Raw genomic sequence first — 144,179 nt, 5'->3', positions numbered from 1 at the left:
TAACCAAGATTTTTTTAAAGGATTAAATTGGTGAACAGTGATGATATTCCCTAATATTAATAAAATCCTAATTAAAATCTCAACAAGATATTTGGAACTTATAAAAGTCTAAATTAATCTGAAAGGATGAATAAGGAAAGACCCGTTTTAAAAATTGACACCATGTATGAAGAGTCATCCCATAGTACACTGAAACAAATTATAAAGCTGTAATAGATAAACTAGTGCGGTGTTCATTTGAAAATTGTTAGATCAAGCAATTAAAAACAATAAAGCAATGAGGACTTCTTCATTAATTGGAGTAAAAATCAACTTTTTAAGTAAACAGTACTAACTACTGAGAGTTTATAAAATTTTTCCTTAAAAAGACCCATTCAATTCACAGCTGTGTCCATACAGAAATTTTAGGAGCAGTCAATAGCTAAATAGATCGTCATAAGAAGTTAGAGAAAATGTAGGTAAGTATCTATCTAATTTCCTATGAGAAAATATTTTCTAGTGAGGAATGAAATAAAAGAAAACACAAAGGAAAAGATAGTTGAAATTGGAAATAACATAAAACATATTTTTAATATAAAATTAGAAAGAATTTGAATAACCAAAAAACTAAACAAGAAACTGAGAAAAAATATTTGTACAAACAATAAGTTAAAGTCCTTGAAAAATAAAAAGTTCATAACAAATTTATAAAAATTCAAGATCATAATAAATGAGCAATTATTAAAAAATTATAGAAGAAATAAAATCATATAATAAGTATTTAAAAAATAAATTTTGCCAATATCAAAAAATAAAATACAACACCATTGTGCCTGTTAATTTATTAATTATTTTTAAATAAGAAACTCTAGTACTTGTAAAAGCACAGAGAAATGAGAACTTTCATACACTACTGGTAAAAATGTAAATTGGGGCAGTAGTTTGAAAAAAACTGGCAATATGAAACAAAAGCCTGGAATATGTTCTTGCTTATTGACTTAGTGATTCTACTTAGGGAATAAATTCTAAGAAAATTATCCAAATTAAGGAGATTAATAATTTAAGCCTAAAAGCACCAAAATGTTGTCTAATAACATTTAATATAGTGTATAAACATATAACAAAAGAGGAATATGAAATATACCAGGAATAGTGATTACAATGAGAATCTAAGTGTATAAGCAAATATGGTTTATGGACTGAACTGTGTGTTCCCCCCACCCAGAGTTTTATGCTGAAGCCCTAACCCCCAGTACCTCAGAATGTGCTATATCTGGAGGTAGGGCTTATAAAGATATAAGTGAAAAAAAATATGCCACTAGTTTGGGCTCTACTCCAGTCTGACTAGTGCCTTTATAAGAGGTAATTGGAACACACACAAAAAGGACACCAGTCTGTGTGAGTCACAGAGGGATGACCAAGTGAAGAAGGAATAAGCAGATGGCTTATTCAGGCGAAGCCAGCCCGGTGGGCACCTTAATGAGATTTCCATTTTCCAAAACTGAGAAAATACATTTGTGTTAATTCCACTCAGTCTGTGGGAGCCCTAGAAAACTATTAGAAAGGAAAAGAGGTCCTCCCTGGTAGCGCAAGGAATAAAGATGCAGCACTGTGAAGCTACCTGCAGCCACTGCAGTACAAGTTCGATCCCCGGCCAGGGAGCTACCCACATGACACAGCAAACCTTCTCCTGACTCACTGGCTGCTTACACTGCAGTGTATTTCAGTCACTCCACCTGTTCTGTTCCCCACTCTGTCTCTGGTGAATCCTCTCACCCCCCACACTTCTGTCCTGTACCCCAATTCTTGTATGTATAAATAAATCTTTTAAAAAAAAAAAAGGAAAAAAAGAATGTACATTTGTATAAACATTAAGATCTCAACTGTGTTTAAAGTTTTTCTTAGACAAAAGATTGAAAGGAAATAAACAACATATTTAATGATAGTTATTGCCTCTGAGTGGTAGAATTTTAAGTCACTGTTTTGTTCTTTACACTTTTTCTAATTTTCAAATGTTTGACAATGAAACTACATTGCTTCTGTAATAAAAGGGAATGTATTGTTTGAGTGAGAATCAATTATATAAACAAAAACAAAATTGGAAAATTTGACCCAATAGAAAATTTCTGCACAAAACATAAAATTAATGAATCTTGAAGACATTATGCTCAATTCAATAAAATAGTACAATATGATAGATATTTTGTGATTCCACTCATATATCTAAATTAATCAAACTCACAGGAACAGAAAGTAGAATAGAGGTTATCACAGCCTGTAAAGGCAGGAAATGGCAAGTAGTTTAATAGATGCCAAGTTTTGATTTTACAAGATGAAAAAGTTCTAAAGATTTGCTACACAAAATGTGACAATATCTAACATAACTGAACTATATACTTAAAAATGGTAAATTTAATGTGTTTTCACCACAATTAAATGTTAGAGTAATAAAATAAGACATAAGTATCAGAATTGACCAAAGCTCAATATAAGTCAACATTTTGACCTAATTATTAAAAAGCATATATTCTATTTTTTGACATAAAATATCAAAGGAAAAAATCCACATGGATACACTATCAAATAGAACTTAAGGGCTTATGATTAAAAGTCACCTTCTTTATTCCATCCTAGTCTTCATCACACTCCTTATTCTTTTTGTTATTATAGATTTTATGCCCTTTTTACTCTCTTTTATTTTTTAATGGAAGCAATAGAGAAAAAAAATGAGGGTGTGCAATTTGCTATCTTGAACCAGTCTTCCAATTCCATCTTAAATTGTCCTCAAAAGTGCATCATCCATGCAAAGTGATACTTGTGCTTCTATTAAAACAATGACTTCATTCTACACCAGATTTCAAGTTTTAGTTCTTACATTCTACTGAATATGTGATGTAATACCCTGATCTGAGACCCCTTGTATATGGGAAAGGAATTATAATCCTCTGGATTACCATAAAAACAACTTGCCCAAAACCACGTGAGTTAGTAGAAATAATCCAAATTAAGGGGATTAATAATTTAAGATTAAAAGCACAAATATATTGTCTAATAACATTTAATATAGCAAATAAACATATAACAAAAGAGGGATATCAAATATACAAGGAATAGTGATTACAATGAGAATCTAAGTGTACAGGGGAATATGACCTATGGACTGGCCCAAAACCACCGTCAGTGACTGCACAAGGAGAAAAGGAAGGAAACTGAATTTCTTTTCACTCTTAGCAAAGGTGTTGGCATTCAGTCACTTATTCTCTGTATGAGTTTCAAGGTAATAACATGAGCTAAAGAAACAATATTCTGATTCATTGTTCCCTGGGCCATGCCCATTCACCTTTCATCTGAGTAATAATGTCTCCCTATGAAACTGTGCTGTCATTCTCTTGCTAGGAGTCCTTGAATACTCTCACCAGTATTGTAGGAAATGAAGGGTTAGGGGTTTCTTTTCCACAGAAGATGCAGAGTGGCTAATTTCTCTCTTTCCTCCCCCACAGACCCACTTCAAACTCATCCATCAGATCTCAGGAAAGTACAATACAGGAAACAACGAGAATAAAAGCATTTATATTAAATTCCTTTTGGGTGAACTTTGCAGATAAAGCAGAACAATCTGATCTTAGCAAGTTAAATGGTTTGCAAATCACAATGTGCTGCACCCTTCAGATGCATCCTTATGTAAAATAAATCACCTAGTATTATCATAACAGTATTTGGGAAATTTGCAAGTGCAGTGGAGTGAAAGGGGTTCGCTTCAGAAAATCTGCCTACATATTTACATCTGTATGAATTTATACCAGGGGTCTCCAGCCGTTTGAGAAAATATAACTAATTTTTCATTTGCTTTAAGTCATAATAGGTTGATAGGAATATTGAAATGAGGGACAGAGGAACTAGAATGCAAACGTAGGGAAGGAAAGAAGGATGGCAGATGCCATCATTGAGTCCCTAAGAATATTGAATTAGAGACAAGGACAGAAAGGAGATGGCTTCTCACTGCTAGATCTATACACTCCTTCATGGAAATTATAGTAAGCTTAATGGAAAGATCATAGGACAGGATAAGGCTATAAGATATTCTGGTATCACTGATCTCTTGATTGCAAGTCATATATGCTATGTATATTTCCATGCTTAATACAATTGCATGTTTGTAAATATACACATTTGCATACATAGACAAATGTAGATTAAGGTTGTACTTACTAAATAAACAAAAGTTGGGGCTTCCCCGGTAGCCTCTGGGTTAAATCTCAGCACTCTCTCAATGCTATGGCCTGAGTTCAATCCCCAGCCAGGAAGCTAACCCACATGGCGCAGCAGACCTCTCTTGTCTCACCTGCTGCTCCCCTCAGCAGTGTATTTCAATAAAATCTGCCTGTTCTGCTCCCCACTCTGTCTCTGGTGAATCCTCTCACCCCACGCCACTCCCCCACACCCCCTGTACCTTTGGCCTACATCCCAGTTCTACGAAAAATAAAAATAAACAAATAAACAAAAGCTAACTTGTGGTTGGTATGACATCTACTTTCACATTATGTCTTGATACATATGTGGTTTCCAGTTGTAAGAGGGTGGCCCTCAAGAAAATGGGAGGTTCCAGGTTCCCTGCCCCACCTGAGGAAGGGTGGAGCTGAGAAAGGGGGGAAGCTGGAGAGGAGACTGGAGAAGAAAGGAAGCAGGATGGAGAGCAAGAAAAAGACCTGGAGGAGGCATGTGGAGCTGAGAGACATGTGAAGAAGCTACACTTGGTTTTTGGTCCTGGACTGGGTGAAACAGATGTGGGTGAGAGACCCGTGGGGAGGTTAACAATGGCAGCTTTTACCTTGATTTTGATTTTGCTCTTTTCCTCCCAGACTTATCTGACTGTTCCTGACTCTTTTGTAAGGGTCCCCACCCAAAGGTGCTTTAGACTTGTGGCAGGCTTTCTGGCCTTGCTTTGGGCCAACCTTGTTTGGCTGGACATTTACCCATGACGGGATGGGTAATTTGGGGTACTTGATTTGGAAACTATATACTTTGTCTTTTCTGTATTGCACACTAATTGTATTAAAGTTCCTTTCCATTACAGATCTTATCTTATGTTTTGTCTTGATGCAACGGATGGCAGAAACCATTTAACGCAGGCAGGTTTGGGGGTTCTGTGGTGCCCCTCTCCCTGTCCTGTAACACTATCACTGGTATATGTTTAAAAACAACTTACCAGGGTTAGAAATTCAAATCATATTTAAGAGATAAACACAAAGCATAGTGTATAATAATTGAATCTACAATTCAACCGATACAAGTTAAGTAACAGGTGTTTGCATCTGTAGAGGTGTGTACAAACCCCTCTTTGTTTTCTACCCCTCATCGGTTCAAATAAATGAAGGCAATATTTATTATAAAAATTCTTTGCCCAATACCAATCACACTACTCTGTCTATACCTAGGAAGATCATCCTCCCAAACATCATTAAAAATTTTAAGGAAAATTTTTTTAGTTGCAAAGTAAATTTAAAAAAAAATTAGAGAATTTTTTAACTCTATCATTTTGATAACAATAACTATAAGTTAGTAAATATTTCTTTCTGGGATGAGAAATGTGCATTAAACATAGTACCATTTCAACAACTCAGGCATAAGCCTTACTGTAGAAAAGTTAGTAATCTTACTTTTATTTAAAAAGACAGTGTGTGTATTGCTGACTTTAAAATACAATGATCACACATGAAAAATTCCCCCAATGCTGATAAGACAGAAGTTGATTTATTTTACTTATACATGTAACTGAAAAGTGCAGCATATTGCAATTTGCAAATCATTTAATATATACCAAGTTAGATTGCTCTACTCTTACTGCAAAGTTTAATCAGATACTATGTATTAGAAAAAAGTATTCACTAGGTTTTTTATGCCACATTTTCTTGAAGTCTAGTGAGAAGAGTAAAATATAAAAAAAAAAAAATACAACCTGAAAAATTAAGTTAATAGAGAAGGCATTTGTTTTTTAGGCATAGCATGATTTTTCAATATTAACAAATTCATTCCGCAAGACAAAGAGGCTTCCAGAAGACTGTGAGCTCGGTATCTGGTGCGGAGTCTGAAGTCACTGTGCGAAGGAACCCGTGAGTCTCTGCTCCATTCCTGTACATTTTTTAAATGGGACAGCTGGAACTTAGGAGCCAGAGCAGACTCTTGGAACAGACTTTAGAAAACAAAGCTGGGGGCCTCCCCGGTGGCGCAGCGGTTGAGCGCTGGGGGAGGGTCCCACATGGCAGCGCAGACCTCCCCTGCCGCCCGCTGCTCCCCTCAGCAGTGTACTTTGGTCCTTCTGCCTGCTCTGCTCCCCGCTCTGGCTCTGGTGAATTCTCTCACCCTCCCGTGCTTCTGACTGTACCCAGTGCTTGTATAAACCGAACAAACAAACAAATAAATAAATAAAACATGCCTCTGTTAAAAAAAAAATTTTTTTTAATTAAAAAAAAAAGAAAAAAAAAAAGCTGGGCTCCCACTTATGTGGTATCTCTGGCTTTTGCTACTGCTTCAGCACTGCTGCCCCTTGCAGTTGTGGGGTGGGGAGTCTGCTTCTGCTCAGGCCCTACAAATGGACCTTTAGCTGTTTCCTACCTGTAGGTCTTTATCTGGCTTCAGCATTGCAGCAAGTAGAACTGTTTTGACTTCCTGGTGGATTCAGCTTGGGTGGTACATTTTAAATTTCGCTATTCTCCTTCTCTCCCAGTCCTTTGGGTCTTGTGCAACCTCTCATCTTTCCCACTGAGAAGCTGCCTTAGAACTGGCACCTCAGCTCTCCACCCCACTTCGGACCTGCCTATTTGGCTAAACATTTGCCATGAGGGGATGGTTGATTATAGAGTTTGATTAGAAGTCTGTGCCTTGAAATCCTTCTCCCCAGGCCTCCCCGATGGCACAGCAGGTTGAGCACCATTCTGTGAAGTGTGTCTGCAGCCACGGGTTTGATTCCCAGCGGCTAGGGAGAAACCCACATGGTGTGGCAGACCTCTCCTGCCTCACCCGCTGCTCCCCTCAGCAGTGTCTTCAGGGTCGTCTGCCTTTCTGCTCCCCACTCTGTCTCTGGTGAATTCTCTCACCCTCCCATGCCTCTGACTATATCCCAGTTCTTGTATAAATAAAGAAATATTAAAAAAAAAAAAAAAAAGAAAGAAATCCTTCTCTCCCCTTCTCTTCTTCTCTCTATTCCCTTTGAACCGCTCACTGGTTAAAACTCTTCGACCACACAAGAGTTTGATTATTTTGCTTTTATGCACGCTGGTGGGTACAAACCCTTAGAACAGGAAACATGGGTTTTTTCCCCTTAACAGTTTGGGGTACCTGGGAACACCTCAGTTTTGCATAGTAGCTACTGTAGGTCAGCGGGATGGAAGTTCAAGAAGAAAAAGCTAGATGTAAATTGGGGAGGAGCCAGAACAAATTGAAGCCTGCTCCTGACTCTCTCCTCATCTAACCCCAGGAACGATGGTGACTTGCAGAAGAAAATAGAACCATCCACCTTTGAGTTTCACAGGTGCCTTGCCTAGAATTCAGAGTAACTAAAGCTGCTGAGACAGCCAGAGCTGGAGATGCCCGGAGCCCATTTACTACTCCACAATGAAGAAGTGTGGAGCAGATCAACACAACACAGCTAATTTGCAAAGGGCAATGCTGCTGTGTGCCCACATGCCAACTCTCACCCTTATGCTTCCACTAGTCAGCCCTAATTCAGAACCAGAGGGGGAAGGGAATTTTGGGAGACATAGTTGCAACCTAGCTAAGTTGAAACACCACAAACCAACCCTATGGAAAATTAGCTCTTAAAACAAAGAATATCAAAGAATTTGCAGACATATTTTTTAAACTACTACACAGTATCTTTGTGAAAATGTGTCTTACTAATGTCCACTTTATTATTCTCAACACTTTCTTACACAGCAAAATCCATTTTCATTTTGCTCTTCCCAGAACATTGCAATCACTAGAATCATGAAATCTACAACACACCTTTACCTAGTCTCTTTTTTTTTTTATTTACTGGTTCAGTCATAATATAAGCTTCTGTGTTTCCACTGGATTCTGCATAAGTACAAGGTCTTTGTTTATAAATCTAAAGATTTCCATATCTATTTTTGAATGAGAGAAATAATTTAAGCACAATCAAAACAAACCTTTCAATTTACTTACCAAATATGTGTTAATATGTTTCAGTGCCACTTCCACTCTGCATGAAATATTCGAACAAATATATTGTGATATCATATGAAAAAAAACTATAAATTAATGATATATTTTCTCTTCTCTGGGTTTTTTTTTTTTTTACTTTCCCTGCTATGTATCTGGTAATAATGAACCACATCACTGAGCCGCTGGTGATGTGACTTTGTGTGCAGATAAAGTAAATTATTTGGATTTCCAAGTCCCAAAACAGATGAAAAAAAATTTACTTTTGGTGCACGATTCCGCTGCATTAAGAGCAAAAGATGTTTCTCTAATCAAAAGACCTGCTATGCATCATCTCACAACCTTGAATATTCCACTAAGAGCAAATGCGCCTTCATGTTCCAGCAGCAAAAGAGAAGAAATTCAGCAGTTAGGTTTGGAGCAATGAAGAAGCAAATTTAAATCGTTGTTTTCATCTCTACCATTTTAAATTTCACCTTCTTCTACATGCAGTTGTTTATTGTAACTTAATTTCATTAGTACAGAAGACATTTCATTTTAAATGTTGAAGTCTTTTAAATATAAAAGACTCAAAATAGATAACAGCTTTTTTCAAACACATGAAAACATTATCTCTATCTGATTTTTGAAAATTGGACACACAAATTGTCCAGAGTGTAGCACTCTGAGTCTCTTCTCTGGCCTGTAAAGTCAACAGTTACGGTGCTAAAGTTTAATCAATCCCATAAAATGTTTCTCAGAAAGTGACCTGGTGTTATGCCTGAAGTATATCTCCTACATTAAAAAGCACTTTCAATGCAGCCAGAACAGTGTTATTGAAAGAGATAACTAATAGGTACCTGGAGGAGGATGGGGGAAATGAAGAGGGGGGAAGAAAAGTCAAATGGGACAGAAGGCCACGTAAATCCCATTTTCAAGCATTTCCCTAAGGAGATATGGTTGCATAGATGAATGCACAGGTTGAATAATAAAGGTGTTTTATATTATTTCAAGCAGAGAGCTCCATGAATTTCACAGTGAAACCAAAGTGTTTCCTTCTGGTACAAACTAGAGATGCTAACATTTGAAGCTAAAGTGCCCAATCAGAAGTCACAAATATTGGTGGTCGATTTGGAAATTTCATTCTGCTCATGCCAATTATTTGGATTTCTTGACAAATATAAGACGTTCCGTAGTCATTTCACATACCCAAAATATTGCTCCTTTTGTTCTGAAAGCATGCACTCTTGTAATATATGTATACACAATCTTTGCTTCATTTGTATTAGTACATGTGTATAAGAAATTAAAATGTGTTAGACTTTGAAAATGCAAATATAAAAATGTAACATTAACTCAAACTCTGCCAATTTGGAAGGAAATATCAGTAGTAAATTAAAAAGTAACTCCAGGGCCTCCCCAGTGGCGCAGCGGTTTAGCGCTGGGTTGCGAAGCTGCCCACAGCCCCTGCAGCGCCGGTTCAATTGCAGGCCACCGGGCAAAGGTCCCACATGGCGCGCAGACCTCTCCTGCCGCCCGCTGCTCCCCTCAGCAGTGTACTTCATCAGTCTGCCTGCTCTGCTCTCCACTCTGGCTCTGGTGAATTCTCTCACCCTCCTGCGCTTCTGATTGTACCCAGTGCTTGTATAAATAATAAATCTTAAAAAAATTAAAAAAAAAAAAGTAACTCCATTTCCCGGGTTTCCAATTCTTCCCACAAGTGGTAACTGCTACAAAGAGTTGGAGGTTGGGCCTCCCCTGGTGGCGCAAGCGGTTGAGCACCGTGCTGTGAAGCTGTCTGCAGCCTCTGCAGCACCAGTTCCATCCTGGCCCGCCTGCGAGGGTCCCATATGGCGCAGCAGACCTCTCCTGTCTCAACCACTGTTCCCCTCAGCAGTGTATTTCATCAGTCTGCCTGTTCTGTTCCCCACTCTGTCTCTGGTGAATCCTCTCACCCTCCCACACATCCCCACACCTATACCCCGGTTATTGTATAAATAAATAAATAAATATTTAAAAAAAAAAAAAAAAAGAAAGAGTTGGATGTTTATCCTTCTAGACATTTGTTCATTTGTCTATATTTTTAAAAATATGTACAACTTGTATGTCCTCTGTCCCTGGATGAAACTCAAGTGGAAACCCTGACTTTTCTAGTCTCTCTTAGGTAACAGCCAATACTATAGTCACTTTAATCCCCTAACAAAAAGATTCCAATCCATATTAATTATGTCCAAGCAAGGCAATTATCAAAAATTCACTCTTGACACAAAGCCCAACCTTCTCTCCTGCAGACGAGAGGAAGCTGCCTAGACTTGTACCACATAGGACCACTGTAGTTGGGGAAGACAGTGTGATTGATTTCTTTTATCTTTCAGCACCTCACACTTTTATCGATTTCTCTAAGCTGCACTTTCTGATCCTACAAGGGTTATTGTGTCAAGAGAAGGGAGAAGGACACCTCTTAATTATTTATTACTATTAGCTGACTTTAGGCTTCCTGGGTCATCAGGAATGTAAACAAACTGGTCAACCTTCTACCAATATTGTGATTCATTGGCAGCTCCCTTAATGTTGGTAAATTCATCTCTCTCCTACTGGTCGTGACTTCCTTCTCAGCCGCCCCATTTGTACCTGCATTTTCTCTCGGTTATGGTCTGACCCTCAAAATGTTGTTCTTGAACTGGGTCTAAGAATTAGTCACACCAGTACTCACTATTCTCTTTCTGTCTCTCTCTCCTCTCCTTCTCTCTCTCTCTCTCTCTCTCTCTCTCTCTCTCTCATAAGGTCCACAGTCAGTTCATGGAACACACACCTGGATCTTCTATCTACCAACTCCAGGTCAGAGAGCAGCCAGAGCAGTCGCCTGTCTTTTGGCACTGCCAAAAACCATTTCCCACCCTTTCCATTTCTCAGATGGAAGTTAGACCCCAGTCCACCATGCCTTCAATGGCTGGGCACACATATCACACTTTCCAAATGGTCCTACTGAAACCCTTCTCATGATAGGAACCCCACCACTTCCATTTTAGGGGAGAGAGAAACTCAACCATCAACAGATCTCCCCAAATATCTTCTTCATAAATCTACCTTCAATTTTCATTCCCCTGAATGTGTTATATTTTCTAGGAATAAAAGGTTTCCAAATCATCCGTTTGATTTTCAGTCTATTTTTCTAAGTCCTGCAGGATAGTTGGTCTCAGCAATCACTTCAATATCTAATATCCATCAGCTTAAATTCTTGACTGATGATTCTATTTTAATATTATTTTGCATACCTACATGGACATGTGTGTGCATTCATGAAAGAGTGTATACATCATATGTATAAGATTATTTGTTATATTTACACTCTAATTTCACTAAACATTTAGGAAATGAAGATTCTGGTTCATCTGAAAATTCTTGTCATTCAGAGAGTTGCAAACATATAAGATAGTGTAATCATTAATGTTTCATATAAATAAGGTGACTTCTTGCATATGCTTTCTATTGTCTCTTAAGCTGAATATAAACTGGGAAAATCCAGTTGTTTCAGAGTACACATTAACAGGTTCCATTTACTACAAGTTTTACTCTACTACTCTTTTGAAAACTCTTCCTTTTCTGGAGATATCAAATATCTTTTCTTTGATATGAATAGACAGCAACAAACTGCAGATCTGAGACTAATCTACTCTGAGGATGCCTCTCCTCAACACTTGATATTCTATAGAAGACAGAAAAAATATTTTCCTTACTTTTTAGAAACTTCCTCTATTACTCTATTCTTTCCTCTATTACTTCCTCTATTACTCTATTTTCATGGAAGATAATTATGATTTTCTCTAGATAAATAAGCCATTTCTGAGTTTTCCAGCTTCTTACAGTGTGCTCAGTCACTTTCTTTAATACATAAGACCAGCAACTTGCCTCCTATAGCCCCAGGAACAGAAGGGATAGTAAGTAACCTACATAATATTCTGCAGAAGGATGTTTTAAGGCATCCTAAAGGAAACATTCTCCAACAGAGTCTGTTTTGTATGTGTTCAATAACCATATGTTCATTTCTATGTGGATAATGCACAGCATAATAGATACCTGCAATGATTTGAGGAGAAGGCAATTATTGACTCAAGGGGGTTTTACTGATTAGACTCTGAATGGCTCAAACATGACCAGAACTCCAATTGGGCATTATTAAAAGTTTGCTTTGATTCTTGGGTATTTGTTATTTTGTGCATAACTAGCATCTAAAAGGCGCCTACTACCTTCCGTGTTCAATGGTATGCTATGATTATGATCCAAAATCCTAATGTCATTTTACATTTAAATAAACCTCACTAAACTTGTTCCCAATTGAAAACTTTTCACACGTGAAATCATAACTAATTCAAAATAAATCCTCTGAGACATTTGCAGGGCAGTAAATATGAGTCTAATGAATGGAAAAATGAAAAAAAAAAATGAAACAAAGCAGTCCTATCATGCAGATAGAGAAAAAGAACCTGAAATGGGAAATGGGAAAATACATTTCTAGACAATTCCCTTATCCTAGAAAATAAAAAAGGGGAGGGGAGTAATCAACAATAATAATCTCATCAATTTTTATAGAAATGTCTAGCTTATTTGACTCACAACAGCCTGTGCATTGGGTGGGGATAGGGGATCACTAATCATAGATTTATGAGATTTAGAAAACTTATGTGAACCCCCATGGATATATAATTACCAATATTCATTCAGCATATATTTAAGTGCTAGGCATCTAGAATTAAAATAGTGTGACAAAATAAAGCAGGCCATTGGATGAAATGCTCAGGAAAGGAAATTGGCTCTCTGACAGATTTCTAAGTTATTGGTAATAGAAGTCATTTTATTTTTAAAAACTCTATATTTTTTAATTAACAGTTGTTTATATTCTGCCTATACTGGATAAATATGTCAAATGATTACTAATCAAATTATTTGTTAATTTATATTTATGTAAAACTACATACACAACTTTTCCCAAATGTACCTAAAACAAAACTAGAGTGCTGGTTTAAATGAGTTTCTGAGAAACAACTGGAACATCTATCCCATTAGTCCTATTCATACAAGTTATTCACAAAAGAGAGAAGTTTCTTGGGAGGAAGTGGCTTTGACTCATCTTTGTTGTTTGAACTGCTAGAGAATGAAATTTGTGCATTGAAACTCACCAAAAAGTCAAAGCAATACACAGAAAATACATCTACCTGCCATAAAGTTACAGAGGAAGGGAAAGATTGTATATTCAAGAAAATTGTTGAACTTGGTCTATCTTTCTGGACAACTTAACCATACAATCTCAAAAAATTCACCAGAAATCAATTCAGCAGAATCCTCAAATTACTGAAACATTTTACAATGCTAAACTTGCAAGACAAAAAGAAAAAACAATCATAGGAATATAAAGTGTCACAAAACATATTTATAAAATTAACTTCCTGGGCCTCCCCCATGACGTAGCGGTTGAGCGCTGGGTTGCGAAGCTGCCCGCAGCCTCTGCAGCGCCGGTTCCATCCCCGGCCACCGGGTGAGGGTTCCACCTGGAGCGCAGACCTCTCCTGCCACCAGCTACTCCCCTCAGCAGTGTACTTCATCTGTCTGCCTGTTCTGCTCCCTGCTCTGTCTCTGGTGAATTCTCTCACCCTCCCGCGCTTCTGACTATATCCAGTGCTTATATAAATAAATGAATAAAATCTTAAAAAAAAAAATTAACTTCCTTTCCACTGATAACCTCTTATATAACCTTCCTGTACATACCATGTTTTGAAAATTTTTGTGTTCTATGTTGTAATTATTAAACATTATTTTAGTCAATGATTATAATTATTGTTACAAGATTCTGATTTAACATTTAACAAAAGTATGGCCAAAAACCAAAAAATTCAATACTTCAATTAACCTAGGCAACTTTATGGGGCATTAACACATAATTTCTGCTACATCTTCTAGAGTAGTGACAATACCTTCTTACTTTGAACCCATTAGAGATCAAGGATCTTGAAATCATAGTCCTAAAATCATGACAAATTAAGCATATTCTTTCAAACTTACATCTATCACTATATACTTAAAAACATACACTGAAAAATTACATACTGAAAGTGTTCAAGGTAGACACCACAATGTAATATCTAAATTACCAAAATTTAATGTTTGACCACCAAAAAAGATATATTTTTGATGCTCTTTGGTAAACAAGAAATAAAAAAAGCATAATGCATTCTCTCAGTGAACTCAGAAGACACAGAAAATTGTATGATATTTATTCATTTATCTAATCAGCTAATAAATATTGGGTACACTCGTGTAAGAGGTTTTGTCAAGTACTTGAAAATTAAAGACCGATTCATTCCCTAATATACTCACCAACCAATAAAGATAGAACAACTTGTAAATAAATAAGTGCTAAATTGATAAAAGAAAGTTCACAAAAAACTGAATAAGCCAATAAATAGAACCAAAAAGCAAAAGATAAAATGGCAATTTCGAGCTCAGATATCAATAATCACCCTAACTGTAAAAGGACTCACCAACCAAAAGCTAAATAGTGATTAGATGTATTAAAATACAAAACTCAATTATATGTTGCTTACAAGAGGCCCAATTAGGTTATAAAGACAAACATACATTTAAAGTAAAGGAGCAGAAATATTACTCTACGTCAATAGAAAATTTTAAAAAGCAGGAACCACTGTATTTAAATAAAATACACTTCCAGGGCCTCCCCAGTGGTGCAGCGGTTGAGCGCTGGGTTGCGAAGCTGCCCGCGGCCTCTGCGGCGCTGGTTCGATCCCCGGCTGCTCCCCGGCCACCGGAGGAGGGTCCCACATGGCGCGCAGACCTCTCCTGCCGCCCGCTGCTCCCCTCAGCAGTGTACTTCGGTCCTTCTGCCTGCTCTGCTCCCTGCTCTGGCTCTGGTGAATTCTCTCACCCTCCCGTGCTTCTGACTGTACCCAGTGCTTGTATAAACAAACAAACAAATAAATAAATAAATAAAACATGCCTCTATTAAAAAAAAAATTTAAAAAAAAAAAAATACACTTCCAGACAAAAAGGTAATAAGAGACAAAAATGGACATTATATAATGATAAATGGATCAGTACAGCAAGAAGACATAATAATGATTAATATATATTTACTCAACATAGCAAGATAGAAATAAGAAAGTAAATATTGACACACCCAAAAGGAGATGTTGAAAGAGAAACAAAATAGTAGGAGAGTTTTAACACTTATAGCCAACGGACAGATCAGACAAATAAACAATCAAAAAGAAGACAACGGTCTTAAATGAGAAATTAGATTAAATGAACTTAATAGATATTTACAAAACACTCCACTCCAAAACAATAGAATACACATTCCTTGCAAGTGATTATGCAACATTCTTGAAGATAGACCATATGCTGGTACACACAACAAGGATCTATAAATTTTCAGATTGGAATGGTATGAAATAAGCAACCAAAATGAGAAAGGAAAAGCAAGAATTTGTGGAGAATAAACAGCATGCTACTGAACAACTATTGAGTCAATGGTAAAATTTAAAAACACCTGGAGACAAATGAAAATGAAAATATGAATTATCAGGACTTATGGGATAAAGCAAAGTAGTACTAAGCAGGAAGCTTATAGCAACACAAGTCTACCTCAGGAAAAAAAGAATCACAAAGTAAGAAATCTAAGTTAAAGGCACTAGAAAAGGAACTGTGAAACCAATGTAATTAAAAGGAAGAACATAATAAAATTAGAGCATAAATAAATGAATTAGCAATCAAAAGGACAATTCAAGAGATCAATGAAAGTAAGAGCTGTTCCTTTGAAAAGATTAACAAAATGGACAAATGTTTTGCCAGACTCACAAAACAGTGAGGAAATGTTAGGGGGAAAGGATGTCCTGAGATAATCTCATACAGGCTTTGTGGACTCCACCCCCACTCCAGACTAAAGCCATCAGGACATTGGGAAAGACAAATCCCATCACCACCAAGGGGAGGGTGGCTGGGACCTGAGGGTGGAGTTGGGCAGCCAGGTTGGATATAAAAACCAAACACGTGGGCCTTGCTCGCTTTCTGGCTCGCGATCGCTCGCCTCCTGGCTTCACCGCTCCTGGCTGGCGGCCAGCTCTCAGAGCGCCATTTTGGGATTCCTGATCGGCGGAACGGGTAGGACTCATTTAAAACTTTGTCTCCCACTTTTCTCCCAGAGCTGTACATTTCCTCATTTCCCTTTCCCTTGTAAATAAACCTTTTATTAACCTTTCACATGTGCCTGCAGTAGAGCATTGATAAGTCCTTTTAAGCGCACGGGTGAGGACCCACAGTCAGGCACCCCGTTTTGTATCGGGGTTGCTCTACAACAGTTTGGCGCCCAGCGTGGTTTCCAAGTTACACCCGCGGTTGACCAGCCCAAAGTAACATTCCTTGCGTTGGTCACCATAAGCGCACTAGTTCTGCCTTTTAAGCGCGCGGGTGAGGACCCACAGTCAGGCACCCCGTTTTGTATCGGGGTTGCTCTACAACAGAAACACAGATAAAATAATGTTCCATGAGCACTTGAGAAAAATGTAGACGTTACTGTTTGGGGGATGGAATTTTCTGTAGATAATCTATCAAGCCTATCTGATCTAGGTCTTCATTTAAAGCTTGTTATTGCTTCCTTATTTATTCTGTCTTTTTTGATCTGTCAGTGGCGGCAAGTGGAGAATTGAGTATCCTTGTATTATTGTGTTGTTCTTGATCTCTTTAATTCTCTAAGTAATTGCTTTATATATCTTTGTGCTCCATCATTTAGTACATATATATTCATAAGTATTATTTCTCCTTGTTGTGTTAGGTCCTTAATCATAATATAATGTCAATCTTTTTTCTCAAATTACCTTTTTTAACTGGAAATCTATTTTATTTAAGCATAAGCATTTCTGACTTTTTTTTTTAATTACTGCTTGCTTGCAGGATTGTCTTCCAATCTTTAACTTCAAGCTTATGCTTCACTTTATTTTTTTTTTAAGATTTATTTATTTATTCATACAAAAACTGGGGTACAGGCCGGAGGTGTGGGGGGTGAGAGGATTCACCAGAGACAGAGCTGGGAGCAAAACAGGCAGACTGACGAAATACACTGCTGAGGGGAGCAGCAGGCGAGTCAGGAGGGGTCTGCTGTTCCATGTGGGTTTCTCCCTGGCCAGGATGGCACTCATTCTGCAGTGGGTCCGGACAGATTCATAGGTTGTGTCTTAACCCCTTGCGCCACCAGGGAGGCCCTTATGCTTCTCCTTAATAGTAAGATTAACTTCCTCTAAATAACAAAAGACTGGTCTTTGTTTTATAATCCACTGAACAACTCTCTACCTTGAAATTGATGAATTTAAGCCTTAGGATATAAATCATTTGCATTTCTACTAGGAAGAAAATTCAGAAATTAACATCAATTTCACATTCTGACTCTGAATCACAGTAAACAGTCAGTCAAAACGGTAGTCCCCTCTAGGTATTTAACAAAACTTTGCCTACAGATTGGCCACCTTTATATATAAAGTCACACCTGTCTCTTTAAATATTTCCTATGACTGCATTCAAGATACAAGGGTAGGGTCAAGTAGTTTTGACAAAGATTATATGTCTTGCAAGTCTAAAATATTTATTATCTGACCTTTTTTAGGAAAATGTTGTCAACCTCTGCCCTAGATTGTTAAATGAATTACTCAGGGGGGCCTATTAAAAAAAAAATACTCCAGGGCCTCCCCGGTGGCGCAGCGGTTGAGCGCTGGGTTGCGAAGCTGTCCGCAGCCTCTGCAGCACCGGTTCGATCCCTGGCCACGGGGTAAGGGTCCCACATGGCGCGCAGACCTCTCCTGCCATGCCCGCTGCTCCCCTCAGCAGTGTACCTCATCAGTCTGCCTGTTCTGCTCCCTGCTCTGGCTCTGGTGAATTCTCTCACCCTCCCCTGCTTCTGACTGCACCCAGTGCTTGTGTAAATAAATAAATAAATCTTAAAAAAATATATTCCGTAGGACTTTGACAGGGTATGACACCCATTCTTTGCCTTGTTTCCAGATTTTGAATAATTTTTCTCAACAAGAAAATAAAGATTGTAGAGATGTCACCAAGATGGCAACAGAGAAGTTTCTTGCTTTAATCTTAACAGGAACATCTAAAAGCTAAATCTAAGGACACACTCTGAGAGTACCCTGGCTTCAGATAAAATAGAACCCTACCTTGGACTTGAGAGACAGGCACTGAAAAGATAGTGAGGATGTTAACATTTTATTGAATAGGAGGTAGATTCATAGATAGGCCTGAAGTTTGCAGTCTGGGGCTGGGGACACAAAGAGCAGGGCTGCCAACTCAGCTAGGGATGCTGGGCAAGGGAGAGCAAAAATGATGTGCACATATGATTGAAAGAAGGAAAGCCCATATGGAGCAGCTGGAGTACCCCATGCAGTCTGGGTCCCTGAAAGCAATCCACACTACACTCCCCCTCCTCTGGGCTGGTACTGACCTTGTGAAGTGCACTGACAATGCACAGTCTAATCTCAAATCCGTACAAGAGGGCTATCAGTGGTGTCACAATCGAAAGACAACCATCTCCACCCCACCCCATCCCCCATAAGCAAACACCATAAGTGGCTGAACCCCTCTAGGCCCCTCACCCACTTTATGACTCAGCAATTGCAAAACAGATCTGAGTACCTAAAGAAGCCAACAAAGGCAAAAAATATCAAATCAACCAAACAAAATAACAGCACTACTTTCAGGGAAGGTAAAATTAGTTATTGCTAATAACTAATTTTAACTCTAAGTTATTGCTACAAATGTTAAAAGAAAAAAATTAGGGAGACTTCAGGTAGCAAAGTTATAAGAAAATATAACACATGGCAACTCAAGACCTCATGAGAGTATGACAGCACAAGGCAACACCAACTCTCCAGAATCTAACCACATATAGAGTTCAAAATTGGTATAATACAGAAACTCAAAGAGATATAAGAAAAATCAGAAAGGCAAGTTAAAGTGACGCAAGAGAACTGAGAAAAGCTAATCAAAGAGATACAACAAAATTCAGAAAAGCAAATGAATGAGCTAAGGAATAAAAGCAATTAACAAAAGTTAGAAATTGAAGTTTTAAATAAGAAAATTGTGGAACCGAATTGTTACGCGCTTGACCATTGTTTCGCCATTTTGTATGTATAGCCGCCATTTTAGAATTTTAGGTTTAAGTTTCGCTTTCCCGGAAGATGATGCAACATTCTTGAACTATGTCTCATTCTCACCTCACCTTCTCTACCACCCTGGTGGACAATGGAAAGGGAGACAAGCAAATAAGGAGACCACAGCATCCCTGACCAATCAACTGAGTGTGAGTCGCGCCCGTGCCAAAAATGCCTTTCAGTAAACAATGAGTAACTGCCAGCTTGTTTTAAAATTTGAGCCTGCTTGTAACCCTATAAATATCTTCCCATTTCCCGGTTCGGGGCTCTCGCCATCCACCACTGTGTCAGTGAGTGTCGTGAGTCTGGACTCGAGTCTATATTAAACTCCCTTTTGTGCTTGCATCAGCTGTCCATGATTTTTTGGGGTCTGCGTTTGCCGTTCGTGGGCACAACAAAAATGACAAAGATTCAGAATGCAGAGGGCTAAATTAATGAAATCAAGAACTCAAGAAAAAGTTTTGGAAGCCCAATGGAACAATGGAGGATCAAATCAGTGATCTCAAAGATAGCAGTGGTCAAAGGAACCAAGTGGAAGAAGAAAGAGAAATGAGGCATTAAAAAAAAAAAAAATGAAGCACTTTATGAACTATCTGACCCTACTAGGAATGGCAACATAAAGGTATCCCAGAAGGCAAAGAGAGAGAGTGATGGGAAGAGAAATTATTAAATTAAATAATAGAGGAAAACATCATAAATACGGGGTAGGAACTAACTGTGTAAGTCTATGAAGCCAAAAGAACGCCTAAATATCTACATGTAATGATTCCTATATCATGACACATGGTAGTAAAACTAACAAGAGTTCTAGACAGGGTTTCTGTCAAAAATGCCATCAGAAGGGCCTCCCCGGTGGCGCAGCGGTTGAGCGCTGGGTTGCGAAGCTGCCCGCGGCCTCTGCGGCGCCAGTTCCATCCCTGGCTGCTCCCCGGCCACCAGAGGAGGGTCCCACATGGGGCGCAGACCTCTCCTGCCGCCCGCTGCTCCCCTCAGCAGTGTACTTCGGTCCTTCTGCCTGCTCTGCTCCCCACTCTGGCTCTGGTGAATTCTCTCACCCTCCCGCGCTTCTGACTGTACCCAGTGCATGTATAAACAAACAAACAAACAAATAAATAAATAAATAAATAACATGCCTCTAAAAAAAAAAAAAAAATGCCATCAGAAGAGGTTCCTTGCTTTGCTCCCAGGAGAATAATCTGAAAGTTACCAGCACTGGCACTGCAGAGTCTTATGACTTAGGGGAAAACTGGAACACATCTTGGATATCAGTGAATCTGAGGGCAAGTTAGGGATAATTTGGCAGCCTCAAGGACAGGGCAGGGGCTTCAGGAGAGTTAAAGAAGGCTCCAGAGATAAGTGTAACAAATTCCAAAGGGGACTAATCAAACACGCCAGGACTAGGGGCAACAGGACATTCCAAATTGAGGACAATAAAGAAAAAAGATAAAGGCTGGGACACAGAGACTTAGTTCTGGGCACAGAGACATTAAGACAGAGTGAGTGAGACCACCAGGAACTAACCAATCACAAAGAGTCTGATAGGGCTTTAGAATAATTAGGGAAAGAAGGTGTATATTTCCTGAGGCACGGCTCCACTTCCTTGCCCCAACCTGGCCTGGTTCTATGGCCTAGGAGTCCCACTTTATTTCTGTTCCTTTTCTCAATAAACATGTTCTTTCTCTAAACAAATCTGCCTCTTCTCACTTGCTTGCCTGAGTGTCTGTGAAGTTCCTGCTGTGGCTTCATGAGTCACCAACCCGTAGTGGTCTAGTGGCTGGTATTCAGTGCTGCCCCTGCAGCCTGGGGTCTATTCCTGGCCGGGAGACTAGGCCTGAAAACCTGCAATTCTGGTATCATCAGGACCAGCACAGAACACACCAGAAGTGACACTGAGGAGATTCAGGCTTCATTAAGCAAGAAGCAAGTAGAGAGAAATGCCTGGGGGTTGTCCTGTAACAATCTTGAGTTGGTAGTCAGCCTTACAAACCATGGCTTGGCCACCTGGCCAGCAGCTTTGGAAAGAAGAGAGTTCAGTGGTGTGGAGGAATCCCACATTGACTGAGGGAGACGCATGTGAAGGAACTGGTATGCTCAGTAAGTCAGGTTCCCAGCAAAAGGCCCAAGGACAGTGCACCAGTCTGTGTTCCCCCATCGCCACCCCTCAGGATCTGTACTAACCATGTGGAGTTCATAGATCACATGCATACAGTCTATGGAGACTTGTGTCTAGAACCACAGAGAAGAGGGACATCAGCAGAGTCATAGGCGTGAGTCAGTTCCCTCCTCCAACTCCCACCAATGTCTAGACTTCTCCAGGCCCTCTCTCGCTCCATGACTCAACAACTGCAAGATGAGGGCTTGGAGCTACGCATACTGAGAAGTTCAGACATTTTTAATTACATAAATCTAGGGAAAGTATTTTTTAAATCTCCCTGGAAAAGTAGTACTTCAATCTCCAAGTTACTGCTGTAGTCACTTTTTTCAAAATAGGGAAATCGAGAGCAGCAAAATGGGCAGATGGAAAACTACAACACATGACATCCTGACACCTCAAGGAATAAGTTATCAGGAGAGATGAAATTTGATACAGGGTAACAAGGGGCACTAAAAACTGGCCAAGGACACTGCCCAAATAGTTTACCAGTCACTGTCTGAGTTCTTCATCCACATGCACAATTGCAAGACTACTCAGCCTCACGGAACAACAATGGTATTTATTTAACAAACGAGGGAAAAACAGAGTTACTGAGGCCAAAAATGGCCGTTTACCTCACCTGAAGCAGTGCCCAGTGTTTTTTACTCCTAAACAAAAGCAGTTAAAATAGCATCTTCCTGCCACTGAGGACACAAAGTACCTCTCTCTAACAATAGGCCACATGTCCAAGACAGCATCTTCCTGCCACTGGATGCACGGCAGCCAGATTATAGGCCAGGTTCCAACTCACAAAGACAGCAGAAGACACAAGAGATGTTCCATGAGCGGTCGAGATGCCCCAGCACAGCACCAGACAAACAACTCAAAAACTGCAGATGCAGCGGTCAAATGATGCACAAATGGCCACACTTACGCATCTCAGTAAGACGTCTGGCTCCGGGTCTTGACCTTCTCTACCAGGACACAAAAGCAGCAAAACCAGGAATAGTTTCATCCACTTGGCTACTAGCAAAGACTTCAAACTCTTCCTCTCTGAGGCTGGCTGCTGAAAGCCTCCGCCTTTAGAGGCACGCAACAGCCTTCTGAAAGATCGGTGCAGTGGGGGCCAAAAACCACTAACCCCTCACACTGAACCCCAAAACGCTGAATTCTGAAGACTGAATGAATCCGCGCCCCCTTCTGCCCTCACTCACATTTTTTTATCAGTCACTCCACCCCACTTTTTAGCATTTTCCCTGGGGCTAAGGATCTTCACCAGCAACACCCTGGGGTTGGGTTGGGGGGGGGGCGGGGCACTGCATGTACCAGTGTATGGCTTCAGCCACGGTTACAAAATGTCCAGTGTGGATAGATTTTAAGGTGCCTAAGGAAAGCAAGAGGAGAGAAAGCTGGAAAGATGAGTAAGAGAGACATTGGAGAGTTTCCAACATAACATACTAAACCAAGAAGACTGAATTTTATCCCTGGACAAGAGAGGGGAAACAGGTTTCTAAACAACTATATAGAGTACTGCAACTTATTCATATTTAGGAGGATTATCCTGGAAAATAATAGAATGGGCTGTATATGAATTATTGATAGGCCATCCAGTTAACAAATGGTCTAAATGGCTTAAGAAAGACATTTCCAAATGTGGTTGATGATTAGAATGACCTGGAGAGGTGCTTTTAAATTACAGAATTTTAAGCCCCACCTAAGACCAAGTAAGTAAAAACTAACAAAGGTGGCCTTAGGTGATCTTATATGTGTTTTCATATGTGTATGGGGTATGTGTATGTTACTCTCTAGTTGATTCTGAAGATGAGCCTGATTTGGTGATTTTCAAAGAGACCCAATGACAGCCCAATCAAAATAGTACCCAAGAGGATAAAAAAAAGATGGATTAAAGAGACAATTCTAAATTAGATCTGGACTTGATAGTGAGTGTAGTTGATTAGGATTCTCTTGTGTAAGTCCCAGAAGCAGGAGTTAGAGAGGATTCCTAAATTACCCCTAGATTATCACCTAAACTCTAATGACATCTATTAAAAATTTACATTTACATTTAAGGGGGTGCAATTGTATTGTATGGGGAGTATAAAAATAAAAAATAAAAATAAATAATAATAATAATAATAATAAAGAAAAATGTACAAACAACTATGCATTATACCCAAGTACCAAATATTTTTTTTTAAAAATTTAAATTTACATATGAGAAGAAACCGTTAAAAGAAACCCAGCTAACACTTCTCCACTCACGCTTTTGTCCTTTCTCCTACTTCTACCCTCCAAATCCAAGTCAGTGGAAAAAGGCCAAAATCTTATCACTGAAATATCACCATTGCTATTAAAACTTGTATTTTCAAGTATATCAATTAAAACAATCTGAATGGTAATGAATATATTGTGCCCAGTAAATTTGCTACTTACTCTTCTCTGACCTGTTTTCCCTATCACAGTCTCATTTGATTATTCCAAGCAGACAAGTCTATTTTCTTCCTTTGGCAGGCAGATGAGCAAGGTGGGATGGAAGTTATATTAAGAAAAAAGTAAGTGCACCATAGTGCATACTTGAAAGCCTTTCTGTGATAAAAGGACGGAACTTAGCCCAGGAAAGTCATAGTGTCAAGCTTAAATGCTTTCTCTACCGGTGTGCTTTAGGGGGAAAAACACATAAGCTGGAAAGCTGGTCAGGCAATTATATTACTGACAGGGAGTTTTATGAGACAATATCAGAGGGGAAGTGCAATGAGGCTATGTCAAACCACAGACTGCACAAAAGGAAAATATATATATGAGATCGTAGGAAGAGGGACAAATAAAGTTGGCAATGAAGAGGGCACAGTTTAATTGCATAACCTTTCCTTTCGACTGCATCTGTAATTGGAGCAAGATGTCCCTTCCTGGCTCATCAAAGCACCTGGTGCTTAATGGGAGAACAAGGTCCCTGGAGGCAACGTCAGACAGGAGCAGGAGCTGATCTCCCAGGGTGAAGTCAGGACTAGTCAGTAAGGGGTGAGATCAAGTGTATAACCCCTCAAATGATGTATTTCAGCCTTCTACCCAGTCCCAAATGGCAGATGGTAAAGCTCTGACCCCAAAAGAAAACAATTTGCACTGCTGGCACTGGTGGGGGAATTCATGGAAGGATGGCTACTTTTGCTTCATGCTCTGTAGGCACCATTAGAGATCACTGGGAATAGACGGATGGAAAAGGGAAGTTGTGCTTGGTGGGTAGTTGGGTAGGAGAGAGCCTTAGGGGCTTGGAGGCTGTGAATTCTAATTCTGGCTCTGCTGCCAACTTCCTAACTTTAGAGGATACACTTAATATCTAAGAGCGCCAATTTCCTTCTTGGAAGAGATGGTGCTGAACCTTACCAATATTATTGATTTTAAGCCTGCATTTTAGTCCCCTCCCCAAAGTGGCCCATCATATCGGGTTTTCCCAGGAATAGAAAAATAAAGTGTTCCTATGTTCAATTATACTAGAAAAAAAAACAAAATATATTACAAGTTTTAATCTTAAAAGAATGGCATATTTTTCCCCAAATATAGCATCAAATGAGATGAAATGGCAAAGCTCTGAAGAAACATTAAGTATTATTCAAATACAAGCCTTTGACATTATTGTTACTAACGAAAAAAAAAGGTTTTTAAGTGTTAAATCCTAAAGGTGCCTGCTTCCCCTAACGTCCAGCTAAGCCTTTCCTTTATTCCATGTTCAATTATCAAGTAACTTTCTTGTGCCTGACATTAACTGGTCCTAAGAGAATGCAAAAGTGCACTATATATAGTAAGATACAAAAAGTCAAATGTGTGATTCCATTTATAGAAGTTAGAATAAGCTAATTTATAGCAACAGAATGTGGAATGGAGGTTTCTAGAGGTAGGGGAAGAATTAGGGGGTTATAGTTAATGGCCACAGTCTCTGTTTCAAGTGATAACACGTTTTGAAAATGGATAGTGGTGATGGTTGCACACTGTGAATGTACTTAACGTCACTAAACTGCACATTAAAGTAGTGAAAATGGTAAATTTCATGTGCATTTTTTACGATGGATTTCTTTTTTTTACAACAAACTCTAACAAACAAAAAAGAATTGAACTTTTTTCCTCCTAGTAAGTAAACTGCTGATATAAATCCTGTTGCTTTCTGCTCCCCAGGAAGTTTTCTCAAGGTTCTTTATCATCCTATGTTCTGACACTAAGAACCTACTCAATTCAGGGTTATTTCCAGAATATTGAGTATTATCAAACTTTCATTATCTTGGATGTTCACTGAAGCTCTCTCCTCACAGCTGAGTAAATATTCCTCCAACAGGAAGCCTGACAGATGAATTGTCTTGGCCCCAAGATGTATTTTCACATCAGAACTCAGACAAGTGTGACAGTTTCCTCCTCTAAGCTCCTCTTTTGAATAGTTTAGCATGACTCAGGGCTTTACCACTTTCCTCACCTTCAGGATATTCTTTTCCAAGACAATTTTCCATTAATAATAGAGACCATCTCCTCCAAGGAGAAGGAGCATTATCTGCCCCTGGAAATAAAGGGGGGTTAACTTGGAAAAATCTAAGCAGTACTTCGGAAAGCTGAATTCTGGTTCCAATTCTGTTTCTATTTTAATCACAAGACTAAAACCTTACCTTCAGTTCCTCTCCATGTGAAAGGAGAGATTATAACACCTCCTAAAAACTTTGCTGTAATTTAATGAATAAATTCCCAAGGGAATATATTATGAAAAAGATTTAAACAGAGGAAAATTATTTTGGTCCTTCAGGAATTAAATCACTCTGGTTGGGATCCAAGACTAAGCCAGCTTATACTATATTCTACTGAAAGTTAGTAGTGTTACAGTCAAGTTGTTGAATTTAGGACTCATTTGGCATGGTAGTGATTGATGTGTTTGCCATGTTGCTTGAAGTATATAATTGAGGCTTCATTTTTGTTTATCAGTCTTGGAATTCACCTTAAATCTCATATTCATTTGCTCACCACATTCAATCATTTGTTGTTTTTTATTTATTTTATTTTTTGCATAGAAGAGCTGGGGTACAGGCCAGAGGTGTGGGGGGTGAGAGGATTCACAAGAGACAGAGTGGGGAACAGAACAGGCAGACTGAAATACACTGCTGAGGGGAGCAGCAGGCAAGACAGAAGAGGTCTGCTGCGGCACATGTGGGTTAGCTCCCTGGCCAGGAATCGAACTCAGACCTTAATGGTGATAGAACGCAGACTTAACCCCTAGGCCACCAGGGAGGGCCCCTCCTTTTTTAATTCTAAGAATTTCAGGTGTACAACATAATGGCTTGAAACTATATGCTGCAAAATGATTGTCACTATAAAGCTAGTTAATATCCAACATCGCAATACTCACAAATCTTTTTTCTTGTGATAAGAACTTTAGCATCTACTCTCTTAGCAACTTTCAAATATGCAATTCAGTGTTATTGACTATGGTCACCATGCTGTACCTTACATCCCCATGACACTTATATGATAACTAGAAGTTTGTACCTTTTGAACCCCTTCACCCATTTCCCCAACGCCCCTTCCTTCCCCACCCTTGCCCCATCACCACCACCTTTGACAATCACTGATCTGTTCTCTGTATCTGTGAGCTTGGCTTGGCTGGATATGAGGAGACATATGTAAGTTAAAGCACATAGGGTTTCTCTCTCTCTGATTTATTTCACTTAGCATAATGCCTTCAAGTCCAGCCACATTACTACAAAAGGCAATTTTTCTTTTTCTTTTTCTTTTTTTTGGCTTAATAACATTTCATTGTATAGACACTTCTGTTGTTCCACATCTATTGTAAACAATGCTCGATGATCATGGGGAGGGGGCGAGGTAAGGGAAATGTGTCTTTTCAAGTTAGTGCTTTTGTTTGCTTCAGATAGGCCATTCTAAATTCTTGCCTCACCCTTGCTCAGTCTCTTCTCTAGTGGTATTTTGAACTGGATAATACAGACAAATCTTTGTTGCAAGGGGTCATCTGTGCCTTGCAGGATATTTGGAATCTATTCCTGGTTTCCAACCACTAGATGATAACTCCCCTCTCTAGAAAGTTGTGAAAACTTAAAATGTCTCCAGACATTACCGAACATCCCCTGAGCAAAAGTACCATCCCCACCTCCTCATGAGCACCACAGTTGGAGACCTTTCTAGCCATGTAGCTAACACAAATAACTACTTCTGACAACATCACCATTCATTCCCTTCAGAACTCCTAAATGACCACAATTTGTCTCACCTTTTTTTTTTTTCAACTAGCTTCCGCTGCTCTGAGGAATGGGGTAATTCTTGCCCAGAAGTCTGTTCTATGTGTCTAACCAAGCTTGAACTATCAGGAAAAGTATCTGAAGGAGACTCAGTTTCTAAAAAGTCTCTTCATTGCTGAAAATATTAACCTAGTAATGTTTAAATACAAGATACAGCTTATATATGAGATATGTACAAAATCGAAATGAGCTACAAACCTTCACCACAACTCAAAATGCATCTTGCTGAAGTCTTTTTAGAAACTAAAAAAAAAAAAAAAAAAAATAGTTTCATAACCTTTTCAGAAACCATACTTCATTTCATATTGTCTTAATCTGATTTCAGTGAGAATTAAAGAACAGGAAAATACTGCTTGTGTGTCAGATCCTATGTCATAACCCTTTTGAACCTTTCTAGCAAAAGTAGATTCTTTTTATAAACTATTTTCTGACTCTGTTGGCAAACTTGCCTAACTTCAGTTGACTAGAAATATTTTTCACATACTTTCTCCCTGACTCCAACACTAGCTTCATAAATTTCAGATGGTCCTTGGGAGACTACAATGTGATTTAAAATATTGGAAAACCTGAGATTTCAGGAAACTGATGTAAACTCTTTAATGTTTATCCCTCACTTTCAAACATACCAGACTGTCTAATGAGCTTTTCAGGGTGTTTTTTCCAATCACTCGCCAAGGTAAACATACCTACATTTGAGGGAGGAAGAGAGGAGAAAGATGTTTCTACAATTTTGAGTGCTTTTCACCTCTGCCACCTGCAAATGGGCAGAAACATCCATCTTAGGTAGAGTAAAATGAATCTCCTAGTTTTAAATACTGTAATTATGTGACTCGAGGAAGTATCATTTCTTATTTTGCACAAAAATTAATTCCATAAATTCTTTTAATTTGTTTTGTAAGTATCCCTCGTGTTTTCTAAAGAAAGAGGTAGGCAGAAAAGAAGTCAGAGCTAAAATTTCAATTCTTTGGTCTCAACTACCTATCACAAGGCATTAGTGAACAGTAGCTGAAACTGTGTGCTTAAGCCCAGACATGTATTGTTAAATGTGACATGCTCAATTTATCATTAGTTATGAAGTGAAAACGGATGAATACACATTCAATTTAGTTCAGCTGCTTTCTTCATTTATCACACTCTTTCATCATCCATCATCTTCCCCCACCCTTTTGATTTGAACAAATAACACACTTTCATAAGTTTAATCTAATTAATCATAATTGTAAGGTAATGTTCCCTTAATGAACCATACATCTGATTTTATAAAGTTTGTTGCAATTTTAATAAAATGTGTTCCAGATAGAATCTACAAATGTTCTCTTTGAAGCCCAACCATCTAATCATTCCTCTGCCTAACTCATAGTTCTCAATTCTGTATGGACACACACCCACAAAAACACACATGCATGCATTCTTCTATTCTTCTTTCTAGGGCTGATGAAGATATAACAAAGCTAAGAGGCATTGGAGCATATTGTCTTTATAGAACAACTGTCTCAGTAAATTGGAAAGTGTTCATCGTTTTATGAGGTGAGATCGGAAGTTAAGAAAATTAATTGCAGAGTTGATAAAAAATGCAATGAGGAATGGGGAGGATTCTTCCTCCATTATTATTATGAATATAAAGTCAGGTCTAAATGTTAACTACAAAGACCAAGGCAGAAATATAAAGAAGATGTTGTCACTTGTCAGTAGTAAATTATGCTACAACTTCCAAAATCCTCTCTTTGTACTATGACTCAAAAGAGCATCTCATAGACGAGAATGATAATGTAAATCACATATTATTTCCCACATTTGAGCAGAAGGAGTAAGATGTACCCCCATCTAAACCTGCACAGCTTTCAGCTTAGGTGACAAAATGTCAAAGAACACTGAAACCAGAAGAAACATTAAGGCCATTTTAGCTCAATACCTTGCTTTAAAAATGAAGAAACTAAAGACACAAAGGTTTGGGACTTGCCCAAGGTCACAGGAGTAAGTGGTAGCAAAATCAAGACAACAATATGAGCCCACTGATGCATTCCAGCAAGTTTCCCATCTGATCTTGCCTCCATGTCACAGAAAACTCACAAGCTTGTTCTCTGCTTCATATCAGCCGCTTTCTGTTTTGCATTAAACAAATTGACACATCTTAGAAAGAAAAATAATATCTTTTAAGAACATAGACCATAATATTAATATAAAATAGCAATGTCTGAGCACTTTATAAGCCAAGTGTCACAATGATATGTGAAAAGGGGGACAAACCCTCCCATTGCCTCTCTCTTGTCCTCTTGCAGAAGATGAGGGTACTGGTTTCACTCAGGAGTGTTGCCTTCAGCTACAGCACTTTGATTTCCTGCCTGGAGAAAAGCTTTTCTTGACTGACTAGCTGCTCTTTACATTTCTTATCGTGGATGCATAGTCTGCTTCTCCTTTACAATCTCATTAGTGACACTGCTACCATTTGCCCTGACTCTCTCCTTGTGTTCCTGACATTCTAGCCCAGGACATTTCTTAAATGCCCTTTCTCCATGTGACGGCAAGACGATGGCCAAACTGAAGAATCAATTAGCATAAATATAAAGAACAGGGACTATTAGTCATTCTCTCCTTTTATGGTTTAAGGGCTGAAACCATCCAATACTCCTGACATCCTCCTTGGCAAAATATTTCTCCGCCCTAACACTGTTTACAGAGATTTCATTCATTATCTACTGTGGAGCCGATCTCATTAAAGATCAATGCACAAGAAACGATCACACATTCACAAACAAAAACATGCTGGCTGCGTTAATTTCATTTTAAATTTTAAAAAATGCTAATACCTGTCCTTGCATATATATCATTGGTAAATAGCAAATTGCAATTGTTGGGCAGAGTGAAGCAACCTTTTCACTATCATGAAGAGTTTTATATTTTTTCAGATCCTTAGATAGAAAAATTCAAATTCTAGTAATTTATTCTAAGTAAATAATTTAGCACATTTTGAAAACTTATAATATCATTAAACAAAATATTAGAGATTAATTAAAATATAGAGTAATATTGAGAGAAAGTAATGTTCACAAAATATAATAGGTAAGAAAAGGCAGATTAGAAAAATAATATTGCAGTTTTATCTTGCTGCTTAAATTTGATTGAATATATTGCTTTTATATAGATTGGATAAATACACACCAAAATGTTAGCATTAACCATCTTCATTATTAAAAGTTATGGAACTTATAATTCATAACTAATTGTGTAAGTGTAAGTCATATTCATCTATTTAATTCCTCTATTCTGTGAAAGCAGATTTCACCTATTATATTCCCACTGCTTTGGATGTACCTAGGGTCATAACAGCTCAACAGATAACTTTTGAGTAAATGTTTTTATTTTTGTATTACCAATATTTATTTTTCCACAATTTTTTATAATAAGGAAGTTTTTCCTTACAATGAGAACAGAAACAATTAGTATATTTTTATTATTGTTGTTATTATTCCCAATGTCTGTTGTTGTTCCCTTCAAAAGTCTTAACTTGGAAGACTTTCTGAAGAAACAGTCACAACTAATACCCTACAGAAAGAAATTAATGGGAACTCCATTCATGAGTAGGTCAATGGAAATTAGGTAAGAAACCTACATATTTGCAAATCAGATATCAGCACTGATAAGAATGCTTTAAGGTGTCTTTCTTTCAATCAATAGTTAATTGAATAGCTACTGTGAACCACGTAAAGTTCCTATGGTTGGAGGGAAAGATGAATACAGTGAAGAACAGAGCAGGAAAAAAATCTCTGTTTCTCTGAGAAAATTATAAATTTTATTAGAAAAACAGTCCATACTCTGTAATTCCATATAAGACAGAATAAAATGTGATTCAGCAGAGTTATAAATTAAATGCCATGAATGAAGAGAAAGAAGGGATTAAATGCAATTTGGTGGTGGGAGGTCAGAGGAGGCTTCAAAGAGGTCTGACACCCTTAAAAGATCCATAGTTGAATTTTGATAGATGGAGAAGAGGGAGGTCTTTTCTACATTTAACCTTGAATTAGAATAAAACTAATTCCCAATAGCCTGGCATTTAATCACTGCAGAATCAAAAGGCCAAGTAGACTTGCTAAACATTCAGGGACAGAATTTTTTCTAACCCAGAGGGCATGCAGCAGCAACAACAAATTACAAACTTTGCCCCATAGTTGGATGCATGTCCAGCCCTCATCTGCCCAGCCCATAGAGGACCAGCGATAGGTTCTGAGCATTCAATTTATTTTTTTCCAAAGCATTTATCACCACCAAATTAGCATATCTGTATGTGCTTATTGACTGTCTCTCCCCACTAGAATGAAAGCTCCAAAAAGGCAGGGTTTTTTGTCTACTTTGTTCACATTTGTATCCCAGCACCTAGAACAGTTTCTGGGATATGGTAGGCAAGTATTAAATATTCACTGGAGATGTGGCACAGGTGTGGTAGTCACAGCAGTGGCAGTGCCTGGTCCAGAGAGATGGTGCACACAGGCAACAGAGGCCAGAACCCCACTGGTTGCAACACTGGAAACACAAAAGGAGTATCTCCTGTGAAAGAGAAACTGATGGTAGCAGCATCTGGGTACGGCTGGGGATCTCCTCCAATAGAGGTGACCTAGCTATTCCCAAAGGTAGACCAGAAGTCACCAAATGGCTATGGAAGAAGATCCTGCCTTCAATATCACAATTTACATGTAACACTTAACTGGAGGGACATTTCACCAAGAGATCCCTGTAGCTAAACATGGGACTTCAGCATCCCCTTAATAATAGAGATCAGTGAAGACCTCAACAGACTTCAACACTCTTCACTGAAAAGGATGTGGGTAGAAAAAGAAGCCTAGAGGCTGGGGTCTAGGGCAAGGGATACAGATGGCAGGGCTGTCGTTTCAGCCAGGGCCCCCAAGGAAGGGGAAGCCAAGATGGCATACACTGGATGGGGAAAACCATGCAGAAGAACAAACTACAGAGGGGCTAGGGTGTCCCACACAACCTGGGTTTTCTTCAAAGTTAAGAGTAGATCAGGTAGTCTGGTCTCCACTCTCCTTTCCCCACCCAAAAGGACTAGTGTTTACCTCATCAGATGTACCAAGAGCACGTGTACTGCCAACTCTCTGATCCTAAACTCCCAAGAAGATGACTTCTGTGATGACACAAAGATGAGTACCTCCATCCCAGTTCATTTGTATAATAACAGAGCCCTTTCAGGCCACTTCCTCACCCTATGGCTCAGCCACTCACATGGCATGCCACATACTGTCTGGATCCCTGCTAAGGGCTAGAACAGAAGGAGTCTACACTATACTCCTCCTCCCCTGGGCTGGTACTGACCTTGTGAAGTGCACTGGCAATACACAGACTGCCTAATCTCAAATCTGAAACACGATAGAGGAAGGATATCAATGGTGACATGAACACAAGGCAAACAACTCTCCCACCAGCACATCTGACTCAGCAACTTAAAAATAGATCTGAGTACCTACAGAAGCCAGCAAAGGCCAAAAAATCAAATCAATCAAACTAAAGAAACAGCACCACTTTCAGGAAAAGTAAAATTAGTTCAACCCCAAATTACTGCTATAAACATTAAAAAATAAAAAAGGAGACTTCAAGTAGCAAAATGGGCAGTCAAGAAAATATAACATGACAACTCAAGACCTCTTGAGAGTACGACATCACAAGGCAAGACCAACTCTCCAGAATCCAAACACAAAACCATGGAAGATTTTATCTCCCATCATATACAGAGTTCAAATTACAGAAATTCAAATACAGAAATTCAAAGAGACAGAAGAAAAATTAGACAGGCAAGTCAAAGTAATGCAAGAGGACTTAAAAAGTTAATCATCTATAATACAAAAATAAAATAAATTTTAAAAATAAATAAATAATGCACAAACTTTCCAAATTTGATTAAAATGGCAATCACTAGTATGAAGAAGCTCAGCAGACCCTAAGCAAGAGAAACACAGAAAAAAATCAAACTAAAGTACCTGTATCAAGTTGCTGCACTCCAACTGGAAAGTGGTGCAGAAAACCAACTTAATTACAAGAGATACAGATGAAATGGCTTTCTGCCTTCAGAAAGGAAGTGATGCAGACAGCAAGGGGGCCATGAGAGCCAGAAGAGCTAAGGGTAGAAGTATGACAAGATAGAACTCTACTTAAAAGAAAAATAGCTTTCAAAAGCAAAGACTTTTTAAGACAACTAAGCTGAGAGAATCAACAGCAGCCACTTGTGTCAAAGTTCAAGAAAGTTCTCAGGCTGGAAGAAAATGGTCCAGTCAGCAGCTTGAATCCCCATAAGTGAATGAATGAAGACCACCAAAACAGCAAATCAAGCCCAGCTTTTTAATTTTTTACAAGGTTAAAAAAAAAAAAAAAGGAAAAAGATGAAAAAAAGAGAAGCTGATCAAAGACATACAACAAAATTCAGAAAAACAAATAAATGAGCTCAGAAATAAAATCAATGAACAGAAGTTAGAAATTGAAACTACATATAAGAAAGTAACAGATATTCAGAATATAAGGAGCTCAATAAAAGAGATCAAGAATGGGTTTCCCTGATCGCACCAGGGTTAAAGGCTCAGCACTTTCAAGTTATCACAAGCCACTACAGCATGAGTTTGATCCCTGGCCAGGGAGCTACCCATATGGCACAGCAGACCTCTCCTGTCTTGCCCGCTGCTCCCCTCAGCATGTGTTTCAGTAGATCCACCTGTTCTGTTTCCCATTCTGTGGGAAGTAAATCCTCTCAACACCACCCCCACAACTTTGGCCTACACCCCAGTTCTTGTATGCATAAATAAATAAAAACAAATCTTTTAAAAAAGGAGAGCGAGAGGGCCTCCATGGTGACACAAGGGGTTAAGCAATGCACTATGAAGCAATCCACAGCCTCTGCAGCATGAGTTCAATCCCTGGCTGGCAGTGTATTTCAGTCAGTCTGCCTGTTCTGTTCCCCACTCTGTCTCTGGTGAATCCTCTCACTCCCTGCTCCCCCGCATCTCTGGCCTATACCCCAGCTCTTGCATGCATAAATAAAAAGAGTTTCCTCTTCTCCACATCTTTTTTTTTCTTTTTTTAAATTTTATTTTTATATTCCCCATACAATTGCAACCCCCTTATTTTGACCCCATTCCCTTCTTTCCCCACCCCCCAATATCATTCCTTAAGGACCTACTATTTGCAAGTAATTTTATTGGACACTCTATAGCTAACAAAAATGAGCAAAATTAGGCCCCTGCTCTTAGGGAACTGATGAAATAGTAGAAGGGAAAGAGTCTTCTAAGACAACAGACAATAATGTGTTACTGTGCCCAAGAGAAAAATGTACAAGCTTAGTGTTGGGGGGTGAGGTGAGGGGGGTGCTGGCAGGATGTGGAACAGGGAAGGTGAATCTCCCAAGGAGAGGAGAACGGGAGAAACTTCATAGAAGATGTGCGCTTTCATTACAGAACAAAACCTATACCTGTCCACACTCTGCATAGTCCCTGTTTTTGTAGATTTATCAACTCTGTGACCAGGCTATGTTTCAACTAAAGAATCTATAGAATAACTTTGACACAAGATCCTTTAAGATTCCAAAGAATACTTTAATATTCAGAAGTAGCCTGATTTGGCTTATGATTATGTTCTGAGATCTTCACTGAGAAACTAAGCTAGTGAGAAAGACAGGAGAGAAGGCATAGATACCAAGAATTACTATGAGAAAATAAGCTTTTTTTTAAATTCTCCTAATGTTACAACAATCAAAAACTGAAGAATACTAAGGTTTTTGTCTACCAAGTGATGCAGAATCATGCAAAAAAAAAATAAAAAAGTCACATGAAGAAGCAAAGAAAACCTACCCTGGCCAAGAGGAAGCCAATGAATGTCATCCTCACCATTTACCAATCCTGTTAGAATTTTTTTTTTTAATAAAGGCATGTTTTATTTATTTATTTGTTTGTTTGTTTGTTTTGTTTATACATGCACTGGGTACAGTCAGAAGCGCGGGAGGGTGAGAGAATTCACCAGAGCCAGAGTGGGGAGCAGAGCAGGCAGAAGGACCGAAGTACACTGCTGAGGGGAGCAGCGGGCGGCAGGAGAGGTCTGCGCGCCCTGTGGGACCCTCCTCCGGTGGCAGGGGAGCAGCTGGGGATCGAACCGGCGCCGCAGAGGCTGCAGGCAGCTTCGCAACCCAGTGCTCAACCGCTGCGCCACCGGGGAGGCCCCCTGTTAGAATTTTTATCCTGATGAAAAAAAATTGCAAAATTATCCAGTGCGACATAATCGGAAACAAGCTTGAGTCCCACATATTCTCAGAGCCAACCAGAGACCAAGATGTCAAGAGGGAAAGTGAAACCCCCCAGGCTTCTCCTGACCTCTGCTCAGCACTGGAGTCACAGGCTGCATGCCCAGTCTCTGCTCCTTGCTCAGATCACTCCCCACTGTCCCCATCTTGTGCTGCTTGGAATGACAATGTACCTAAGAACATCACCAAGTTAAGATTTTCTTCTGAAACTTAAAAGAATCTTCAGGGCCTCCACTGGTGGCACAGGTAGTTAAGTGTGGCGCTGTGAAGCTGTAGTAGGTACAATGGATAGACACTCAACATCCATTCCACATTCCTGGGGTGTCTTGCTGCATTACAAAGCCAAAACAAAAACAAAAAAAAAAAAAACTTAAAAAGAACACCTCAGGAACAACTGGAGTTCTAGGTGTGATTTTGGTCTGACCTGCATCCTGCGTGATAAAAATCTGGACGGTGGAAATAGAGGAGGTCATGTTACTGATTTCTCATGCCATAGAGGAGGTCATGTTACTGATTTCTCATGCCATTTCCACTTTTTCTGCAGAAAAGCACATCATGGAGGTTTAGCAAAATGCCCATAATATGAAAAGTGGGTTCAAATTTTTCAATCCCAGAAAATGCAAGCCGGTGTTACTGTGAAATTAATGTCATTACTGGGACAAGCCCATGCAGCTAGCCAGTTTTGAGGTCCCATCTGCACCACTGAAATGTATTCTGTCCTAGATCAGGCTTGCTGTCAACAATGGCTGTTGCTCCTCCAGCTTTAAAATCAATGGTGATTCAAAAACAATGACATCGGGCCTCCCCGGTGGCGCAGCGGTTGAGCGCTGGGTTGCGAAGCTGCCCGCAGCCTCTGCAGCGCCAGTTCGATCCCCGGCTGCTCCCCGGCCACTGGAGGAGGGTCCCGCATGGCGTGCAGACCTCTCCTGCCACCCACTGCTCCCCTCAGCAATGTACTTCGGTCCTTCTGCCTGCTCTGCTCCCCGCTCTGGCTCTGGTGAATTCTCTCACCCTCCCGCGCTTCTGACTGTACCCAGTGCTTGTATAAATAAATAAATCTTAAAAAAAAAAAAAAAAAAAAAACACAATGACATCAACTCCAGGAATTTCCCAAGTAGGTGATACTCATCTTTGTCAGTTCCATTCAGAGATTAGGGTGTGGAAAATACTAAAGACTCAGAAACCATCTTTTCTTCCTAAATTTTCTTCTTCAAAATTTTCCTGCCAGGCCTACATTTCTCACTTCCCAGGCCCTGAAAGAGGAGGATTTTAGCCCAGGCCCATTCTCAGATAGGGCTGTGTAGAGGCTGACAGCCAGTCATGTTATATCTGCATTTACATTATTATGGGCTGCATCATCATGGTTTTATTGGATTTGATTTTTCCATAGCTGCATTAACAGAGTTCCTATCAATATTTCTGTGGGACTTAAGAATCAGAGTATGAGAATCCACTGTGCCAATACAAATCACAGCAGGCACATGCCATTCTGGTAGAAGAGAAGGGAGCAGCAAGATCATAAGACTTCATCAGCCATTATGCCTGCAAGAGATCTCAGACGCCCTTACTGAACCACCTTGCTTGCTTCTTCCCTATCCCCTTTTGTACTCCCACTATTACACCAGCCTTGTGAGGATTCTTGCCCTATTTCAACTATCCCTCAAATGTGAGTATACATAAAAGGATTCCTTGTTTCATTTTTTCATTTCTAGGTCTTCAATAGGAGATTGACTTTATAGACCCATTTCCCCACAATCAGTACAATTCATGATCATTAGTTATTCTTGGTTTTATATTTTAGCGAGGTATATATGTATTTGTGTGTGTGTGTGTAGCTATACATATATATATATATATGAACCATATGCAGTTGCAAAAATGGTGAAATATTGACAATTTCATATGGGTTAGCCTAACACTTTAGAATATAGACCATATATAACATTGTCTACATAGTTCCAAATAACTGACTTACAGAAGAATTTCTCACAAGTATTTCTTTAATACTTTGTAAGATGGTTTGGAGTGGCTATAGTGTGCTATTCATCTTTGTATGTCTTACAGCACTTATCATAATACCTTACCCACTGAGTTTCTTAATAAATGTCTATTGAATAAAAGCAATTGTGGTTATTTATTTATATCTATGAGTTGCTCCTCAAAGGAATAGGGTCTCAACTCAGAGGCCAGATCTCACCCTAATAAGAACTAATAATATCCAAAATTTGTACACAATAATTTCAAAAGAACTTTTATGAAGGGAGAGAGTGACATGAGACAAAATCATTTTGAAAGATTTTAACCACGATCAATCAAAATTCCATGCTCTCTGATCTACAGAGAATGACTTTTTCAAACACCTCTACTTATATGAGTAACCAAACCAAACTTCAATGTAACCAAACCAGTATAGAACTTCTTTATCTGTTCCTCTAGGGCCAGGCCAATCTAAGCCAAATCCCAGATCTGAGAGGTGGAAGAAAAAAGTGGATGGTATTATTCACTCAGACTGAGTTAACGAATGGACAAATTTTAAAATTTGAAAGATGAGTAGATGAATTCAAGGATGCATAACTAGACAAAAAGATGGATGGACGAGGGAAAGATGGATGGATGGATGGACAAATTGATGGATAGCATGCTCATGTGAGAAGGAAAATGAGAACAGGTAGGCAAAATTCATGTCTCTTGTTCTCTATGTAAACGTATATACCCTGCTGTCTCAATCTGCACATAGAGAACAGGTAGGCAAAATGCATGTCTCTTGCTCTTTATGTAAACATATATACTCTGCTGTCTCAATCTGCACATAGATTTCTTTAAAATAGTAAGTATTGTGCATAATAGTTACTTGCCCAGTTAAAAAATCTATTTCAAAGCATCCCTGCATTAGCACGGTGCAATTCTGCTGAGCACATTGTCCTAAGAAACAGGCTGAACCCAGATGATTACTAAATAAGAACATAATTAATTATTTCTTCAACTGAATACTCCTGAATTCTACCACAAATCAATCAGTTCTTCTAGCCTAAGAAGCTCTGACTCTATTTTAGCTCAATGAAAACAAAATCAATGAAGGCCAATTATAGCCCATCTCGTTAGAGTATGCAAATGGTGAGCCATACAAATGAGCAACTATTGTCTCCAGACCTTCCCAGGAAGTGGGAGAAGCCAACTGTGGGCTGCTGCTGGCCTCTAGCTGCTCTGATTAGACAGAATGGCCATACCTGGAATCTGCAAGTGGGAAGTGGAGAGCAAGCTTCCTTCCACTATTCCTTTAACAAATATGTATTGTTAAATACACCTATGCAAAAGGCATCATATTGGGGGTCTTCAGGGCTAAGGGCAAGTCTAATGGCAAATACCTGATGTTCACAGGTATTGATCTATATTCTAGTGTAACAACATTCTGCATCTGAAAGCTGATTTCCTTATAATTCATAAGCTTGTGGCCTCATTATGTAGTGTCCAGAAATTTCCGGTCAAGGATAACATGTCAAAAAGGGCCAGGCAAGCCTCAGGGAAAACACAGGGTTGATAAGCACAGAATACTGAGGGGATGTAAAATAAAGCTGACATGTTCCCAACAATTCCCCGACACCCACCAAAACCAGGCCTAGGGCTGATGGATAGTATGCTACCACTCTTTGGGGTGAAGTCTTTGAGCCTCCAGAGGGTCCCTATTTTTTAAATAAATATATATATATATATATATGTATGTATGTATGTATGTATGTATTACAACACTGTTCATTTTTGTACAATATTTGTTTTCTCCTCTCAGGTGTAGTCCCCATAAAATTCCCACCACCAATTCACCAGTGCACCATCACCATAGTCCCTTGTGCTAGTCCCTCCCCTGTTTTGATCCCTCTGCCTCCCCCTCCTTTGCAGAACATTTTTGATTTATAGTTGCCTGCTAATTTTGGAGGGGGGTTATTTATGATTATTGTTATTTTTTTCCTGATTCCTTATTTGGTTCCCCTATATTCTGTAAGTGAAACTATCCGATATTTTTTCTTTTTCCTTCTGGCTTATTTCAGCTCCATCCATGTTGCTGTGAATGGCCAACATGAGCTTGTCTTTTTTGATTGCTGAATAATATCCCATTGTGTATATATATGTATATATACCACATCTTCTTGATCCAGTCATTTATTTTTGGGCATTTGGGTTGTTTCCATATCTTACCTATTGTAAACAGTGCTGCAATAAACATAGGGGTGCAGGTATCCTTTTAAATTAATGTTTTTGTGTCCTTTAGGTAGATTCCTAGGAGTGGAATTGCTCGGTCATATGGTAGCTCCATTTTTAGAAGTTCGAGAAATCTCCACACAGCTTTCCATAGTGGTAGACCAGTTTGCACTCCCACCAGCAGTGTAGGAGAGTTCCTTTTTCTCCACATTTTGCCAACATTTGCTGTAGCCTGTATTTTTAATATGTGCTATTCTCCCTGGTGTAAGTTGGCATATCATTGTGGGTTTGATTTGCATTACCCTGATTATAAGTGATGTTGAACATTTTTTCATATACCTGTTGGCCATTTGCATTTCTTCTTTGGAGAAGTGTCTTTTTGGCCCATTTTTGGACTGGATTGTTTACTTTGTTCTTCTTGAGTCATATGAGATTTTTCTAGATCTTTGTAATCAGTCCCTTATCAATTGTATGGAGTGCAAATATTTTTTTTCCAATCAGTGGGGTATCTCTTTGTTTTGGTTAGTGTCTCTTTTGCTGAACAGAAGCTTTTTAGTTTGATGTAGTCCCAGGTGTTTATCTTTTCCGTGACTTTCTTTGCTTTTGAAGCATGAGTCTTCAAAGATGTTACTGAGACATATGTCATGTAGTGTTTGCCTGTATTTCCTTCTATATATTCTATGGTTTCAATTATTTTATCCATTTTGAGTTGGGTTTTGTGCACGGTGTGAGGTAATAGTCTAGTTTCATTCTTTTGCATGTAACAGTTCCAGTGTTCCCGCACCATTTACTGAATAAACAGTCCATGTTCCATTGCGTATCCTAAAACAGACACACAGACCAATGGAATTGAATAGAAAACCCAGAAATAAACCCACAAATATATGGATAGAGAGTCGCTACTAAAATGCAAGGGCATTAGATGGAAAGGGTAGATCACTCAGTTACTGTTTCCTAAATTTCAGATCTTTTTTCACCATATCTCTATTTTTTTCTGTATCAGAATACTACCTATTGTATAATTTATTAATCGGATTTCATTAAATCTAAAATTTTCTGATGCTGCTCTTTCTTGACTAGAACATCAGTGTCAGCGGAAGGCGTACACTGCTAAGTTCGTATTGCAGGACCGATGGTGTGATGGCATGGCCCCAACTGCTCTGTGCATCATGATTTCAGAGAGGTTTAAATGTTGCAGGAAAACATGAATCTTTAGAATCTATGATATAGAGTAATATTTTTCTCTTTAAGTCAACTAATTTTTTTTGCTTAACAAATTCCTTTTTAAATGAAAACATTTTTCACTGCCTTAGAAAACCAGTATCACTGACATAAATAAAAGGGAACTGTATAAATAAGTGCATGGGGAATTTTAAAAAGCAATTTTAAGTTGTAGCTCATATAATTAATCAAGGTGTACATTTTTTATTTATTCCCTTTTCTAGTGTATATATTATACTTCAATAAAATTTTTTAAGTCTGAGAAATCATTCTAGCCCCCAAGGTTTTAAGCCTAAAGCCCATACTTGCTTTGTTCCAAAAGGAGATAGCAATTGTTAAAGAATGAAAAACACAAACACTAGCACCAAAACAAAACCTTTCCTTGACTGCACCAAAAAGGTTTGAGAAGGGAATAATTTTCACTATCCATGATTCAATGTTTTGTATGCCCTTCCTCATGCCAATAGTCCCATAAATGTCACTTGTTAAGAGACACTGAAAATCACCATTAGCCCTTCTAGAAAGACTTACCAGACTTAATCGCTGTCAACCTGAAAAGCCAAGTCAGAGACCCAGGGTAATGGAACAGAGGAAATGTAAGTTTTGACATGTATGTGGAGAAGTGTAAGATGTTGAAGGATAGCCCTCCTCAAGATGCTCAAAACAGGCCTCGCCAAGACAGGTCCCTTTGGCATGGAGATTATTTTGATTTGAAGTCACTAGAAATCCTGCAAGCTCAAGAGAAAATTTACCATTCTCTTAACTGCCTCAAAGAATGAAAATTGGTGATATAACCCAGAATTAAGATTTTTACCTAAAATAACATTTCTATTGGAGAAACGTGTCTGTGTGTAGGGCAAACATAATTACAGAGCATCTGGTTTTTGTCATACCAGTCACCCTTCTTCATAGAGGGTTGAGTCACTGCTTTCTCCTTAAAGCCTCAAACTCCTACCCATAGGAAAAAAGAGACAATTTAAAAGAGCATTGGAGGGGAAAAGAAACAAATCCTGCGATTAAGCAATTTCAGCCTCATACCAGATTCCCATTGAAATAGGCACCTTTTATCACTGACTTATGAGAATGTTGCTCCTTCACAGAATCAAAGAACAGGGGGTTATATGACAACATAGGAAAATGGTATATACTTAAGGACCCTGCATTATTATACTGAGAAATTAGGGGGGAAATGAGCCCTCTGTTCTAATACTACTCAAGGTATTTTATCTCTTTTTTGGTTTACTGTCTCAAAACCAGAATGTACCAACCCTCTTGTTCAAACCCTCTCTAGAAAATATGAAGGACAAATTAGCCAAAATGGCTTTTGCAATAATACTTATACATTAGCTCTCTCTTTTTTAAAGCAAAGCTCATTTCCATGAACCTAAGATATGGTTTCTGAAATTGCAATACCTTAAAATGAAAAACTAGGTGTTCCCAATCAGTGTGATCCAGAAGCTGGTATTTTTAACAAAATCACATAGAAGTGGAGAATTTAACCTTTTACCCCACTATTGGTCTTTCTCACTTGTTTTTTGTTGTTGTTGTTCTATTCATCATTTTGTGATTCTTTCCTTGAACTTGCTCATCTTTTAATACAGTGATTAAAATTGGTACTTATAGTCTAAATAATGGTTGATCAATGCCAAGTGTATTCTTGCCCTTTTCCTGTCATACTCTTGTTAATACATCTCTCAATCGTGTTCCCTTTTTTAAATAATAGCATTACAAATTGCTGACCATATTCAATTTATGGCCCACAATACTTCAGCCAATTCTTTTAGTACCCTTGGATGCAAATCACCAGTGCCTGCTCATTTTAGATACAGATATTACTTATTTAAATTATCTTCCTCCAAGTCCTCTTTTCTCCTTTTCATTTTCCTAAAGTATGCATTACCTTTTTCCAGAACCCCATCCACTTGAGCATGCAGAAAGGTTTTTTAAAGACATAGAGTGACCCATGACCTTTTTGATGTCATCTTTGAGTCTATTTCTTTCCTATCTAATTAAAGGACAACACTCTGCTTTAGTCTTTTCTAGCTCCTGATAAAGTAAAAAAAAAAAAAAAAAGAATGTTCTATTTCGATTTTGGAAGTTGCATCTCATTTCCTGCTTTAGTAGCTCTGACCTTACTACAGTTATTAAACCTTTCTACAGTTATTTGTCCTTGAAGCTTCAGCCTCTCTAGAATTTTTTATATTTTAGAAGCTTATGTGATTCTTTGATAAATCAGTTACATTTTTTTCCTATCTTCCCAACTTTTTCAGATATATATGTGACATTCTTTCTACTTGCTCTTGACAAATTTATGGTAAAGCACCTTAAATAAGACAATGTCTTGTTTAAATAATTAGTTAAGAGAAAGAGAACTAAAAAGAAGGATCCCAGGAAAGCAAAAAGCTTCTTAAGAAAAACTGTTATTGTTGGAATTTTTTCAACACAGAAGAATAGATGGTCATATTTATTTGGAATATTTTCTTCCTTTAAAAGCGTAACACTTTCCTTCTCTAAAATATCTAAGACAAATATTCCATATCATCTCCAGATACCCATTCCAAAATCTGTCCTTGCCACCTCTTTTTCTATTCTTATTCAATTTTTCCACTTGAGCCTATTTCTTCCTATAATGTCCATAGCATAGTAGGAATAAGAACTAGATTGTTCCATTCTTAATATAACCCTACATTTTATTTAGTGTAGTTCTGTAGCCACTTCTCAACACTCCCATTGCCAATACAAGAGTTCAAACCACCAAAACACTGCAATAGCAAAAGTTTCCACCTTCCCTCACCTACAGTCTCTTCTCCACATAGCAGCAGAGAAAACTTTCTAAACGACAAATTAGATCACATTGACCTTTTGCTCTTAGTGCTCTATTGGCTTCCCTTCATACCCAAAATAGAATCCAAATTTCTTATCGTGGTCTACAAGACCTTCCATCATCTGACCCCTGACCACCCCTCTCCTGCTCATTTAGACACTAGAGACTTTGCACTTGCTATCCCCTGCCTGGAAAACTCTGTCTTTACATCTTCATTTGCTTAAATGTCAGCTCTCAACCCTCATTACATTCATTTTAACCTACTCTACTTTCCTTAGCTACAAATGATCACAACCTGATATTATATTCATTGCACATGCATGTCTTTCTGCAATATGTCTCCTTAGTAAGATATAAGTTCTGTAGAAGGTAGGGATCTTGTTTGTCTTGTTCTCTACTGTATTTCCAGAAACTGAAACTGTGTCTGGCATCCAGCAAGTACAAAAAATAACTTTGGAATTGCTAAATAATGAAATAATCCCTGGTCTTTGTACCTAGTAATTTATAACATTTCTTCAGGCACACAAATTTAAACACCATAAGAACAGACTACTTGAAACTTATGTATTTATTCTTATCAGAAGTCACATACAGAAGAAAAGTAGTTGGCTTTATAATGATAATGCAGCTTGGAACTGATGTGGAAAGCAATACTGAGTCATTCCCTGCCAGCTCATGGGGAAAATAATTTGCAGTTTATCTACAGAGGAAAATTTTGCTTTGCCCACTGCTCTTTGCAGAGGTTAAGAAGGACAGCATTGATCAGAGTTCAGGAGGAATAAGAAATGCTGAGGAAATCCTCATTCTGGGCTGAATTATGAAATCTAGAAGCGCATGAGAAGCATGCTAAGTGCTGGAAAGAAGACCAGAGTAAGCACATCAGCTACATCATCCAGGGAATGAAAGACCCAAATTATAATCACAATGTGAATTTCATTAAGCACTGAATCTGTTCTTGAGGGCTGGGAGGGAGAATAGTCTATGATATCTGTGGTCTGTTGGCTTACACATTCTGGGGTGGGGGGAAAGCCTCAATTTTAACCAGAAAATTCCTATTTTACTTCTCAATGTTTCACCACCATTAAAAACCAAGAAATGATCTATTTAGCAATTACTCATTCATGCATGTGTGGGGTCAGTCTCCCCAAAAATGTCAGATAGGTATTTCTCACTATACCCAGAGAAGGTCTTTTGTCATCTTGCTATGAAACTAGAGGTAAATCAAATCCCTGTGAGCTTCACAAAGTTGTTTTAGCATTACTGATAGAATGCAGATTATTTTGGTTTCAGAGCAGTGAACAGTGAATGTCCTGCAGGAGAAGTTTCTGCCCTTGCCTAAGTCCAGTTAACTCAGTCCAACTGGGTAGCCTCTGTTTCTTCCCTCAGTCTATAGAAAATGCTCAGCAATCTCCAAGTCTTATCTAAACATTGCTTTGTGTGGTGTTTTAAAGTATTTTTTTCTTTTCCACTACTTTAATGACTCCTAAAAAAAAGCACATAAAATTCCTTTTATGACTCCCTGTCCTCTCTCCTCCTCCATTTTTAGTCAGCCTCCATTTCCTGGGTCACAGTAAGCTCCTTGAAGTAGATCTGTTAATGCGAGAGTAATAAAAGAAGACGTGCCTTGAAAACATTGCAAGGGGGCCGGGTGGGGCAGTTTGGAATCAAGAAACTCCATTTTTATTTCATTCAAAGGTATTTTGTTAAAAACTATGCAACTGAGAAAATCCAAATCTAGGATTCCGCACTTAAATTTAATGTAGAAAAGTAGAGATGATGTGGCCAAACCTTCCAAAACGGACTGAGAGAATGAGGCTTATAGTTCTTCTTTACAACTTTATTTTTTTAAGCTTTTATTTTTTTAAGGTTTATTTGTTTATGCATACAAGAACTGAGTGTAGGCCAGAGGTGTGTGGGGCAGATGAGGGGGTGCTGGGGGAGACACTGTGTCTCTGGGGCAGACACAGTGGGGAACAGAACAGGCAGATTGACTGAAATACACTGCTGAGGGGAGCAGTGGGCGAGACAGAAGAGGTCTGCCGTGCCATGTGTGTTAGCTCCCTGGCCAGGGATTGAACTCTTATTGCGGTGGCTGGCAATCACTTAATAGCACTGTGTCTGTAACCCCTATGCCATCAGGAATGCCCCTTCTTTACAATTGTAAATCAACCACCACCTTCCTGTATGTAAGACAAAATCATGATGATAATAATAGCAATAATAATAATCACTCCTTGTTCTTGAGAGCTTATGCTGTGCAAGAATATATACTCAATCAACCTTCATATCACCCCTAAGATATCATTTCCTTTCTATAGATGAAAAAAAACGAGTACAAAGTAATTTGTCTAGAGGTTTTTTGTCTGTTTAATTCTAAATACAATCATCCTTCTAGTGTGTTCTTTGAATCCACCATTGAATAGAGATAAAGTGTGCCTGGAAAGGGCCTTGCCTTCTATGGGCTGACACAGGAATCAGAGCTACAGATAGATGAGACGTCCTACATTGTGCTTGCAATGGCCCTGTCCTGTGCCATTGCTTGGGAGACCTCACATGACCAGCTCTCAAGTTTCAAGGAGAAGCACTTTAAGGAACACCTTGTTTTCCTCCGACCTTTTCATTTTTGCTTTTCATGCCTAAGTTTACAACCCAGCATTACTGCTTATCATCTTGTACCCTTGGACATGTTATTTCAAATCTCTGAGCCCTTTTCTTCACTTTAAAGCAAGTGTCATAAAACTGCTTAACTCATAGGGGTTATTCCAGGAACAAACTGTACGATTATGAACAGAATTCTCAGCAAAGGGCTAGCACACAGTGATATTCAATATGTGTTCCTCGTGGCCATTATCTCACTGCTCTTACTGCACGGCACGTTAGAGATGCAGTGTATTCATGGGAGTATGAGAATTTAGGGTATGCTCTTCTCAAAAAAGGAAGACATAGGAAGAGATTGGAACTCATTCCCTTTCTTGGACTTGCTTTAATGCTTTCCTTAAAGATACAAGTCGATTGCTGACTCCAAATCCCAGAGTGACTATAGACTCCCTTGATAGTCCACGTTGATTTTTACCTCCCCAATTCAGAAGGACTCAGCACGTTCCATCAGTCTCTCAAAAACCAAGTTCCTCTTTAATAGACTGGGCTATTAAATCCCAACTTCAAAACTGAAGGAAGGATTATTTCATCAACTGTTGGCCATGCTGCCTTACAGCAGTCCACAGCCTTAGATCTTCAGCTGTTGCCCTCAGCTGGCTGAACGCAGCTGCCTTACAGAAAGTCTTATCTTCCCCCAGGGTCAACCCACTTTCAATGACTGGTTAACTGAGGGACATTTAAACCTAGTCTCTGTCCCCATTTAAACCCGGTCTCTGAAATACTAATAATGCCAAAGGTCAATTCCAACTACAGCGTTCCCCAGGGTGTCAGTCACATCACCCTCTAACTTCTCTTCTGCCCAATCCCTGCTCAGCAGGTGGTGCAACCCTATAAACAAACTCTAAACTCCTTGCATGCCAATCTCTGATTGACAGAGAATCCAACTTGCAACATTCACTCTACAGATTTAAACTCCAAGTTTGCTCCATGTTGAAACTGCTTTCTTTACAGATTCCAGTTTCCCACACACAGACTCCCAAAGCAGTCTGCTTACAAACCTGGTATAAAAACTTTAGTATCATCACCCTGTCACCTTCTTTTAGGTTTTGTTTTTAACCATTTTTTTAACTATCCACAGGGCTGAGGTAAAATGTATTAGTTCATGAATTCTTGCTCCTACCTCACTTAGGGTGAGTCCTCCCACCTGAGCTTCCTCAGCACTTTATGCAAATCGACTTCCTTCAGACCCCTGAACCCAGCCACTGACACAGCAGCACTTGCCCAGCTGCAGCATTTGCTATTAACTGCTCAGTGTTGTTTCCTGGTAGACGGTGAGCATACATATTTGCCTTCTAAGCAGAGAATAATCTAATTTGATCTACTTTGTAACATTAATCTTATAAAGACTGAACAATTCCTAGTTCCCTTCAAAGTCAAAAAAATCACAGTTGCGGCAGAATTCACGGGTGTGAGAGGGAACAGAGGACATTTACTGTGACTGTGTATTGTTTTCAGCTTCACAGTAAGAACAGGACATAAATTTGCTTTGCTGCCCAGGGCAGGTACTTCAAACATGTCTCTCCTTGAGCACAAACCTCATCTACACTGTGTCTGCTTCCTGCTCTCATCTCTGCCAGACCACTTGAGGGGGATTAATCCTTGACACCAAGGTCAGTTTACCTAGTGCAGAAAGTCGGTGAAATGCCTGCACATAGAAAAGAGCAAAACAAATTGGGCGGTGTGGGTTTGTGTGGACAAGGGTGTTTACAGTCAGCAGCTGCCTTTGTCCGTCACACTTTCAAGATCCCACGTGGAGCGAGCAGATCCTTCTTCCCAGCCTGGTTGTCAGCTCAGGAGACTCCATGGCACAGGGAGGGGAGAATAATCTAGATCCCAGAGGAAACCCAGGTTCTCTCCCAGGAAGAAAGTTCCTACCTCTGAAGAAATCCTGCATCAGCCTTTTTAAATATAGGTGAAATTTTAATCCTAAGGAATTTATCAAATGGATACTTTATGCTTTAAATTTGTGTATCAGGCAAACAATAAATCTGAAAAAGAAGAAATAAAAAAAATCCCTTTTATTATCGAAACAAAAAAAAATCAAATACTTGGGAATAAATCTAACAAAAGAGGTAAAGGACCGATACAAAGAAAACTATAAAACACTGCTAAAAGAAATAGAAGAAGACACAAAGAAATGGAAAGACATCCCCTGCTCATGGATTGGAAGATTAAACATTATTAAAATGGCCATCCTACCAAAAGCAATACACAGATTCATTGCTATTCCAATCAAAATTTCAATGTCATTCTTCAAAGAAATAGAACAATTATTGATGAAATTCATATGGAATCACCAAAAACCCCAAATAGCCAATGCTCTCCTGAAAAAAAAAGAAGGGAATGGAGGCATCATACTCCTAGACTTCAAACTATACTACAAAGCCATAATCATCAAAACTGCATGGTATTGGAACAAGAACAGACACACAGACCAATGGAATCGAATAGAAAATCCAGAAATAAACCCGCAGATTTATGGTCAACTAATCTTTGACAAAGGAGCAAAGAATATGCATTGGAGCAAAGAAAGTTTGTTCAATAAATGGTGCTGGGAAAACTGGGTTGCTACATGCAAAAGAATGAAGCTTGACTACTACCTAACACCATGCACAAAAACCAACTCAAAATGGATTAAAGACCTAGACATAAGACCTGAAACCATAAAATACATAGAAGGAAATATAGGCGAAACACTACATGATATGCACATCAAAGACATCTTTACAGACACATCACCCAAAGCAGTGATAGTGAAGGCGAAGATAAACAGCTGGGACTACATCAAATTAAAGAGCTTCTGCACAGCAAAAGAGACAATAACAAAAACAAAGAGAAACCCCACCAACTGGGAGAACATTTTTGCACCCAACACTAATGATAAAGGACTGATCACAAAAATCTGCAAAGAGCTGATGAGACTTAACAACAACAAAGAAAAGAATCCAGTCAAAAAATGGGCAGAAGAGCTAAAAAGAAACTTCTCTGAAGAGGAAATGCAAATGGCCAACAGGCATATGAAAAAATGTTCAACATCACTTGTCATCAGGGAAATGCAAATCAAAACTACCATGAGATACCATCTTACACCAGTGAGAATGGCACATATTAAAAAAACTAGCAACAACAAATGTTGGCGAGGGTGTGGAGAAAAAGGAACTCTTCTGCACTGTTGGTGGGAGTGCAAACTGGTCCAACCACTGTGGAGAGCTGTGTGGAGATTTCTGGACCTACTAAACATAGAGCTTCCATATGATCCAGCAATTCCACTCCTAGGTATTTACCCAAAGGACACAGAAACATCAATTCCAAAGAACACCTGCACCCCTATGTTTATAGCAGCACTGTTTACAATAGCTAAGCTTTGGAAACAACCCAAATGCCCAAAAATAGATGACTGGATCAAGAAGATGTGGTACATATATACCATGGATTATTACTCAGCATTCAAAAAAGATAAACACATGCAATTTGCAGCAACATGGATGGCGCTGGAAGGGATCATGCTCAGCGAAATAAGCCAAAAAGAAAAAGAAAAATACCGGATGGTCTCACTCATAGCAGGAATCTAGAAAACTTAAATAAGGGACCAGGAAAACGAATAACTATAAGAAAGTGAAAATCAAAATCAACAAAAAACTACGAACCAGAGACACTTTTAGGGGGGCAGGGGTGGGAGGGGAGGGATTGGGGTCAGAATGGGGGGGCTGCAATTGTATGGGGAATATAAAAATAAAATTTATTATTAAAAAAAAAAGAGGAAATGCAAATGGCCAACAGGCACATGAAAAAATGTTCAACATCACTTGTAATCAGGGAAATGCAAATCAAAACTACCATGAGATACCATCTCACACCAGTGAGAATGGCACATATTAAAAAAACTAGCAACAACAAATGTTGGCGAGGTTGTGGAGAAAAAGGAATTCTCCTGCACTGTTGGTGGGAGTGCAAACTGGTCCAACCACTATGGAGAGCTGTGTGGAGATTTCTTGACATACTAAACATAGAGCTTCCATATGATCCAGCAATTCCACTCCTAGGTATTTACCCAAAGGACACAGAAACATCAATTCCAAAGAGCACCAGCACCCCTATGTTTATAGCAGCACTGTTTACAATAGCTAAGCTTTGGAAACAACCCAAATGCCCAAAAATAGATGACTGGATCAAGAAGATGTGGTACATATACACCATGGAATATTACTCAGCATTCAAAAAAGATAAACACATGCAATTTGCAGCAACATGGATGAAGCTGGAAGGGATCATGCTCAGCAAAATAAGCCAGAAAGAAAAAGAAAAATACCGGATGGTCTCACTCATAGCAGGAATCTAGAAAACTTAAATAAGGGACCAGGAAAAAGAATAACTATAAGAAAGAAAAGATCAAAATCAACAAGCAACTATGAACCAGAGACACTCTATGTGGGGTGGGGGACGGGGAAAGGAGGGATTGGGGTCAAAATAAGGGGGTTGTAATTGTATGGGGAATATAAAAAATAAAATTTAAATTAAAAAAAAAGAAAAAAAAGAAATTTGTGTATCAGGGCCTCCCTGGTGGAGCAGTGGTTAAAGTCTCAGCACTATCAAACTATCACCATCTACTGTGACATGTGTTCATTCCCCGGCCAGGGAGATACCCACATGGCACCACAGACCTCTCCTGCCTCACCCACTGCTCCCCTCAGCAGTGTATTTCAGTCATTCTTCCTGTTCTGCTCCCCTCTCTATCTCTGGTGAATCCTCTCACCCCCTGCACCTCTGAACTATACCCCAGTTCTTGTATGCATAAATAAATAAAAATAAATCTTTTTTTTTCTAAATAAATTTTTTTTTTAAGATTTATTGATTTATTTATTTATACAAGCACGTGGTACAGTCAGAAGTGCGGGAGGGTGAGAGAATTCACCAGAGCCAGAGAGGAGAGCAGAGCAGGCAGAAGGACCGAAGTATGCTGCTGAGGGGAACAGCGGACGGCAGGAGAGGTCTGCGCGCCATGTGGGACCCTCCTCTGGTGGCTGGGGAGCGGCTGGGGATCGAACCGGTGCTTCAGAGGCTGCAGGCAGCTTCGCAACCCAGCGCTCAACCGCTGCACCACCGGGGAGGCCCTAAAAATAAATCTTTTAAAAATAAAATAAATTTGTGTATCAGCTAGAAAATGGTTGTCATAATTACTGTACTTATCAATGAAAAATGGTGTTGGTTCAGGAGGAAAAATAATTTCATAAACTGACATGAGAAATGACTACTGTGTATTATTTCACACAGCCAATGAGTAAAGTGGCTATCCTATTATTAGAACGATAATATAAATAATTACTATTTATTGCATACTACTCTATATCAGTAACTACGTTCAATTACTTACACAATCTCATTTCATCTTAATGACTAAACTATAGTAAAGGAATTCTGCCTTGTTTGCAAATAAGAAAACAGTTTGCAGGGATTACATAGATGCCTCAGATTGCACAGTTAGAAAGGAGTAGAAAAAGGGACCCCATAAGAACTATCTGACTATGCCCTTAGCATTTACTTACTGGCTGCTTCATGACAGAAACCAGAATAGACATCGGCACACACTTTTTCCCTCTGTTAGTAACTACATTTTGCCTAGTACTAGACAACACCAGAACACCACACAGCTGATTCTCAAAATCCCCTGTCTGAAGACCTCACCTACCAACCTGGCAGGAAGGATGCTATCTGCCCAAGTTCCCCGCTCCCTTCCCCCTCATGCAAGTCCCCTTCAACTTGGAGGAGTTTCTCAGATTTGACAGGTATGTTTCTCCAGGCTGCTACTCTTGAATTTGGACATAAATATGTAGAAGTTTCCAATAAATTTCCATCTTCAAAGTTTTCAATAAAGTTTTGTATAAAGCCTGAGACTCACCTTGATTTGTAGAGACACTCTTACTCAGAGGCTTACTTGTAGATTTTTATCTTATTAGATATACAGTGAACACTGAATTATTTGTGTGGCACTTCTAAATAGCTCGTTATCTTATTTTTAGTTAGACAAGGGATGTCAAGCACAGATGACCTCCATTCTGAGATGACCTTTCCTTCCTCGTACTTCATGGGCTGGGCGAGTGTATCTCGCCCAGGAGAACTGTCAGGAGACAGGACTCACCAACTATTCCAGGTAGAAAGCTCATTGATGCAGGGACTCCCTGGTGGTGCAAGGGGTTGAGACACAGCACTATGAAGCTGTGTGCAGCCACTGCAACATGAAATCCATCCCCAGTCAGGGAAGTGACCCACATGGCACAGCAGACCTCTCTTGTCTCGCCCACTGCTCCCCTCAGCAGTGTATTTCAGCAGATCTGCCTGTTCTGCTCCCCACTCTGTCTCTGATGAATCCTCTCACCTCCCCCCCATGCCTCTGGCTTATACCCCAGTACTTGTATGCATAAATAAATAAATGTTTAAAAATTTTTTTAAAAAATTTAAAAAAAAAAAAAGTTCATTGATGCAGGAGATTTATCTTGGTAATCTGTCATTGGAGGTCCTTTTTACATAGGAAGTGCTTCCTTGCTCTCATACAAAAACAACGTAAAAAGAAAACCATTCGTCTAGAGTGGCCACTCTCCCTGGTTTGCCAGATACTTTCCAGTTTAGGCACAAAAGCGTCATGTCCTTGGAATTAACCCGGTCTGGGGAAAACCTGGACATTTGGTCACCTTATCATTCCCTCTGGCATAGCCACACCTACCCCAGGTCAGTCCTTCCCAACAAGCTGAGTGAACACTTTGAGGAAAAAACAGGATTAATTATCACATAAACACTTTCAGATTTTCTATTATAAAAACATAAAATGGAATCTGCAGTGTACTTTTTTTTTTAAGATTTATTTATTTATACAAGCACTGGGTACAGTCAGAAGCTCGGGAGGGTGAGAGAATTCACCAGAGCCAGAGCGGGGAGCAGAGCAGGCAGAAGGACCGAAGTACACTGCTGAGGGGAGCAGCGGGCGGCAGGAGAGGTCTGCGTGCCATGTGGGCGCCATGTGGGACCCTCACCCGGTGGCTGGGAATCGAACCAGCGCTGCAAGGCTGCAGGCAGCTTGCAACCCAGCACTCAACTGCTGCGCTACCGGGAGGCCCGGAATCTACAGTGTAGAGACATGTTTAGCTATAATGTAAGCATTAAAACAAGATTTTAGTCATAAAGATCTTTCTTTTCCTTTTTCTTTTCAGGAATTTCATAATTTTATAGTTATGACATGACTATTGAAAGACACAACAGGAGGCTTGAAATGATCACAGGAAGAAGTGAGAACATCACGTGTACTGTCACCCCTTCCACCACCCATGTAATGTGAACTAAACTCTACCTGTGTGATTTGGGTGGCATGCTGTGCACATGTTTTTTAAAAAATCAATTTTTCTTAAGAACCAAAAGGTTAAGGAGAGGTCACAGACACAATTGGAGAGCCTAAAAGCCAGATATTATTTTTGAGAGACTATAATAGCCTGGTGATCAGTTCAAGAAAATCACAGTCATTCAAGATGATGTCTTACATGTACTGGCTTCTCTGTAAAATGAATTTACCTTTTCATTATTATTTACTGAGTGAGCCAGTATTTCATTTGTATGGATTTTATCCAGCAAGTAGAGGGGAGAAAAACACAGAAAATCTAATAAAAAGATGAAGCTGCTATACAATATTTTGAGTCTGTATCCTCCCTTTTGAGGTCACATTTCTGTCTTTTTTATGATGTTCATTTTAGAAATGGAAAAAAAGTATACATATGGATGTAAGTGTTTTATGTATTTCAATTGACAGCAAATTTGATCTGACAAGTTTGGAGAGACACTTATCAGGAATGACAGCAACAAAATAGTGGCAAAAATAAAATCACCTCACAAGCAGGTTGGTCTCATTGGTTTATCATTTAAGCAATAATATACAATCAATCTTGACTGTCTGGTACAGTCATTTCTCTTCTACCATTTTAGGATGGGTGATGGGAATACAATACAGTTAGATTTAGCACTTTGTACCATCTCCCATTTTCCCTAGAAAACTCATTAGCAAGAACCTTCATCATCCACTGTTAAGTCCTGGGGGCTAGGCAACTTCATGAGTAACACGCTCTTGTTCATAATACCATTGTGTTGAGCTGTCATCCAGGACAGAGTTCACGTAAAAGCCTTAAAAAATTAAAATCTCTTCTGCACTGAATTCTAATATAAGCACCCTGATGCTATAGAGTCACTGCAAAGAGTCTATGACTATTTTTACTTTTCCCAATCAATCAATATTAGAAAATAGTTCCTGTAGGGAGCCCAAATGTCCATCTGTGGAGCAATGGACACAACACATATAACACACAACACATATAACAATATGTGTTATATCCATACAGTGGGATATTGTGCAATCTTAAAAAAGAAAGAAATTCTGACACAGGCTACAACATGAATGAAACTTGAAGACATTATATTAAGTAAAACAGTAATAAAAATAGAAATACTGTATGATCTCCCATATATGAGATACTTCATCCACTCCAAGTGGTCAAATTCAAAGGGACAAAAATAGAATAGTAGGTACCAAGGACTGAGGGAACAGGGGGTAGGGAGTTACTATGTAATGGATATAGTTTCAGTTTTAGAGGATGAAAAGAGTTCTGGGGATGGATAGTGGTGATGGTTGCACAACATTAAAGATATGTTTAATGCCACTGAAATGTCCTCAAGCTCAAAATGGTTGGAAAGAGCCAGTTCGGTAGAAAAAAAAACTTGGGTGGTAACTTAGATGCTGGATTTTTATCCTGTCTCAGACAAAAGTTACCTTTTCAAGCTGAAGCAAGTCATTTGTCTTCTTTACACTGGATAAATGACGACAGGTGAAGGAAGGGAAGCTCATTGAGGAGTTCAAAAATTACATTCTAATGGGAATAGTTATAATGTATCTAACTTCTTGTCCCCTTGCTAATTAACTGGACCCCAATATCACATTAGCGATATTTATCTCTCAAGTTAACTACCAAATCACCTGGAACCATAACTATGAACCCCCAAATCACTGAATAGGATTATTCATTACACTCCTATCCCTTGTTGTCAGTACTTGGCCGTGTTTTGATTCCCTAAATCTTAGCTACTTTGTCAGTGGTGGAAAATTTACCTGCCAAATTGCTTACAACAGCCAAATAAAAGAAATGGACTTGCTTTTTTTAAAAAAAAAATTTATTTATTTATACAAGCACTGGGTACAGTCAGAAGTGTGGGAGGGTGAGAGAATTCACCAGAGCCAGAGCAGAGAACAGAACAGGCAGACTGATGAAATACACTGCTGAGGGGAGCAGTCGGTGGCAGGAGAGGTCTGCACACCATGTGGGACCCTGCAGGCAGCCCGGGATCGAACCGGCGCTGCAGAGGCCGCGGGCAGCTTCGCAATCCAGCACTCAACCGCTGTGCCACCGGGGAGGCCCTGGACTTGCTTTAAATGAGTAATCTGGGTGTCTGTACCACCAGATCCAAGACATGGAGGCAGCCTGGACACCTGTGAATCCTTCAGGAGAGATTCCACACTCATTCAACAATCACTGGATTAAAGGAAAATCTGGGTTGTGTGTCCCCAGGGTGGGGAGGTAGGACAGTGTTGGTTTGTTTTCCACAACAGCTTTCACAAAATCTCAGGGCTCATACACTCTTTGCTGATTTTCTTATAGCTGTTAGGGCACTTGAGAACTCAGCATAAACCCCATAATCTTAGCTCAAGCTGAGAATCAAAATTCAAATTAAAATCAGCAGCAAAACCTGCAGTAATTCTGTACAATATTTGTCTTTCACATCGCATCTGCCCGCTTTAATTTAAAGACTTCAAAATTCAGTATGAAAAGCCTACTGGTCCATCCCTGATGAATAAAAAATAGCATTATTGTTTGTATGAAATAACATTAAAGAGGAAAAACAAATAAAAAATGTTATTTTAGGACTAAGTAATTTGTTGATTATAACTACACAGAACGCATATAGTTTGCCTATAGTTAGCATCATAGATAACTTCAAATCATAAAATGGCTTAACATTTATTATTTCTGATAAATTTATTTAAGTTTGGAACAAAATTGAAATGGAAGAGAGAAATGTGCAGAAAGATTCAATAGAACCATTTTTAAACAAGAGAGCCCATAAAAATATGCCCTTAGAAACCTCTGACACCCTCAGGGTCAGCTGTCTATAATTCAGTGGCCATTTCATTAGCTAAGCCCACTGGGTGATGTCCTAGTCACACCCCCATCAACTTAATTTTGTTATTTTTTACTCTGCCCAGATCAGAAACTGCAAGTTAAATAAACAAAAGTGCAACCCCAATAGACAGGGATAAGTCCCCCCAAATGTTTGGTCGGACAGAATTATCGGTCAGAGCTGAGAGACAAAAAGCCAATCACAAGAGAAGAGTTTCCGCTCATGTTAATGCTGACCTTCTCTGAAGCAACGTGCTCTCTTTAGCTTCTACACATGTCTAATCACTAGGGAGTTGTCTAGCTACACGAATTTTTCACATTTGTCAGCTAAATCAGTGCTCCAAATGCACAATGCAGCACTTAGAAACATTATGTGAATTTATTAAATTCTCTGGAGGACTTTGGGTCCATAAAGCAGTAAATTGATTACAGGGAACTGGGGCCATAATATTTTCATCAGCAACAAAAGCATTCAGGCTGCCATATTGTCCATGGCATGTGAAGAGAAACTGTTCCTCGCTGAAGTCAGCAGGCTAAAACGCAAACAGAAGGTTCTGGGATGCACCGACGTAATCTGTCCTTCTATCAGTTTCTTTTAACTGGCCAGCTTTCCAGTACACCAGTTACAAGAAAACCTATGAGAATTATAAATGCATGCTCTCGACTTTGGATTTGCCTATGAACACTTACAAATTAGCCCAGGAACTCATCTGCTAATTGACTTTGCCATGAAATTGCCTATTGATATTGCCATCAAAATTAGGAGAATTATCCAGCCAGGAGGAGATGATGGGTCAGTGCTGATGATATACTGTTGATACCAAATGTCCTTTTATCTGACCATGTGACTGCCAAGCAACAACTCCTCCCCAGAAAAAAAGGACAATCCTAGCATATTTAAGATGCCTAACATACCAGAAATTATGGTTTTTCCTACCTTACCCTATTTTAAGCATTGCAAAAACCCTGTGAACTGGCAATTATAATTTCTGTGTTATGAAGACAGAAAATCAAGGCTTAGAGTAGTTCAAAAAAATTGTCACAAATCACAGAACTGATATGAAATGAGGACCTGAACCAGGACTGTGTGTTTACAAAGGCATCCTTGTTCTGTGACCCCACTTTTGCTGCTCATTTCATATAAAAGCTTTGACTCTTTCAGAAAGTAATATCTTTCTGCTGTTGCAAGAGACAACTTTCTCCATCCTGAATGCTTCTAGATGAGGAGAAGACTATAAATCGGGGTACACTCCTGTTATCTTGTCACCCAAGCTGGTATTGTAGAGCCTTCCCCTAGAACACGACTTGACCCATCCACTGTGCCTTTGAACATTCTGTAGGCATCCTGGAAAAGGCATGATAAAGTTCAGGTATGACAAGTGATCTTTTTTTTAATCTATCACTACATTTTTTTTTTTTTAAAGATTTATTTATTTATTTATACAAGCACTGGGTAGTCAGAAGCGCGGGAGGGTGAGAGAATTCACTAGAGCCAGAGCGGGGAACGGAACAGGCAGACTGATGACACATACTGCTGAGGGGAGCTAAGGGGAGCAGCGGGTGTGGCATGCGGGACCCTCGCCGCTGGCTGGGGATCGAACCGGCGCTGGCGCTGCAGAGGCTGCGGGCAGCTTTACAGCCCAGCGCTCAACGACTGCGCCATCAGGGGAGGCCCTCTATCACTAGATTTTGATAAACATCTAAAGTGACCTGCTTCTTCCATCTGTAGCACCAGAGGGAGGGCAATATTTACTCCTCTGTAGCCTCTAGACTTGTCTACACAATGTCTCCAGCCTAGAGAGAGAAACTGGGCCTGCTATAGAAAGAAGCCCAGATTTAGGGGGCTAGCAATACCTCTCCTTGCACCACAGCCCACACAGCAAGACCCTTAGTTGTGATGGCGGGATGAGAAGCAGGGTCACCAAAAGGCCTGAAAACAGCTGGGCTAAAGGCTAACCTCATAGGAAGGACTCTATTTTATTAATTTGTAGATTTCCAGTGCTTGGCAGACTGCCTGGTACATAGTAGACCCCCAATAAGTGTTTATTAAATTCAATTGAAATATTAAGACAGCTCAGCAGTTTGTCAAGTTATACCTATCAAAGTATTAAGAATTACTTTGTGAGTTGTTTTTAAATGGAGTAATTTGCAAGCATAATTGTATTTCATATGCGGCAATTCACAAAGCTAAATCCAGCACTTCCCAGTTCATTTTAGAGCTATCCATTCAAGTAATTCTTGACCCTGTAGCAAAAACTATCCATTATATCTGAATTTTTCCTGCAATATGTGTCTATCCTGCATAGTCTTTCAAAACTGTAATTATCCAGGCCACACCAAGGCATATAATTCCTATGGAATTTGCTGTTGTTATTGTCTATTTCCTGTACCCTATACTAATAGCAGCAGTTGTATAAATTGCAAAGATCATCTCTCTCCCTCTTACTTTTTTTGCAGGTGGGGTAACTGATTTTTCCCCTTTCTTCCTTATCTGATGCTAAAAATTCTATCGATCATTCAAAAATTAATCTAATTCATTTTGAGATTAATGTGTATGTACTCGATTCAAATCCAAAAGGTGTAACTGCCATGTGAAACATCACCACCTACAGGCAACTTTCTGACATTACATCCTCATGTTGTCAACCCAGAAATCCATCTAAAATTGCTAAGCCTTCCTCTCCCTTTGGGAAACTTGACAAGTGACTTCACAAACAGAACGAAATGAAAAGACTTCAAATGTAATTAACATCTTACTCTATTTTGCTTGCATGGAAACTACTCCCTGCACACAATATTTGTTTAAGAAAGAAAAATATCTGCTCTCTTACCTTTTTTCCTGGACTATAAAGTTATAAAGGACAAAAGTTTCTTTCCATCAGATGATTTCAAAATAAGCATTTAAAACCTTTGTGTTAAAATGAGATTGGAAGTAATATTTCATAGTAAATTTATTTCTAACAAAATACTAAAACTAGCTCTAATATTGTGTAATTTTTCATGATGAACATCTATTTATTCATGATCAGAATATGAATAAAGAATCAACAAATATTTACTGACCATCTAGGCTTGGTGATATCATAGTGGACAACTGGATGTTGCCCCTGCCCATATAAAGAGGACAACCTAGAAGAAGGAATAGACAACCCCTAATATTATGATGTTTCAAATTGAGGAAATAGGAGACTGTGACATCACAGAGCAAGGGTACCTCACTCATATAGTCAAAGGGAATTCAAAGATAGCCTTCTAACAGGCACTGTTGGTACCCCAGTGATACTCCCTGAATGCACACTGAAAATTACTTATTGCTTCAATAGATACTTCAAGTCACTCTGAAGTACCTACATAAAGCACTTATATTTCTCTAGCTGAGGCTTTAATTTCGCACAAAATGGACAAGCCAAAGTGCCAGGGAATTAACACCCCCAAAGCAAGCCCTAGTTGGTAAATACTATTTCTTTTTTTCCCTAAAAGATAATATGAAGTGTATTTCACTTTTTTTTTAAGACTTATTTCTATGCATACAAGAGCTGGGGCACAGGCCAGACATGCAGGGAGGTGAGAGAACTCACAAGAGACAGAGTAGGGAACAGAGCAGGCAGAATGACCAAAATAAACTGCTGAGGGGAGCAGCGGGCTAGACAGGAGAGGTCTACTGTGCCATGTGGGCAGCTCACTGGCCGGGAATTGAACTCATGCTGCAGAGGCTGAGGATTGCTCCATAGTGCTGTGCTCAACCCCTTGCGCCACCAGAAAGGCCCGTATTTCACTCTTACAAGTGTCCCCAGGGGAATGCATGCAACTAAATGTTGACAGTACTGCTGAGTTTTCAATAAATTTCATTAATAACATTCCTTTCCCACAAATGTTTTAAGATGATTAAGAAGACCAAAGAGGCCTCCCCTGTGGTGCAGCGGGTTGAGCGAAGCACTGTGAAGCTGTCCGCAGCCTCTGCAGCACAGGTTTGATTCCTGGCTGGCCAGGGAGATACCCACATGGCACACAGACCTCTCCTGCCTCGACAGCTACTCCCCTCAGCAGTGTATTTCAGTTAATTCTCCTGTTCTGTTCCCCACTCTGTCTCTGGTGAATCCTTTCACCCTCCTGTGCCTCTGGCCTGTACCCCAGTTCTTATATAAATAAATCTTAAAGGGCCTCCCCGGTGGCGCAGCGGTTGAGCACTGGGTTGTGAAGCTGCCCGCAACCTCTGCAGCACCGGTTTGATCCCCGGCCACCAGGCAAGCGTCCCACATGGAGCACAGACCTCTCTTGCAGCCCACTGCTCCCCTCAGCAGTGTACTATGGTCCTTCTGCCTGCTCTGCTCCCCGCTCTGGCTCTGGTGAATTCTCTCACCCTCCCGCGCTTCTGACTGTACCCAGTGCTTGTATAAATAAATAAATAAATCTTTAAAAATAAATAAACAGATAGATAAATAAATCTTTTTAAAAATTCTATTAAAAGAAGACTAAAGAAAAAGGAAGAGAGGTTACTGAATTTTATGTTAATATTTGCTAATGTGTCTCATATCTTTAGGCAAATGGTATCCATTATACTCAACCTAATAAGTAAACTTTATGTCCGAAGTCACCAGCATCTCTAGATTAAGGCAAATTATCAAGTCAGGGTGTCTCCCTGGTATATTTATGTCAAGAAGAATCAGAGTAGAATGTAAGCTTCCTGCAGACACGCTCACTCACATGAGAAAAAGGGGAACGATGAGGCCATACTCTGTTCACATTCACCAATCAGAGCTGCCTTTCAAGAATGTACTAACAGAGATCACTATACAAAGAATAAAACACGAACCATGGAAAGAAGTATCCCCAAGACCACCACCAATGCGCCTTCTCCCATCAATAACACTGTAACACACAGTTGTGTGAGTCCAAAATCTCCCCCACAGCACTATTCAATATATCAAATAAAAACAAAATATTTTTCATTTCCACATGTTCTATACTCTTTTCAAGTTATTTTGTCCCCAATTAAGACCACAGTAATCAATTACTCAAACAGGCAATGATCATTAAGTCACTAGTCTCCAAGTCATTAATAATCAATAAATGGATTTTAGGCATGTAATGCCTGTTTATAAAAGGCACTGAAGAAGTTGCTTTTTCCTGATTTTTCTTTTGACATGACTTGTACCCTTTCAAGATGCCATTACATATTTATTTGATGCTCACAATAACCTTATGAAGAACTGACATTGTCCCCATTATTTAGATAGGAAACTGAGATCTAAGTTAAAAATTTGCTGAAAGTCACACAGTCAATTAGTGTGGAACCAGGACTCAAATTTTGGTCAACCTTATGCCAAAACCCATGCTCTTAAGCACCACCTTATCCTCCCTCTATAATCATTAAGTTAAACGTTTGTCTCAAAATAAGTCATTCAATTTTCTTTAAATGAGAAATGCCAATAGCACAATGAGCTTTGAAACTAATGAACTGTGCAAATTGATTCAAATTTTATTTCATTACTAACTAGCCTTCAAGTACACAAACCAAAATCTGCTTGGAACAAAAAGTAGAAAGAGGAAAAAAAAAATGTTTTCATATTTTTAGACAAATCATCACTAAGTGTCTTCCATTCTGAAATTAATCCTAGTAATATCTCCACTTCTTGAGGTTCTCTTTCTATTCTCTGTATCAGTGAGAGACTCTTATTTCAATGGCTCCAATTTTTCATAAGTACCACCTGCAAGTTATATACAAGTCTATAAAGAGACTGCAAAGAAACAAAACATACTGCAATTACAGCCTATTACTACTTAGTATTGTAATTATTTTTCATGTCTTTAAGTTCAGAAAAGTCGGGCATATATTCCTAACACGTAAAATGATACCTGAAAAATATTAAGAGTTCAACTAAGCATTTAAGTGACTGTTTCTGAAGTGTTTGAGTTACTAATTATCTTATAGGATTTGTCTCTTTTGGACAGTACCAAGGATATGCTAAATAAACTCAAAACAGATCAACTTAGTGATTTTGTGGTCAATTTATTTATTTATCTTTACAAGAACTGGGGTACAAGCCAGAGGTGCAGGGGGTGAGAGGATTTACCAGAGACAGAGTGCGGAACAGAACAGGCAGATCAACTGAAATACACTGCTGAGGGGAGCAGTGGGTGAGTCAGGAGAGGTCTGCTGTGCCATGTGGGTAGCTCCCTGGCTGGGGATCAAACTCCTGCTACAGTAGTTGCGGATAGCTTCATAGTGCTGATGCTTAACCCCCTGTGCCACCAGGGAGGCCCAAGTTTTATCTTCGTAATAGCAATAAGTTGCTGAACCAAGGATATCTGGACCTAAGAGAAATGTACATTACCCAGAAATCCTGTCGAATTCTTCAACTTAAATTATCTGTGATTTGTCTCCTCTTGAGAAAGGGTGAGTTTGTGTTGTACTCAAGAAAGTCAAAATATTTTGGCAATTTCAGAACTGCATGTGTCAAGGGGTATTTGTCAGGTAACATCCCTTTACGGCACTGATCCTGTAGGGACAAGTTTTCAAGTCCAAGTAGTGGAGTTAGTGGGTTGTGTTTAATATTATTACATATTCTATTGCTAAGCTGACACATTCATGTGGTTGAGGTTTCTGCTATTTGACTTCCCAACCACAGGGGATGATCCACAGACTCAAGCTGGCTGTTCATGCCCCATCCCCAATCGTGTGGTTGGTTTAAGACTTAACATGTGACCGAAATCAGGCAGAGTCCTTCCTTGACAAGAATTCTTCTCTTTGTAGCGAAGTCACACAAAAAAAATTTGAAATCTGTACCAGGGCAACGATCTTCCTTGAAGCAAGAGGGAATAAAACAAAACAGAAATGAGTACAGAGAAGGCAGTTTGCAACGACTCTGAGTCCGGAATCCAGCTCCATGGTCTCAGTTCCTGCAGCAACTCTTTTGGTTCTGCTGCATAAACCCGTCTCTTGATTAAGCTACTTTGAAACAGCTTTCTGTCACTTGAAGTTAAGACTTGATTAAATATCTTTGCCATAGCAAGATAATGTAACCTCCCATTATGACGTTGGTTCGATGAGAAGTTTTTTAAGTTCAAATAGCCCAAAAGCTCTCATAAACTTTTTTCTTTTAATGCTAATATTTCCAACAAAATTTCTGAAAAGCTGAGGATGTTTAATTCAGTACATTCATCCTGCTGGCCACAAGATGGCACTAGAGCATTCTTTCAAAGACTTCTTATAACCAGCCACTCAGGATGATTCCAGTGTTTTATTTATACCCCACATAGATCCTACCAGTTTGCAAAATCATTTCATTTTGGATGAATCCATATATATTCTGGTAGTTACAGTGTGCCTCAAGGAGCATCTTGCACTTAATGGCCTTCAGCAGATGGTCAAATCACAAACTGTTGAACAAATGTGAAAAAGTGTGATTTGTTCATTTCTTTGAGGACAACAGATCAACCAGCAATGTGTTAAAAAAATTTAGACATACCAACGTACTGTGTGACAGCTGAGATCACCAAATCCCCATTGTGCATCCATGAAATTAGCCGGCTTATCTGTCCTTTCTTCAAGACCAGACACAATTTTATATTATTTTTAAGTTGTTTTCCCTGTTGACAACTAAGTCACGAATTTATGTCCCTCTCTCTAATCCAAATTAATTAAATGTCAGTAAGTTAGCCCAAAAATTCCCCCCAAAACTTACCTTCAATTTTCAGTTGAAGTTCAACTTACTACATAGAAAATCAACACAAAAATATACTACATCTTACAGATAATATCTTTGAATTATGTGTTAACATGAGTTTATGAAAATGGAAAGACAAGGCCTCCTGCAGAAGATTAAAGTCTCCTTTACCGCAGTGAAAGTCTTGTGAATTCTCTTTATGGGGAAAATTTCTTCTTCCTGACCCCTTCAATGCAGTAAAACACTATCACAGTCTGTAATTTTCCTTTTCAGTACTCACCATAATTATACATTTCTGCTTAACTTTTGCTTAATATTTTTCTCTCTCTCTACAGTTTTCTGGCCCCTTGAGGAAGGGACTGTATCTGTTTTGCATCACTATGACAAATGACTGGCATTCAATCAATCTTTTTTGAAATAATAAACAATTGAGAGAATTATGATCCTCAGTCAATTCCTTGAATACAGACTGTTACTATAAAACAGGTGCAACTGTTTATCAGCTTAAACAAAGGAAGGTACACAGAACAGTTCCAGAGTTCAACCTAACCCAGGCCTGGAGAAATGCCTTACTCAGACAGCCCAGGAGCTGCACCAGTCACTAGTAACCAACCCACTTCAACACACACTGCCTTCTACCCGCTGACTAAGAAGTTCTGGATCTATTTCTGTCCCAGCTAGAGTTCTCCTAAACTGTCTTAACCTTGTATAGAATAAACTTAATCCAGCCCCCAACCCTACACAGGGATCTTGGTCAATGAACTTCTTTATGACCAGCCTCTCTCCCTGTCCTCCCTTATGATCTGAATTTTCTCTCCTTGTACTCACTGTTTTCTAGTAAATTTAATACAATTATCACATTTTCTTTAACTCTTTCACCTGGTTCCAGCTCTCTCCTGGCTTAAAAGGGCTTCACCTTCTCAAATTAGCATATGTACAGAAGTATTTGCATAGAATATGGAGATAGCCCACAATGGATGACTAGGGAATAAAGCTGTACTCCATTGTACCTGTTAGGGATAGTTAATGTTAAATAACAGAAATGATCTCTAGCCAACTTAAACTAGAAAGCAGTGCATGAGGACATGTGATAATTCATACAATCAAAAGAAAAACTGTAGAATCAGGACTCAAGGAGGAATTTGGACAGCTTTGAATTTGGAGAAATAATGAACAGATTCTCTTCAGAATGCCCCCCTCAAAGTTAACCTGTTCAGACTGTGTTCAGTCCTGTGGACACATCACTCCAGATTCCAATTTCAGAAAGATCATCTGATTGAGCTAGAGTGGGTCATATGACCAAGTCTAGGATAGGGGCAGATAGTGCCTTGGTTGTCAGACCCACCTAGAACCCATTCATGGAGGATACTTCAGTTACTCCAAGAATCAGACACAGATGATTTCCAGATATCGACTGGTGCTTCTAACTTAGTGTCGACTCCACTGGGCCCTAGAGTATGCAGCGCATCCTTGAGCAAAGTGAAGCCTGGTAGCATATTCTTCCAAGAGTCTCCACAGTGAAGGGCTTGAGCTCTGCCCTGGAAGTTTTCCATAATAATAATAATAGGTAAGTGATGATGTCAGAAGAAGTTAAACTGGCATTCTCCAAATACCCAAAGCAAGATCCAGGCAAACACTGAGGTTACTACTCTATTTTTTGAATCATCATGTTTTTGTTGCGGGACTATGCTGTGTTATTTTGGTGGGAGGATTTCTTCAGGGAAAGGGTTGCTCTGCTTTATTAGCCATTTTTCTCTAGAAAGATCTCCCTTTCTCCCTCACCACCCCAGTACACACAAACATACCCGAGCACTGTCATTTCCTGCTAAGAATAGTAGTGAAAATAGCTTTAATCTGGAGATCTGAGTCTTTCCTTTTTCATTTGTAACCACCTAGCTCATGTGGATCGATTCAGAGTATAGATAAAGGTGCTTAGTAAGTTGCTCTGTGCACAGAAAAATAAGATAGTATTTTTATTGCCAATAAAGTGAAGTATTATTTCTGAACTCTTTCTTCCTTCTGTCCCTCATATCCTGGTGACTAACAGTTGAAGACTAATAAATAATAATCACCATTGTAATGAGAGAAAATAATTCCTTCTCAGAAATCTAAAATGTGGATTAACCTGGAAGAAGAAACTGGTGGGAAAAGGGCCCCAGTCAGATGCTTCTTCATCCCCACCTCAGTGTTTGGTTGATAAAATGTTTATATTGGTGGGCTTTCTCAAAAAACGGGGACAAGCATATGAAAGAAACAATTCATTTTTGTGGACACTGTTTTTTTTCTTTTTTTTTTTTAAGGTTTATTTATTCATACATACAAGAACCGGGGTACAGGCCAGAGATGCAGAAGGGTGACAGGATTCGCCAGAGACAAAGAGGGGAGCAGAACAGGCAGACTGACTGAAATACACTGCTGAGGGGAGCAGCGGGCAAGACAGGAGAAGTCAGCTGTGCCATGTGGGATTTTCACTGGCCAGCCGGGATCGAACCTGCACTGCAGAGGCTGTGGACAGCTTCACAGCGCAGCGCTTAACAGCCTGCGCCACCAGGGGAAGCCCTGTGTTTTCATTTTTCTTTTTGGGGAGTTGGTAGGTTTTTGCTTTGTTTTGTTTTTTTGGTTTGTTGGTTTGTGAGTACACATTAATTTCCAGATAAGGTAAAATGCATACCTTGATTCACTATCTCTGATCGTCATAATTTGTATGTGAGAAAGATAAGAATTTAGGAGATAAAAGATTTAGTCACAAAGAAATACCTGTTTGGGCAGATGTCAGCGTGTCACTCCAGGGGATGGAGGCTCCAGGCTTCCAGGCAGGGATTCTGCCAGCCTGTCTCCATGGACAGGAGAACTGTTCAAGGCAGTTCTCTTTGATGTGCTGACTGGGTAGGCTCACTAGTCTGTGTGTTATGTGAAGACTTGGAAATGAACAATAAAGTCACTTGGATATGGTTTTCCAAAGTCAAATGAATTAAACTGAATCAACTGAAGTCTTAGGAACTAAAACCACCATATTTGAAAATCAAGAGTCAGAAAGACCTAGAGAACGCTTCACTACAGAGACAAGGCACAGAAACTTTAGAAAGGGGAAGCAGGTGGAATTAATAACTCACTGAGGACACAGAAACCAATATCCCTTTTAATTTTTAGCTAACATCTTTTCAGAGCTTGCTGTACGCCAAGCCTCTGCCATCACTGCATTGTCATTGACTCATTCACTCTCCCAGCAACCCTGAAAATTAGTGTGAATAGGTTCATTTTACAAAGCAGTAGCTGGAGCTTACATGGAATAATGTACATGCCCAATGTCTATAGCTACTAAAAGGAGGGCCTGGACTCAATTCCATAATGTTCGACGCCAGAATCCAGCTCCTAACCTGAGCCTGTGGTGTCAGCTACATGAGGAGGGCTGGGAACAAGAGGATGAATAAAGTACAATGCCTGGCTCTGAGCTGCTGGATCTGCTAACCGTTCAAGTTATTATCTGTCTGCTTCTGTAGCCTGCAGGGATATTTCTGCCAATTTAGAATCAAGGGTGTCTCTTTTGAAATCTTTTCAAATAGCAGCTAATCACTCATAAGCAATGTCGTTCGGTACAGTCTGAAGACTCTGCGTCTAACTTCAACCCTGCTACCAACTTACCAGTTAGGAACCTCTGTGTACTTCTTTTCTCTCTGCAAAAGCAAAACCTAACCATCCTGGTTGATTCACAGGACTATTCTGAATTTCCAATAAGATCATAAACGTGAAAGCCATCAGCCACAGGCTAAGGAATATTGTAAATATCCAATTGAAGTCATATTGTATATTCTCCCACAAAGGTTTTCCAAGCTTTTTATAAGTAAATTATAATTAGTGACAGTTTAAGAAAGTAAGGCACGATGGTGGTTCATAGTGGGGGTGGCAGGTGGGAAATGATACAGACATTCTTATTTATATATCAAACACCAAATAATAGATGTCTGAATTTTTTAACAAAGAAAGTAAGGTATTACTAGAAAAAAAAAATTGTAAAGCAAGAGGTTAGGAATATGTGAACTTTTTTATTTGGGACTCTTGTATGGAGGGAATTTAAAGCCACACAGATTTCATGCACGGAATGGGGATAAATATATCTAGCCTATTGATTTCTTTAAACTCAGATCCCACCAAGTTTCATGCTAAAAAATGTTAGTGCCCACTCTTCCCTTTTGCATTTAGGAGAACATTTCTTCCCCCAGAAAGGACTCTCATCTAGAGAGATAACACATTTATCATAACTATAAATTTATTTGAGGAACAACTGGGCTTTATACAGGCCATCTGGAGAAGACAAATGTTTCATGCAAGCATGTGGGAAATTTCACTGACAACATATGTAGCTAAATGAACTTTCTTCAGCAATGCCAACAGGAGAAAATTCCATTACACATAAGGAAGGTATTTCAGCAATCAACTCAAAATAAATCTACATCAATCTTTTAATCTAACTAAAACATATGTAAGGTGTAGTTATGTTTCTTTCTCAATGTACTGACAACTAAATATACAGCCTCCACAGAGAATCGCTGTCCACAGGGACAGCCTTGACATCACTATGTGTCTGCTCATGTTTAAAGAAATATGTCTTCCTGCAGCCTCCTTGGCTTTGCACACCCTTCATGCCTCTGAATGCTTTATGTAATGTCATGGTAGAGTATTCGACAGGAATTAAAGAGTTCCAGTCCTGCGACGAGTTCAGAGTGACTTCATGTAAGTCCCATCACCACTCTGCTTAAGTTTAAACTCCTTGAAAATGAAAAAATGCCTTCCCTAATTACATCTTAGGGTTTTGTGAAGATACTTCTTTGCAGTTCATGTTAGAATAGTATTTTACAACCTGTAAGGGCTTCAACTCAATTTTTCATTGTCACAATATTATCTCCACTTACGGGTGAGAAAATTGATACAATATTAGGGAAAAAGCAATGCTACAATAACCCCCCAAAAGTCAGTGACTTAACACAGTAAGGTTTATTTCACATTCATGTAACTGTATGAGACAGGTGTTTCTGCTCATTTACTCACCCTCCTGCATGAGGTGAATGAAGAGCCCAGGCCCCTTCTACATGTGACTCCAGTAGGCCCTCAGATTTCAGGTCTTCTACCTCCAGCTGGCAGACAGGTGAATGGAGAAAGTGCTCCCACTTTTTAGCAACTTCATCCTGGCTGTTACCCAACTGACTTCCACTCACATCTCATTGACAAAAACCAGTTAATGACTACACCTAGATTCAAGGAGACACTGGAAATGTAGCCCCTGATTGGGCAACCTCTTCTCAGTGACACTTCCTAGATATACTGTGGAAAGGGGGGCATAACTTTATACTGAACAAGTAATCATCTCTGCCATTGACAGAGTGGTTCTGTAATTACCTCAAAACCCCGCCGGCCAGGGAGAAATCACTTGGCGAAGCAGACCTCTCCTGTCTCACCCGCTGCTCTCTTCAGCAGTGTATTTCAGTCAGTCTGCCTGTTCTGTTTCCCACTCTGTCTCTGGTGAATCCTCTCACCTCCCCCCCTTCCCCCCACCGCATCTCTGGCCTGTACTCCAGCTCTCATATGCAGAAATAAATAAATCTTAAAAAAAAAAAAACAGGCAATTAGTAGATGCATATTAACTATCTCCATCTGCATAACATACAACAAACTTAGAGGTTTAAAAATATGCATTTATTTTCTCATATGCATTTAGGTTCTTTTGATCAGGAGGCTGGGTGTGGGTTTCTGGGTCTCTGTTTCAGAGTCTCACAAGACTGCAAAGGTCTCATCTGGAGGCTCAACATGAGAAGGATCTGCTTTGGCACTGCCATCATTTTGGGCAGCATTTGGTTCCTTGCAATGTAGAAATCATGACAACTTTCTCCTTCAAAATCAACAAAGGAAAGAGAAAGACACCAGAATCAGTCAGTTAGCAAAACAGAATGACATCTAATACAATAGAGTTATAGTATTAACTTCTCAGCACTTCTACTTTACTCTACTGGTTAGAAACAATTTATGGATTCACCTACACTCAAAGAGCCATCTCAAAGTTTGTCTGTCACATTAAGAAATTCAAACCCAGATTTTCTCACTACAAGTCCAGTGTATCTTCCATTTAATTTGTACAATGCTGGGCCTCCCTGGTGGCACAGAGGTGAAAAACAGCATATCAAGCTATTGCCAGCCACTCACCCTCCTACCCCAGCACCTCTGGCCTGTACTCCAGTTCTTATATGCCTAAATAAATCTTTTTAAAAAATAAAATAATTTGTACAATGTTGTACTCCATATTTCTTATCCATAAAATAGGGATAATATTTGCATATAACATAGCCAGTTAAGAGAAACAAATGAAATAGTGGATATGAATGGACTCTAAACACTATAAAGTCCAAAATGAATATAATGGACATTTATTATTATTTTATCTCCTTGCCTATAATGTTTCTTTATTCTTCTTGCTGATCTAACTGCTATTCTTCTCTCAAGGGACATAGCAATGTTACCTTCTCCATGAAGTATGTATAGTGGTTGTGATTAGGTTCAGTTTTATATAAAGAGAAAATAAAATGATGCTTCCAATAACATTGAAAGCAAGGCTGATAAGATAGATCCACAAAGTCAATGGGACCCTAACTCCCTCCAGGTCTCTGGTCTAACTTGCCTAGAGTGTGGCCTTTGCCCCCCGGGTGCAAGAGGGCTACTTGAGCTCCAGTCATCACATCCCTAAGCCAGATCTCTGGAAAGAAAAAAAAATGATTTTTATATAGTACCCAAAAGTTCTACACATTACTTGGATTCAGTGCTTGTCTTTTCCACAAGAACACAGTTCCATAGTTATTCCCAGTAACAATGGAGCCTGGGGGATATAGTTTTCTGAGTGTGCTGATTTTGTGAATGAACGCAGGATTCTATTATAAAGGAGGAAGGAAGAGAATTAAGTTGGAGACAATAAATAGTCTCTGTCATGGGATATTTTGGAAACATGAAGTATAGGCATCAACCTAAAGGCAAAGGGATAAACAGGAATTTCAGTCACTTGGAACAAGATGGTGGAGAGCCCAGAATTCCAAACTAGGGGGGTAGACTTCCTCTGGTATCTAATAAGGAACCGGGACATGATGAAAGGAGTACTTGAGGAAACAATCTCAGCTTTCTTCAGACCTGGACAACCTCAGTTCTAAAACTGTTGTAATCTAGCAAGAATTTGGAAAGGTCTGAATGCTGGCTCAAGGGCAATGACAGAAGAAAATAACTGGTGTTTGAAAGGAAGAATACAACTGTGTACAGAGTGCAGGAGAGAGGACAAAGAAAACTCAGATGTTGCCTGTCAAGTTAATGGGGAGACAAAGATAGGAGGGAACCTAAGAAGTTAGAGTCAATCAATTCGAACTCCATGGCAAACCCAGCTAAAGAAAACAAATGATGTGGAGTGGCAGCAAATTTGAAAACTACATCAATGTAATATTTATGAGAAAAATAATTTAAATATACACCCATTGTGTCCCATTTCTCACAACCATGGCCCCTTAACTTTTGTGAACCTCACCGCTGGAGTCCAGCTCTGGCCGGGGCAGGATCCCCGCAAAGACGAGCCGGCTTCGGCAAAGTGGAGGGATGAGGGGAGAGAGGAGATGAGGTAGATGAGGCAGTGAGGAGACACTGACACTTGATCAGGATGCAGACATCTCCTGCTGAGAGTCTCAGTCTGAGCTTTATTTATACATCAGAAATTGGTTTTTGATCATTATATGATGCAATCATATGATTTTATTTTCACATTGTTTTAGAAATTATTAATGATCATTAACAGTGCACAGTCCTTTTTTTTCATTTTCCCAGTCTATGATTAACTTGGTTACTTGGTTACATTAACTTGGTTACATATTTCCCTAGGTGATGTGTGTTATTCAGAAAATAGAAACAGGTGCTACACACAGCATGATTTATGCAGCCAAGCTAGGTAACTAAAACAAGGCTAAGCAGGCATTGTAAGATCGAGTGCGGCTTCCTATTTTCTATATAGAACCAAGGGGTTCCGGTACCATGGGAACAGTGTGTGGTGTGTTTTTCTCAGACCATTTCGCCTCCCGGGGCACCACAGGGCCTTTTCTTGTGGGGACTTTTACCAGGCTCAGTTCCATCAGTTCTGTCAAGCGTGGATTGTTAAAGAACTCAGTGTTCCTCATAGTAGCTGAATTACAAATTGGAGGAAGTGGAGAATTATTGGGAATTGTTTCATTATCAATCATGTTAGAAAGTACTTTTCTCAAACTCCTGAAGTGTGCATTACTGGCACTAATGCCAACACTCATTGTGTTAGTCTAAAGCTTATAGAAAATTTCCATGGTTTCAATAACTGCCAAAAACAAATGAAAGGAAGCAGCAGGCCAGCTATGGAGTTTTCTGACTTTTCAGAAATCTCCCCCATGCCGGGACCTTGTCAGACAGCATGGGTAGCATGGCCTGCCACCTCACTTTTTCGAATATGAAAATAAAGATAGTAATTCTTACCTTACAAGGTTAGAATCCTTGGCCTACAGAATGGATAGTAGAATTGCACTTAGTCTTGCAACTTAAAGGGTAAGAGGGTATCGTGCCAGCAAGCGCAGGGCAGGTTCACGATGGTTCATAGATGGAAAAAGAAAGTCTCGCAGCTCCCAGTGAGTTTTTCAGGCTTTAATGCTGTCAGGGAACCAGGTACACAGGCACAGCAGGCAGGGAAGCTGGCAGGTAAGGATGCAGGCACAGGCCAAGCAGGGGGTGCTGGAGGCAGGCAGGCGACCAAGTCCCCAGGCCCCCACAAGTCTTTGCGTTCTTTCTCTGGCCTCTCTCTGGCTTCCCTCATTCGTGTTGTCTCATGGTCTTGCGGCTTCTGTAATCAAGCTGTTTGTCCTCCCACTGCTGCTGCTGCCGGGCTTTTATCCCCACCTCTAGGCTCAGGTGTGCGCATTTCCCTGGCTGGCAGTGTATTTCAGTCAGTCTGCCTGTTCTGTTCCCCACTCTGTCTCTGGTGAATCCTCTCACCACCCTCCCCGGCCCGTACCCCGTTCTTGTATGCATAAATAAATCTTTAAAAAAAAAAAAGCAACCAGCCCCACTGCAATTCCTTCTCAGCTATAGGATTTAAGTTTGGCTATGACTCTTTCTTTGTTAACTGACTTAGAAACCACCAGACATCAGGGTTGCCTATATCAAAAAGTGGTTGCTATAAAAATTAAGCCTTAGCTAAGGTCAAGCCTTTGTTTTTGGTGCAGATTTTTTTTTTCATGATGATGCATTGTTATATTTCTGCCCATACTTTGATTGGATTCAGTCTCCATTCTAGTCCAGTGCCCAATTCCCTGGTCGCCAATGTCCCCTGTAAGTCCAGGTTATACTTTTACTTTCTGCAAACTTTTCCCAAAGAATGCTTGGGTATTTACTATCATTGGCTTATGTGAAAAAATTAAAGCCGACTCTCAATTCCTTGTTATGTTTTTGTCCAAACATGTCTCTTGTTTTGGTTTTTTTTTTTAATTTTCCACCTACTTTGCTAGATTTCCAGAAGCTCAGAAGCTCAGCCACTTTATCTTTCTTTGTCATTGTTGTGTCCCCAAACCCAGAACAGCGACAGGTGCGTGTCAGGCACCAAATATATGTTTTACATATTAAAGTTAGAGAAAGAGCAATTTGAAAATTTCCCAGTCCAAACTTGTGATTCCTGATTGATTTTTGTAATCAGTAAGGATATCTTAATTAAGTCAGGGGATACTATTTTCAAAGCTTCTCAAAACAAATTAATTTTCCCTTTTTAAAGAAATACATATCCTATTTCAACTGGATAGGAGACTAATTCCAGGTACCCGACTCCCTAATTATAGGTTGGAACTCAAAGGGATCCAAAATAGAGCATACATGATCTATACTCAAGCTATCCTGGGCATCTTTTCCAAACATAGAGCCAAGAAAACAAGAGGTAAGCAGATGGCTATATCTTCCTACAAGAGCAGGGGCTTCTATCCCAGTGACTTTTTTACTCCTATGAAGAACCAACAAAGAGGTTAATGGGACCTCAGCCTAGGCTGTAACATGAGTGGTCAGGGAACTCACCCAAGAATTCACTGAGTCTGGCTGCTTTTAGCTGTCTCTGTGCTGTTTGTTTTTTTTATTCTTTACCAGTGCTGAAAAATCACATAACTTTCCATGTGTCAGCTCTGATCTTATAATCCAGTAAATCACTCATTTGAAAAAAAAAAAAAGAAGCTTCAGGGGCCTCCCTGATGGCGCAGACAGTTGAGAGCCGCACTGTGAAGCTGTCCACAGCCTCTGTAGCACCGGTTCGATCCCAGCTGGCTGGTGAGAATCCCACATGGCGCAGCAGACCTCTCCTGTCTCGCCTGCTGCTCCCCTCAGCAGTGTGTTTCATCAGTCTACCTTTTCTGGTCCCCGCTCTGTCTCTGGTGAATCCTCTCACCCCCAGCACATCTGGCCTGTACCCTGGTTCTTGTATAAATAAATAAAAAAATCTTAAAAAAAAAAAAAAAGCTTCAGTAGAGTAATTTGCAAAATTATGATTCTAAAGTGTTTGCTTTTTATATTAAAAGAATGGCTTTCAAATACACTAACACGTTCAGAGAAACAAACTAGCTTCCATAATAAACTAGCAAGTTATGATTTCTCAGGCCAAGACTAGGAAGACAGGTTTCCAAGGAGCTAAGCAGGGCAGATGCCAGGTCTTAGCTTGCATTGAGTAAGGGCATTGGCTGGAGCAGGGAAACAAAAACTGTGGTTTCAGAACCCCTAGGACCTAAGAGAAAATAGGTAAAGTTGAAAGTTAACCAAAGGTGGGAAAATCTAACTAGAGACCCTGACCTTGAAGTTGGAACCTCAAAGAGCTACATCCTCGAAGTAAAAGGAAAGTAGAAGTCACCCATCCCCCGCCCCAGATGCCGGCAGGTAAATTGCCTATGTCAAATCTTAGTGCTAAGTAAAAGGGAGAAATAATTTTCCCCAAAGGATTGCAAACCACTTGGCAATTAAAAGGAATGAACTGCATATAAACACAACTGCATGGTTGACTCTCAAAAACATGCAGAGAATTCACAACCACAAGGTGGTTCTCAGCAGTATTTATAGGCTAAATACCCACTATTTACATGACTCAGTAAACCTCAAGCTAAAAATTTAAAGTAGTCCCAGACTAATCGTACCCTTGAACCCAGAGACAAATGGTTACAGGGGAAGTCCCAGAGAGGAAATATTAGGTTTGGTGGCCCTTTCCTGTCACCGTTGCAACTAGGTTAAGTTCCCCCCTTCTCTGCTGGGGATATGTTTCAAGACCCCCAAGCAGATGCATTGAACCCTACATATATGTTGTTTTGTGTGTGCATATCTAGGATAAGGTTTAACTTATAAATTAGGTACAAAAAGAGATTAACACCAATAATAAATTAGATCAATTATAATAATTTACAGTAATAAGCTTTACTATAAAAGTGGATGTTGTCTCTTTCTTTTAAACCATCTGACTGTAGGGGATATTCTCAGATGGCAGCTGACCATGGGCAACTAAAATGGCAATAATTAAAAGTGGAGAGGGAGGAATGACTCCACTCACCTTTGCTGTTGTAGTGCAAAAGAAATACACAATAAGTAAATAAATGGGGGTGGTTGTCTTCTGATAAATTCTATTTACAAAACAGATTGCAGGATTTGTTCTGTGGGTTATAGTTTATTGATCCTTTTCCAGAGGCCTGAAGGAAGATGAAATTCCACTTATGATGACTCACCATGAAAATTCTCCAAATAAAGAAATGAGCACATTTGGAAAAGAATCAAATATGATTCAGAAATTAGAAATGTAAGACTGCAAGTTTTAAAAAAATCAATGAAGGTTAACAGTAGATTACCTAGAATTGATGAACTAGTGAAATGATAGAAAAGTGTCCAGAAAAAAGTCTAGAGAGGCAAAGAAATAAGAAATATTAGAGATTTAGAGGCATGTAGGATAGTGTAAAAAAGGCTAATATTTGCCTAATCAGACTTCTAAAAGTAGGAAAGGGAAAATAGGACAAAGCTTTTATTTAACTAAAGGGATGCCTGACAGCTTTCAAGAATTGATGGAAAATATGAATCCTAAGATGAGATACTTACAAGCAAGATAAATAAAGAGAAATCCATATCGGGATACATCATAGTAAAAAGATAAAATAAGAAAAACAAAGAAATGGACTTAAATACACCCACAGAACAACTACCTTAAAATAAGTTAATAATTAGACTGGTAGCTAATTTCTCAATAGCAACTATGGAATTATCTTTAATGTGATTACAGAAAAACAGTCAATCTGAACAATGAAGAATGAGTACAAAATAAATGTACTTGCAGGGAAACGAAAATAAGGAGTCACTAACAGACTCTCACTAAAGGAAAGTGATCCCAGATGGACTGAGATAAAAGAGGTAGAATATGAAGTGGTAAAGTGTGGGGAAACACTGAAATAATAATGATAACAATGACAACTCTATGACAATTTGTGGGATTATGTCACTAATTAAAATCTATAAATTGACAAGAGGGGAGATGAATAAGCAGAATTCAAGTTCTAGGGTTCTTCTATCCAGAAGGAATGAAGTGTAGTGATCAACTTCTGACTTTAAGAATACAAGTTGAAACTTATAAGGTAACCACAGAACAAATAGAAATAAGACTATTAATCCCCAATTTAAATAAAGCAAATGGAAAAGGAAAGAGTGATAAATCTAAAAGAGGTCAAGAAAACAGAAGTGGGGCCTCCCCGGTGGCGCAGCAGGTTGAGCACAGCGCTATGAAACTGTCAGCAGCTTCTGCCAGGGAGATACCCACATGGTATGACAGACCTCTCCTGTCGCACCCACTGCTCCCCTCAGCAGTATATTTTGGTTGTCTGACTGTTCTGCTCCCCGCTAGCTCTGTCTCTGGTGAATCCTCTCACCCTCCCTCACCTCTGGCCTGTATGCCAGCTCTTGTATAAAAATAAATAAATCCAAAAAAAAAAAGAAAGAAAGAAAATGGAAGTGGAAAAAGAAGAGGAAGCACAAAATAAGGTAAAATAAATCCAAATAAATTTGCATTTAGTGTAATAAATGTTATTATTGTTCTATTAAATACAAATGTTGCTCTCACACTGCTGTTGGGTTGTATAAAATGGTCCTGCCCTTTTGGAAAGTTTGCTCTTTCAACATGAAAGTTGAATATACTGATATTCTACCATGCGACAATGCAGATTCCTACTAAACATTCAAGTTAGGGAAGCTCTTGTGCCAGGAGACATAAACGAGTGTTTACAGCAAAGTCACAAGCACCCTACTATCCATGGACAGCAAATGGGTAGGTAATTTGTGATGTTTCATACCTTCTAGGATATATTCATGTTCTACTGCATCATCCTGGGTAACGAACATGCAGGTATTTTGTTCTTATGCCCCTTAAATTGTACCTGCATACTTTCATGCACATGTGTGTATTCATAATTTCACAATCAAAAGAAGTGAGAAGTAGAGTAGTAAATTATGAAAGTCTTCAAAGCCAGTGACTGCTAGAGCCACAATCAGCAGTCTTATGACTCCTCAACTCATTTTGGCCCCTATTCTAAAAAAATAATATTAAATGCTACTTAGATCAATCCACTAGAAACCAGTATTACAAAATAAAAGCAAGCATGTGGGTGAATCAGTAAGAGGGGTCAACTGTAGGATGATGGATGGAAACTAGAATTCTGTAACATAGTATTCACTTTCAAAGGTTAGACACCTGGAACTTATATAATGTGATAAATCAATATTACTTCAACTTTAAAAAAAAAAAAGCAAGCACACAGCTCTGTCAAGATCCTTATTAAGGCCCCCAGCTTTCAGTACCAATCCAAATCTCACCCCACCTCCCATCATAACCTGCTTAGGTTTAGCAGGAAGCCCATTAGGTCAGTGAAAGCACATTTCAGGAGCACTAAATGAGAATAACTTGGTCAAAAGGCCATGCTCATGACCACAGCACATTATCTGTAGTCATGAGACACCAACACCCTTATCATATATTGTAAGATATCAACAGATGCCCAAAGTACAACCTAAGCACACAGGGCTAATAGCAAGATCACCAAGCTGAGGTTGCATAAGCCTGGGAAGTCTGCTCATGCAGGAAAATGTCCCTCAAGACAGTTCTTTGCAGCAGATTCTGATCCAGGCGGTTTCCCCTGTAATCTGATACCTTCACTCTCTAGTACAAGGCAGTTCCTCTAGTTCCAACACGTGCCAGGATATTTCAGAAACCCTAGGGATTCCTAAAACCTGACGTCTGTTCATAGTCACAGACCCGTAATTTTTTTTAAAAAGGCAAACTCAAGACTCAGCAAATGAATCTGTGCAAGGGTTGGATGAAATGTATCTAATGAAAGTTTTCTACCAAACATTACCTACTTTGATATCCCATTACAACTGCAGAAGACGCAGAAGTTTAGATGAAACTCTATGCACAATATTTCTATGTATGTACAATATTACTAAAGTGGGTATAAAATATTAGGAAGGATAAATGCAAAAAAAAATTTCTAGGGAACAAAGGCTAAATCTGAACAATATTTGCTTTCTGTAAATATTTTCAATAACAAGGCAACTCCTGAACAAATTGGAAACTAGATGTGTAAGCCAAAGACATAAATGTTTGATTGAGAGCATTTTATTTTCTAGTGAATACGGGACACTATTGTTACTGTCATAGTGCTCTTGGGAAGACACATTTTATCATGTCAAAATAAAATGACTATTCTTTTCTGAAAGAGGACTAATAAATAAAATGGATTGATTAAATCGTTATATCAATTATGAAAAGTAAATGAGAAAAACTTCAGAGAAAAGATGAAATGTACCCCCAGGGTACATACTGATTTTCAATCAAGATCACCCCAGCCAAATTTTGAAGGTGCAAAACTTTGGGCAAGAAAAAAGGGGTGGATGTGGTCTTGTTAGGGGGAAAGGATGTCCTGAGCTAATTCCATACAGGCTTTGTGGACTCCACCCCCACTCCAGACCAAAGCCATCAAGACATTGGGAAAGACAAATCCCATCATCACCAAAGGGAGGGTTGCTGAGACCTGAGGGTGGAGTTAAGCAGCCAGGTTTGGTATAAAACCAGACACGTGGGCCTTGGGGGGCTCTCTTGACTTCACGGCTCTTGGCTCACCGCCAGCTCTCAGAGTGCCATTTGGGACTCCATGTCAGCGGAACGGGTAGGATGCATTTAAGACTTTATCTCCCTATTTTCTCACTGAGTTGTACATTTCCTCATTTTCCCTTCCCTTGTAAATAAACCTTTTATTAACCTTTTGTGTGTGCCTGCAGTTGAGTATTACTAAGTCCCTTTTAAGTGCGTGGGTGAGGACCCACTGTCAGACAACCCGTTTTATATTGGGGTTGCCCTGTAACAGTCTGAGAACAGTAGAGTAGCTGACCATGAAGCCACCCTGCTTGCAAATAGTCCTTTGGATCAGATCCATCCAGCTGGATAAGGGGAATATACACTGCAGCATTGCTCCAGGTTACCTGTCTCTATTATGACAGTTGCCTGAGTGTACCTACAAAGTATCTGAAGTCTGTGACTTGCTCAAGGCAAAGTCTACAAGGTCAGAGTCCAGACAACTAGACTATTAAAAAAAAAAGAAAAGAAAGAAAGACAAACCAAAACCAATGGTTCGTGTTCTTGTTTACCAGAGATTCCAGTCCAATAAAATCGATGCTGTTGAAATAAAAACAAACAATTCTATTTTGTAAAATGAGAGAATTTAATTTTACTCCAAATCAGAAAAGGGTAGAGGTGAGAGGAAAAAACAATGCCAAACACATTTAAAAATATAGAATTTATTTATATTCACCATAAGACAGTTTCACATTCTGTACATGGTTACCAGAAGAGAGAGAATGCTTTCAACGTTGACGATGGCATTATATTGCTATCAAACATTGCTTATCTGTGTAAGTTGGGAAACACTTATTTCCCCTTTAAAAAATTAAAGGCTCATTTCCCAAAAGGTAATTTTGCCACTCATTTTTCTGTTTAAGAACTGGGAAAGTTCTGAAATAAACCGCAAAGGGGTGGAGGGCTGCACGCTTTTACCTGCTCCTGCTGGAGATCATCACGTGATTGTTGTTGCTGTTGTAAAAGGCTCCTCCTATTTGCAAATATGATTACAAATTCAAACAAAGAAGCAGACAGGGAGACACTAGTTATAGATCTTCAATATACAAACAAGGAAAATGAAAAACTTCAGCACATGTTACGGCTAAAGTGTGTGTTCGAAAGTTGCCTGTGTATAAATGCATACACACACTTGGGCTTACTTCAGTTGGGTAAAGTTCACCAAACAACTGTTCTCATCTAACACTCTAAGAAAAAATATTGACAGTTTCTTTCAACTCTTATCAAGAGATCACAAAGTTGTCCTTTCTCCTAAATAGCAACCTTTATTCCTCCTTTCAACCTTGCACTAGATCAGAACCGTGACCTTAACCGTGAGCTTGGATGTCACCCACACCACACCCCAAGTGATTGGAGGGGGTAGGAGGAAAGGGAGTGAGAAAGAGAACTGGGAAAGGAGAGTTTGGGAATTGTTTTTTTCTTGATAATTACATACCCATGGGTTCCAAAAACAGTAAGTTCCAGTAGTGTTTTAGAAGTACATTTTTCTGTATAAATATTTCTTTCAATCAACAATAACACAATCATTTCACAAAAGGCAGAATCTGTTTAAATTCAGTAAACTCCCTGAATTTAAACAACTCATGGGGCTAGCGCTAGAACAACAAAAGCCCATGGGTCCCGCCCCTGGCATAGAGGTAGAGACAATCCTCCGGTAGAAGAGATTACAAATAAAAAACAATAAAACAAACAAATAAATGCCTCCCTTGCCTCAAAAAAAAAAAAAAAAAAAGAAGAAGAAGAAGAAGAACACACACACACACACACACATTCCATTTTTAAAGGCTAATTCTGGGAAGCCACATTTGATCTCCAAAGATTCTGATTCAGTCCGATTCTGAATTGAGAGATCCATTGCCCACAATCATCTTGCTGTAATTCTTCTGCTGCTCTTCCTTAAAAGTGTCCTTCACCTTTGCTCTCTTTAGGCCTCCATCCCTGGGAAATCAAAGGCAAATAAATAAAGATACTCACTGCAGTGATTTGAAAGAGTTACTTATTAATACGTGCTGCCTGGTATCCTGCCACATATGTGTCTGATTAGCAATAGGGCAAAGGACCCTGGATTCTGAAGCAGAAAGACCCAGTCCTTCTCTCCTTCTTACCAGAAGAAGGAACAAAGTCTCTCAAGACTGGTTAAAGCAAAGAATAATATCCCAACCAGTTTCTTTTTAGAAGTTAGGGCTGCTGTACTCACTATTTGGACATTACATTCAAACTACGGTTATTTATCTATCTTCTTCCCCAAGGAAAGCAGAATACTACTGTTATTTTTTCATCTAATCAAGGTACTTACTAAAAAATCATCAGGCAAATTTTAAACAGATGCTCAGAAAATGATGGGGGAAATGTATATGTGTGGGTAAATCCCTTAAGGATCAATAGATTAACCATAATAAAAAAAATCTAATCCTAATTTTCACAAGTTGTATTTTAAAGCACCCTATATTTCCAGTATTTCTAATCTTCCATATTCCAAAAGTGACTCAGAATGAAACAAATAACAAAATCATAAACTGCATGCAACTACCAGTTAGTGCCCATGTGAGCAGTGTTTCTGAATTCAGAGCATGTGAATCTTTGAATTCTCTACAGGGTGGTAAAAATACAGACCTGTTTGAGCTATAAGAACTCTGCATGCCTTTCCTTCTTTGGACAACACAAAGAAACAAACTGAAAGGGCTGGGAGGAGACTCAACTATCTAAGGCCACCATGCCTCTCCTAATTTAATACTTCAGATTTAACTCCTATGAGAGAGTGTAGACTGAGAATTTGCTTGCTTTACACTGTGCCTGTTTAATTTTAACCCAACTTAGCACAAATGTTTACTGCATGTTCTCTAACGATGATGAATGGATGGTCATAGGTTAGCCGGTGAACTCAATGCCAGAAAGACAGAACTTGACCTCAGATACCTGCCTGAGACCTACAATTCTGACTCTAGAGTCAAATCCAAAAACACCATCCACCAATAAATCCTCAACTTAAAACAACCGACTGCAGTGCACAAAATCCTCCAGGGGTCCAGTTGTAGAAAATTTTCATAAAGCAAGGTTATAAATTATCACTACTTCTCCTGAATTATCCACAAAAGCCTCTTGTATCTAAATGCACTGAACTCTGAATAGTAAGAACTAAAGAAGGGTGGGCGGGAGAGACAAGAGGGCCATTCCTCCTTTTCTAAAGACAAGGTCAACAACATAAAGTTAGCAAAATCTGCCCTTGAGCATTCTGATATTACTTTTACTCAAATTTTCCCCAGCACTCAGTAAACCTACTACTGCTTTAAACACCTGTTTTGACTTCTCATCTGTTGCAGTGGCAGCAAATCTTAGTGCTTAGAAGGAACAATCATATATAAAAGTCAGTTCAGAATGATACAATTAAGTTCTCATTCAATGTAGGATTAAAAACCAACCTACAGTTAATTCATACCTAATGGGTCATTTACCTTATGGGTAAATGGGTCTACTTACCATTTACCCATAAATAAATGCAATGGGTATTTGCATGGGAAAAGCAATGGGTCTATTTTCTTTTCAGAGAATAGGCAAGGTAATTAAAACTCATCCTTTATTGTCAAATTGCATAAGACCTGACAAAAGGAAATTGAAAAACGCTGAGGTTATTTGTGATGGAATTTGTTTAAGCAATCTGATCTAGAGTCTGTCTGATGTCTGTGGCTGACTTCCCCAAGCTGTTTTTATTTCTTAATGTTTTCTTCCTTTCTTTGGTGTCTGAGGTCACCTCTGCTAGCTTTTCACAATGACTTCAGGGCCGGAGCAGGGCTGGGAATTCAGGTAAAAGGAAGGGGGTAAAGAATAGAAAACAATGAATAAAAAGGAAGCTAGTACAACATGACCGTGGATCACAAGGTTATCTGTGATCCAAGACCTTGTAAGCCAGGGCATTTGTAAGCCCATCATTTCATGATGTTATGAAAGATCTCAACATATTCCAGCTTAGATAATATAATACCAATATTAGCCTTAACCTATCTTAACCCTACTTTTGGTCTAAGGGCCAACTACTCGCCCTATACCAAGAGCTCATAGTAGGGGGTTAGTCAGCTAAGCATTTAATCCAGAAATGCTACTGCAAGGCTTCCCCTAATTTTATCTCCCATCAACTTCATGGCCTTTGTTAATTAGCATAATGGATTTTAGAAATATGTTTCCAGCTGCAGACATTGGTGGCTTGTTAATTAGCAGAATGGATTCCTACAATAGGCTTTCTGGGGTGAAACTATGTGCATTCAAGAAATGTGAGTGGATAAGGTATTTTAGAGATTCCCCCACCCTTGTGTAAAGAAGTTAAAGAATCCAGCTAGCCCAATTTTTTTTTTAAAAGATTTATTTATTTATTTATTTATTTATTTATTTATTTATTTATTTATTTATACAAGCACTGGGTACAGTAAGAAGCGCAGGAGGGTGAGAGAATTCACCAGAGCCAGAGCGAGCCAGAGCGGAGAGCAGAGCAGGCAGAAAGACCGAAGTACACTGCTGAGGGGAGCAGCGGGCGGCAGGAGAGGTCTGCGCGCCATGCGGGACCCTCCTCCGGTGGCCAGGGAGCAGCCGGGGATGCTAGCCCAATTTTTAAAGGCTTTAATCCCTAAACAATCCTGCGTGCCTCTGCTGGTTCAGAGGTTCTGGGTTGCCTGTTTAACAACAGCCTAAGTCCATTCCTGCTTCTAGAACATTCCTACAATTGTCTCCCATGAATTTCTCATGTAAAGTGTTTTTTTAAACAACAAAACAGTAGAGATTTTATTTAATTTTCAGGACTAGAAGTATGAACTGTTTTCTGCCCACCTTCTAATGTAATATCTGCATGTATATAAGAATTTAATCTCTCATTATAATATAGGAATAGTTAACCCTCACTGATACAGACTAATGCTTATGTCTCTCTGAAATTCATATGTTGAAGCTCTAACACCCAATGTGATGGTATTTGGAGATGGGGTTCAGTGCTCTTTCATGAGGAGACACCAGAGAGGGGCTCTGTACACCCTCGTGAGATCTCTCTCTCTCTCTCTTTCTCTTTACCTGCCCTTCTGCTTGCACAAAGAAGAGATCCTAAAGCAACAGCAAGAATGTGGCCATGTGTGAGCGAAAGGTAGAGAGGACTCACACCAGAACCCAACCAGCTGGCACCATGACTTCAGACTTCCAACCTTTAGACTCTAAGAATTTTCTGTTAAACAACCCAGTCTTTTTTTGTTATAGCAGCCTGGGCAGTCTAATACACTCACCTACTTTCAATCTTTCTCAACAAACTAAAGCCATAGCTATCATAACTAAAATATTTCATTGTTTTCTTTCTTCCAAGTTTTCTTTAATATAGCTATAGGTAGAGTTATATATGAACAAGTCTGTAAGCTGCCCCTTGCCTCCCAGGATCCATTCCTCACCCTCAAATCTATTCTACCTTTCTTCAGTAACAGAACCCTACATTTTAGCTAAGACTATGCTCACACAGAACAAAGACTCCATCTCCCCTGCATCCTTACAACTAGTTATTATCATCACACAACTCGGTCCCAGCCACAGGACACAGCAGAAGTGGTATGCCCGCTCCTCCAGCCTGCATCCAAGAGATGGAGGTGTCCTCTTGCTTTATTCCTCCCTGCTAGATATCTGCACTAACACTCAGTATGCCTGGAGCAGCCAGCCCTGACCATAAAGTCATAAAGAAGGTAGAAAAATACAGAATGAGCTGTTATTCCAGCCTGAACTGCCTCTATTTAAGTAAGAGGGATAAATATCTATCTTGTTTAAGCCATTGTCATTCTGTATAAAATGCTACATAACATAATAACATCAAAACCATAGTTCTAAACCTAACTATATCCTGTTTCTGCTTATCTTGCAAGGACAGCAAAGTGGGCTTGTAAAAGTGAAACAATGGCACAAAAACACCCTTATACATTTTTAAAGGAAGAAAATGGATATTTTATAAGATGACAAGTTGTGTTTCAGAGCACAGGTCCAGAAAAGTGATCGCTGTACCTCAAGTAGCTCTCTCATTGCCTGGGTGAAAATAGTCAGAGGAGGGAACTAGAAGCTAGGCTCATGACCAGATGAACAACACACAGAAGGGAGAAGCGCTCAGTTTGCAAGGAAGCAGCTGAGTCGGGCTGCAATTGAATTAGAGTTACCCATGACAAAAAAAAAAAAAAAAAAAAAAGCAACAGAGACAGCAAAGACCCATACATAAGTATCCAAACCCTGAAGAATCTAAAAAGGAGTCCCACAATTCCCTATCACTCCCCCAAACAAAGGTCCCTCACAGTTTAACAATTATCTCCCAGAGGCATAGGAGATCAAAACAAATGGGGAGAAGAATTCTGCAGCCAAGCATGCCAAGGTGACACCCAAAAAATGTAGAGTGGAAGGTGGAGTAAAGGTCAGGCATTTCCCTGCTCCAGACTGCTTTGTGAGAAGGGTGGCCAGCACCGTGGGAGCGACAATTAAGGGAAGTCCCCTGGGCTAACATTGCCGGGCAGCTGCTAAGACTTTCTGAGTGTCCAACCCGAACCTGGCGAGCCCACCACAGACCTAAAACTCCTGGCTGACACAGCAGCCTTACACACTCAGTTTCGTGTGTCTGATGCACAGCTAAGGTTAGAATGCGGAAACACTGACGTTTGGAGTAGGGAACGTTTGCTGCAAGTCACAAGCAAGGAGCCAGGAGAAATAGTGAAATCTCCTCCCCATCTATGTAGGTGAAGGTGATCACATTGGGAAGTGGGTGGAGAACAAAGAAAATATTTTAACAATGCAAGTTGGTAGAGCTTGATTGGTTGCTCGCTGCTGAATCGAGGTGTAACTGGAAGTTAGATTTAGAACTACAAAAAAATCGGGTGCCTCTCATTTCCGAATGTCGTCCATCTGACTATGAGCCTGGCTTCTAGCTCCCTCCTTCATGGCTAAGGTCCCTTGAGTCAGCAAACATTTTTCTGGGCCCGCACGCTGAAACACAATTTGTCCAATTATGAAAAATCCATTTTTTTCTTTGTTTAAAATGTGTAGGAGGGCCTCCCTGGTGGTGCAGGGGGTTAAGCACAGCACTATTAAGCTATTCACAGCCTCTGCAGCACAAGTTTGATCCCCAGCCAGCCAGGGAGCTACAGTCTGCTACACAAGGAGCAGCAGACCTCTCCTGTTTCACCCACTGCTCCCCTCAGCAGTGTGTTTCAGTCAATCTGCCTGGTCTGTTCCCCACTCTGTCTCTCACCCCCTCACGTCTGGCCTATACCCCAGTTCTTGTATGCATAAATAAATAAATCTTTAAAAAAAATATGTAGGAATGTTTTTGTCCCATTGTTTCACTCTCACAAACCCAGCCTGATGTTTTTGCAAGATAAACAGAAACAGGAAAATACCACTAAGGACACCACAGTTTCAACATTATTAAAAGGTTTTTAATGTTTAAAAAAAGTGATGGTACTTCTGAGAAATTTCTTACCAGGGAAGTTCAGTCAACCCTCCTTGCACAGCAATAGCAGACTTCACCCTATTAGCAAACTGAACTGCATCTTCTCCTTCCTGGAAAATAAAAATATATACAAAGTATTTCTGAATATAGTTTTCAAATAATGCCTTAAATGTCTCATAATCATTTAGATTTGTTTTAAAATATAAGATTCACATTTTAGTTTCAAATAAGTTCTAGTCTCAACCTTAGCAAATGTTATATGTTCTACCAAAAAATTTAATGCTTATTGTTTAATATTTGATCATGTGCACATATTATATTCTTTGTCAATCTTATGTAAGGTATTAACATTCCACAATAAACCAACAGCAGTTGTAAAAACTACAATGGAGAATAATCTCTGAATATATAATAACTTGGTAGGAAGTCATTGAAAAATGACTCATTTGGGCCTCCCTGGTGGTGCGAGGGGTTAAATGTCAGCACTGTGAAGCTATCCGCAGCCACTGCAGCACAAGTTCAAGCCCCAGCCAAGGAGGAGACCCACATGGCACAGCAGACCTCTCTGGCTTGCCCAATTCTCCTCTCAGCAGTGTATTTCAGTAGATTTGCCTGTTCTGCTCCCCACTCTGTCTCTGGTGAATCCTCTCACTCCCTCACCCTGCCCCAGCATCCTGGCCTACACCCAGCTTGTATGCATAAATAAAATAAATCTTAAAAAAAGAAAAAGGAAAATGACACATTTGCTGAAAAAGCAGAAAAGAAATTCAGTTTTTGAAGATATGAAGAAGGGAGTGTCAGGTTAAGGATTTCTAGTGTTTATCTGATTAGATAAGACACCAAAGGCCAGCTGTTATCTGTCATTACCTCTCTGGTCATGGGGGGCATGTACCACACGTCACAGACGATGGCCCAGCTGGTCATCATTCGAAGCAGGTAGCTTACCATATTATATTTACTGCTGTTCCAAAATGCATCACCAAACTGAGGGTTATACTAAGAAAAAAGAAAACACATCCCAGTCATGGTACCGTCTCTTATCCGTGTCAATGTTTTCAAGGTCAATTATCTCTACTGGACTCCAAGAAAAAAAGAAAAGCTACTCTGTTTGATAGAAATGTAATCAACCAAGCTCTCTGACCAGAGCCCCCAAGGCCTACACCAAGAAAGGATTACACAATTCTAAAATATCTGTCTCTCCACTTCACTGGAAGGCTGGTGAAAGCAGGAGCAGTATCTGATTTGCAATCAGTATGTCTGTCCTCTGCTCAGGCCTTGGCACAATAGCCCCTAAGGATACATTTATCAATAGAGAGAGGAGGATTGAGTAAGGGGGCAAAATGTAAACAATGGTGAATCTGAGGAAAGAGTATACAAGTGCTCCTTACTACTGCAAATTTCAAAATTGAAATTATTATCTGGGCCTCCCCGGTGGCGCAGCAGTTGAGCGCTGGGTTGCGAAGCTGCCCGCAGCCTCTGCAGCACCGGTTCCATCCCCGGCTGCTCCCCAGCCACCGGAGGAGGGTCCCACATGGCGCGCAGACCTCTCCTGCCGCCCGCTGCTCCCCTCAGCAGTGTACTTCAGTCTGTCTGCTCTGCTCCCCGCTCTGGCTCTGGTGAATTCTCTCACCCTCCCCCCTTTTGACTGTACCCAGTGCTTATATAAATAAATAAAAATAAATCTTAAAAAAAAAAAATGAAATTATTATCAAAATAAAATGTACCAGGTCTCTGTCTCTATTTGTTTGCAGAAATGGGAGGGTGGTATCCATTTTACCTTAATTGCAACAGGATGTATGGTTCCTCCAATTTCGAAGCTTCCCTTTTTAAACATCATGACTGAAGTGTTGTTGATACAAGTTCCTGCATGGACATCAAGGAGGGGCGGTGATGAATATTTTTAAAAGTCGCCATTTTTTGAAGAAATTTTTTAAAGAAACTATTTTTATTTAAAATAGTCAAATCACAAAAATTCACAGATAGTTTACTACCATTGCACAAATCAATTCCTGCTTAAGTAGTAACTGGGCTCATCTAAGCAGATTTCATGACAAATCTATACTTTATTACTGAATTTCTATTGGCAATAAGGGACTATTCAATATGTTTAAAATAAAGACCTTTAAAAAATTATGGCCGGGCTTCCCTGGTGGCACAAGGGGCTAAGACGCAACCTTATGAAGCTATCTGCAGCCACTGCAGCATGAGTTCAACCCCCAGCCAGGGAGCTACCCACATGGCACAGCAGACCTCTCCTGACACACCCATTGCTCCCCTCAGCAGTGTATTTCAGTCAATCTGCCTGTTCTGCTCCCCACTCTGTCTCTGGTGAATCCTCTTACCCTCCTGCGCATCTGGCCTGTATCCCAGTTCTTGTATGCATAAATAAATAAATGTTTAAAAAGTATATATGGTCAATACATTTCTAAGGTCATTACCCCCAAAAAAACTCTTAAAATCAAAAAGGCACCATGTCCTTTATCAAATCTCAAAAGAGAATGGCTAGCTCAGAGAGCCCATTCTATTCCAATAGAAGAACAGAGATTTGGAAGAAGAATGCCAAGTTTAGAACAATCCAACTCCTTAGACATTTTTGGTGCTTCATGTTATCAACTGTAGCCTGGTGTTCCTTCTTACCTTCAGGAAAGATTAATATGGGTAATTTTTTCTTATCAGCAATGTGTTCTTGTAGTCTGTAAAGAAAAATAAAGCATCAAAATTCTACTTTTAAGAAGAAAGAGAGGGGGCCTCCCTCATGGCACAAGGGGTTAAGATGCAATTAATGAAGCTGTCTGCAACCTCTGCAGCACAAGTTCGATCACCCGGCTCACCAGGGAGCAACCCACATGGACAGCAGACCTCTCCTGACTTGCCCACTGCTCCCCTCAGCAGTGTATTTTGGTCAATCTGCCTGTTCTGCTCCCCACTCTGTCTCTGGTGAATCCTCTCACCCCCACACCTCTGGCCTGTACTCCAGCTTTTGTATGCATAAATAAATAAATCTTTAAAAAAAAATAGAGAGCAAGAGAGTGAAGCCCTCATTGGTATTCTTTACTTTTATAACACAAATGTAACTGTAAACCAAAAAGAAATACCAGAAAAGGAAATAAACTCAAGTTGATCCCTTTCTTACAGAGTATAAGGGTAGCTGTTTCAATATCTCTCCTTCCAACATGAGGGATTCACAGTGCATTCTGCCTACTCTTTTCTTTTCTTTTTTTTTTTTAAATATCTGGATTTTTTTTTTTAGCAGCACTAAACATACCTTTATTGTTTTTTTAAAGATTTATTTATTCATGCATACAAGAACCGGGGTACAGGCGGGAGGGTGAGAGGATTCACCAGAGACAGAGCGGGGAGCAGAACAGGCAGACTGAGTGAAATACACTGCTGAGGGGAGCAGCGGGCGAGACAGAAGAGGTCTGCTGTGCCATGTGGGATTCTTGCCGGCCAGCCGGGATCAAACCCACATTGTGGAGGCTGCAGACAGCTTCACAGCACTGCGCTCAACCGCCTGCACCACCAGGGGAGACCACTGCCTACTCTTTTCAAAGAATGCTAGACAATAGTGCAGCATGACACCTTTCTCCATGTACCTATATTTCTTCATTTGAAAAATGGGAATATTGATTGCTGGATCTGTCTGCCTTGTGGTCAAAAAGTATAAGAAGATTTCTTAATTGAGTCAAGCTGATTTATCCCATGAAATATGCACCATAAAGCTGAGACTGATGCAGGTTATTCCATACTTAAGCCTCCCTGCCGTCAGCCTTACATTCCCAAATGCTCTCCAAAAGGTGGTAAAGTTGAGATGGACAGATTACAGGTGCCAGTGTCCTATTGCTAAATAATCTCATGATGAGGAACAATTTTTTTTAACCTTAAACAGATTTCAACAAGTACTTCTCATTTCACTCTTAAAAGCATGGCCTACACCTGTGGTCACAGAAGTATAGACCAGAGTATCTTCAATTAAAGGTCTTCAGCAAAAAGCTGCTTCCTCCAACAAAGGTTTCTGGGAGCTCACCTAAGCACAGAAATTCCTTCTTCTCCTCTTCTATAAACAGCATTAGCCTTGGCTGTGTGTAGCTGATTTACATGACCATTAGGTCATTCAGCAAAAACTAAGTCGCTTATCTATTTATTTGACAGTTATTTAAGATTTAAGGCAGCAGTTTTTAACTTTAAAAATCCAGTGATTGCACTATATCCAAGTCACAGCTAATACAGACTTACGGTCTTCTAATCTTGTCACATATATCCCACTATGACTACAGAATTAAAATTTTTTTAATTTACCTAAAACAAGTGATTCACCAGAAAAAGCCAACCACAAAGAGCTCTCCATATGCTTTAGTTTTTTAATCCTTAGTGTTGCTGTGCCCTCTTTGGCAGGAAGGCCAAGGTTTATTGGTTCTTAGGATACCCCAATTAATACTAAGTCAGGTGATGACTGCTAACCTTTTAGTAACCAGGTGTCGATCCTTCATTTCTGAGCGTTCAAACCAGACATGTGGACAAGCCTTGACCATAGCTCTCTGGATGATTCCCATCAATCCACCATGAACTTGGCCAACCTAGAAGTACCATGAGAAAAAGAGAAAAATGTAAAGGCACAGCTGTTCAAAGAAAGCTTTTGGGTTTTTTTAGTACCAATAAGTTCCTATTCCTCACTCAAATATAAGATTGGCCCTCTTCCGCTGATGGAAGTTCTTATCTGTTCAAAGGGTATGAATGGTCAAATGTAAGCAAAAGATGTTCTTAAAATGTTTTTGAATTTTGAAATGTCTTTTAAATGTTCTTAAAATGTCAATTTATTTAATTCTTCTTTTGATTTTTATTTTTTTCAGAAAACCTATATTGTGAAATAATATGAAATATTAATGAAAAGTTTTAAGACTTTAACAATTTTTTTTAAAGTAATATAGTCTCATAATATTCTCATGTGACCCAGAAACATAAGATCACTCCTCCTGAGATGCATGTAACCACACCACACCCACCACCAAGGTAGCCATAATTTTTAAGTAAGGTGTGAGATAATCTAGCTTCATTCTTTTGTGTCTGTGGCTGTCCAGTTTTCCCAATACCATTTGTTGAAGAGACTTCTCCTGTGTGTACTCTTGGCTCTTTTGTCAGAAACTGTCTATATACATAAGGATTTATTTCTGGGCTCTCAATTCTATTCCATTGTATTGTGGGTCTGTTTTTGGTCTAGTACCATATTGTTTCAATTACTAGAGCTTTGTAGTATAGTTTGAAGTCTGGGAATGTGATACCACTAATCTTTGTTGTCAGAACTGCTTTAGCTATTTGGGGTCTTTTGTGGTACCAAATGAATTTCAGTAATATTTGTTCCATGTCTTTCAAGAATTTCTTTGGGCCCTTGATATGGATTGTATTGCATTGTATATTGCTTTGGGTAAGATGGCCATTTTTACCATGTTAATTCTTCCAATTCATTAGCTGGGAATATCTTTCCCTTTTTTGCTTGTTGTCTTTTTTTTTTAACAATCCCTTATCATTTCCATTATAATGGTCCTCATCTCCTTTATTAAGCTTAATCTTAGGTATTTAATTCTTTTGGATGCAAGGGTTACTATTTCAATTCATTTTTTAGCAGTGTCTTTAGGGTTGTCTATGTATATTATCGCCTGTATGTAATATGCAAACAGTGATAGTTTTACTTCTTTTTTCCCACTTTGGGCTCCAGTGCAATTGCTCTAGCTAAGACTTGCAGAACTGATAATAGTGCTAAATGTGGATATCCTTGCCTTCTACCAGATCTTAGAGGAAAAGCTTTCAGTCTTTCAGTATTGGTATGATGTTAGCTGTAGGTTCATCTTTTATGGCTTATGTCATTTGAGGTATTTTCCATCTATTCCCAGTTTCTGTGAGGGTTTAATTCAGAAATTGATATTGAATTTTATCAAATACTTTCTCTGCATCTATTGATATGGTCATATGGTTTTAATCTTTCCCTTTGTTGATGTAGTAAATACTGACTGATTTTCTGATGTTATATTGTCCTTGTGTTCCAGAATAAATCCTACTTGGTCAAAATGTATGATTTTTTTAATGTATTTTGTTTGCTAATATTTTGTTATGGATTTTTGAGTTTTGTTCATCAGAGATATCGGTCTGTAACTTTTTAGTGATATTTGTGTCTGGTTTTGATAGCAGAGTGAAGCTGTCCAATTGAATGAGTTTGAAAAGATTCCCTCTTTCCCAATTTTTGGAAGTGTTTGAGTAGGATGGATATTGTCTTTGAAGGTTCAGTAGAACTCACTCATGAAACTGTCAGGGCCTAGCCTTTTTGGTTTTTGGAAATAATTTTGTTACTGTTTCAATGTCCTTGTTTGTCATTGCTCTGCTCAGTCTTTCTATTTCTTCCTCATTCAGTTTTAGAAGGCTGTATATATCTAAGAAGTTGTCCATTTTGTCTAGATTATTCAACTTACTGGCATACGGGTGTTCATAGTAATCTCTTGCACTCATTTGTATTTCCAAAATATCTGTTGTAATTTTTGTTTTGTTTCAGTTCCTATTTATTAGCATTTTCCCCTTTTTTTCCTTAGTTAATCTAGGTAGAGGTTCATCTATTTTGTTAATTTTTTTAAAGAACAAGCTTTTGTTTTCATCATAATGTTGGACTTTTTTTTATCTGTTTCATTTATTTCTGCTCTACATTTTATTATTTCCTTAATTCAACAACTTTGGCTCTGTTTGTTCTTTTTAAGTTCATTAAGGTGAGAGGTGAAGTTATTTATTTGGGCTCTTTTTTGTTTCTTGATGTGGCCTATGTTGCTATATACTTCCCTCACTTCTGTTTTTTGTCATGTTCTATAAATCCTAAAAGTTTGTATCATTATTTTTGTTTGTTTCCACATATATTTTAATTTCTACTTTGATTTCCTCATTAATTATGTTGTTCTATGTCCACATATTGGGTTTTTCCTGCTTTGTCTTTGTGGTTGATTTAAAGTTTGATACCATTTTGATCAGAGAAGATATTTCATATGCTTTCAATCTTCATGAATTTATTGACTCCTGTTTTGTGACCAAACATATTGTCTTTCCTGGAGAATATTCTATGTGCATTTGAAAAGAATGCATAATCAATTCTCGGGGGGGGTACAAATGTCCATGTGGTCTAAAATCATTATTTCCTTGTTGATTTTGCCTATTGCTCTGTCCATTTCTGAAAGTGGAGTGTTGAAGTCTACAACTATTGTGTAGTTCCCAATGTCTGGTTTCAGATTTTATAATAGTTGTCATATATATTTTTATACTCCTTCAATTGGTGCATAAATATTGATGAGTATTATGTGTTCCTTATGAGTTGATCCCTTAATTATTACATAGTTTTCCATCTCTGTCTCATTACCTTCTTTAACTGGAAGTCTATTTTATCTAATATAAATAGGTCTGTCCCTGGGCCTCCCCGGTGGCGCAGCGGTTGAGCGCTGGGTTGCGAAGCTGCCCGCAGCCTCTGCGGCGCCGGTTCGATCCCCGGCTGCTCCCCGGCCACCAGAGGAGGGTCCCACAAGGCACGCAGACCTCTCCTGCCACCCGCTGCTCCCCTCAACAGTGTACTTCGGTCCTTCTGCCTGCTCTGCTCCCCGCTCTGGTGAATTCTCTCACCCTCCCGCGCTTCTGACTGTACCCAGTGCATGTATAAACAAAAAAAACAAACAAATAAAATAAATAAATAAATAAAACATGCCTCTATAAAAAAAAATATATATATATAAATAGATCTGTCCCTGTATTCTGAGGTCGTCACTTTTGCTTATAGGATTTTTCCCCAACTTTTTACCTTGAATTTACTTTTTTTAAAAAAGATTTATTTATACAAGAACTGGGGTACAGGCCAGAGGTGCAGGAGGGTAAGAATTCACCAGAGACAGAGCAGGGAACAGAACAGGCAGATAGACCTAAGTACACTGCTGAGGGGAGCAGCAGGCGAGACAGGAGAGGTCTGCCACGCCCTGTGGGTATCTCCCTGGCCGGCTGGGATCGAACCTGTGCTTCATGGCTGCCGACAGCTTCACAGCGCTGCGCTCAACCCATTGTGCCACCGGGGGAGGCCCCCTTAAATTTACTTTTATCTTTGTAGGTCAAATGGGTCTTCTGGAGACAGCAAAAAGATAGGTTTTGTTCTGTGCCTTTTGATTTGATGAATTCAGTCCATTTACATTTAAGGTATTGATATATGAGGACTATTGATATATGAGGATTTGTGATTGCTATTTTGTCTTTAGTTTTCTAGTTCTATTTCCTTGTTCATGGCTTGTGTCTTTTCTTCTCTTCTATTTAAATAGGAGAGCCCTGGGCCTCCCTGGTGGTGCAAGGGGTTAAGATGCAACCTATGAAGCTGTCTGCAGCCTCTGCAGCACAAGTTTCATCCTCGGCCGACCAAGGAGCTACCCACATGGTGCAGCAGACCTCTCCTGACTCGCCCGCTGCTCCCCTCAGCAGTGTATTTCAGTCAGTCTGCCTGTTCTGCTCCCCATTCTGTCTCCAGTGAATCCTTTCAACCCCCACACCTCTGGCCAATACCCCAGTTCTTGTATGCATAAATAAACAAATATTTTTTTTAAATAAATAAATAAGTAGGAGAGCCCTTTCAACATTTCTTGCACAGAAGATCTAGTGTTGGCAAACTTCCTCAGTTTCTGTGCTCATCTGGGATGGCCTTTATTTCTCCTTCATATCTAAAAGAGAGTCTCACAGGATATAGTATTCTTATATGGCAATTTTTTTATCACTAAGTATTTTGAGTACATTGCTTTATTCTCTCCTTGTTCTTGGAGTTTCTTCTGAGATGTCTGATATCAGCCTTATAGGATTTCCATTATAGTTTATCTGCTTTTGGTTCCGAGCTACCTCCAATTTTCTTTCTTGTCTTGAGCTCTCATTAGTTTCACAACTATGTGCCTACATGTAGTTCTTACTGCATTTAGATAACCAGGAATTCTTTTAGATTCTTGGACTTGTATATTTATTTCATTCACCAGGTTTGGGAAGTTTTCCTTAGTTCTTTGAATAAGTTCTCTCCTCCCTTCTCTCTCTCAGATAATTATTCTTATGCTGACTTTCCTATTGGAGTCATGTAAATCTCAAAGTGTTTCTTCATTTTTCTCTCCCTATTTCTCTTTCTTCTTCCAGTTAGGTCTTTTATGCATTATGATTTTCAAGGTCACTGACTCAATGCTCTATTTGATCTAGTATACTTCCATAGCTTTCTGCAGCATGTTTTATCTCCTCTGCTAGTCTTTTTTGCACATTGCAAGTCCCTTATTTTCTTATTTAAATCATCAATTTCTATTTTCTGTTCATTGGTTGTATTTCTGATATCTTTGTGGCTGGAATTTGAAAAGTTGATCTCTCCTGTGGTGTCATATTTCCTTGAAGTCTCAAGTTTCCAGTGTTGTATTTTGTTCTGTTTTTTTTTTTTTTTTTTTTTTTTTGCTTATTTGTCTTCCCACTCTGCTGTTTTAGATCTTCACCCCAGGAGTCCTACATGCTTCAGCAGTAACAAGTTGGGAACTTCAGTGGAAGTTTGAAAGAACACACTAAGGAAGGTGGCTACCACTCTTGACTCCACATACTGGCCACCAAGCAATAAGGATGCCCTTTGTTCACAGGCTGGGCACACAGAAACTAGCCATTTCTGGATATAAATGATGGGAGCCTGCCTGAAAGTCACATATAAGGGAAGAGTGGGTGGGGCTTCCTGAAGCATGTCCAGGAGCCCTCTGCAGAGAAGGCTACAAGCAACATGCCTCGAGAGTCTGTACTCTCTTGTGGAGCAGGAAAGTGCTAAAGCAGGAAAGTCCAAGATATCACACCAGATCCAGATTAGCACCTCTGCCAGCTCCCCCAGGTGGGCAACAAAAACCTGGGATTCTCTTGCTCTGCAGGCTGTGTTTACTGTAATCATTTATAGACTATGACCATTTGGCATAGGTCTGAAAATCATACAGTGTGAGATACAGTCATACAGTGGAGGGATGGGTCATACAGTGGAGGGATGGGTTATCATCCCAGTTTTCTACTGTTATCCAGGCATCCCTGCAGACAAGACTATGAACAATATGCTTGGAGATGGATCAGGGAAGTACTGGAATAGAGAAGCACCAGAGATCATGCTAGGAAGAGCCCCTGCTGACTCACCAAAGCAGGCCCAAGAGCCAAAGGAGCCAAGAGATTGCATGGGAGACAGATGAGTGCTCTCTCCATTGTCAAAACCCAGTCACCAGCTGCCAGGGTGCCCTTTTTGAACAAGTTATGCTCTCACTCAGAAGTGTGTACTCTCCACCCTAGGCCAGGACTCCAAGAGAGCCCGGAAGATTCAGTGGGTGAAGGACAGTATCCCCACTAGTTCCTGACTGTTTCTCTGTCTCTCCTATACCTTCCAATGGTTTCTGTCTCTTCTCCCTGCTGAAACACTGTTCCTCATGTCTGCAGCTCTCTATCCTAGATATGGCTGTGCCCTCCAGACACCTATCCTCAATGTTCCTGGAGAAAGTAATGAATCAAGGATCCACCATCTTCCTGCCTAACATTTAGTTGGGCATCCCCAAAAGTCTGATTCTTTCCCCTAGCATCTTTGAATTTTAAGTTACGTTGCTGCATAACATAGAGGTTTTTCAATTTAGTCAAGATTTTTAAAAATGCAAATTAAAACTACACTGAGGGCCTTCCTGGTGGCACAGCGGTTGAGCGCTGGGTTGCGAAGCTGCCTGCAGCCTCTGCAGCGCCGGTTCGATCCCTGGCCGCCAGGCGAGCGTCCCACATGGTGCGCCGACCTCTCCTGCTGCCCACTGCTCCCCTTAGCAGTATACATCGTCACTCTGCCTGTTCTGCTCTCCACTCTGGCTCTGATGAATTCTCTCACCCTCCCGCGCCTCTGACTGTACCTAGTGCTTGTATAAATAAATAAATACATCTTAAAAAAAAAAAAACAAAAAAAACAGCTAAGACTCTACCTAAGGAAAAACAATTTAAAAAAAAAAAAACTACACTGAAGTGTCATTTCTCAGCTATCAGGCTGACAAAGATTCAAAAGCTTGACAATACGCTCTCAGTCAAGCCTCTGTGAAATGAGCATTCTCTTACACTATGGGGATGGGTAACATAATAGCTACAAAAGGAAATTTGACACCTAATAAAATTACATCAGTGGTTATCCTTCAACTCAATAATTTCATTTCTAGGAATTCATTGTGAATAAATCCCTCCAACAAAATGAAAATACATGTGCATATTGCTGCATTATTTTAATTATGAAATGTTGGAAACTATCCAAATGTTCAAACATAAGGAATTAGATAATATACACCATGGAGTATTATGCAAATGGGAAAAGAATAAGGTTGATCTCTATGATATTGTTAAACGAAAAAAATGTGCAAAAAGGCAAATATAGTACGCTATCTTTTGTCTAAGACAGAAAAGGGAAACAATCTCATATATTTGGTGATCTCTATAAAACAAAGAAAGGATAATCACCAAAACCAATGAAGATGGAAGCCACAAGGATAGGGCAAAATGGAAGAAGGTACACTTCTATGTGTATACATATTTTGTTTACTTTTGACATCTAGAAGCATGTCAATGTCTGACATATTCAAAAAATAAATCAACAAGAATGATAATAACAAAGTGAAAACAAACTGAAACTAACCCAAGTGTATTACAAATGAATAAAGGAACATTTACCAAGATAGTATTTGACCACACATCTCCAGTCTTGGTGGGGTAGCAAGAAGACCTGCAAAATACCCTGAATTCTTTTGATACATTTGTTTTTTGTAGTAAGACAGGTGAAGCAACTCTGACATAATTTTAAATATATTATAAGATTGAGAAAGCAAATATGTTAATATTGTCAGGAAACAGGGGTTTTACTCTGAAAAAAAATGTAATACAAATTTGGGATTTCAGGAAAGCAAGAAAGAACCTAAGAATTGGATGTATTGCTTGAAACTCAGATTTCTAATATTATGTTAATGTTAGAATAAATATTAAACATAAATATGTTTAAATATGTAAATATTTACACACAGTGTTATGTAGAGACAGAGAGAGAAAGGCAGTGTGTATGAACACAAAGATAAAGCAAATAGGGTAAAACATATGAACAGGTTAGTGTCGATAAAAGGCATATGAATGTTCTATGTAACAATTTATTACAGCTTCTCCCTAAGTTAGAAAATATTTCTAAATTATAAAAAAAGTAGAGTTCATTATTTATGAGGAAAGAAAAAGACTTTGGAAAAGTCACTGAGAAGAGATCGTGAATCTTCTTCAGATACATAGTTTATATTTAGCCAAAAGAAGCCGAACAGGACTTTGGAGGTTAGTGTACAGTTTCCTCCCACTTCTGCCCTTCACTGCTCTTGATTTAAATCTGGCTGGCCAAGATTTCTATCACTCAGCCCACTGGAAAGTTCACAGTTACTGTGCTTTTCTAAAACTTTGTTAATATTGTAGTTAGAGTTATACCCCAAACCATGGAAAATGTCAACAAAATTTTGAGGCCCCTCCTCCCTAGTGGCGCAAGGGGTTAGGACACAACATATGAAGCTGTCCATAGCCACTGCAGCGCAAGTTCGATCCCCAGCCAGGGAGCAACCCACATGGTGCAGCAGACCTCTCTTGACTCACCCACTGCTCCCCTCAGCAGTGTGTTTCAGGCATTCTGCCTGTTCTGTTCCCCACTGTCTCTGGTGAATCCCCTCACCCCCCACACCTCTGGTCCGTACCCCAGATCTTGTATGCATAAATAAATAAAATCTTTAAAAAAAAATTGAGGCCCTTAGTCACAAATGAGTTATACTTAACTCTTTGTTAATCACAACACTGAGTGAATTAAATGGCAGGTGACCTAAAAGGTCTGAGCTTCAGTTTTCTCATGTTTAACAAAATCTGAATTTTAACCTCACTAGGTTATGGGAATGTCAAATATAATAGCTGTGAAAAGGATTGCTCACATAGATACAAAGATTTTCTATACTCCCAAAACTGTGCTGGAGTCTGTCAAAGATTGCTTACATGAGAATCCTTAGATGGGCTTTGGGGGAATCCATGAACACTTGGAAATTACACACCAATTGTGTTTATACAATGTACACACGTTTTTGCTTAAAAAGGTATACATAATTCTTAACTGACTCCTGACCTAAAAAAGATTAAGTACTACCAATTTCCATAAATCTTTTCAGAAGCAGTTAAACTTTCCTTAGGTTGAGAAACAACTCCACAACTCTGAGAAATTTCATAACGCATTAAAATTTGTTGCCCAAGGGTTAGAGATCTGAAATTATGCTTTAGACTAATTAAATATCTGGCCATAACTTAGAATTTCTACACAGGTCCTTCAATTACCATATAATCTATGGTGAGTCAAACACCAATACATGTGCCTACAGCCCCTAACTCCTTCCAACAGCAGAAACTTAATGTTGGCACCTTCAAATGCCTTTCCAGAGAAGCACAGTAGACCACAACTATCAGTCGCTGTAGCTGACAAACAAAATTAAAACCATCAGGTCTCTTTGAAGCTTAAGCAACCACCAGGAGATATGAAAAGAAGAAGACTCCCTGAGACCTTCCTCATCATTCTATTCCACACACTGACTTAGGGCATATTCACCACCTGCAGAAAAGAACATTTTAGTTACCTTTCAACATTTACCTATATAAAGACGACGAAGGAAATCTTGACAAATTCTTAAAGCTAGTAGAAAACAAAATTTTGAGGGTCTCCCTGGTGGCCAAGGGGTTAATTCTCAGGACTATTACCCCTAAGGCCTAAGTTCAATTCCCAGTCAGGTTGCTAACCCATATATGGGGCAGCAGACCTCTCTTGTCTGAGTCACTGCTCACCTTAACGATGTATTTCAGTAAATCCGCCAGTTCTGCTCCCCACACTGCCTCTGGTTAATTCTCCCACTCCCAACACTCCCAGCACTTCTGGCCTACAACCCAGCTTTTCTATGCAAAAAAAAAAAAAAAAAAAAAAAAATTGAAAAAATGCCAGAGTGTGGTTCATCCACACAAAAAGAGTTTTTGGAGTGTTTGACTTTACTGTGGGTTATGTTTCATTGTTGGGTTTCGTTTTGTTACCTTTTCTTTGGGGATGTAGGCAAGAAATGAGAAAGGCAATGTATTATAAATATTTGCCTTTCTTGCTTGAGAATTATTAAAGAGCCATATTTTTTTTTTTAATTGCATACACCTCTCTAAGACAGAACTAATTGGCTGATAAGGGATTTGGACAACTCTGAAGAGGAAGATTTTAATGTCTCAAAAGTGTCATTAAATCATGCAGGGTTCTTATAAGCAAGATGAATTCAACTTTACAAAGTCTGATCAACTTCAATTATGTCTACATTTTTAATAAGTTAATCTTTTACTACTTTAAAAACTTACTTTTTTTCTTTGTCTTGTAATATATATTCCTCATGCGAATATATTACATAACTTATTTAGTTCCAGTAGTATGATGCAGTCATTCTCTGATATGAAACTAACTCTAATTCATGCCAAAACATATCAAAAGCTTGGGCAATCCATAAAATATGCAACTACAATGAAATGTCAATTAGCTGCTCTTACCATAGCATAGCACCCATCTGTGGTCAAGATCAGAACATCTATTGGGGAGGTATGGTTGGCCACACAAATGCCTCCCTTCTGAGGTCGATACTGCCTGCAATTACAAACAATTGTAAGTGCCAAGCCATGAAAAAATGTTCTGTATTTGCAGAACAGCATATAGAGATTCATCCTCCCCTCTGCCTTTTTAAAGAAGTACATTAAGGGAATAAAATATGGAAGTACTTATGTCTGTCTAACAAGTTTATCTCTAGGCAGTATGATGAGGGTAGGGTAAGAGAATGGGAGAAGGGGCCGATGGCATTCTTTTTATATATATTTGTTGTTGTTTTTGTCATATTTTCCTTTTATGATGAAAAATAATTTTAAAATATTAGACTGCATTACAAAGATTCCACAACTTTAATAGATTTTGTGATACATTAAGTTTCACTTATTTTATCACAAATATTTTCATGTTATTGCCATCTTCATAAACATCACTTTTAATGGTTTCATGGTGATCAACAGAGTAAACTTACTATAGCTTCCTTCCTCCCACCCCTTAGAGGAGAGGTTGGCAAACCTTTCCTATGATGGTTGAAATAGTAATTACTTTAAGCTTTGAAAATCAGCTGGTCTCTGTCAAAACTACAGGAGTTTGGTGTTTTCATACAAAGGAAGCCACAGAAAATATGTAAATAAATTAACGCAGCTGGGTTCTGATAAAATTTTATTTACAAAAAACTATTGGCATCATATGTCTGTAACACTCTAAGTAGAAAGGATAAACACACCGGAAGGACTTTTATTTTACCTGCTTCCTCTCAGCCACTGTATTACATACAGGATTTACCTAGAAAAATGCAAAAGTCAGCAGACACTCACTTGTTATGATAGTGAATGGTTCCAGAGAGAGCCCGCACACAGATCCGGCAGCAAGTCAGGTGGACCAGTTCACTCAGCCAGTTTTTGAGGCTGAAGGGAAAAAAAAACAAAACAAAACACTTTATTATGCAGTTCTGGGCATTTCTAAGGAACAATGCAATGAAAATGTCAATGTGCTCCCTCACAGGAGCACACTGTGTTCAGGAACACAAGCACAGCTCAGTTCTTATAGTCTGGTCCAAGGCATATAGGAAAGAACTTACAGAAAGCAGCCTAGATATTAAAAAAAAAAAAATTTTAATTTAAATTTAAAATTTAAAAAAATTAAAAATTAAAAAAATAAATATCATCAACTCAAAAGTCAAAAAAGAAAGAAAGAAGGAAGGAGGGAAGGAGGGAAGGAGGGAAGGAAGGAAGGAAGGAAGGAAGGAAGGAAGGAAGGAAGGAAGGAAGGAAGGAAGGAAGGAAGGAAGGAAGGAAGGGAGGGGGAGGGAGGAGGGAGGGAGGGGGGAGGGAGAGGGAGGGAGGGAGGGGGAGGGAGGGAGAGAGAGAGAGAGAGAGAGAGAGAGAGAGAGAGAGAGAGAGAGAGAGAAAGAAAGAAAGAAAGAAAGAAAGAAAGAAAGAAAGAAAGAAAGAAAGAAAGAAAGAAAGAAAGAAAGAAAGAAAGAAAGAAAGAAAGAAAGAAAGAAAGAAGAAAGAAGAAAGAAAAGAAAGAAAGAAAGAAAAAAAGAAAGAAAGAGAAGAGAGAAAGAGAGAGAGAAAGAGAGAGGAGAAAGAGAGAGAAAGAAAGAGAGAAGAAAGAGAGAAAGAGAGAGAAAAGAGAGAGAGAAGAGAGAGAGAAGAAAGAGAGAGAAAGAGAGAGAGAAAGAGAGAAAGAGAGAGAGAAAGAAAGAGAGAAAGAAAGAGAGAAAGAGAGAGAGAAAGAGAGAGAGAAAGAGAGAGAGAAAGAGAGAAAGAGAAAGAGAGAGAGAGAGAGAGAGAGAAAGAGAGAGAGAAGAAAGAAAGAAAGAAAGAAGAAAGAAAGAAAGAAAGAAAGAAAAAAGAAAGAAGAAAGAAAGAAAGAAAAAAAGAAAGAAAGAAAGAAAGAAAGAAAGAAAGAAAGAAAGAAAGAAAGAAAGAAACCCAACCCAACCCTCTTGGGCTATAATTATAACTTCCTGAAGCTGAAGCTTCTTTGGTCTTGGCCCAATGAATGTGACAATGCTATGAGACTCACTTTCCTTTGAGTCTGTAGTCTTATCTTCTTCCTTCACTTTCCCTTTGAAAAAGCAAGTTCTTCTGATTTATATGGAAGTATGATGGAAAAAATCACATAAAGACTATGAAGATGAAGTCAGTAGAATTGTAGTAAGTGTACTGGGGCCACAAATTTAATGCAATATGCAGGAATCAAACAAATATTCTCTTTGCCAGCACAAATGAGCAAAGGGACTTCTACTTATGACTGGGTGAAAGGAAATATTTCACCTGCTGTCTGGCAGCTGCCCGACCAGTGTGGTTCCCATGACCAACAAACTGATTCCAATGAAAGCCAAGGTAATCCTGAAAAAAAAAACCGAAATGGTAATGCAAACGTTAGTGAAATAGCAGGGGCAAAGGGAAAAAAACATAAATGTTCCTAAATAATGACATTATAAGTAAAGTATAGAGCATCCACACTATAAAATAGGATGCAGCCATTAAAATTTGGGTAAATCTGAGGCCTCCCTGGTGCCTCGGGAGTTAAAGTCTCAGAGTTATCAAGCTATTGTCAGCCACTGTAGCATGAGTTCGATCCCGGGGCATGGAGCTGACCCACATGGCGCAGCAGACCTCTCCTCTCTCGCCCACTGCTCCCCTTGGTGTATTTCAGTCAATCTGCCTGTTCTGCTCCCCACTCTGTCTCTGGTCTCTCACTCCCCACACACACCTCTGGCCTACACTCCAGTTCTTATATGCATAAATAAATAAAAAATAAAAAGTTCTTCTTTTTTAAAAAGAAGAACTAGGTATATCTATAGATTCTCACATGGAAGAATAGTCCTTGGTACATTTTGAGATGAAAAAAACCACAGCAAGTTTCAAAATAATATAGAGTATAATGAAATTTTCAAAATAACAGTGAGCACATAATCTACAGATGCACAGAGAAGGCCCGGGAATTTGTTTACAAAACTGTCAAGTTCAATCTATACAATCATCAAAGCTTTCAGAGGGATAGCAAAAGGAATAAAGTGAAAGGAAAAAACTCTTGCCTCTGTTCTTAAAGTATTTAAATTATTTTATTTATTTATTTTTAAAGATTTATTTATCCAAGAACCGGGGTACAGGCCAGATGCGCGGGAGGGTGAGAGGATTCACCAGAGATAGAGTGGGGAACAGAACAGGCAGACTGACGAAATACACTGCTGAGGGGAGCAGTGGGAGCGACAGGAGAGGTCTGCCGTGCCATGTGGGACCCTCACCGCCCGGGATCGAACCGGCGCTGCAGAGGCTGCGGACAGGGCTCACTCAACTGCCTGTGCCACCAGGTGAGGCCCTATTTTAATTATTTTAAGTACACATGTTCTATAAATGTTATTTCAGGTTGAAAGTTATTACCTTATTATTTTGTTCTAAATACTTTGGCATCTCCAGCTATGATTATATGGAAATATTTTACAAAGAAATGAAAATAACTTATTTTTCTTTGTTTTCTATTGACAGGTGGCAAAGGGCACAGTTCAATTTTTTCTCAAAGGAATTTGAAATGTATGACAAATAACAAAGACTTACACTTAAGATTTATTTCATAACAACTACAGAAAACTATAGTTCCATGCAGGAATCCTTTAATGAAAATCTGTTGTCCCTATATATTAGGTCAAGCTAACTCAAAAGTTGACTAACAATATCTCTAATGGCCAGACACTTTCTCATTTGTGTAAAGTGCTTTTAATATATTTTTCAATCACTTCAAAATGAAGATAGTCATTTTTAGAAATGTAAATGGGATTACTCAAAAAGAAAATATTGAGATTTTAAATCTTTCAAAATAAATGGGTCATTCTTATGAATACCTTAGTAAGGTTTGCTTTTATACCTTTTGACACAGCAATATAAACGTCAGGCTCAGTTTTCTTTAAGTGATATTTCTGTGCAGTCACTCATGAAATTACTAAATCATGGCTTAATCTCATCCATCAATTATGCAAAAGCTTTAGCAGTAATGTGTCACTATTTTGCCCTAATGAAATCTCTTGTTTCTAAATATTAAATCAGAAGGGGTTACATTTTAACTTGTCTAACAATTGGGCTCAAAATACCTGAAAAACTCTGCCAGATTAACAGGCCAGAAAATCTTGTTTTCTTGTTTAAGTAAGACAACTTGAGAGTTCTCATAGATCACACCAGTTTTCAGCCACAATCTATTCTTTTAGGAGCTTTTCTGAGATATAATTCACATAGCATACAAATCACCCATTTAGAATACACAAGTCAACAATTTGAGGAATAGTCGTAGAGTTGTACCATCAATATCACAGTCAGTTTTAGGATGATCTTGCTTTTTTCCATTTTTTTACTTTTTTTAAAAAAGATTTACTTATTTATGCATACAAGAACTGGGATACAGGTCAGAGGTGCTAGGGATGAGAGGATTCATCAGAGATAGAATGGGGAGCAGAACAGGCAGATTGACTGAAATACACTGCTGAGGAGAGCAGTGGATGAGACAGGAGAGGTCTGCTGCATCATGCTGGTTAGCTTCCCTGGACGGGGTCGAGCTCCTCCCTGGCCTGGTATGGAACTGGTGCTGCAGATAGCTTCAGTGTGCTGACACTTAATCTCTTGTGCCAACAGGAGGCCCTACTTTTTTTTCTTTTTTTTAATTAATTTTTTATTATTATTTTTATTATGATGATTATTTTTTACATCATTATTCATTTTTAAACAATATTTGCTTCACCCTACCCCCTCAGGTATAGTCCCCATAGAGTTTCCTTCACCAATGCACCCGCGCACCATCACTTCAGTCCATGAAATAAGCCAGAAGGAAAAAGAAAAATATCTCATGGTTTCACTTATAGCAGGAATATAGGGAAACCAAATAAGACATCAGTGTAAAAAAAAAAATACTTTTTATTTTTAAAATGCTCACATTGAATCTGTAAATTGCTTATGGGGACTATACCTGAGGGGGTGGGGGGAAGCAAATATTGTTTAAAAATGAACAATTATGTAAAAAATAAAAAAAAATAATTATTTTAAAAAACTGCAAATTTAATAAAAATCAAATTAAAAAGTAAATAAATGCTCATGTTGTAGTAAATGCTTCTTTTGAAAAGCATGCACAAAGCAATTCTTTCACACTGTACAGCATGTACTGGGAGTAGGAGTCTCAATTTTATCATCTTCTGTTTGATCTTGGATGCTTACATTATCAGATTATCTTAAGTATAGTTTCTTTGCAAGAATCTTTTCTGTCATTTATCTATTTTGTGAGTGTTACTTTAATTAAATTAGATAGAGTCATAACACAATTTTTTTGGGGGGCAATCACTGCATGATGAAAGTAACCAACAACAAACGAAGGCATCTCAGGTATCTGGTGTTAAAATGTCATGTTCCACAAGAACAGACATACAGACCAATGGAATCAAATAGAAAATCCAGAAATAAACCCACAGATCTATGGTCAACTAATCTTTGACAAAGGAGCAAAGACTATGCATTGGAGCAAAGAAAGTTTATTCAATAAATGGTGCTGGGAAAACTGGGTTGCTACATGCAAAAGAATGAAGCTTGACCACTACCTCACACCATACACGAAAATCAACTCAAAATGGATTAAAGAACTAGACATAAGACCTGAAACCATAAAATATATAGAAGGAAATATAGGCGAAACACTACGTGATTTGCACATCAAAGACATCTTTACAGACACATCACCCAAAGCAGTGATAGTGAAGGCAAAGATAAACACCTGGGACTACATCAAATTAAAGAGCTTCTGCACAGCAAAAGAGACAATAACAAAAACAAAGAGAAACCCCACCAACTGGGAGAACATTTGTGCACCCAACACTAATGATAAAGGACTGATCACAAAAATCTGCAAAGAGCTGATGAGACTCAGCAACAACAAAGAAAATAATCCTGTCAAAAAATGGGCAGAAGAGCTAAAAAGAAACTTCTCTGAAGAGGAAATACAAATGGCCAACAGGCATATGAAAAAATGTTCAACATCACTTGTCATCAGGGAAATGCAAATCAAAACTACCATGAGATACCATCTTACCCCAGTGAGAATGGCACATATTAAAAAAACTAGCAACAACAAATGTTGGCGAGGGTGTGGAGAAAAAGGAACTCTCCTGCACTGTTGGTGGGAGTGCAAACTGGTCCAACCACTATGGAGAGCTGTGTGGAGATTTCTGGACCTACTAAACATAGAGCTTCCATATGATCCAGCAATTCCACTCCTAGGTATCTACCCAAAGGACACAGAAACATCCATTCCAAAGAACACCTGCACCCCTATGTTTATAGCAGCACTGTTTACAATAGCTAAGCTTTGGAAACAACCCAAATGCCCAAAAATAGATGACTGGATCAAGAAGCTGTGGTACATATACACCATGGAATATTATTCAGCATTCAAAAAAGATAAACACATGCAATTTGCAGCAACATGGATGGCGCTGGAAGGGATCATGCTCAGCGAAATAAGCCAAAAAGAAAAAGAAAAATACCGGATGGTCTCACTCATAGCAGGAATCTAGAAAACTTAAATAAGGGACCAGGAAAATGAATAACTATAAGAAAGTGAAAATCAGAATCAACAAAAAACTATGAAACAGAGACACTTTTGGGGGGGGGTGGGAGGGGAGGGATTGGGATCAGAAAGGGGGGTTGCAACTGTATGGGGAATATAAAAATAAAATTTATTATTAAATAAATAAATAAATAAATAAATAAAGTCATGTTCCAGGTTGTCTTGGATACAGTCCCTGATCCCTTCCACCCCACCCAAGGACCAAGTGAAGATGCTAGAACACATACATAGCAACATATAAAAACATACACATATCTTCAACTTTGCTGAAATTTCACTTTTTCAGAATAAAAACAGAAATATAAAATAAATAGAAACTCTATCTATAAACTGATTAGAAACTTCTAAAAAATATAAGCTCTAGTATTGCCTTCTTGCACACAATAGATAATCTTATATATCCCCAGGGTACATGAACCCCACTTTGGGGACATTGGTTTAAGGTTCATGCAGAAGTGCATGTGAAACCTGAATTTAACTTTGCTATCAAAGTTTAAATTATTACCAAAAAAACATACTGTGCTCCAAAGTCTGGACCTTGGAAACATGGGCAAAAGAAAACAGTAAGAGCTTCTTAGAAATGTGTTTGTGTATGCTTAAGCAATCTCTTTCCTTGTAATAAATCTGAATGAGGCAAGTAGAGGCCACCCAAGGAATTACTAAAGAGGTTTCAGCTCATCTGCCAATTTTCATTGGCTGGTAGCAACTGCCTGGAAAGCTCTATTGAGTGGATGCCAAGGCCATGTCCAGGGAAATGAACCAAGACAATCAATAGCAAGGATGTGGCTGGTACACACTTATTACTTGCCATCACCATGTTCATCAGCATTGGCCACTGCAACATCATCCCACTGTGTGTCAACTCATCCACACTGTGGTTCCCGCTAACTGAGCTTGAGGCTACCTCCTCATTGGGCAGCACTCAAACCTAGAACCAGAAGGAGACCCAGGTGGGGAAATTATTTAAGAAATATGAGCAATCCTGATAGAAATGTATGGAACAAATTCACTCCTCTAAATGGTTCTCTCCCACATGATAATGACTCTCAGGAATTCTTTTCCTCACCTGTGCAGCTATGAGCAGCCAAGAAAGTCCATGATAGCTTGGTTGACACTCTGGTGAATGTGAACCCGAAAAACTTCTCTTTTTTTTCTAACCTTCCTTTACAATGCATCCTCAAATTACGTCTGAAGCAGGAATGGGGATCCAGGTTGTATATATTGGATTCTGATACATACCGTCATTGGGGAGAAAATACGAACAGCAAATAGATAAAGCTGTGGAGGCCACCTTTGGTGGTGTTTCATAAGTGGGAAGGGCTGGGATTAGTACCACAATACTCTCATGTGGCCACTACACACAGGATTAAAAAGGAACGCTGAACCAATTATACCATTAAATTATACCATTAAATTACTGGGCAAAAGACATACCTCAGGGGCAGAAGGACACAGTAGCGTACGATGACGCCCAGCACCCACACCAAGGTGAGTCGCAGACTGATGTACTGGAAATTTATATTGGTCCTTGTAAGGAGATTCCATGACACTAGCTCCTCTGAGGAGAACCTCTGAGTCACCTCATCTTCCACAATGGCTTCCAATCCCTTCTTGGAGAAATAAAAGACATCAGACAGCTCAAAGTCCCTTCCTCGAAGACCGGAGAGCCCTTTTTCCATGGGTGACTCATCTCTTTGGATAATACCTTAAAAGAAAACAGCAAAACATGAGAAATGCCATAGGACAGAAGATCAACTGACCAAAGGAGCAACTTTAATTGTGAAGACGACAAGTGAATAAACTTAATGGGTAACATGGAAGAGATTTCAGAAATAAATACAAGCAATTGCAGTGGGAAGAGAGGAGAAATCATGGAATCTTCATGAAATGGCTTGTATTTAATGAATTTGATTCATTACGGAGGAATTTTGGTTCTCAGTATTTTATTTTCTATATTAAAAAAGGTTTTTATTTTGGAGATTAAAATGTTAAATTCCCTGAAAGAGCTTTGATTTTCACTTTCCAGTTTGCTAGGAAATCAATGAGGAAATTGGAGAAAGCTGCATTGCTAACCCTCTGAAGAATTTATATGTTCATCCACAGAAGCTGCAATAAATTGGGTAATGAAAGAACAGCAACATAACACACTAGAGTAGAAAGTAAAGAGGACCTGGGACCAAAGTCAAATATTGTTTAGGACAACCTCCAGTCAGCCTCTACTTAAGTCACCAAAATTAATGTCCCTTATAAATGAAATGAAGGTAGAATTTTTAGTTTCCTTACAAGGCTAAAGTTTTGAGATTTTAGTGTTGATTTAGTTCAATTTCCTCATTTTATTGCCATTTTTGGTTTTTGGTTTGTTTGTTTTGTTTTGCTTTACTCACAAGTAAAGCTAATACCTCATCACCTTAAGAACTAGAACAATATGATTATTAGATTACCTTTTTCAATAGTCAGATCTCAGTGATTTCATCTTGTTTCACTATCTCTGAAAACAGTCTAATAATATTAGAAGGTAAACCAAAATAGTGTCCCTACTAAATTATTGCTATCACTCTTGCTCAAGATTACTCAATCCAAGTAACCTTGGCTAATAGGTATGTAAGAGTTTCGTTATTTAGCAATATAAAATCATTTTTAAGTCTAGAAGAGGGAGAAGGAACAAATTATTAGGCAAATCTCTGAATGAAACGCACTGAAGACAGTAGACACTCCTAAAAATAACCTTTGCAGAAGGATCAGAAATACTAATGCAAGTTCAAGTTGCCTCATATTATTAACTAGGCCAGGAGAGAAGAGGTCTATAAACAGAAGCCAGGCCACTAGCCTCTACACACTTCATGTGCAATATTTTCTCTACCCTCTTACCTACTTTATTCTTTGTAACTCAAATAAAATATAACTCGGGCCTCCCTGGTGGTGCAAGAGGTTAAGACGCAACCTATGCAGCTATCCGGAGCCACTGCAGCACAAGTTCAATCCCCCGTCGGCCAAGGAGCAACCCAGATGGGCGCAGCAGACCTCTCCTGACTCTCCCATTGCTCCCCTTGGCAGTGTACTTGGTCAATCTGCCTGTTCTGTTCCCCAATCTGTCTCTGATGGATCCTCTCACCTCCTACAATTCTGGCCTGTACCCCAATCCTGTATGCATAAATAAATAAATCTTTAAAATATATATATAACTCAATTATATATTTTTTACCAATCCTCTCTAGAAAGTATGTAGATAACTGCAATGTAGCTAATTGACAAAGGATTAATTTCAGAACACACATAGGATTAATAAGAAAAAGTTAAAGAACCCAGGGGGGATAAAATAGCTAAAATATGGCAAGTGCTTCATAAAAGTATAAACCATAATGACTAAACTTTGAAAAGCTTTGAAAAGCTTTTTAGCTTCACTATAAATGGAAAAATGCAAAGTAAAATCACAATGAGATAATATTTCATGCATATGAAAACTAACAAAAAATTTTAATTTGGTAACATCAAGTGAAGATGTGGGATAGTGAGAATGTAATTAGTACTACAATGAAAACTAGTTGGCACTGTCTATAAAATTTAGAGACATTCATAGCCAAAAACCCAGGAAATTCTACTCCCATGAATTCGTCAGAAATATACTCCTTCAATAATTTTAAATGTACAGAAAGCTGCAACAATTGTTTAACCAGATTCACTAGTCATCTACATTCTGCTCATTTTTATTGTTCTCTCTCTACATGTATAAAAACAATACTTTTTTTTTTAATCTGAATCACTTGAGAATGAATAACAGCCATAATACCCTTTATCCCCAGATATTTCACCACAGATTTCCTCAGGTCATGTCACAATCCAGTTATCAAAAATCAGAAAAGCTGACATGATCACAGTACTAGTATCTAATCTACGGGCCTTATTCAAACCTTGACATACCCTTACAGCACTCTTTTCTGGTTCAGGATTCCACCCAGAATTGTATATTACATTTACATGCCAACTCTTTAGTCTTTATAATACAAAAAGTTCCTCAGGCCTCCCTGGTGGTGCAAGGGGTTAAGTCTCAGCACTATGAAGCTATCTACAGCCACTGTAGCAAGGGTTTGATCCCAGGCCAGGGAGCTAACCCACAGGGCACAGCAGATATCTCCTGTTCTCACCTGCTGCTACTGTGAGCAGTGTATTTCAATCTGCCTGTTCTGCTCCCCACTCTGTCTCTGCTGAATCCTCTCACCTCTCCTTACCTACACCTCTGGCCTACACCCCAGCTCTTGTATGCATAAATAAATAAAATAAATCTTTAAAAAAAAAAAAGCTTCCTCGACCTTTCTTTGTTTTTCAAAACACTGACACTTTTTAGGAATATGATCTGTTTATTTTATAGATTGTCTCTCAACTTCAGGTAATCTTATGTCTTCTCATAATCAAATGCAGGCTGTACACTGGAGACAAGAATGCCACGTAAGTGATATTGTATCCTTCTCAGTGCTTCAAATTGGGGGGTGCCTGACATCAATTTGGTCCATGATTGAGGATGTTTTGATCTTGGCTTAAGGTAATGTTTACTATGTAAAGTTACTAGTTTTCTCTTTTTGATTAATATGTAGATACTTGTTTACCTATAAGTATCTATAAATGGAAGAAATGGTCAAGACTGCATAAATACCCTGCTCTCAAACCCTCAACCAATGGTATTAGCATCTTTTGATGATTCTTGTCTGAATGAATTGGTATTGTGTATCTCTTAAAATAGCATTTCCTCATTCCTCATCCCTTTCACATTCATTACTTGGCATTCCACCTTAAGGAAGAACTTTTCCATTATATTCTAGAGATTCTTATAAAACTGTGCACAAGTGTGTGGAAGGAGAGCTATATTGACTGAAATAACAAAACAGAGGGATCAACCTAAAGGTCTGCTAAAGAGAAACTAGATATAAGTAGATGGCTGTGATGGATATGTACAGTGAGTTCCACACAGGAATTTAAAGAAATTAACTTGAACATTTACCAATGTAGATAATTTGTTACCATCAGATTGAACATACAACTTAGAATGATATGTGCATTTGATATTTTATAGGTTTCAAAAATATAAAACAATAAATAGTATTTGTGGTTTGAGGATATATACAAGTGTAGGGATAAACATGTGATATCCATGTGTAGGGAAATATGAAAATATGCAAAAAAAAAAAAAACCTTCAAAATCAGAGTGGTAGCCCCAGGGAATGTTTTGTAAAGTTTTATTTATTAAAGTAGGTGATGGTGGGCCTCCCTGGTGGCGCAGCGGTTGAGCGCTGGGTTGCGAAGCTGCCTGCAGCCTCTGCAGCGCCGGTTCGATTCCCGGCTGCTCCCAGGCCACCGGAGGAGGGTCCCACATGGCACACAGACCTCTCCTGCTGCCCGCTGCTCCCCTCAGCAGTGTACTTCGGTCCTTCTGCCTGCTCTGCTCCCCGCTCTGGCTCTGGTGAATTCTCTCTCACCCTCCCGCGCTTCTGACTGTACCCAGTGCTTGTATAAATAAATAAACAAACAAATAAATAAATAAATCTTAAAAAAATAAATAAATAAATAAAGTAGGTGATGGATACACATGTACTAAAAACTAAAACAAACAATTTACAGGAAGCTAACAGTTGTTCGTAAGATATAAATCTATGAGAGTTCTTTAACAAGCACACAAAATCTGAAAATGGGTATTATAAAATTAGAGGTCAAAAAAAGCACTACTAAAAATGTTACTTCCCTTCTTGTGATATATTAAGTATGGAGGGTCAGAATTACTAATCTAATTCACCCTAAGAACAAACTTTTCACAGGAAAAAATATACACTTCAATCAACATATAGGAGATACTCACTATGTATTAGACATCAAAGTACAGGTTAGAAAGAGGGAGGAAATATTTTTTGTTGGCACCAAGAAATGCTTATAAGTAAACCAAAAATCTTCAAAACATAGATATAAATATCAGATTTACTAGCCCAAACACAATTTGAATAGATTTTATCATTAAAATAATGCAGTTAAATGCTGATTCTTCAGCAACCCACAGCTCCTAAGTTGGTAAAACTCTGATTCTTCGAAATATTTCCTCCTCTTTCACAAATCAGCTTTAAAATATACAGCCATAAACACTTGAACTTTGTCCTTCGACCAAATGCATTGGCCAACCCGACACGATCCATGCTTAGATGAAAATAAAATTAGAACAACTGTTTCTGTCTAATGCAAGAGATTAATTGCACAAGCTGCCCTGTGCCTCTGTGCTTTAGCAAGTCACTGGCACATAAATAATACCAACTATGACAGTCCTGTTTAAAAAAAAAAAAAAAGAGGTTGAAGTTAAAACCATCTCAAATATAATTAACTCTAAATTAGCTGAGTGAACTCTCGCAATAACTGCCCATTTATAAATCACCCTGGCTTTTCCTTCTTCCAGTTGTAAAGCCTCATCCTACCCAATTATTAAGCAATTGGGCAGGGTAGAGAAAGCATGCTTTCTAAGCCGGCAGTTAGGGAAAATCAGGGTACAGGACAGATCAAAAGTAGATTTAATAGGCTTAGAGACATAAGCTATAAGCTGATCCTTGACCTACCACGGGCCACCTTCCAAAAGTCAGAAGCTCAGAGTTTCAAAACGTACTCTTTTCATGGAAACCGCTTGAATTAGTAGCAGTACTATGAAATAGAAATCTCTTCTAGTGCTGCTTCTATAGGAAATGTGAAAATTAATTCTGTTTTGGGAACTAATAAAAATATACTTCCCTGTTTTGTGGTGATTTAACAGGGGTTAATAGGGAAACTTTCTGGGGCACCAGTAATGTTCTATTTCTAGATGTAGATGAGAAATACATAAATATGTCTAATTTCTCAGTAAAGTATATGTCTTGTTTTATATAGCAAGAAAAGTAATTAAAATGTTGTATTTTAAACAAAAATGAGATATTACATATAATGGCTAAAATTAAAATGACAAAAAATGCCAAGTGTTGAAGAGGTCATGGAGCAACTAGATGGAAATTTCGTCCATTTCTCCAGAATTACACAACCATTTTGGCACACATTTCATTGTTTCTAATAAAATTGGACATACATTTGCTCATCCCAAGACCCAGCAGTTCTGTTTCAAGTTAGGTATCCACCAGAAGCAAGTAAACAGATTCACAAGGTATCTGTTCAACAAAGTCATAGTAATTTTATTCCTAACAGCTAAAAACTGAAAAACTTTTTAACCTAAATGTCAAGCTATACAATGATAAACAAATTTTTTATATATTTGTTATAAAGAAATACTCCACAGCAAAATTTTTGAAAATTCACTGATTCATGCAACAACATAGAAAAATCCCATGAACATTATACTGATTGAGAAGAGAGGGAAATGCACATTCAAAAATAGGAAAAAACAGATTGATGACAAAAATCAGAAGAGAGTTTACACTGAAGACCAACATGCAATAAAATACACAGGGCAGGGGATTGTGAGAGCCTGAGATCATCATCTATTCTTTAGCCTGATATGACTGGTGGTCATACAGGTCTATAAATATGCAAAATTCAGTCAGCTGAATGCTTGATGTTTGTGTATTTCTTACATTATGCCTCAATATTTGAAAAATCAGAACAATGTTACTCTGAAGAGTCGCTCAAATTTCTAGCTATTATCCCAATTAGAGACTAACCAATCATATTTACCCTTTCCAAGACTGTTAATCCTCCTTCCTACACTAGAAGGCAACTGACACTTATTGAATGCTTCCTGATACTAGACCAAGTGCTAAACCTTTGATACATGTACTAGGTAATCCCCATAATCTTAAGATATTATCTATTATCCCCATTTTACAGATGAGGAAACTGTTAAGCAACTTGTCAGGAGCTACAAAATAAAAACAAGAACCAGAATTTGTAACTAAGTCTATGACTCCAAAACTAAAGCTTCTTCAAGTCCTAAACTCTCAGCTCCCATGTCACTCTGCCCACACTTGCCCTGTCCCCAACCTCAAATGCATATTTCACAACAACTCCACAGTTGATGGGAAAATTAATTAGTACCATTTCTTCCTTGCAACACAGAAAGTCTAGTGTAGCAGTTCTTAGTATCTCTCCTACCTTTGAGGGAGAATGGAACTTTGACACAGTAAGGCCTTTATGCAGCCTCCACCTATCACTAATAGACTGGATCATCCTTCACGGGAATTTATTATTTAAGTCACTCTATTAATTGGAGCAGGAATTGCCCCTACTTTTATTGAGATTTAATTAAATATACATTTAATTACATAAATAAATAAATAACATAAATAAATAACATAAATAAATAAATAACATGTTATTTATGTTATAAATAACATAAATAAAATAACATAAATAAATAAATTACATAAATAAATAACATAAATAAATAAATTACATAAATACATAAACATTTATTTAATTAAATGTTTCAGGTATACAAAAAAATGACTTTGCGAGTGTGTGTGTGTAGATAGACAGGCAGACAGCTAAACAGTTGACATACACATAGATAAACACATACAGTATATTATGAAATGATTACCATGGCAAACTTTAGCTCCATTACCTCATGCACAAGTCACACTTTTTTTCTTGTGGTGAGAACTTTTAAGATCTACTCTTAATAATTTTCAAGTATACTATCAGTATTGCAAACTATAGTCATCAGTCTGGTACATTATACCCCCAAAATTTATTCACTTTATAACTAAAGGGTTTTTTTTAAAGATTTATTTATTTATGCATAAAAGAACTGGGGTACAGGCCAGAGGTGCAGGGGGTGAGAGAATGAACCAGAGACAGAGGGGGGAACAGAACAGGCAGATTGACTAAAATACACTGCTGAGGGGAGCAGCAGGTGAAACAGGAGAGGTCTCCTGCACCTTGTGGGCCACCTTCCTGGCCAGCAGGGGATCGAACTTGTGCTGCAGAGACTGCAGATAGCAGCACAGTGCTGAGATTTAACCCCTTGTGCCACCAGGGAGGCCATAACTGAAGTTTGTAACTTTTTTTTTTGTCTCTCAAATTTTTATTTAAGGGTCATGACCCATGATGGAGTTTAGATCTTGTTGAAAGCAGCCATGTCCACGGACTGCACATAGTCCTCAAAAGCGGTGATCTGCTCCTCCACCATATCTGTTCCAAATTTATCGTCTTCAACCACACTGTATTTGAAGTTTCTTAATTCCATACCCCACTGGAACTAGTTTAGAAGACCCCCCAAACCATGCTGTCCACTTGAATGCTTCTGACACACTCCTCTGGTTTTGCCATATCTGTCTCATCATCCCAAGGATTCACATCTAGTAAGATGGAAGACTTGGCACCAAGTGCAGGTTTTTGGCTTTCTCTGACTCATACTGTATGAGACATTCTTCTCTCAGCCTCTTAGCTTCTTCACTTTCCTCTTCATCATCAGATCCAAAAAGATCAATGTCATCATCCTCTTTACTATCTGTAGCTCCACTTCCTGTGGTGTCTTCCACATTAGCAGGGCCATACTTGCCCAAAACTTTCTTCACTTCTGGCAGACTTGCCTTTTCTTTTTCAAAAGACTTGATGTGGTTGTACCAGCATAGAACATGGTACAGGTTGGCAGGTGACAGGCCAGAAACTGCTTCAAATACTGCCACATCTGCTTGGGAGGGCACATACCCCTCGATGTAGCTTTTGTCCACTAGGTAATCGTTGCGCACCTAGAGGCCTGCGGGGCTTTTCAAGTCTCCAAAACCCTTGGTGTTGGCTGATATTCAAGCTGTTCGGCAGTGGAGGAAAAGCTGAGCGCAAGCAGTAAGCATCTGGCGCTGAGAGGGAAAAGGGCTGAAGTTTGTAACTTCTAATCTTCACCCCAACCCTACCTCCCAACTTTAGCAACCACTAATCAACAATCTGTTTTCAAGTTTAGGGTTTGCTTTTTTTTTTTTTAGATTTCTCCTATCTGACTTATTTTACTTAGCACAATGTCAAGCAGAAATATATATTTTACAGCCTGGAACACATCTGACTTCCATTTGGGTAGTTCTTCCCACAATAAGCCTAACAAAAAACAACCCTTAGGCAGCAGTCCAACCAACACTCCCCCAGTTGTCGTTCAGCCAGGACTGAGTTGACAGAGGAGGCTGTTATGTCCGATTTATGACTCTACAGCATCAACACACAGAATTTTAACCATTATCCTTGCTCATCAACTAGTCAGTTTAGAAAGGATAATTGCCCGGGATTTTCTATTGCTGTTACTGTTAGATATATTCTAAAATCTTCTACCTCTCTGTCATCTTCATCAACCTTCACTGTCACTCGCTTCTCACCTGCTGGGGTCCCTTCCAATGTTCTATGTCTAACATTGTGTGTTCTTTTTCTTAAAGGGAGTCACCAAACTGTGTAAGTTTTAGGTTCTATAAAACCTGAATTTGGTCCTACCTGAGTCATGTGATTTTGTTGAATACAAGCAACAAATAAACATTAAACCTGTCACCTTACAAACTACAGTGATTAGGAGGAGAAAAACTTAGGATGAAAGACCCAAGTTACTACCAATGTGCTAGAACATTGGGAGTCCACATTAGCATTTTTGCACATTAGCACTTTTCTGCTTAACTTCACCTATTATTCATTATGGTTTCCTAATAGCTATTCAATAATGATTTTTCAATTGTTTAAAAAAAATTATTACTCATAAAACTATTCATGGTCCTCCAATTAAGAATTATAATAAACTTTTTTTACATACAAAGGGCAATGTTTACTTAATCCAATCAAGAAAATCCAACTGGGTGTCCCTTGTGGAGCAAGGGGTTAAGTTGCAGCACAGTGAAGCTATCCACAGCCACTGCAGCACTGCAGGAGTTTAATCCCCAGCCAGGGAGCTAACCCACATGTGCGGCAGACCTCTCCTGCCTCACCTGCCTCTCCCCTCAGCAATGTATTTCAGTCAATCTGCCTGTTCTCCCCACTCTGTCTCCATTGAATCCTCTCACAGCCTGTACCCCAGTTCTTATATGCATACATAAATAAATCTTTAAAAACAATAAAATAAAATAGCAAGAATCAACAAGTACTTAACATGAGATGTAAAGATACATCAAAGCCAACACAATGCTTACAAAAGGGGGTGGGGGGGCACAGCCTGTCCTCCCCAGGATTGCCAGTCAGCACCACTGTCACTCTATACCGTGTGGAGTAGCAGCCAGCACAATTAGACAATGAGAGAAATAAAGTATAATCTTTTCCAGGTTGAATAACAAGTGGTAAAACTATCCCTGTGTGAATCTTACACCTGAATAAGGAAGGAAATCTGAAAACCTACATACCACCCTTACTAAAATCAAAAGCTTTCCAATGTATAAAACAACAATCCAAAGACAGGATGGAAGAAACACTCCATTTGTAATAGCAACAGGAAATAGAAACTGAGGAGGAAATGAACAAAACCCATCCGAGAAAAACATTAAAACATCTAGGAAAAATTACCTAACCAAATGGAAAGATATAATGTCCTTGGAAAGTAAGACTCAACATAGATAATGTCAAACCTTCCTCCATACTTTCATAAATTTAGTACAACTGCAGTAAAAATAGATATTAGTATTTCTTCTGTATCAAGATCATGAGAAAAAATCTGTGAAGGATCAAGATAATATGAGGAAAATTCTGTGAAGGAAAAGAAACAAAAACTACTATCCCCATAAAATGCTAAATTAATCTATTGAATTATCAATAATGAAAATATTACAATGACATTGCATGAGAAGACAAATAAACAAGGGGAACAGAATAAAAAGTTCAGAAATAGAACCAAATATATAATGGAATCCAGGAAATCGTTAAGGATGCATCTCAAATCAATTAAGTACACATGGATTTTTGAAGAGTGCTAATAACAACTGAATGCCCTTCTGGGAAATACACTAGAGAAAATGAAACAAATATTTAAATATAAAAAAATAAAGAAATCATTGAAGAATTCCCTTAAAACTGAGCAAGGAAAACATATTTCTAATAAAAATTCAAAATCCACAAGTTATAAAAGGAAAATACTGACAAATTTGACTACATACAAAGAGAAAAATCTTCATATAAGAAGCATGATAAGTGAGGCCTCCCTGGTGGCTCAAGGGGTTAAGACACTGCTCTATGAAGCTATCCACAGCCACTGCAGCACAAGTTCCATCCCTGGCCAGGGAGGCGACACACATGGCACAGCAGACCTCTCCTATCTCACCTGCTGCTCCCTTCAGCAGGATATTTCAGTATATCTGCCTATTCTGCTCCCTACTCAGTCTCTGGTGAATCCTCTCACCCTCCCCCTACTCTGCATTCTGGCCTGCATAAATTAATCTTTATTTATATGCATAAAGAAATCTTAAAAAAAAAAAGCATGATAAGCAAAGAAAAAAATACAAATGGAAACTGAAATATTTGTATTTTAGCATAGATAGAAGCCAATCACCTAAATATTAGATGAGAGGGTCCCAGAAATCAAGCAAAAACAGATATCAAAATGAAATTTTCAAATGGCCAAAAGGAGTAGATAGCTCCCAGGGGGAAAAAAAAATACAAATGGCTCTAAAACATGAAATGTGTACAAACTCACACTCTTTGTAAGAGAAGCACAAATTAGGGCTAAATTGACTTTCCAATTCTCACCTATCAGATTGGTACAAATCCAAAATTTGATGTATATTTATTGATACATTTGCTGAAGCTGTGCGAAAACAAGCAGCTGCATACACTCCTAGTGGGAGTACAAATGGCACAAGCACTAATGAAAAGCAATTTGGTGCCATCAGTCAAAACTGCAAATGCTCTTTGACAGAGCAGACCCCTTCTATCACAGATCTGTCCTTATCGGCCATTTTTTCTAAACAACAAAAGGTGGGGAATACAGGTAAAAAGAACCATAAGCATTCATTTAATATTTCTTTTAACTGCTAAAAAAGGACCTTCATAACCATTTGGAAAAGATTATAGTATATTATAAGTGAAACCTAAGATTCAGAATAGTGTTTATTCTATATCATATTTGGTGTGAGCAAGTCATGAAAATAAAAATATTTCCGTTATTTTAGCATATCTGAAATAGCATAAAGTGACACTGGCAAGAACCATAAGAAACTGCACAATGTAGAGCCAGAACGGGTGGATGGTACAGTTACCAAACCATTTGTTCTTATATTGCTGAGTTTTGAACCCTGTGAATGCACTGCTTATGCAAAAAATAAAAATATCATTTTAAGGATCTGTAAACTCAACTTCAAAATGTTTACACAAGAACTTGCACATGGTAGATAGTGTGTGCCCACCTGTTAGCTGTTCCATCAGTCCAATGGCTCAACATAAACTCAGGGCTGTAAAATGAGCAATGTAAACACACTTGACTACTTTCCATATAACCAGTGGAATTTGATTTGCATTTCAGATTGGATTTGCATTTCAAATCTTATCCAAAAATACTGAATTTCTGGACTAGCTTTACAAGTCCCTAACAGTCCCCCAATCTCAATGGCCTATGCTCATCTACAGGCACTGTTTACTAGTAAAGTATTCAGTGTTTTTATTTCTGAAAAGTTGCTAGTGATCATCTATTCTTCTTGGGAGAAAAATATAGCACAAACGAGTATCAATGGGCAGAGGCAGGATGTGAAAGAAATTAGTGCTCTCAGGTTTCCATCGCCTTTGCCCTTACTCTCTTTCCTAGTTAATCCTTGTCTGTTCCATTTGTCTCTTCTTGCCCCTTTTAAATAATATATTTTTGCTCCAGTCTTTGTAAATGTTTTACTCTCGAGTCCCTGAAATCCACCATTTCAACTTTCACTTTCTGCAGGCACCTTCCAAATATATCCATAGTCCTGCCTTTTATCATCAGGATCACAGTTTTATATGGCTGTCAAGAGGTGCCACATCTACACTAACCCCACTGCTGTGTTTCAAGGCATTACCTTCCACAAAGCTTCCTTCCCTCCATTCTTCACTTTCCTCCCCTCTTCCAGTTTAACCGCCTTTTCACATTTGGCTTCCCAAAACTTTTAGAATCCTCATGTAAAGAAGTAATTTATTAGCCTGGCATTTAAAGCCTTTTAGCATCTGACTTAAAACCAAATATCCAGGGACCTCCCTGCTGGAGCCAGGGGTTAAGACTCAGCATTATGATCCACAGCCACTGCAGCACCGAGTTCCATACCCAGCTGGCCAGAGAGCTACCCACATGGTGCAGCAGACCTCTTCTGTCTCGCCCGCTGCTCCCCTCAGCAGTGTATTTCAGTCAGTCTGCCTTTTCTGTTCCGCACTCTGTCTCTGGTTTGTCCTCTCACATGTTCCCCCACCCCCTGCCGCACCTCTGGCCTGCACCCCAGTTCCCCCCAGTTCTTGTATGCATAAATAAATCAATCTTAAAAAAAAACAAATATCCAATCTCAACTCTTTCTACCTCCAAATTCATCTTCACTAGCCCTCACTGCAGTCAAACTAAATCAGTTATTGGGCCCTAATAACTCCTAGGCTCCCCTGTTCTCCTGTGTTTGTTTATAATTTCTTCCACCTGACACCCTTTATCTTGAAATCATTCAAAATATTTCACATCAGCAGAACTCCAATTTCCCCCTTTTTGTTTTCCTTGAGTTCATGAATCCCTGACTCCATTTATTATGTGACAAGGGGTTATCTTAACCAATGATCAGCGAAGACCAATAAAAGATCAAATTACAAACTTATGCAATTAGCATTTCTAAGTTTCTACAATGAAATCTGGGTTATGCTAAAGGACACAATGGGTGGCTTGTCATGTGGGACTAAGGGTGGAATGGCAAGATGATGACATACTGGTTTTGTAAATCCAAAAGGGGTACTGGAGGGAGAATAGCCTACTCATTCTTTTATCTTCGTTGATTACAAAATGGCTGTTTTTCTCTTTCCTTGCACCTTCTCTGATACATGTGCTTCTGTGCTGATTAGCAATCTTGGGAACATGCTCTTTGTACAAAAGGCCGTAATTAGCATCAAAGGCTAACCACTATGACATGCTGGGATTCTGCAATGCGTGCTGGCACCACACACTATCAGCTGGAAGGGGTCACTGACTGGCAAGTAAACTCACCGATCTGAACATGAGTCATGGAAAATGAAGATGTTCATGTATTTGAGCTAACGTCATTGCAGATGCGGAAAGAGGATATGTACGAAACTCTAACAGACACTGATAGAGGAAACAGAAAGCTCACAACACTTGGAAAAAAAGGAACATACACTTACCCTTTGCAAAGACTTTCAGTGCTTTACATATTGTACCAAACAGATGAAAGGTATTAATTACACATAGTCAATGTCTGTAGGGGTCTTCCAGGACCTAGGATAGCGTTACATACTGGCAAACCAAAGATCAGAAGTCAGAAATGCATTTACTACACCTAACCTACCGAACACCACAGCTTAGCCTCGCTCACCTTGAACATGCTCAGAACAATGCATTGGCCTACAGGTGGGCAAAATCACCTGATACGAAGACTACTTTTTATAAAGCGTTCACTATCTGGTGTAATTTATTGAATTTTGTACTGAAAGTGAAAAAAAATCTGTAGAATATCAATTGTTGATCCTCGTCATCACGTGGCTGACTAGGAGCTGAAGTTCATTACTCCATCTTGCATCAGAGAGTATCATACCTACCACATCAACAGCCCAGGAAATGATGAAAATTCAAATTATGCTCTATATGGAAGTAATACCGGTTCTGCACTATAATAAAGTGAAAATCATTTAAGTCAGGGACTATCTGAAATCTATGTTAAGGCTTAATACGCTTTCTTTTTATACATTTCTTTTAAAGGCATGGTCTCTGAAACTCATTATCAATTTCCCCTTTTTAAACCAAGAGAATGCCAGTTTCAAAGAAATACCAGAAATCCAAGCCCATGACACCTTTTTCCCTTATAACTTGAAGGGTATCATTTACTAGGTATAGGCACTGTCTCCAAAGCATTTAACTTTTTGTAAAGCCCTGAAACCAGTTCTTCCAAGTTGCTGGCTTCTGTATACAGTTATTTTCCAGATACATAACAGGAAAAGCACCAAAAAAACCAACCACAAAACTTATCCATGGTGTCCCCTGCATCCTTAGTTCCAGAGTCGACTCCTGTTTCCCAGGTAAAACAGGTGTGGCTGCCCAGCACTCAACACCAGAGACCCATGATCCAGAGAGGAGCATAGAGGTTAGACAGGATGAAGGCTCAAGAGGCCGTAACAGAAAAGCAGACCCTACATATCCCATTCTTTCCTTTTGTTGCCAGGCAATATTACAGGCAATTATTACAGGTAATAAAAAATCCAATGGTTCTGCTCCTTAAGACTCCTTCAGAAAGCTGAATAGGACACAAGGAGTTAAAGTTCTTTTCTAACCAGCCCAAACTTTGATGGAGAAATGAGCTTTGAAGAAGACAAACAGGAAGACCAGGCACCTGATGTAGAAAAGTTAGTCAAGGGGTTCCATGGTACAGTTTTCATCACACTGCACCTGGCATTCAAAGGGGAAATTCACAGCCTAAGAGTCTTGTCCACCCCCCGGACAGTCAGACATCAATGGCTATTTCCCACCCAACCCAAGAAAAGGATCTGTCTAATTCCAGGTCCATTCAGCTCTCTCCTTTCCCAACTACCTATTCACACCACACACAGGCCCTCCACCACCTGCCCCCCATTCCCTAGCCTTCTGGGTACAAAATCTGTTTTGGCATCCTGACTCCTACCTGCTTGTTCATTTAAGAACTTACAGTGACCTGGGAGTTCCAGTAAGAAAACTGGTAAATGCCATTATAAAACTCCTAGAGAGGGGCCTCCCTGGTGGCACAAGGAGTTAAGTCACAGTACTATGAAGCTATCCACTGCAGCACAAGTTTGATCCCTGGCCAGGGAGCTAACCCACATTGCACAGCAGACCTCTCCTGTCTTGCCCGCTGCACCCCTCAGAAGTGTATTTCAGTCAGACTGCCTGTTCTGTTCCCCACTCTGTCTCTGGTGAGTCCTCTCACCCCCCCATGTCTGGCCTGCACCCCAGCTTTTATATGCATAAATAAATAAATCTTAAAAAAAAAAAAAAACTCAAGAAAGGAGGACTTGAAGGTTGTTGATGAATAAAAGATATAACAAGAAGTGTTCTCTCCCTACAAAGCAAGTGAACCATTCTCTCCCTACAAGAAAGCAGATACGTCCCCGGCTACAGAAAAATACATGAAGATGGATTAAACACTGAAAGAGGTGCTTAGAATTTTTGTAGGGAATTTTACAACCAAGACAAAAGCACTGCTAAAAAATGAAATGAACTTTGTTATATAATTCTTATCACTCCCAAAGTATCTATAGGTACATCTACAGATACCTGCTCCTCCCAGCAGTAAAGAGAATTTCCCTAAGCAAATGAGGGATATATTCTTGAATTGCCTTTCCCATCATGTGATCCTACTATCGTCTCACTCTCAAGTAATCCTTAAGTCTCAGTTCTCATCCAGCTTTTTCAAACTATAATTCTGAGAAGCAGGCACCCTCCTGTAAACTGTGAGGGGTTTTGGACTATGGGAGCTAACCAAATCCTAAAGAGTTTCAACAGCTAATTAGTGCTGAGGATAGAAAGATTTAAAATCTGCTTATGTTATGCTTATAATTGCTTGTATCTGCTTATATTAGTTATTTTTTAAACTAACTTCAAAAAAATAAATTAGAGGGCCTCCCTGGTGGCAGGATACTGCTAATATCTCAGAATATGTAGGATACCCCAAGGCAAAAAAATTATTCTGTCCAAAAATGTCAGTGGAGCTGAATATGATAAACAAGTTCTAAGAGATAATATGTTTTGATTAACTCCTTTGTTTCAGTGCTTTAAGTTTAAATTCCAGGCACATGGTCAGGTACAATGGAGCTGTGTCTGGGAGCAGGTATTCATCAATCACACACCCAGACAGACACCTATTTTCTATTCACATAAAACTAGTTCCAGACGAAAGACACTAAAGTCAGACTAAAGAAACTAGCTGAAGGATTATTGGTATTTTAGTTGGTTGGGCTTTGCTAAGTTTTATGTTTAAAATAAATGTTTAATCAAATGAAATGACTTTAATGAAGGATTTTGATACATTTGCTTCAGATTATTTTTTAAAGTGTTGATAAAGTTAAAGCCCATGTTCCCACCATCCTATTATTTCCACATATATTTTGCACTTATCTACATATATCTACATAAATAGTATCTATTTATGGTAATAATTTTTTTATTTTTAAGGTTTATTTTATTTATGCATACAAGAACTGGAATGCAGGCCAAAGGTTCAGAGGGCGAGAGGATTCACCAGAGACATAGGGGGGAGAAGAACAGATGGATCCACTGAAATACACACTGAGGGAGCAGCGGATGAGATAGGAGAGGTCTGCTGCGTTATGTGGGTCAGTTCCTTGGCCGGGGATCAAACTCATGCAAAAGTGGCTGCTGATAGCTTGATAGTGCTGAGACTTTAACCACTGTACCACCAGGGATGTCCCTATATTTTAAATAAATGCAATCATACTATACATTTTTTTCTTTCAATGCTGAGATGTGTCTTTGTTCTTTCCATATAAAGCCAGTTGATTCATTTGACAGGCATAAATTGAAAGTATAAATAAATCAGTCTACTTTCTAATTTTCCACCTACTGGATGGACACCTGGGGTGTCTCCACTTTTTCACAATCTGTATACACCTGTAAGATGTCTTCCAATACACATGCTGAGTGTTTGGCTAGGTTCGAAATCTCAGAAATAGAATTTTGAAGTTTGCTGCAAATTTGCTTCAAATTTGCCAAATTGCTATACAAAGAGGTTGGACGATGTTTCCATTATATAGCACTTCAGAAAACACATATAACTGATCTTACAGTTTTCAAATAAGCAAAAAAAAAAAAAAAATCAAACACTTGCCTTCTACAAAGCTATATTAAGATCTGAGTGTGAAAACGCAGAGTATTAAAACTTCTTACTACCAAGTCCAACAGTGGAGAGTTGCACAAAGCCAATTCCCAGACAATGACTGAGTTGTCAAATAATTCAACTCAATTCTAACACTATTTTCCAGGAGATAGCTAAGGTGAGTTTCCAAAAATCTCCTTGGGTTGGATTAATTTGCTCGAGCAGCTCACAGAACTCAGAAAGACTTACTTACTACATTACTGGGTTATTATCAGAAACAGCCAGATGAAGCATAGAGTGAGGTATGGAAAAGGGGTTCGAGACTCCCACGTCTTCTTCAGGAGCACCACCCTCCAGCATGAGGAGATACCTTTCAGTTGGGGGGGTTGCATGGGGCCTCATTACCTTGGTATGATCGATTAAATGTTCGACCATTGGTGATACTGAACTCAAAGTCCAGTTCTTCCCTGAAGCTGAGGAGTGAGGCTAAAGCTCCAACCCTTAATCACATGGTTGGCTCCCCAGGCAACCAGCTGCCCCACGGAGGGGGGGGCACCCCTTTTCCTCCCCCCCACTCATCAAGGGACTTCCCAAAAGTCCCTTCATTAGCATAACAAAAAGCACCTTTTGGGTGTTTGTGACTTAAATCCAAGGGTTTTAGGAACCCTGCCAGAAATGGGGGTGAAGATCAAATATGTGTTTCCTATTATAAATCATAATACCGCTAGAGAATTTTTTTCAGAATCACCTGCTAGGAAGGAATACTTATTCCAAGAGCAACAATCCATAGTCCTGTCCCCACAAAAACTTTCAAATGTCAAAAAAGGAGTGTCTAAAAATAAACATTTGGGGGCCTCCCTAGTGGCACAAGGGGTTAAGACACAGCACTATGAAGCTATCTGCAGCCACAGCTAGAGCAGTATAAGTTCGATCCCCGACCAGAATGGTGACACACACAGCACAGCAGACCTCTCCTGTCTCGCCCGCTGCTCACCTCAGCAGTGTATGTCAGTACATCTGCTTGTTCTGCTCCCCACTCTGTGTCTGGTGAATCCTCTCACCCCACCCCATCTCTGGCCTGCACCCCAGCTCTTGTATGCATAAATCTTTAAAAATAATAATAAAAAATAAACATTTGTGGGTTATGACCAAATCTCAATTCAAACAAATCAATTGTAAGATAATGACGTTATTATAGGAATTTAAATGCAGACTGCATATTAGATGACATTAAGAATTTGTTACATTTGGGCCTCCCCTTTAGCGCATTGGTTGAGCGCTGGGTTGCAAAGCTGCCCGCAGCCTCTGCAGCGCGGGTTCGATCCCCGGCCACCTGCAAGGGTCCCACATGGCGCGCAGACCTCTCCTGCCACCCACTGCTCCCCTCAGCAGTGTACTTTGTCAGTCTGCCTGTTCTGCTCTCCGCTCTGGCTCTGGTGAATTCTCTCACCCTCCCGTACTTCTGACTGTACCCAGTGCTTGTGTAAATAAATAAAATAAATCTTTAAGAAAAAAAAAAAAAAAACAGCTAGTTCTGCTGTGTAATTTAAAAAAAAAATTTATTACATTTATTAAAAGGATAATAGCAATGTGGCTATTTTTAAAGTTTTTGAGAAATGCATGGAAAGACATGAAATTTTGTATCTGTGTTAAATACTTGCTTTACCAAGAAAGAATGATAAATGAACCAAATATGGCAAAATCTTGACAAATACTGAATCTGGCTATATGAGGCTCATTATGCTATTTCTCTATTTCTCATTATGCTATTTCTCTACGTATGTTTCAAAATTGTCATCGTCATTATCACCAATACTCATCATTAAGGGAAAACTAATAAAATCAGGTAGACATTGCCATGATAAAGGAAAAACTCAACCAAGGATTCTTCCACATCTGGCAACTGGGTTCTTTTTATTGATACAACTAGTTAAATTAGGTCCAATGTTTTATCATTAATTTATCATTAAGGAAACCCCAGTAAATGCATTATATGCCACAACCTTGAGGAGAGCAGACAGTGATCTATAGTCAAAGAATTTATATCAAGAATTAAATCAATTTAGCTGCCTGAAACAGACTACCAAAACAAAATTAATATGATAAAATTATATTCCTCAAAAGTCTGTGATTAAATGTTATCCCACATTTTCTGTGAAGCCAAGAAATTTGATGACTTCATATAATCAGTGTTTTACAAGTATCAATGTGGTCAGTCAAGTCTCACAAAACAAATTTTCTATGGAAAAATAAAATAAGAGGGAAATGTTAGACAACATGAATTATCTCAGAATAGGTATACCATCAGAGGCTTTCCCTAAAGCATTCTTTTCTTTGTTGGGGAAGAGGAGGTGTAAAAGGTGGGGATTGGGGGACAGAAGAGAAATTGAGCACAGGGACTTAATTAACCATAGTCCATGTGACCCAAAATCTCTGTGCGTGTGCATGCGTTCTCGCTGCAAAAGGACAACTTGGAGGACCTGAGGAGGTGGCATGCATTTTCCAGTGCCCAAAGTGCTGAGTCAGGCCAGCAACACTTTCCAGAGAACAATGCCAAAATGACTAAGCTAAGCCACCTCCTTCTTTATTTGTATGGGTTGTGACTCACTCCTGGGGCAAAGGCAACTACATGCCTTTTATTCCTGCCTGTTGACTTCTGGTTTGTCATTATTCAAAATGCCCTAGTACCACAATGCAACTAGAGTGGAATTAAACTTGAATTGTGAAAATTACATGCTTAATTATAATCACGATCAAAATTAATAACTAATTGTGTATGATAGCATAGGAGAGGGACCCCAAGAGTGAGGTCAGTAGATCCTAATAGTCAAAGAGTCCCTTGCACTATTTATGAAGAGGGAAAAATAAAATTTGCTAAAATCACAGTCATCTGTCCTATGATTGTAGTGGGGCTAAAACAACAGATACAAATGAGCCATTACCTTCCTCTTCTTAGAGCCTCCTATCACATACGTTCCCAGGTAACAAAAACTAGAGTAAAGTGTAATTGTATTCTCCACTGAAGTTGAATGTTCAGTATAACAGTTACTTGAAGTAGGAAAAAATTTATCTTCATCATTGAACTAACAATGAGGAAAAATTCTTAAAGCTAAAAGAGGAAGGAAGATCTTCAAGAGATCATATCTGAAGCTCGGTAGATTAGTTTTTTAATAGATGACACAATAGAATGTGGCTGAAAATAGAAGAGACATAACCACAAAGATAACAGTTCCCTCGATTCAGCTTTCTGTTGGTCCATTCAATAAAAGCACAGAAGAAACACAATGGAACAGGGGTTTGGCTGGTAAGGAGACCTGAAAAGTATTTCCAAAAAAAAAAAAAACTCATCAAGTAAAAGATTATCAGGAGGAATTTTTTTGGTACATAACATAAACATAACTATCCTTCTCAACTCCCCAAACCTATCATCAACACTGTATCATTCAGAGACATCTCAGAATCACACCTGCCTCCCTGGGGCCTTTGGCCTGCCTGGGACTCTGACCTAAACTTTGATCACTGGATACTGACTTGGAGTGGAGTTGACTGAAGTACTGAGACATGATGGTCCTAATGCAAAAGATTGCACCAGCCAACCACACAAGCACTCGTTGTGTTTCATCATCCTCAGCCAATTTGTCTAGAATGCCACTACCTCTCTGCTTACTTCAAACATCCGGATGTATCAACAGGCACACACCCCATAACAGGGCTGCCCAAGCAGCACTTAAATCAGGATGGGAGTGGAGGTGCATACCATGCAGAGTTGTGGGATTAACAGAGATGAGAGGAGCATATCTCAGAGCCTAAATTAGATCTCGTGCTTATGCACCTACCTAAGCATGCATCACAGGGCCAGCCGGATGCCTGTCACACCACCGGGACACTGTCTTACTCATCTTTGGATACCACATTCACCTCACATGTAGTAAATGCTCAATCACCGCGATGGTCAATTCCCAATTTCTCAAGCTAAAAGGAAGGGCAGAGGTCAAAAGCCAGCAGCGAAGACTGCCACAGCGCTGACGGGCCAGTTACTGGGTCTGAGTTGTGCAGTGGCGCTGGCACTAAGCCTCCCCTGGGGCACCGGTTTTTTCCAGTATGCAATCTGGCCAGGTTTGTGATGATAAACTATAGAAAAAGTTGGACTTGAATGAAAATTTTTCTATTGATTTGATAGCCAAGTAGCCCATGAGCAAGGTAGGGGGCCGTGGGATGGCATGATGGGATTGGGGCGGGTTGGGGGGAGCTCAGCCACCCAAAGGTTCTACCCACTTAAAGAAAAAGGGACACCTGCATTTTTACTGAGGCGTGCACTTCAAACAGCAGCACCACTAGCAAGGCACCTAGAAAGGAAGCTGAGAGAGGCCGGGGGGTGGGGGGGGGGCGGTCCAGGGTACCAGGTGTCAGTCCCCAATAAAGACAGCTGTCATGGGATGGGGGGAAGGGGCTGTCACTCTGAATGATATGTGACAAATTTTGTAGATATGAGCCTTACTCTCAACCATTATGACTTATACTTTCTATTCTACTCTTTCCTGGAAGTACCATGGAAAAGTCAAAGACAAAAAGTAGTGAAGATAGTTTTATGCTGAAAAACATAACTAGTGAAAACGTCCACTTCCCTATGCCCAAAAAAAAAAAAAAAAACAAAACTAAACCACTGCTACTGGAACATCTTCCTCTATTTTTCAGTCCTCTTAATCTAAAATTTGAAACACCTTGCCCTTTTAGATTCATGGCCCAAGACAAGCACCACCACCCCAACCGATAGGCCCCCTGGAATTTCACTCAAAATCAATGGCAGCCTAAAGTCTCACCAAATACAACAGAAATAAAGTTTGTTGTCTCCTTAAATGCTAAGGACACAGATTTAAAAATGTATTCAGGAAAAAAAAAATTAGTAGATCTGTTATACCTGAGAGGTATATGACTAAGGGATCGAGTATAACTAGACAATCTTGGTAAAAATGTTACTAGTGATAATATTTTGAAGTTTAAATTCATACCATGAAGCAATACTAGTTACTTCAACCAACTGAACATAACAATCCAACTACACAAAATTATACAGATGTTTTCACTCTACTGTTTTGTTTTGTTTTTTCAAAATACACTAGAATGTACAATTTCCACAATTTTTTGAAAAACCTCCAGAAGACAAATTCCTTCTCGTTGTGTCTTTGACATTTTGATCCTCTCTAATCCCAAATTACATGGGCATAAAATTGTTTCAACAATTATTTTTGAAAAACATATAAAGGCTTAGTTTGTATTAAACTTCACCATTTATTTCTTCCTAAATTCATATTTGTTGTTCCCATAGACTTCTGCTCCCCTATAAACCCAATGTCTTAAATGTTCTTAAAATTCTGACCCCAAGTGAAAGAGGGTTTACTGGGTCAAAGGCAAGGCACACAAACAGAACTGGGACAGTTAGCTCATTTGATTTGTTCACTCACTTCTAGAAATATTAAACAAGTTTCTTACTGCGGGACTTTTCTGAGCAATTGTTTCTACGCAATAATACTCTCCAAAAGGAATATATAATTATGTGGTGCTTTCCAAGCTTATTTCATGGAAGAGTTCTATTTTATGAATTACTAATCAACCTTTAGCAAGAAACAGTTTTGGAGGAAGATAATTTGAGAACCAAAAGTTAAAAAAAAATGTACTAACAAAACCTCAAAATAGGTGTAAATGCCATTGGCTACATCTTTAAAACCATGAGCAACCGCTTTTACATGCAAGTCTTTAGAAATACTCTGTAAGAACACGTAAACGAACCAGCACACATTACCACCTTTATAGTAAAAACTCAATCAAAACTCAGGCAGCTGCTTTTTTTTTTTTTTGCATAAAGAACGGAATTATGAATGGTTGGGGCCTTTAGAATGCACTAACTCTCTGCATATCTCAAGTTCAAATTGGATAAGCCTACCTAATTTGGATATTGTAACAATCATAATGAAGAGGAAGACTTACCACCAAAAGCTGTGTTTTTCAGAACTGACTCCTTTGGGACTCCTTTTTCAATTCGTATTGTGGCCCACTGTTCAAAAACAAGAAGTATTCAATGTAAAATACTTAAACCATGCTCATGCAGTAGTGAAATTAACCATTAATCTCTGCACTATTTGAATTAAAGAGATGCCAGGGAAATCTCTGATGCAGAAATACTCCAAGTCCCAAGAACACTGTTATTATAGTTATTGACAGTGCCCCAATAAAATGAGCAAAAGATCATGTTAATGCTATTTAAACCCCCTCACACACCTGGTACCCTCAATAAATTATTCCCTGAAAAGGGCATGAAAAATATGAGTCAAGAGCACAAGTTGTGGGGCCTCCCAGGTGGCGCAAGGGGTTAAGACGTCAACCTATGAAGCTGTCTGCAACCACTGCAGCATGAGTTCGATCCCCGGCCAAGGAGCTAACCCATATTGCACAACAGACCTCTCCTGACTCACCCACTGCTCCCCTCAGCAGTGTACTTTGGTCAATGTGCCTGGTCTGTTCCCCACTCTGTCTCTGGTGAATCCTCTCATTCCCCACACCTCTAGCCTGTACGCCAGTTCTTGCATGCATAAATAAATCTTTAAAAAAAACTTAAAAAAATATTATTTAAAAAAAAAGAGGGCCTCCCCGGTGGCGCAGCAGTTGAGCGCTGGGTTGCAAAGCTGCCCGCAGTCTCTGCAGTGCCGGTTCGATCCCCGGCCACCTGCAAGGGTCCCACATGGCACGCAGACCTCTCCTGCCGCCAGCTGCTCCCCTCAGCAGTGTGCTTCGTCAGTCTGCCTGTTCTGCTCTCCACTCTGGCTCTGGTGAATTCTCTCACCCTCCCGTGCTTCTGACTGTATCCAGTGCTTGTATAAATAAATAAATAAATAAATAAATAAATAAATCTTAAAAAAGGGGGGGGGCCCTTCCCTGGTTGCACAGGTGGTTGAGCACCACACTGTGAAGCTGCCTACAGCCTCTGTCTGCAGTGCCAGTCCAATCCTGGCCAGCTGGCAAGATACCCACATGGCGCAGCAGACCTCTACTGTCTCACACCCTGCTCTCCTCAGCAGTGTATTTCAGTCTGCCTGTTCTGTTTCCCGCTCTGTCTCTGATGAATCGTCTCACCCTCCCACACATCTGACCTGTACCCTAGTTCTTGTATAAATAAATAAATCTTTTTTTTTTTTTTTAAAAAAAAGCAAAAGTTATGGCATTGAGACAGTCTGGGTTTAAAGTTATGTAATCCTTTTGGGCTTTAATTTCCTCATCTGTAAAATGAGGATAATAGTTCCTATCCCATAGGATTGCTATGAGGATTAAAGAGATTGACACATAGGGCCTCCCCAGTGGCACAGAGGGTTGAGCGCAGCGTTGTGAAGCTGTCTGCACCTTCTGCAGCGCAGGTTCAATTCCCGGCCAGCTGGGGAGATACCCACATGGCACGGCAGACCTCTCCTGTCTCGCCCGCTGCTCCCCTCAGCAGTGCCTTCGGTCCGTCTGCCTGTTCTGCTCCCCACTCTGTCTCTGGTGAATCTGCTCACCCTCCCATGCCTCTGGCCTGTACCCCAGCTCTTGTATAAAAATCTTTAAAAAAAAAAAAAAGATTGACACATATAAAGACCTAAACACAGGACCACAAAGTAACTATTAGATAATTTCATAATAAATTACACATTCAACAATAAGACACACTCGAAGAGGCCAAATTGCCTGAATCAGGAATAAGGTGGCAGAAAGGGGCAGTGTGAGAGCTAGATAGCAATGGGAGAAATAAATGTCTAATTACAGAGATCACCTGCCTGCAGGTCGCTTACCTACTGTGACGTGTAGAGAAAATGTTATGATTATGAGGAACCACAGGTGTGAGCAATCTTAAGAAGAGGAAACACCAACTCCCAGTTTGTTTTGAATAGTCATAGGAAGATAAGGAAACATACCAAGAAGCAATTTTATTCTTGTCTTTATACTTTCTTGGGCATTTCTAAAATTATCTACCATTAACATCATAGTTCAAAAATTGCTGCAAGTGAACTATTTTGATGGCATTTGAGAAAATTATAAAGGCTATTTTTTCTAGTTTAGAAAAGAAGCAATTAAAATATTGTTCCAATGATTATAATTCCAAAAGCTAACAATGTCTAAATTGATTGACCCGGGGAAAGGGTAGAAAAAGCAAGTAAAAGGTAAAAGCCATCATAATAATTATAATTAGGATTTAAGCTCCCTGCAAATGGAATATTTTTCAAGGCAAAAACCTCAAAGAGGCAAAAAAAAAAAAAATCAAATAAATAAGAAAATAACTGATAAGAACAAATAACCTAAAAGATGTACGCAAAGGTCAAATGTAAGGCATGATCCAACTACATGTGGAATTCTGCACAACATCTCAGAGTCAAGTAGGAATAAGCTATTTGCATGTAGAGAATAGTCTATACATAGTAGTCTAATCTTCTGGGCTTCAAATGGCAAGTCGCAAATGCTAATAATACTCACTCTTAATCTGGTTGAGTCCTTTTCTCTTCCTTGGTGATTTGGAGCAGTTCTTAAACTCTGACTTATACCTCCCATCTTTCCTGAAGCGGTAAAGGTTTATTCCCATAGTTTTTCACTTTAATGTTTTGGCACCTATTGCCATTTGTAAGAAGATCAAAGATACAGTGAAAATAAAATCTTGTAATCATTGCTCATCTGAGAGCTTAATTCTTTTATTGCATACGTGTGATTTTATGTAAATGGTAATTGCCATAGACTAGGACAGCTGTGTGTCACTGCTCAGAAAAATGACCTCTCTGAACTGTCATTCCTCAATCTAGCACGGGGAGTAATAATAGGTCCTGTCTCAGAGAGTTGTTTTGGAACTAATTTAAGTGAAAAGTATGTTCCCTTTGTAGCTTTTCTTTTTTTTTTTAAGATTTATGCATACAAGAACTGGGGTACAGGCCAGGTGTGGGGCGGTGAGAGGATTCACCAGAGACAGAGAGGGGAACATAAAAGGCAGACTGACTGAAATACACTGCTGAGGGGAGCAGCAGGAGAGTCAGGAGAGTTCTGCTGCACCATGTGGGTAGCTCCCTGGCCCGGGATTGAATTTGTGCTGCAGTGGCTGTGGATAGCTTCATAAGGTTGCATCTTAACCACTTGCGCCACCAGGGAGGCCCTGTAGCTTTTCTTTATTATGACATTCTGTCATAAGCAGTCATGGCCTGCCTGCACATTTATTGAATTTCCAACACAAGGGTTAATACCTGATTATTATAAAAACAAGGTGTTATAAACATCTGAGAATTATTGACACATTTTTTTTAAAAGATGGAAAGCTAACTGGTGAATGGAGGAAAGGGTTAAGGAAAGAATAATTTAAAAAAAAAAGGCAGGAATTATTTGTTCCTTGTGAGTTAACCTGTCAAAGATCTGAAGATAAATTAAATCTTAGCCACATGGAGGGGGGGCGTGGGGGATGAGTGTTTGAACTCCAACTCCCACTAAGAGTTGAGCTCCTACTATATATCAAGTGCTTTCATGTATTTCTCCTCACTTATCTGCACCAAGACTTTAAAAGGTAGTTTCCTATGAACCTCTGTAGAAACCAAGGTCAGACATTTGGAGGAAACTATTTACGCTTCTGGTTTATTCTTCAAAAGTTGAGGGAATCGTTGGCCCATGAACATTTATTATCTGCCCATTGCCTGCATTATCTGGTGAGATGAGATAATTCGCATAGCATTCCTCACCAGATAATGCAAGCAGTAGGCAGATAATATTCTCTTTCTACTTTTATTATCCTCTAATCATGAGCCTTAGGTCAAGGAATAGCAATTGCTCACCACTCCCAACCCCATCAACTTTCATGTTTAAGAAAGGCATTTTCCAACCTTTAATCCATGCTCCTATTTGGTCAACATAAAACCTTCACACACACTCTCCCAGAGATTCTAATACATACACCCTCACCATCCAGATGAACTACCCTCTCTCTATCCTCTCAATTGTTTTACTTTTCATAACTTATATTCCTAAAACAATTTTCCCAATACAAAATTATAATACTGACATATCTTGAGACTCACTGGTTTAGAGAATCACAAAACTTACTTTAAGCTAAGAATGCAAAACTTGTCCTCAAATGGCTTGCCACTCAGGGACTTATACACACATCTAGAGATGGCTGTATTGCAGCAATGCAGTAGGCAGCTTGCAATAAATAATTATTACCTGAACTGGTAAGCTGAGGAGACCATAGAGCTGGGTGGTTAACACAGTCAGCTATTACCACAGTCAGCTATTCAGAAGGTATCCTGCACACATTTCAGCTTCCAAAATTTCAGTTTATGGCCATGAAAAAGCACTTATAAAAGTATACACAGAATGTACTAATCTAAATGACCTTTTAAAATAGTATGCAGGGCCTTCCTCGTGGCACAGGGGGTTAAGACACAACCTATGAAGCAATCCAAAGCCTGTATAGCACAAGTTCAATTCCCAGCCAGGGAGCAACCCACATGGCACAGCAGACCTCTTCTGTCTCGCCTGCTGCTCCCCTCAGCAGTGTATTTCAGTCAATCCACTTGTTCTGTTCCCCACTCTGTCTCTGGTGAATCCTCTCACCTCCCACACCTCTGGCCTGTACCCCAGTTCTTGTATGCATAAATAAATAAATATTTTTTAAAAAATTAAAAAAAAATAAAATAGTATGCAAATCATAACCAAGGAAAGTTGGTTAGGAGAAACTTCTTAGTGCAATCAAAGAGCCCAAAGAATATTCTTGGGACTAGAACACAAAAGAAAACCAAAATTAAGAACTAACCAATAATGTGTAACAGGAGGGCAGGGCCTTGAATGGAATCTACAGAAAAGCAAGGTATTTCTCCAGAACTAAATATATTCAATACTAAACAACCAGCACCATTTTTTAAGAAAATTACCCCTATAGTTAGAGGAAGCAATATACTAACTTCAGCCTAAAAAAAAAAAAAAAAAAAGACTTTGAAACAATCCTGTCCTAGTTGAAGAATGACAAACCCTGGCCTGCTATTTACCCCTCCTGTGCTTAAAACAGACATCAACTGTGGGATCCCAGCCAGCTCTTGCCTGATGAATCCAACCTTTCCCCAATATCAGCCGAGAGCTACCACCAGAGTTGATTCATGAAATGAATCCCCATTCCATTTTCATATATGCCAAGTGTCTCTCTGATCTCTTATTGTAACTTAGCCTTAGCACAGAGGATAGTTCTTTACACTTCCATCTAACTGGCTTGCAAGCTAAGGGGTATATCTCCCACTACATTTAGAGAACAGGCAATCTCAAGACTTCGATTAACAAGGAGTACATCTCTGAAACTCCAGGTGAAGAAAAAATTAAAACCTGAGACACTGTCAAATCGAAAATAAGATTCTGGAATATCCCTTCAAAGTATCATAGGATTCTTTGCCAGACTAACAGCACCCAGCTGGCCTCTCTCCGTGACATCTCTTTAACTGTACCTTGAATCCCTAAAGCAAGACATGTAGGAGTCCACGCCTGGAAGCCAGTGGGCACGATTTACCTTCACTCCACTCTCACTTGGATACAAATTCCAAAAGACATTGCTGTATGGGACAAAAGTCCAGTCATGTCAGAGTTCTGAGAAAGAGTAACCACCTGAAGGAGCTAATCTACTATGAGAAGAGTATGCTCAGAGGGTGCACCAGTCAGACGCAGCTAAGACATAGTATACGACCAAGTTCAGAGTGTAAAGTTAGGAACAAAAGTTCAAAATTGAAATTATTTCCCAAGAAGAAACAGCAAAACTTTAAAAACAAGAGGGCTGAGGTTGAAGAATTAAATACAAGTCAAAGACTAGACCAAAAAATAGGCACAAAATCCAACAAAAATCTGTAACTAGCAGGTAGAAGAATTAACAGATCATCAGGTGGAATTAGCAGGTAATCTCCAACAGGAGAACAGCAGGTTAAAGACGGCTAACCCCACTAGCTGAGGGAGAAGAGCACATCAATTCCTGGGCCGAGGCAGACAAAAATAAGGGTAGTAAAACTAGAACCTGTGTTAGAAGTCCCTCTGGAATTTAGAGAAACAAGGATGCTAAAAACTAAGCATTCTTTTAAGAGCAGCAAATACCTATATAGCACCTAACCTGTAACAGGCAAACTTCCAATATGACATTTTAACTCACTTAAACAACCCTGTGGAAATAAATGTTAATGGTACTTCTAAATGAGGAAAATGAGGCACAAGAGGTTCGATCCCCGGCTGCTCCCCGGCCCCGGGAGGAGGGTCCCACATGGCGCAGACCTCTCCTACCGCCCGCTGCTCCCCTCAGCAGTGTGCCTCTGTCCTTCTGCCTGCTCTGCTCCCTGCTCTGGCTCTGGTGAATTCTCTCACCCTCCCACGCTTCTGACTGTACCCAGTGCTTGTATAAATAAATAAAAAATAAATAAATCTTTAAAAAAAAAAATGAGGAACAAGAAATAGGTGACTTCCCCAAGGTCACACACTGAGAAGCACAGAGCTGTGTTTTGGTCTAAGCAAACACAAATCCTGATAGATTTGTTCGCCTAACCACTAGACCACAGTGTGGTCCTCAGCGAAGACTCCCTAATTTGCCACATAATTCAAGCAAAACACTGAGTTTCTGTGAATCTCAGTTCCCGTAACTCTACAAGAGGGACAACACTTGCCTTCCCCACTGCCCAAGGCTTTGGGGCCATCTAATGAGAGGGGAAAGGGAAGGCCTTGGCCTTCCATGATGAGAAGCTACAGCTTTCCTTACACAGCTCCTACTTCCCCCTTCCACTCCTTGCTTTGCAGAATCTGGAAACAGGAGAGCGAGGAGAGGTCAAAGAATACACATTTTCAATGACATTTCACGTGCCACTAGTTAGACAAAATATCCGTGACTCCATTATAATATAATCAGATTTCTTTCTACCAACGAGTACTTGGTTTCTTATCTTGAGTATAAGGAACAGTACGACTTTCTGGACAGGATGCCTCAGCACCCGAAAGGACCTCTGAAACCCGGGACCCCAAAAACTAAGATGAGGAGAGAGCGACAGTCGTACCGTACAGTGGATGAAAAGACATCCGCTGATTTAAAAGGCGGTACAGTTATTATTCCCATCAATAAAAATAACTGAGCCAGGGAGCCGGGCTCTTTGCCTTACATAGCATCTACCCTGTAACAGGCAAACTTCTAATATGGCATTTTAACTCAAACAACCCTATGGAAATAAATGTTAATGGTACTTCTACATGAGGAAAATGAGGCACAAGAAATAGGTGACTTCCCTAAGGTCACTCACTGAGAAGCCAGAGGTCTCCGCGGAGCTGCCGGCGCGCGCGGGGGCCGGGATGCAGGCTCCGCCACGCCGCGCAGGACAAACCGAAACGCTCGCCCCTCGCGCCCACTGACCTTGCCCACTGGTGCCCTCGCGTCAACTCGGCTCTCACAACTCTACCCTCGACCCCCGCCGCCCAGGCTCTCTCGAAACCCTCGGAGGAGCGGGGACACTTACCTCTAAAGTTTTCACCAGGATCTTCATGTAGATCTCGGAGATGCCCAGAGACACCCCGAAGGCGGAAGGCAGGAGGATGAGGCCGAGCACCAGCGTTAGCCAGGTGGACAGGATCTTCCCGACCAGCTCTGCGCCCTCCATGGCTCGGGACACCCTCTCGGAAAGAGTCCACGGAGAGGGGGAGCGTGACAGCTGTCCCTACGCCCCGGCAGCCGGGCGGCAGCTCGGGCAGCAGAGGCGCGGAGCCCCGGCTCCGGGCAGTCAGCGCCGCCGCCTCCCCGAACTCACTGCAGGGAAGAGGGGAAGGAAAAAAACTTTAAGAACGACGGCGAGGTTCTTCCTTCCTCTCCGGGCTCCTCCTAACCGCGGCGGGTTAACTCTCTCGGCTGGAGGCCCCGGCGAGCGCGGAAGCCACCGCCAAGGGCGCAGACCAGGTGGCACCGGCCGGAGGACCGGAGCCGGGGTGAGCGCAGGGACACCGCGGCGCGAGCGGAGCGCTCGAGCTCAGCCTGGAACGCGCCCCACCCTGCGCCGATTTCCTCTCGGCGTTTGCGACGACTCACAGTGACTCACGGGGGCCCTCCCAGCGCGCGGATCTCTGCGGGAGCCGCGCACCGCCGCACACCGGCCGCTGGCGGGGCTGGCGCCGGGCCGAGGGCCGTGCTCGTGGCTGGCTGTCTGCGAGCCCCGAGCCCTATTTCTGCGCTCTGCCCTCGCCCCACCTCCTCCGTCAACCAACGGGATGCCCCCGAACGGGATCCGCACGGAGGGCGCTGCAGCTTCCTGGGCGGCCTCCCTCCGCTGCGCCCCGCCTCCCCCAGAACTCTCAGCAATGGTCCTTTGGAGAGCAGAGTTTTCATCTGCAGAATGTTGGCATTTTCTTCACGCCCGACGTGAGCTATTGATGTGTCGGGGGGCGCCTGAGAGAGTCTTGCTCGTGCGAGTGTAAAAGGGCCTCTCGGGAAGGTTTTCGAGGAGAGGGAAATGCAAAGAGCACGACTTAGCTGTCTTCTACGCCGCGTCCAGGTCTCGCTCTTCCCTTCCGTTCCACACGCAGCTGTAGGGCTAGGTCTTGCTTATCTAGAGAGTGGGAATCTCTTTTCACGAGTGGGTGGCGTACTGCACGTATCCGCCGTCTCCCTGGCAGACAAATCCTTTAGCTGAGGGTCGCTCTCTTCCCGGGGGGAGATTCCAACCACAGCTTCCCCTGTGGTCCGCAGTCACTGCAGAAAGAAAGACCAGGTTTTTGCAAGCCTTTCCTCAAGCGGACTTGCGCTTCTGCCCCGCCAGCTTTGATAGATCTAGGGGGACAAAACTATATGGGTATTTACTTACTGCAGTTCAGGTTTCTCACAGACCTGATCTATTTTTTTACTTTTTATTTTTTAAAGATTTATTTTATTTATTTATGCATATAAGAGCTGGGGTGTAGGCCAGAGGGGGGAAGTGGTATTCACCAGAGACAGAATGGGGAGCAGAACTGGCGAATTGACTGAAATACACTGCTGAGGGGAGGGGAGCAGCAGGCGAGACAGGAGAGGTCTGCTGTGCCTTGTGGGTTAGCTCCCTGGACTGGTTGGGTATCAAACTTGTGCTCCAGCGGCTGCTGATAGCTTCACAGTGCTGAGACTTAACCCCTTGCGCCACCAGGGAAGACCCCTGATCTGTTTTTTAAAATGAGCTTAAAAGGGATGTTGAGACTGCAGGAGAAAAGCAAATCTGCTTTTACCCAGGATTTCCAGATCATCACTGAATGGGGCCAAAATATTATACAGGTCTCTTTCCAGTGTTATTTCAAGCTGGAAAAAAATGGGAGGGCCAGTCAACTGAATTGAAATAGTGTTGACAGCAAATACTGCAAAGAAAGTTACCCCTGCCCAAAGTATAAAGAAAATGGGAGCAAAAAGGATTTGAGAAGCACCCCCTGCAAAGAATATGTTTGTCCTCTATGCCTCTGCTAAATAGGTATTATAAATCCACTAAGAAGGGGGAAATTTATGTTATGAAGGAGTCTCAGGAGCTTGAGTCTCAAACCCCTTTATGGTCTGCCAGTTTCCAAGATAAGGAAAAGGCAGCCACTGAAAACTGTTCTCAGTCCTTACAAAAAAAAAAAAAAAAACTTCGATTTAGCACAAACCTCAAAGGTTGTATTGACTCATTTAACACTGTGTGTCTGGGCAAGATTCTTATCCTTCCTTTTTCTTTTCCCCCTCAAGGAAGCTGATTAAGAAAGGCTAAGTGTGCCAAAGTTTACCCAACAAAGTCCCAGTGCAGGTAACTTCAGGTAAGGGCCCGCCTCTCTATCCCACCAAAAACAGGTAGTAAGTGTCCACATTGTCCAATGATCTCTGATACTCATCATCAAACTCCATGAATTGATATGGGTTTTTTGGGTTTGGTTTATTGACTAGTGGGGCAGAATCACTGTCCCACAGAGAATAATGGGGTGGTAGCAATATGGAATTTGGAGTGTTACACTGACTCCAGCCAAAGCATTAAAAGTTTGAGTGATTCCTTGTCCTTCATGCATCATGTCTGTCATCAGCAAAAAGCATTCTTTTTAGGGTTAGATAGTGACTGAATTTGAAATTACTTGTCTTTTTTTTTTGTTTGTTTATACAAGCACTGGGTACAGTCAGAAGCACGGGAGGGTGAGAGAATTCACCAGAGCCAGAGCGGGGAGCAGAGCAGGCAGAAGGACCGAAGTACACTGCTGAGGGGAGCAGCGGGCGGCAGGAGAGGTCTGCGCGCCATGTGGGACCCTCCTCCCGTGGCCGGGGAGCAGCCGGGGGATCGAACCGGCGCCGCAGACGCTGCGGGCAGCTTCGCAACCCAGCGCTCAACCGCTGCGCCACCGGGGAGGCCCTACTTGTCTTTTTTTTTTAAAGATTTATTTTTTTATGCATACAAGAAGTGGGGTGCAGGCCAGAGGTGTGGTGCGGGGGGTGGTG

General features: G+C 39.5%; 1 protein-coding gene and 1 pseudogene across 3 annotated transcripts; both read right to left on the bottom strand.

The window, feature by feature from the left end:
- Nucleotides 1–80,660: 80,660 nt before the first annotated feature.
- On the bottom strand, nt 80,661–141,900 carry GPAT3 (glycerol-3-phosphate acyltransferase 3). 3 transcript variants are annotated; one of them, XM_037530386.2, is made up of 12 exons: nt 141,229–141,900; nt 133,697–133,763; nt 110,217–110,487; nt 104,453–104,527; nt 102,986–103,075; nt 102,119–102,212; nt 91,952–92,067; nt 90,128–90,183; nt 89,268–89,353; nt 88,358–88,486; nt 87,521–87,600; nt 80,661–81,984 (listed from the first exon to the last, which is right to left on the bottom strand). In XM_037530386.2, exons 1-12 carry the CDS (start codon nt 141,367–141,369, stop codon nt 81,873–81,875), a joined length of 1,317 nt encoding a protein of 438 aa, XP_037386283.1. In that variant the 5' UTR covers nt 141,370–141,900; the 3' UTR covers nt 80,661–81,872. The 3 variants fall into 3 exon arrangements, with proteins under 3 accessions (XP_037386283.1, XP_054544243.1, XP_054544242.1); XM_054688268.1 differs by lacking the exon at nt 141,229–141,900 and adding an exon at nt 141,016–141,049; XM_054688267.1 differs by lacking the exon at nt 141,229–141,900 and adding an exon at nt 136,208–136,322.
- Nucleotides 117,795–120,329, bottom strand: LOC119261248 (elongation factor 1-beta-like; annotated as a pseudogene).
- Nucleotides 141,901–144,179: the final 2,279 nt, after the last annotated feature.

This window comes from Talpa occidentalis, unplaced genomic scaffold (assembly GCF_014898055.3).
Source record: "Talpa occidentalis isolate TD23 unplaced genomic scaffold, MPIMG_talOcc4v2.1 talOcc4.6, whole genome shotgun sequence".
In the NCBI taxonomy this organism is placed as follows: domain Eukaryota; kingdom Metazoa; phylum Chordata; class Mammalia; order Eulipotyphla; family Talpidae; genus Talpa; species Talpa occidentalis.
Note: the sequence above shows the minus strand (reverse complement) of the source record. Positions and strands in the feature narration are given on the sequence as shown.

Coding starts and splice junctions, on each gene's coding strand:
- GPAT3 (XM_037530386.2), bottom strand. CDS start 141,369: ATGGAGGGCGCAGAGCTGGTCGGGAAGATCCTGTCCACCTGGCTAACG. Junction 88,487..89,267: donor TACATCCTGTTGCAATTAAG/GTAAAATGGATA, acceptor CTTTTTTCTTAG/TATAACCCTCAGTTTGGTGA. Junction 81,985..87,520: donor GGGTTGACTGAACTTCCCTG/GTAAGAAATTTC, acceptor TTGATTTCCCAG/GGATGGAGGCCTAAAGAGAG.